The sequence below is a fragment of the Arachis stenosperma genome, chromosome 2 (assembly GCF_014773155.1).
Source record: "Arachis stenosperma cultivar V10309 chromosome 2, arast.V10309.gnm1.PFL2, whole genome shotgun sequence".
NCBI classification, from domain to species: Eukaryota; Viridiplantae; Streptophyta; class Magnoliopsida; order Fabales; family Fabaceae; genus Arachis; species Arachis stenosperma.
Genome location: NC_080378.1, coordinates 119,934,182 through 120,075,833, shown reverse-complemented (window position 1 = coordinate 120,075,833; position 141,652 = coordinate 119,934,182). Strand labels below are relative to the sequence as shown.

Below are 141,652 nucleotides of genomic sequence, written 5' to 3'. Positions count from 1 at the left end.
CATTGGTAAATATAATTATTTCTATTCTATTAAAATAAGAAAACTAAGAAAAGGAAAGAAACCTTATTGAAGACCTACATAACATATATAGAAATTTCCTTTGTATTCATGCAAATTTAATACTTTATATTTAGACATACACTTATGATAATAAAAATTACATGGGTATTTTCTCAAAAAAAAAAAATATTGAAGTAACCCAATAAAATATTACCTAGTGAATAATGTCTAACTACAAAGTATAAAAATTATATATATTCTTATAATAAGATCATAACTTTCCAAATTATTAACATAATTCGGGTATGCTTTCTAAGCATGGTTTCCACCCTATAGAACCATCATTATTATTATCATCATCACATTCTTCACCATTACTATTTTCACCATGATCCACCAAAGATAATAATTCATCAACCGAAATAATCTCTCCCTTTTGCATCATCATATCATGAAGTTGTTGCTTACTTATAACAATTTTGATCCTAACCACACCATTATTATTATTATCATCATCATTAGTATTAATATTTTCCTTTGCACCTTTTCCTTCCACTACAACTTCTTGTTCAGCAAATCTCACCTTCTTCTTCTTCTTGCTACTAGACTTCAGCGACGGCGACGGCGACGGCGACATAGGCACAAGGTAGAATATCTGACCTTTGAGAAGTTTGGTATTAGGGTGAAGATGATGAATGGGTTGTAGTGAATTTGATATTGCATGATAGCCTGAAAATTGTGCTAGAACTTGGTGCACCTTAATGGGAGCTTTGTACTCTAGAATTTTCCCATCACTCTTCATTACTCTTACCATATTGTTCTCATGACAATGAAGAACTAAGCAATTTCCCATAGCTTTATAAATCTTTGGTGAACTTAGCTAATGAAATCTTAGTATATAGTAATATATATATATGGAGCTTATTATAAGAGTTAGAACAAGTTTTGAGAAATATATGAATGAAAAAGTAGTGGGAGGAGGCTTCTATGGAGCATCTATTTAAACGTAATGGTTGTGAATAATGCCCCCAAAATGTTACCAATATTACATAATATGCCTATTTTGTCCTTTTATGGTAGTTAGCAAAATATATAATATCCATTATTATTATTATTATTATTATTATTATTATTATTAAAGTATGTGTATGTATTTTTTTCTAAAAGATCTTATTCATGGCATATTGTTATAATTAAGCGAAAACTCAGGTGCAGTCAACTTCACGTAAAGTTGATACTTGAGAGCTGCTAAATAAAAATTTAGTCAAATCAGTCAAATCATTTAACGATTCTTAAGTATCAATTTTACGTAAAATCGATTGCACCTGAGTTCCATTTTATAATTAAGTTGGTTTTTTTTTTTTAACTATAGATGATTTGAATAGCATATATATAAGTCTTTAAGTTGTTTAATTGTTAGAGCTTAAATTTTTACTTGCATGTTTTTTAAAACATTTGTCAAGTTTTTTTAGCTTTAATTGAGCATATATTTTAATTTTAATTTTCTTTTCTCTCAATTATTATTTAAGATTGAAACATCTTAGACATTTATTGAAATATGTTCTACATATAAAGTAGTATGAATGACCATTATTCTATGTTTTATAATTAAATAATATAGAGTACTTTTGTAAATGAATTTTTAGCCAATAATTAGTTAATTACCCTCTAGATTATTCTCCTCCATATAGCTTTGCCACTGAGATTTGAGAAGAGTTAAAACATCATGCACTTTTGAGTTTTAAACAATTTAAACTATTTCGAAGTTACAATTTTAAATGAATTAATAAATTTTATAAAATTTGTAACAGGTAAAACAATTTTATGATTTAAATTTTGTTACGATTTTATATTTTATGTATTTAATTTACATTTTTTATTTTTAGTAAAATCTCAATTTTCTTTAAGTTCATAAATGAGTGATGGTTGGGTTTTGGGAGTGAGTCAACTCGTTGAGTTGAGTCAATGACTCGGTGACTCATCATGCCCAAGGTGGTTGTGGAGCTAGCAGTGGATTATTACCGAAATGGTCCAAGGTGGGCCCACTATGACACTGAGATTATACCCAACAAGACCGTGTTGGAAGGATCAAGTAGGCCCATTAAAAGCCCACGTGCTTGACTATTTTTTAGGAAAAAAATTATTTTTTTATTTTTCAATGATTAAAAAAAAAGAAAGAAAAACTTAAATTTTGTTCCTTCTTATTCGCCAATTACCATGATTTTTATGATTTAATTTTGATAAAATAGTAAAACAGGTTACTTGTTTATTTATTGATAAATATTTGTAAAAATGATTGATATTTACATATCTATTATCTCAAAAGTCATATAAATTAGTATTTAATAAGATGATATTGTAATATTTAAATTAATTTCTCTTTTAACCATCATAGTATTATCAATTATGGTGTATTTGTTTCGAATTTTCAAAAAAGAGAGGTTATATATAATTCGATTTGTTTTATATAATTTAATTTTTATACATTATTAGTGTAAAATACACTACAACAAAACTTAATTTCAGCGGCTATTTTAGAAAAACGGTCAAATAGAACCGCCCTCGCTGCTATCCTAATTTCACATGTCAGGGGTTGAGAGCAACCCACATAAATGATCATTCAAGTGACAAATATAATTAAATAACTGTGTAAAATATATTTTACACTATCAAATTTCAGTGCATCAAAATTAAACTCTTGTTTTATATATCTAAAGAACTTGAAAATTATTTTTTTATAATTATTATTTTCAATTTCTATTAAAAAATTGATAATTTGATTTTTTTTCTTATACAAAAAAGTACGTTGTTTTCCTTAAAAAAAAAGGAGGTTAGTATAAATGCACTCTTAATTTGTCATAAGAGAGAATGTAAAATTTTTTCATCACAGATCCTTATGAGCTGAACAAATCCCATGCCACATTGACTATTTGCTAGTATCCTTGTGTAGTTGTGTTTCTTATGATGTTTTGTGTTACATCAAAATATAACCAATGCACTAAAAAAAATGTTTAATTATGGTTGGCCACTAATGCTAAGCATGTCACAACTTGTCCTCCTCCTCCTATTTTCTCTTTTTGTGTGTACCAATGACTTATTTTTAATCATAATTGTTAGAGAAAAAAATGCATATATATATATTTATTTATTTATTTATTGATAATATAAAAAATTCTATATGATTATTTAATTAATCAAATGTATATATTTAATAATTTTTAGAAAAATAAACTTAAAAATTCATTACTTAAAAATTTATATTATTTTTGTTGATATGATAATATATGACTAGTTATTTATGTAAAATCGACTTTGCATCAAAATTATATATATGACAACAAAATGAGAAAAACACACTTTTAATGTCAGTACTTGAAAACATGTAAATTCACGTTAGAGAATTCAAAGTTTGAACACAGGAAAAAAAGTAATATTGCGGCTATTGATGTGCATATTCACTCTTTATTTGTTTAGAACTTTAGATAGTGACAAATCATCATTCAGCATATTGATCATTTCTTTTTTATTTTTTATTTCTTTGGGATTTGGAATGGAACTAAATCCTGAACCTCATCACTTGGGGGTGATACATTAGCGTCCTTATTCAGTGAGATTAAGATTAAAAGAAAGAGAATAAAAGATAAAAAATTAAAAATTAAGATATTTATACTAAATTAAATTTTTCTATTATATTTAGAATAAAATATATAAAATTAAATTATATTTTAATATTTTATTAATTCAAAATAAATATAAAGATCAAATAAAATTATTTATTAAAATATTTTTAGTTATCAAAAAAATATTATTAAAATTTTAATTTTAAAATATGTTAGTTTTTTCTATTTTTATTTTTTGGAAATACAGAAAAGAACTAAAATTTTATATCTCTAACTACTAAACATAATTTTAAATTTCAGTCTCTTATCAATTTTAATTTTTAAAAATAAATACTACTTAAAGTTTAGATATTATTGTTATTCTTTAAAGCTTAATTACGATGTATTTTTAGGTTAGTTTATTGAGTGCTTAGTTACACAAATATTTTTATATGGAAAAGTATATGAAACTAAAAGATGATCAGTCAAAAAGTAAATAATTTAACTAATTTATAATTATATTTAATTAATTTTATTTGTTTTTAATTTATAATATTTGATATTAATTGTTTCTCACCTCAAATTAAAATTCTGAATGATACGTTGGAGAATTAGGGGCGGGGATCACAGAACTCTGCTTTCAACAATCCCGATTCTTAGTATATAAAAAAATTTATAAAATATATAAAAAAACATTCATTTAGTATGAAAATGAAACATTCTGATATTCAGTAGAAGAAACATCTTAATGCCTAGCATAAATACCATTCATGTAGAAGTTTTAAATTTACCCAGAGATATTTGACTAATTTTTTATTGATACCCTCTTAGTTCCCTAGCATTGCTGTTTTCATATATATCATTGAATAAAGTAACTCTAATCCTCAATTTTGTGAATTATATATATAATATATATATATATATATATATATATATATATATATATATATATTCTTTATTATCAACTATATACTAATCACTTTTAATTTTTAAAATATAAAATTAATCTTTTTCGAACTTATTAATACTGGTGGTTATAATATATGCCATTTTAACTGCTATATTTGCACATGTATTAAGGAATTCAAAATAGATAGTTGATTATAAAAAATATTTATCAAAATATTCACATACATCATTTTTCAATAACTTATTTATTGTATTAATATTTTTATTGTGTATTGTGCATAGTTAGAATCATATGAAGAATAATATCACCTTAAAAAATTTACTTATAGATTTGTTATAAAATATAAAAATAACAGATAAAACGGCCGGATAAACAAATTCAACCCCTACAATGAAAGATATATATTATGAACTAAATAAATGATCCAATTTTGAAACTTAATTATATCTATGTCTTGAACAACTAATTTTACATATGCATGATGATATAATTAATGTAGGAATAATATAGTTCAAAGAACCAGAAGCTTGAGACCTTAATTTTCTAAAAGTAGCATTTATATAAAGTAAGATCATAATTCAAAGATAGAGCAGCACCATGACAAAATTGATATATATATGTAGGCCCTAGTGATTAATTAATAATTAGTGTTTGCATTGTCAACTCGCATACTGTTTTAATTCTCAGTTATTAGTGGAGGTGTAGGAACTTGATGGCTTAAGTTGAAAATTCTGAAAACAATCTATTTCATTTTTATTTTAATTTTTTATTAAAAAAATAATTTGCTACTTTGTATCTATCTTTTTAAAAAATAATATTTTTGATCCTATGCAAATATGAGAGAAGTTATGCATGCACAAGTTGCATTTCGCAAGAAGTTAGTGTAAGATTAATTTTTTTTAAGTAAAAAAGCTCGACACAATAAAGTGGAGTGGAAAAGAAAAGAAACAAAAATTTATAATGCTAAAAATAACAATTTCTAGTCATCTCCGCTATTGTCATCAACTACAAGATTCATCATCGATCAATTCATCGTAACTTATAAAAGATCTATTAATAATATCCACCATACTTGAATTTTGATTTTTAAAGATTCTATCATTTCTTTTTAGCCAAATTATCCAGATGATCGTAAAAGCTAACGTCAAAATCTTCTCTTCTCTTCGGTTCTGTCTTTCTCGCTGATATATCATCCAACTTTTATAGTGTTACTTGAGCATATCTGGAATAGTCTATATCCTTTCAAAAGCGAACAATCAAACACACCACACCTGCCAAGTAAGCTCACAACCAATAAACAAGTGAAAAGCAGTTTTACCAGAAACATAAAACACAGATGTTATCATTATAGCCAATAAAATCTAATCTACACCGTCTTTTCCTTGTATTCACCCTATCAACCAGTGCAAACCAAGTAAATAACTCAATCTTTGGTGGGACAACTCCTTTTCAAATAATACTAGTGTAAAATTAAATTTCTTTTCGTTTTGCTTAAAAATCTCACGAATTAAAGTCATTTTTACAAAACACATTTTATTTTCGTGTAAGGGACATGCATATAAAATGGAACGAAGGAGAATGAAAATTATTATTATTATTATTATTATTATTATTATTATTATTATTATTAATGAGAGTAATAGGATAAATATGTTTTTTTCTTAATTATTGTGATGGATTTATAGTTTTCTAAACCAAAAAAAAACTAAATTTTAGCATTATTCTTAAAGATTTTTAAAATATACTAGACAAGTTATATCTTACGTAAATATTTTATCTCATTTTATTAGAGATCTATATATTTAGTACAGTAATTTTTTAAGAAATTTTTTGTTTCATAATGAGCTACAAATTCCTCATTGCAAAAATTTTCAGTACTTATTTATTATATTAATCTTATTATTATTTATGTAAATTAAACCAAGCAGAAGCTAGCTAGGTTCTGGAGCATAGCAGTACATGCATGCAAGGATGAGTTTCTTGACTTTCTTCAACAAATTTGGCTCTTTGCTGCTGTTTTAATTTGTATTGTCAGCATCCCTTTATCTCAATGAGGAAAGATTCTGTTTTTTTTCTTGTTAATCACTTTGGACATTCAAGAACACAAACATTATTAGTGGGTGTAATTAACTCCACCATCAATCTAGAAAACTGTTCCTTTCTAAATTACTCTTAAAGTCATAAAAAAAAACTACACTCTTCTAGTCTTCTTCCATTATTCATGCATGCGCATAATTGACCAACTAAGCTTGGTATTTTTCCTCCAACATTTCCTCAATTTTCTATTTTTCTTATCTAACAAAATTTTAATAGTACTATATATTGAATTTAAAAATATTATATTTACAACAAATATTAATGGAGTTAAATCTCAATTTGACCCTAAAATTTGGTCTGATACTTAAAATGACCCTCACAATTTTGTTGGCTCTAATTAGAACTCTCAAATTTATAATTGTGACTCTAGTTTGTCCCTGCAATCATCTCCATCAACGGAATGTTGATCTAGCGCAATTGCATGACATGGTGGATGCTACTTAAACGACGGTGCATTGGTTTCGCGCGCAAACCTTTGGAAACCACGTAGTGTAAAGGTTTTCTTGATATTTGGTAACTTATGATCGTCGTAGTGGAAAGAAGGAGAGTTTTAACCCACAAAAACTGAAACGACGTGGTTTCCAAAAAATTTGGACGCGAAACCAATGCGTCGTTATTTAAGTACGTAGTATCCACCGTATCATGCAATTGCATCAAATTAGCATTCTGGTGATGGAGATGATCGCAGGGACAAGTTGGAGTCACAATTACAAATTTGAGGGTTCTAATTGGGCCAATAAAATTATGGGATTTAACTCAATATTAATGACTATATATCTTATATGTATAAATATATGTATTGATTCGCATCATTTTTTAATATATACTTTATATTTTCTTATATATTTTATACTAATAATAAATTTAATAGCGGCTTTTTTTTTATATATATGTAAGATGATTGATTAAATTTTAACTAAACTAACTATTTAGTTTAAAAAAGTACATACATATGAAACAAATTTATCTTGTATAAAATTTAAAATCAATTTATTTCTTGAAAAATATACGTCTGTGAGTATATTATTGTTACTTTAGTTCTTAACTTCTTATTAAAAGATATATATGGCTGCAATCTAATCTAATAGTCATTTACTTTCATGAATATATTAATTGATTAAATATATACAATAAATAATAAATACTAAATTGATTCCCTATATGGCTATATATGTATATATTTCAATCATTAAACTCATGTTAAAAATATTTTAAGAACCACACTAATTTTATATGTTCTTTTAACAGGCTAAGGAACTACTATATGTAACTAGCTAGTAGTGTTAGTTTTCATTATTCATATACTCAAATCCGAAATATTTGGTCAAATAAAAATCAAACTAAACCATTTTAATCATTTAATAAGTGTTAAAAATGATTTTGAAGAAGTGTATGGTAAGTGGTAACTAAAGGAGACCATTGCAAGATGTTGACACTTGCATTTCAATGGTTGGACGGCCACCACCCCATTGTTGCATCTTCAAACTTATTTATTATTTTTATTTTAACAGTAACACTAAGCAAACAGAAAAAAATTAAAATTTATCTTATTTAATATTTATTAATTATTATAATAATTAATAAATACTAAATAAGATAAATTTTACTTATTTTTTATTAATTTATTTTGGTTGTCAAATATTTTTGTTATTTTAATAGGGTTTGTTTTAATGCGTTAGAATTTTTAATTGAATATAAATATAAGAGTATCTGTAATAGAGTATTTTTAGAGTATTATTTTTTATATTTTTAAAAAATAAATTGATTGTAGAATTAAAATTTGCATTGCATGGAACTTACTGATGAAATAAAATCAGTATCATCTTAGAAATACAATTTTGATGGAAACCAACAAAATTTTATCATTCGTATAATTATGTTAATGAAATAATTAAAAATAATATAAAATTTGAATAAAATTAAGACTAAGTATTGAAAGAAAAAAATTATTTTTAATTTTAAATCACTATTTATGATATATAGTTTTACAAAAATTTATGTGTGATCATTTTATAATAAAATTCAAAATGAAATTGAAATTAAAATTAACATTCAAGATAATCTGAATATGAATATCTATATATGAAGAAAGATATTTAGTTATGTATTTAAATTCGTTTATATTGTTCAAAATAATCTTGTTTCAAAAAAGGGGAAAATGATTATGAAATTCAAGATTTAAAAAGTAAAAACACTATTTATGTTTTGATACTTGTATACACAAGAAGATGATAAATTAAATAATAACACGAAAATTAAAATTTGTGAAGGTATTGTATATATTATTTGTATCATGTGTTATTCCATATCGTTCGATGTTTCGAGGATTGTATTATTTGTATTATCATAATAAGAAAATATAATTCCGCATCATTTTATACTCAATATATATATGCTAACTTGGTTTTTTTATATTTATTAACACATTTTAACTAAATAATTAGTCATTGAAATAATTAAATGTATCATATATATAGTAAAATAATAATCAAATATTATAACAGTATAAATGATTTTTTTATAAAATATCAAATATATATTTTTATATGCGATGACTAATATTAGTGATTAATTTTTATTTACATATAATATGATAGAAAAATACTTTATACTCAATATATACTATTGTTCTATCAGTCATGAAACATATATAGTATTGTAGTCCTATTAAACATTGAAGATTTTCTTCATATCATCTTGGCTTTTAGTTAGCTTTCGGCATAAACGCCAGTCGCCAAAGCACGTTTACCTATAGAAGTAAACAAAAATCTAATGCAAATATAGATAGTTCTCTATAAATAGTCATCATGTGCCATAATTGCGTTTTGAAAAAAAAAAATCCAGAACCTTTCTTTAATTCTTGGCCGGTTGGAACTTGGAATGAAACACTTTTGGAGATCATGAACTCATGGTTTGAATTAAAATATATTCTTTTTGAATACGGTGTGGTGTGATATATAAAATAAAAAAATACTAAATTAAACTCAAAATTTTAAGATAATAAATGAGTTTTTTTATTTTATAAATTTTTTTATTTTTTTCGTTTTTTAGTGTGGAATTAATTTTATACACTTCATATTTATAACATTAATAAATCTTTAGACTTTTTTTTGTGACTGAAAATAACACAAAAAAAGATCTAAAAGAAAGAGTAACTCTTCTCTCTAATAATAATGTTTAAACTATCAGAGGGCAGCAACCACTCCAAGTACACCTGTTTGTTTAAAGCAGCAGTCTTAGCCATTAAATCTGTCGCTCTGTTTATTGTGCGCTGAATGAGTACTACCATAACTGTCCAATTATGCTAGAGCATCTCTTTGATTTTGTCGTCAAACAGATCAAAGTCAGTCCTAATTAGGGGTGTAAATTACCGAACCGGACCGAAAATTATCATAGAACCGAACCAAATTTTACAACAACAGATTGAAAAACCGAAAAAATTGGTTTTTTTGTTTTTTCGAACTAAACTGATCGGTTTGGTTCGGTTTTCAGTTGGCTTGGCAGAAACCGAACCGAACCGAACCGAACCGAAGAGTGAGGGTTCAGTAGTGTGTTTTTACTAAGTTGCCCTTTAACCTAGGTATAAAAGGGCCACTTAGCCACAAGCCCACAAGCCCACAACCCTAGCTTTCTTCTTCTTTTACGCGGCTACACCCAATTCACCCACAAAAAACTTCTCTCTCCCATTCTTCTTCTTATTTTTGTTGTTTTGCTAGACATTTTTAGTTGTCTTTGTTTTATGTTTAATTAAGTTGAATTTGTATTGGATTTGGATGTGATATACTCTTGTTATTCTAGTTTATTGAATGTTTTAAACTTCATTTTATGGTATTTTAAATTCTGATTATTAGGTGTAAAAAAATTGAAAAAATCCACCGAACCAAATCGCTGTTGGTTCGGTTGTTCAAATAGCAGCCAACCGAATGGTTGGTATCAATGTACAACCAATCAGGTCGGTTCGGTTGGTTTTCGGTCCAAAATCAAACCAAACCGAACCGATTACACCCCTAGTCCTAATCATGTTAGTTATATCTCGCGAAACAAGAAGAAACACATCAAAATTATTAGTTTCACATATGACCTCTTTGCACTCACAATCCCAAGTCATGACAACCCCTCTCTAAATAGCATGAAACTCACAGCAGAGAGCACTAGAGAGAGATATACTAGCAGAACAACCTTTTATCCAAATTCTCATGCTGTCTCTAATAATACACCCAAAGCCAACTAATTGCTCATTTTCAAAAATACTTGCATCGCAGTTCACTTTACAGACATTCATTGAAGGTGGTTTCCAATTATATTGCAAAGATGAAGGAATATGTTTTTGGGTGGTAATGACATTGGAGAAATCTCGAGCAGCATGTTTACCCAAGTGAACAATTTTCTTCCTACTCCATGGATCATATTGATGGAAGATGTCATTGTTCCTATCTCTCCAAATCCACCAAAAGGCCGCTGCAAAGAGGAGCGCATTTTTGTTGAGGTTAGAACGAATTCAAAACACAAAATCCAAACCAGAATCCACATCGGTCATTCCCAAGTTTAAGCTAATCCAAATCTGACGAGCTTTTTGGCAAGTCCTAAAGTAATGGTTAATATCCTCTAGAGTAAGATAACATCTCTGACAAAAATCAGAAGTAGCAAGACTTACCACTTTAAAACAGGTAGGTAGCTGTGAGAACTCCGTTGTTGAGGCGAAGTCAGAGCAGACACTTTATCTTCTCCGGTATTCTCAAGCGTCAAAGGCAAAGCCAATTTTCACTATCATTCCAACCAAATTTCTTCTTCAATAGCTGTTTATACCCGCTTTTAGTCGAGTAGGTGAGAGTATTTGAGTTTGTTCAGAATCAACCTGTTTTATCTCCTGCCTGCTTGATAGGATCAAATAGCATCAAATCAAGTTTAATTTCTTCCGGAATCATTGTGCAAAGAATATCCCACCGCCAATGTCCATGGTGCCAGATATCTTCTAACTTCAAGAGAGAATCAGAAATGTACGTGCATAAAAGGAACCAAATGAGCTAGTGTTCCAGATGGTCGCCAAGCATGATGCCCAAAGGATTAAGACATCTTGTCTATACAGCATCCAAAACCATCACGAAACTTTTCTATTATCTTATAAATTACTCGCCAAGTGCTTGAAACATTATTAAAAAAATTGGATGAAAAGTAAGAACTCCCAGATAAATATTTTGCTAACATAATCCTTACCCAAAATTTATCTTTATTATGCAGTAAGTAATTGCTAAACAAACTTTTCTAATAAAACAAAATTTACACATCTAGTATCTCTAATTTTTAAACCTTCATTTTTTTTAAATGACAAAATTATTTCACTTAATCAACTTAAGTAATGCTCTCCTACTTTTCTCTTTTACAAAAATTGTCTAAGCACAGAATTAATCTTTTAACAAATTAAAATCTTACATCTAATAAATAGAAAGAGAATTAAACTTTAATAATTTTTTATTTTTTATTTTTTATTTTTTATTTTTCAGTCAAACTTTATTTCCATATTTTTTGAAGACGTGGCAAAAATATTTATTCTACTACTACTACTACTACTATTATTATTATTATTATTATTATTATTATTATTTGAGATGGATCATAAATTCAAGCACACTGCGTATTGACTCTATCTACTATTTGATTATTGACAAAAGTTCGAATTCAGACGCAATGTAATAAAGAATTTAGATCTTTTAAGTTTTAAATTTTATTTGAGAGTATAAAATATAATTTTTTATTATTTATTTTATAAATAAAAAAAAAACATAAAAATATTATTTAAAATAAAAAAATTATATTTTATTTTGTAAAATAAAATTTAAAAATTAGAGAATTTAAATTCATATTAAAAGGCACCATAGCTGCTACTATAATTAAGATTTAAGAGTAATTTTTCATTTTTGGTCATAAGAGTTAAGAGTGTTCTCTTTTTGGGTATTGCAAATTTGCAACGGGTAGAGTTGAGTATTTAATTATTGTTGATTATCCTTTCATAGCTTTATATTTGGGTCATTATTCCTTCGACGTTGGTTTTTTTCATTTGGGCCTTATTGGTCCTATTTTGTATATGTAATGGAACTTCCAGCCCAAGTGTTCGAAGCTCTGTTTTTGGACTGTAGCCCAAATTATGTAAACCAAAAAAAAAGTTAAGATAATTATTTACAGACCAAAAACTGTTAAATTATACATTGTCGTATTACTAAAAATAACTAACTTTTAAATTTAATAGTCTTTTAAACATATAAATTCAATTAAATTAATGTGTAAAATTTTTACCATGTCCAAAAGTAAAATGTTAATATCCATATTAAGTATATAAAAAAATAATTATTTATATAAAATATATATTTAAAATTAATTAAATAATATATAATATATATTTAAATATAAATTCATATTAGCCGATTCAAAAATAAAAACTAATCCTATTCAATTAAATATTGAAATTAAAAAACAACTTATTAATTAAGTACAAATTTTTAAATGGAGTTTAAAATACTTCATTTTTAGCCTATCAAGTTAGAATAGGTCAGGGTGAAAAAAAAAGAGGACATAAGGTGAAAACTTATATGGAGTCGACTTCACGTAAAGTTGATATTTGAGAGTCGTTAGATAATTTAACTGATTCAACTAAATTTTCATCTAACAGCTCTCAAATATCAATTTCACGTAAAGTCGACTTTATCTACATTGAAGTTAAAGTCAAGGCAAAAACGAAGAAAGAAATTGGTGAGAGTGTGTTACCAATGTGCATACAATACATGCATAGAGTTAGAAGTTAGATCCCTCCAAAATAGATATTTTATTAGATTAGATTGTGAATCTGCCAAACTCCCCATAATGTTGGATAGTACAGTATCTATGTATCTATTTCATTGCTGATTGGCCAAACACATTACGTTCATGATTCCCCAATAATCTCCTTCAAAACTAACACTAACCATTCATCAAACACCTACAAGGCATAAACAAAATTCACACTTTTACTTCCTTTCTTCTTCAACCCATGGCTGCATCTTTCAGTCTCTCTCACTTCTCACTCTCACTGCCTAACAAGGTCCCAAGAAGAAGAACAACATGTGTTTCCATTAGAGCCATGTCAGAAACAACTTCTTCTTCTTCAGAAACAACTTCTTCTTCAGCTTCAACTTCAGTAACATTTGCAGCTCCACCGAATTTCAAGCCTCCTGAACCAAAACGCTTTGCTGTGAGACCTGACAAGACTGCTGAGGTCTTTGGAGCTGTTCTTCCATTGCTCCTTCGCTTTGCTACTGGTGTTTTTGTTTCTGGGTAAGTGAATTTCTCTCTCAATTTTGTTTCTTTCTTTACAATGTAAATTCAAGTTTCAATTTTTCAACAGAGAAATGGAAATAGTATGAGAATGCATGCTAATATTTTTTTGACATGTGTGGAATTATATAGCATTGGTTAGTTTAAGCAATTTGGGCACTTCAGATAGTTATGCTTTTCATTCTTCACTGTACTGTAATATAATATGAATCTGTATATATTATTTGTCCTTGTTAATTTGTGAAGATATTTCTGAAAGTTTTGAATCAAAATATCTATCATTCTGAGTGGCTTTATCTATGATTTGAATGTATATTATGCAGAGCTACCAATTTGTGAAGTTTAAGTTTATTTAAATCAAGTAGAAAATCATAAATAAGAAAGCTTATTTTCATTTGAATGCAAAAGGATTCTGCTGAATAACGGAGTGATTCATAATTTCACATTTTTTGTCAATTCAATATCGTTTGTGGTCTAAATACAAAGCAGTGTGTTACAACCTCAACCATAACTTTTGTGCTTATATTTTTTGACCTGATCTTATTGAGGGATTTCTAAATGGACTGTGTTATTTTTGCACATATCAAAATATTGGCAGCAATTCCTTTTTCTTTTTTTCTTTTTAGATTTTGAACTGCCATCATTGCAGGTATTCTTTCTCATTTGTTTCAAAGGATGAAATTCCACCAAACCAGTATGCTTTGGAAGTTTCAGGTATCTTCCTCATTCTCTTATATGTTTGATGCTCATTGCTGCATACTTGTTTACATAGATCAATTGTTAAATAGAGTTATTTTTCTCACTGATTGGCAAGTGTATGCCAAATTTCTAGTGGTTTTGGATTTCTAATATTCCTTAGGTATCTGCATTGTAAAGATCTTATATCAGCTCATTACTTTGTTTTCACTTGTATATATAGTTCGGAATATTTTCCATAAGTACTCATCCAATATCACAGCATAGTGATATTCAACAAATTATTTTTTAATAAATAAAATCTTTGTCCTTCATTTCTTGATAAATTTTGGTAGTTTGGTTTCAGGTTACAAGGTAAAAGAAACAGCGAAGTTAGGTCCTCGCCCAGAGAAGCCTATTGAGATATACGAATTCGAAGGGTACTATATATTTTCTCTGTCAACAGTTTCTCCATGATGTGGATTTAGTTATTTTGTATTACTTAATGGATTGGATACTCCAATCTTCCTTTCTTTTACTTCCTTGCTGCTTTGCTTATTGCACCTTTTTTTGGCTTCTACTTTCCACTCTAACGAAAAAACTAACGTCATCTTTTATTTTCTTTTTTTCTAAACTGTAATTATGCACTATTGTGGGTTGGATCCAGCTGTCCATTTTGTCGAAAGGTATGGATTTTTTTTAGTCTGGAAGATCTGTTTTCCTTCCCCCGAAGGATTTATTTATACTATAAATTTGGTCAAAAGATGCAATTTTTGTGTGTACTGATGTGGTAGACTTATCTGCAGGTTAGAGAAATTGTTGCCATTTTGGATCTTGATATTCTTTTTTATCCTTGTCCGAGAAATGGCCCAAATTTTCGTCCCAAGGTTGCTCAGATGGGCGGTAAACAGCAGTTTCCCTACATGGTAACTAAGACCAACTCCTTACTCCTTTAAGTGAAACAAACAACAAAACAAGAATCAGTAGTTTCTTATTATGATTTCTCAGCTCTTTTGAAATGGAGGAGGAGAATCAGAAAATCCATTAACCAAGTCTACTTTTATTGAACATTCAATGCAAAATCAATATTGTAGCTTTTTATGAATCTTATACGCACCTTAATTATAAAGTTAAAGAAATACTTAAGCTAAAAAGAGGTGCAAGTATCACATTCTCCATGTCCATGACAAGAGTTTGTTAAGTCAATTGCTGTTTTTGTTCTCTTCATACAGACCCATGTAAATATTTTTTTTTTAAATTTCTCTCCTTTTTCATGCTGTTAAAAAGTTTGGAATAATTTTTACTAGTTATGTTTGTTATGTATCTATTATCACTTACCTTATAATACCTCATGATGATTACTTTGTCTCTGAGAAAAATAAACAATTCTTCTCATGTTTCTTGCTTTTAGGTTGATCCAAACACAGGTGTTTCAATGTATGAATCAGATGACATAATTCGTTATTTGGTTGACAAATATGGTGTGTGTATTCATATTTAAACCCTTTTTTTATGTTGTGTGCTTCTGTGCTTCTCTATTTTTTTTCCATCCCATTTTAGTCATTACAAGTATTAGGGCATATTGATAATGACAATATGAGAAAAGATTGCCACCATAAACATAAAAGAATGGCAAATATAGATATATGGAACACAAAAATTTATACTAGATACAAGCATGATACAATACAATACAGAAATATGACAATGTTTAGAAGTTACAAATATATGCCTTTAGTATCATATATAAAGTTGGTAAAATAAATAACATGAATCACAAACTTTAACTAAAAAGAGAGGAATACTAATCTCAGTTATCCATGCATCATAGCTAGGTATATACATTTTCTTATTCTTCATCACTTAGAAAAATGGCAAGGTTAGGCAATTCCTTATTTTCCATTCCTAGAAACTCTCTTTCTGAATAGCAGCATGTATATCAGTATATGCTTAATAATTTAAACACTGTAACATTGATCCACTCCATTTTTTAGGAACATTAATTTTCCTTTAAGGTTGTCTTTAGGTGAATGCTAGTTTTTGAAAGCTATACACCAAAACTATCATAATTGTTGAGTGTTGAAATATTCATTATCTGTTCTGTAGGTGATGGAAGTGTTCCTATTACTTTGTCACTTGGAGTTTTAACGGTTAGAACCTAACCTCACCTTCAATTTCCCCTCCTCCAAAGTAGTTGAACTATAATCCATGTTAATATCTAAATACTATTGTTTTTTCTGCAGACACTCACTGCTGGTCTTGGCTTGCTTGCTCGCGCCGGAAAGGTAGAGTTTCAACACTTTCTTTGTGTGTGAAAAGTAGCCATTTTCAAGAAATTCAAGGAAGGAGTTATCAGCATATATGCTATATCATCAAAGATTATTACAACTACCCTTTTCTTCTTCTTCTTTTTTTCTTTCATGTCCAGGGATCAACTTATACTCCAGCAAAGTTACCACCAAAGCCACTTGTATTATGGGCATATGAGGTTCGTCGATGAAATACATTACATGCCATGCTTAACAAATTCAATATTTTTATCACTAAATTGCTCTCTATTTTTGACAGTAAATGATTCTTCAATTCAATATAAAACACACTCACATACACATAAATATCAAGAAAAATAATAAATAGATCTTGGTACAAAATTACCCCTGAATATTTATGCATATGTAAGCATGTTATTAGAAAAACTAACTAGTGTTATTTGGCATTACAAATTGATCATTATTCTAAAACCTTAACTACTTTGAAACATGGCATATATATTGAAAGCGAGTATATGTTTATAACCATGACACATCAACAATCTAGCCAAATCTTAATTTTGAAGTACTTGTTTCTTTCAGGGGTCTCCATTCTGCAAACTTGTACGCGAAGTAATCGTAGAATTGGAGCTACCACACTTGCTTATCAAGTAAAGTCCTTATTATCTGAGCTTCAAACTTTTCAGATTTAATATTCAATAGTGAACATCTTTCTGGGTTTATAATAAAATATATTGTGTCTTTCTTCACGTTTTTTTTATTATTATACAACTAAATATTATCTTGGTATGCAGCATTTTTTGTGATCTAATTACTGGTTGGCTCTTAGGTGAAAATTTAATTAGGAATTCGGTATCTATAGCTGATGTCTCAAACATTCATAGTGATATCTAAAGAGTTAAAGTAATTGTTAATTTGTTATATTATATATCCACATCCTCTGCATTAAATCAGTAAGGTAAACATTTGTTTCATGCTATAATGCAAACTGATTCAGCATATAACTAAAAGGTTCATTTTTTTATTGTTTTACCTTTATATATAAGAGTTTCATCCAGGTAGGACATATATGTAACATTTAAGTTTATGTAACTACCCACAATTCGTTTGCATTTTTATTGGATGACTGTATAAATTTGTTTTACAATATTAACAAAATTAATCTCTCTGGTATATACCATCTTGTTTGTTCATGTTACTAACCTTAATATTTCATTGTAGTTGTGCTCGAGGTAGCCCGAAACGACAGATATTATATGAGAAAACTGGACATTTTCAGGTACTTGATTTATTCTGCTATAGTTACCGAGTTTGTCTGTTGGTATTTTGATTATACTTCACATGATTAATAGTTTCATGAAAGAGTGTTTGGTTAGTGGGATAGTGTTAATGTTATTGGTTATGCTTCACAGGCACCATTTTTGGAAGATCCAAACACGGGGGTAGAAATGTTTGAGAGTGCAGAGATTATAGAGTATAAAAGCAACTTATGCTCTCCAATGAGTGTTTGTTCTACTAATTAGGTCTAAGACTACATAGTATTTATCATTTATAAAGTGTACATATCTGAGTTTGGATTATGTGTTGAAGATCTCAATTGTCTAATAAGCTTGAACAAATTCAAATAAGTTCAGCTATGTTGTAATGAAAACAGTCAAAATTAACTTATGATTTGATAAATTAAGCTGAACAATTAGGTTTAATTTTATAATGTAATGTTAACATTCGTTATAAACATAATACTAAAATCTTTTCTAAGAAGGTTAGTATCTTAGTAAATGACCCTACTCCTGAGTACCGATACAAATCTTCTTATTCATTTGACACTGTACTCGAGTCATACAATATATTGCTCCTGGACGATGACTTAACTTTAGCACAATATTGTGTTTTGTTCATGTCATAAAAATTTAATAAAGTTTTTATGTTGATTGTTGGAGGTTTGACACAACCCTCCGTTTTTACAAAGGCTTGAGACTGACTATGTAACATAGGCAGAGTTAGTAAAAGTATATGACAAATCAAAAACATATTATATGCAATGTCACTTAGTTTAAGGGTAGATCAATGTAATCTACCCTAAAATTTATTAAGTTAATTCTTAAGGACATCAAAGAAGGCACAATCACATGGTAGTAGGTGGGTTGGAGAATCAAATATCTCATCCAAAGGTCTATTTGAAAAGTATCATTGTCTCTAAAAGTGTTATTTTTCTTCTAGCCATTGTTAGCATAAAGGTTCTCCTGGGGAAGGTTCATTTGGCTCTTGTCTTCTCCAGTTATTCTTATGCTAAAAAAAATTTGTAGACTGACACAATCTCATTAGAAAATAATTGTATACTAATTATTAAATTCAATGTAGCTTACAATCTGAATATATATCAGAGGAAGGTAGTAACGAAGGAATAGAAGTATAGAACTGACTGAGTCTAAGGCAGTTACAGGAAAATAGCAACAATGCAATAGAGCTGACTGAATCCAAGGCAGTTACATAGCGTCTAAGTCATAAATGATAAATCAGTTTGGCAACATTCAGTTATTCTATTATATTAAGTTTTCCTCAGTTTCTTATAGATATATATAAGAATTTAATTTTAATATACTGTAAGTGTAAAACCGTTTTTATATATCCAATCACATAATACCATATTAGTAAAAATAATTACTTTTTATATTAACACAGTAAATAGTCATCTAAGAGAACGGTTGTAATTGCACAACTATGTAAAACGTTTTATACTGCTCGTACATCAAAATTAAATTATATATAATGTAACCATGTATTAGCTAAGAGATCAATATCATTCTATCTCAGTATTCATTCATCACGGTTTACATTTTCATACTCTCTCTCTCTCTGCACAAATCTCATTGATTCATCATTTCTAGCCATGCCAAAGCTTTGATTAGATGGACAAGTTTTGAGGCAAGTAATCCTAACCTAAGTTGTTTTTTGTTTTAGTCTTGTGTTTGTTAATGTTTTTCTGGGTTTTTCATCAGAACCCTAATGTCTTTGGACTCTGGTGCTTGAAAACATGAGTTGACCTAACAGTTTCTTTTATGAGTTTAATTTTGATGGACGGAAAAATATTTTACATAGTCGCGTTCTTTTGGATAACTATTCACACAATCAATAAAAATTTCACGCAGTCAATAAAAATAGTAATTATCTTTTATAATGTGACATTATATAATTAAATAGACGTATAAAATTACTCTATACGGTGTATCAAAATTAAATTCTTCTGTTTATTAGTGGGGAATTTCTATCCTAAGTGGAGGAGGTATAATCTCATTTTGTACCATCATTCCCCCGTGTTATATATATATAATTAATTTTTTATTTTATATTTTATATTTGAGTTAACATTCGTTTATTTTTTTAGACATTCAAATATAATGATTTATGAAATAGAAACTCCATAATTTATGAAAGTATAAAACGCCAAAAAATAAATTCATGAAAGATAAATTACAGTGACTTCTCCAAAATTTAATATAATTAATTTCTACTCACTACTAATTTTTTCCCCAATTAATAATAGCAAAATAGTTATGTGTAAAATACATATTTAGTAAATATCATTTTTAATTGATAAAGGCTATTATGAACAATCCAAGTAACAAAAACATTTTACATGTTTTTTAATTTTATCTTAGAAAAAGAGAATAAGTGTAATTAAACTTGAATTCATGAGAGTTAAATATAAGTATATAGTGTAATTTATTATTTATATATAGATAGATTAATTGCATCATGGTGTCCTCTTATGATCTAAGCTTGTAATACAAAAGAAAGAAAGAAGTAGTAGCATGTATACGTTATAGTTTTGGCAGAATATGAAACTGAATTGGATTTTCAATGAGTAGAATGGATTTTGATATACCCTAATAATGGGAATCTAACCATGTGAGGCAATTGTAGACTAAGTAGTCCTTTTTTACTTTCGGAATATTGGAACTGTTTTGTGGGCCTCTTTGGATAAGTAGTGGAGTCTCTATTATATACCTTTTTCTCTTCTTTTTTTTTATATTTTTTTTTTCTGAAAAAAAAAATTGTTGCTTTTCACTTTGATTTCTAGTTTCAATTCCATATGAGAAAATCTTTAAATCTATGTAATAATTACCTTTGGCTTTTGTGATAAGTAATTGAAGCGTCTAACCCATGGTATTCTTTCATTGATGCCAAAAGCCATTTTTTTTTTTTACTAAGCCAATTAATTAATTAATTACCACCTGAAAAACATAATATACCATAAAATTAGGGCTCAACTTATCATGCAACCACCCATCTCAAAAATTTTAAGCTGATACGAAAAAATAATATTAATAGTTATATTTCTAACATTTCCCCTTACCAAGAATCGAATTCTTGACCTATCAGATATAAAGCTCTAATACTATATTATGAAATCACTCACCTCAAAAACTTAAGCTGATAGAAAAAGATAACATTAATGGAATAATGGTTATATCTCTAACAGAATTTATATTTCCATGGATTGAAAGAAAAGCAATTAACCTCTCAAAAATTTTTTTAAATATTCTCAGATACTCTCATTCTAATTAATTAATTGTCTTTCATATTAACAATATAAATTTATTGTTATTTTTAATTTAAATTATAAAAAATAATAAAATAAAAAATTAATCTCAATTTGACAAAATAAATTAAATAATCTAGAATAAGATATTTATTTGCTCTCAGAATACATACATAATAAACTTTCAACCTCTTATATTAACATGCATTAATATAATACTTTCATGCATCTTGTTAGTTTCGTCGTTAAGGTAATATTGTAATTTTCTACAACTTCATACTATAGTTTTCTTCATTCAAAAATTTTTAATTATTTAATTTATTCCCATTTTCTTGTGTTCTGCCTTTTTCATATATGAATGGCCTTTTGCTTTGAATAAACAATACTCAATTAGCCAACTGGCTTTTAATATGATGTAATGTTCAAAGCCATGTTTCGAAATTATCAAAGCATGATTTACTAGATTAGATTACGATGACATTGATAATTGATAATTGATGATTGATGCAATGATGCTGTCGTGTAATTTCCCGCATTAAAATATTTTAAACTACAAAACTATGGGATTCTTTTCGTTTATAAAATAAAAAAATTATTTATTTTTTCCAAAACGATTTTTCTGTAAATATGATTTTTTTTTTGAATTAACAGGAAATTTGCCGCCCCACTTTTGGCGAACTCTATAATAAGTTCGCCACACTATATAAACTTCGTGAGACCATTAGTTTGTCGTTTTCTTCTTTCATTCTATCTTCTAAAATTTCTATACAACTTTTTTTTTTTACTTTTTCGATCTCTGTGAAGTTTGTTGTGGACGACAGTCTCAATTTCAGGTTAGTAAATAACAGTCTATTCTTTTATGTTAAGTTGGTTTACTGCTTATATGTTAGATAAAATTGTTAAGTATAAATCGTTTGTTAGTTAGAATAATAGATTTATTTTTTACATGTTACTTAGGTAGACTTACTTTTTAGTGTTATTATGTTAGGTATATTATTTTATGTTACCGTTTTTTAATATAGTGGCTATGGATCATGATGTAAAAGAATATAGGAAAGTACATTATTAGATAATTTAGTTATTGGTATAGCATTGTGTTGTGAGTTAGAAGGTAATTAGGTGAGTACTAAAATTTAAAGTTGAGTTACTTATAAATTAATATGACGACGTCAGTTAAGTAGATTAAGCTTAAAATTAGTAGGTTTATAAGCCATTTCTCATTTAGTTAATTTTTTAATAATCCAGTATGTGATTTTATTTTAGTAGATTGTGTTTCGATGGAGCAGCAGTTATTGGGTTATGAGCATGAGATGTATAGACTAGATTAGGCTGAGCACATCGCTGGAAGGCTTCATCGTGTGGTATTAATTTTTAACCCCTTTTTTTATTTTATTATAGTGAAGGAAAAGTGAACTTGCTATTGTATGTATTGAAGGTACTGTTGTTTGTTAAAATTTTTTGTTTTTTTCGTTTCGTATGCACCTCGAATCTTGCGCACCAGATGTAACTTGATGACACGGCCGCCGGAGCAGATTAGGCCATATCTGAGACGAGCCGGTTTTGAGTATGTCGCATACATGGTAGAGTTTGAGCATGATTGGTCGCTTGCCTCAGCATTGATAGAGAGATAGAGGTCTGAGTCCCACACATTTCATCTACCGTACAGAGAGATGACCATCACCCTACAGAACGTGGCATATCAGTTGGGATTCCGGATTGATGGTGATCCTGTCAGTGGATGCATCGGTGGGTGGGAGCAGTACCACCAGGGACGGACCATTGATGAGTTGTGTGAGCATATATTAGGTGTTGTTCCTAGCCCAGAGGACAAACAGTCATAAATTAAGTGGACTGTCAAATTTACTTAGTTCCACAACACGGTTTGTGAAGAGTTAGAGCAGGATGCCACAGAGGAGCGGTTGATAAGGTATACGAGAGGATATATCATGCAGTTGGTCGGAGGTATCCTCTTCCCTGAAGCCACATGCATCAAGGTCCTCCAGCAGGGAAAGCCACCTGATATGCACCCGAGAGTCAGATGCATCAGGGAAGAGGATACCTCCGATCAACTGCATGATATATCCTCTCGTATACCTCATCAGCTGCTCTTCTGTGGCATCCTGCTCTAGCTCTCCACAAACCGTGTTGTAGAACCAAGTAAGCTTGACAATCCACTTAGTCTGTGACTGTCTGTTCTCTGGGCCAGGAACAACACTTAATATCTGCTCACACAACTCCTCAATGGTCCGTCCCTGGTGGTACTGCTTCCATCCACCGATGCATCCACTGACAGGATCACCATCAATCCAAAATCCCAACTGATATGCCACGTTCTGCAGGGTGATGGTCATCTCCCCGCACGGTAAATGAAATGTGTGGGATTCAGGCCTCTACCTCTCTATCAATGCTGAGGCAAGCGACTAATCATGCTCAAACTCTACCATGTATGCAACATACTCAAAACCGGCTCGTCTCAAATATGGCCTAATCTGCTCCGGCGGCCGTGTCATCAAGTTCTGTCTGGCGCGTAAGATCCAAGACGCCTACCAAACGGAAAAAACAAAAAATTTTAACAAATAACGGTACTTTCAATACATACAATAGCAAGTTCACTTTTCCTTCACTATAATAAAATAAAAAAGGGGTTAAAAATTCATACCACACGATCAAGCCTCCCAGCAATGTGCTCTGCCTGATCCAGTCTATACATCTCATGCTCATAAATCCAATAACTGTTGCTCCATCGAAACACAATCTACTAAAATAAAGTCATATACTGGATTATTAAAAAATTAACTAAATCAGAAATGACTTATAAACCTACTAATTTTAAGCTTAATCTACTTAACTGATGTCATCATATTAATTTATAAGTAACTCAGCCTTAAATTTTAGTGCTCACCTAATTACCTTCTAACTCACAACACAATGTTATACCAATAACTAAATTATCTAATAATGTACTTTCCTATATTCTTTTACATCATGATCCATAGCCACTATATTAAAAAAGGTAACATAAAATAATATACCTAACATAACAACACTAAAAAATACGTCTACCTAAGTAACATGTAAAAAATAAATCTATTATTCTAACTAACAAACGATCTATATTTAACAATTTTATCTAACATATAAGCAATAAACCAACCTAACATATAAGCAGTAAACCAACCTAACATAAAAGAATAGACTGTTATTTACTAACCTGAAACTGAGACTGTTATCTACAACAAACTTCACAGAGGTCGAAAAGGTAGAAAAAAAAGTTACAGGAAAATTTTGGAGGATAGAATGAAAGAAGAAAGCGACAAATCAATGGTCTTACGGGGTTTATATAGTGTGGCGAACTCATCATAGAGTTCGCGAGGAGTTGCGGTTGAGTTCGTCGGGACGACGAACTTGCTGTTAATTAAAAAAAAATCGTATTTACGAAAATAAAGTTGAAAAATCGTTTTAGAGAAAATAAATAATTTTTTTATTTTATAAACGAAAAAAATTCTAAAACTATGTTGAGTACGTTTACAATATTAAATATTATATCACTTATTCGTAAAAAATATATATTAAAAATAATTAAATAACATATTTATATATAAATATAATAATTAAATTAATAATTAATTTTTGTTATGCATATAACATTTTTAAAACAATGGTTACATTGTGTTATATAAACCTTATTTTATTTTTAATACCTCCAACAAAATAAACCATAATGGATTGGTACTATTTTCACAATGAAATGAAAGAATCTAACCAAATAAATAAAAATGTAATTATTTTGAAAAAAAAAGAAAAGAAAAAGAAAAGTGAATTGTACAAGAAAGAACAATCATGGAGGATGTGTGTCTCTGACTCTCTCCATTATTCCCAACCTCTTAAATTGCTTTTGTAATTTGTATGTTTCCAAAACCCAATATTCCCCAAATCTCAATTTGTATCACCCAAAGTGGCCTACTATTTTATATGCATCATGCATGTCTTATACTTTTCTCCTATCCTTAAGGAATGTCCATCATCCATCATATGGAACACTAAAAATTAAAAAAGAAAAGAAAATGATATATAATTTTTTTAAAAGAATGGTTGATTATCAAATACTTATTACTTTAGAATCTTGTAAATAAATTATTTAATTAAAAATTTATATATAGTAATTTTACATATATCAAAATTAATCTTTACTGAGAATACAAGGATATATTCACGTGTCTCTAGATAAAGTACATCATAATTTAATTGATAATTTAATGACTTACCTTACAAAAGGAAACACATACATAAGATTTAGAAATTGGATCTCTAAATTTTGAATTTTTAAATAAAATGTAATTTTTTATTTTTAAATAATTTTTATCATATTTTTTTATTTTATTTATAAAATAAATAATAAAAAATTATATTTTATTTTCTAAAATAAAATTTAAAATTTAAAAGATCTAAATCTTAAGATATATATCCATATTTTAACCTATATTTTTGGAACAATCAAATGGTTGCTCCAATTCTCTAGCACTAGTGTGCAATTCAAATACTCCTCTCTTAGCTTCGTTATGAATTTGGTTGAGTAGGTTCCATTAGAAGAATTAATTAAATAATAAACTTTTTTTTCTTGGATTATATGTAGTGGCTAGCTTTGTTATTATTAATTTTCTCACTAATACTAAAATTTAGGGGAAATTACTGTAAGGATTTTATTAGATCTATATCAAGAAATTAAAACATCATAGAAATACACATTAATAAACAAATATTATTAGGATTTAAAAAAGTTGTTTTATTCAATGATTATTGATTAGAAAACGAAAAGTTACTTTTCTAACACAAATCGTAAAATAATTTATTATATTAACTAAAATAAGTGCTATTTGTGAAGCCAACAACTACAATGTATGTAGCATAACAAATATGATATTGTAAAAACTCTTTATTATTACCTCTTTTATACATGCAAGTAAAAGCTAGAGACAAGACTTATCCCAACACAACAACATACACCAAAATAGAATGATAATAAATATAATCATGCAATGTTTGTGGTAGATGGTAACAAAGCATGGCCAACTATATTAGATATATATACCAATATTAATTATTAGTATAAAATATATATTAAAATATAAAATATATATTAAAATTAAATTAAATTATATATTTATACATAAATAGGTAATAATTAATTTTAATAATTAATTTTAGTATATAAATAATATTTTTACTAATATTAACAGAGAATATATAGAAAAAATTAAAAAAATACTATAAAAAATAAATTCTATGATAATTTTGTTGTGATGTTTAAATTATTTAACTTAGTTTTAAAAATAAAAAATAAAATATTTAAAATTATTAAATATTATTTATTTGTCTTTTTTAGTAAGTTAAGTATAATATTAAAAGCATTTATTTTTTTTGTGTATGCAGTAATTTATTAGTCAATAACAAATTCTTAAATAAAATTTAGTATCACGACGAATTAATCATTGACCTACTGAATTGAGAGATACACGTAAAAAACTAAAAAAAGATAAATAAATAAAACAAAACAAAAAACGACACTCACTTTCCATTAATCTGGTAAGTATCCAACAACCAAGCTCAACTTTACCAAACTGCACCGCAATCCAACTTCATAGCAATCATAATAATTGGAGATCAATATATAACTATATATATCAACACAACACATTTCAAATATATAGTTTTTTATTTTTTTATTATTGTTATATTTATATATATTTTATTATAAAACATAGGCTCTCAGATCAAAGGAGAAGACACATAACTATAGCCACTTTCAACAATGGCCTTGGAGATTATCTTCTCAACCATAGTTTCCATTGCACTCTTCTTCTTGCCTTTGTACACTTCTGCAAATGAATGTAAGATTTCCATGAATTCCCACTAATTATTCTTTGGAGAAAAAAAGGAACACTTTTGTTTTTCTTCTTTCTTCTTCATCGTACAAGTTTTGCAATACCATACATGTACACTTTTGTTTTAATTTGATTTTAAGTATAAAATTTAGTTCTTTTATATATTTCAATCCATTTATTATTTCCTTCTCTTTTTCTCCAAAATCAAAACTCAAACATATGAGATTCTAAGTTCTAACATACATTAAATTTTTCATATGTTGGTATTGTTAGTTCTAACAAGTTGTTTTCTAATTGATTTTTTTTTATTTACACTATAGATTCATCAGTTAATTTTAGTTACACTGGTCCACACAATGGGCCTGAAAAATGGGGAAGCTTGAGTCCATTATTTGCAGCATGCTCTCATGGAGAATCTCAGAGTCCTGTGAATCTAAACAAGTCTTACATTGTCTTCAACAAGGATCTTAAGTCTTTAGACAAACACTACATTCCTACAAATGCCACTTTGGTTAACAACAAATTCAACATTGGGGTTTCTTCTCTTCTGATCTTCACCTACTATTACTCCTTTTAATTTTAGTGTTTTTCTTATTTTTTCCCTTCTTTTTTCTTTTTTCTTTTTTCATGTTCTTCTTTTATTTTCATTATAAAAATTAAAAAATATTAGAAGATCATTAAAACTTGTTATTTTTAGCTATTACTTTTAGTCATCAATCTAATTTTTTTAATTTAGTAATCTAACAAAATATTTTAACTCACATTTTTAAACATTAATAATTAACTGCTGATAAAAAATAATAAATTCTAACGATTTCTGATATTTTTTATAAAAAATTAATTAAAAATTAACCATCAAATCCAAAAATATGTATTTTTATATATACATGTATATTTTATATGCTTTCAATATATATTTTATATTTTAACATGAATTTTACACCAAAAATATTACGTACACACAAAAAATCAACAACTAAATGAAATAATTATGTATTTATATACAATATATGTATTATTTAATTTATTTTTAATGTGTATTTTATATTTCAATAAATATTCTACATGAATGGTTGATTTTTGATGTATACATAACTTCTTTTTTTTTTTGGTATAAGAGTAATTCATTTGGTAACTTATTTTTTGTTATACATAACATGGTTCATTATTTAATGATGTTAGTTATAACTTATAACAAAAATACATAAAAAAAAAGGTTTGAATTTTGTGGCTGCCCATTATATTTGATTGATAATTTCTCAATTTTCTTTCATGAATAAATTAGGAAACCATTATACTTAAAAGGTTTGTATACCAATTGTAGGTGCAATTTGGAGGAAAAGTAGGAGATATTAATATAAATGGAAAAAATTATTCCTTGAAACAATTGCATTGGCATTCTCCCGCAGAGCACCGTGCAAATGGTCGCATGTAAGCTTTCTAGTGAAAATTCAGGTCCAATTGATTTTACGTGAAATTGATAGCTAAGAGCCGTAAGATGAAAATTTAGTCAAATCAATTAAATTATCTAACGACTCTCAGTTATCAACTTCACGTGAAGTCGATTGCACCTGAGTTTTCACCAAATTTCTTCAAAATAATTTATTATTGTAAATTATTCCTTCTACTTCATGATAATAATATTTAATCACTTTGAATAAAAATATAACAATAAATAAAATTAAAGTAACAATTATTTTAAACCAAGAGTATAGTAGTACAATTTTGCTATAGGAGGTGACTATATGACTATAAAACCAATCCAACTAAATTTTGTTTTTTCATAATAATAATAATTAAATAAATAAATAATTTTAAAACATATAAATCTTGTGAACACAGACATGTTGCTGAGCTTCATCTTGTACACAAGAGTGAAGACAATGAAATAGCAGTTATAGCAATGCTCTACAAATTGGGTAATCCTGACCCTATCATCTCAAAGGTACAATTATTTATTATTAAATTATTATTCTTGTCTCATGAATATTAGCAATAATTAGAGAATTTTATTTATTAAATTGATAACACTAATAGTTAACATGACTATTAGATTGAAGACAAGTTGATTGAGCTTGGGAGAGGGCATAGTAATACTCAAATTGCTATTGGAACCTTTGATATAAAGGAATTAAATAGAAGGCCACATAGATATTTTAGATATATTGGTTCTCTCACCACTCCTCCATGCACAGAGGGTGTCCATTGGAACATCCTTGGGAAGGTATGTATTAATTAATTAATTAATTAATTAAGGGAAATTATTATCGTATTCATGGTTTAAATTAATTACCAAAATTTTAGTAATTTTAATTTTACTATTAATTAGAATCATTACTAAAATGATTTCTTTTTTTTTTTTGTCAAGACTAAAATTATTTCTTAGAATATATATTGATTTGATATTGGGCCATGCAGCTAAGGACCATATCTGAGAAACAATTAGAGCTCCTAAAAGGCCCATTGGACCCAACATGCAAGATCAATGCAAGGCCCATTCAACCCATCAATGATCGCAAAATTCAGATGTACTTCAAGCCCAACCATATTTCATGAACAAAAATGTCATTGTTAATTAACTCTAATAATGTATAATTAGCTATCCAGTAATTAAATATTTAAGTTTCTCTATTCCCCCAAATTTCTTATATGCATAACCTTTGAGGTTATTTGTAATTTAGTTTTTTTTTTTAATTTTAATGTTCTAGTTTGCCTAAGTGCCTAATTCAATAAATTCTAGTTTAGCCTTTTATTCTCAATCTCTCTTCTTAAAAAAATCCCAATTTATAAAGTCCTATTTAGCCTTTCAATTCAAGGTTTAATTCTAAATTTAATTAATCAATTTTTTTATTCCCCTAGTCCCAATATTCATCCTACCTTTTTTACTTAAATAAAAAAATAAGGACACTTTTTAATAAATGAACAATCTAACAAACATTTAAAAAAGATTAACAAAAATCAAAGAATAAAATTAAAAAAATATTTATACTATTTTTTATACACTTTAAAAGAATTATTCAAATCACATACTCATGTAAAACAAGGTTTAGTTTGAGTACCTTTCTTTCAAAAGTCAACGTGTATTTCATATATACTTAAGAAGAATGAAAATGATAATTATACAATAGTTTTATGTAGAAATAAAATTTGACAATTAAATAACAGGAAACTAATATAACTAATGCAACTTAAGTCAACACAAGAGGACACCTTTGAAGGAGTACCTTTTCCCATAACAGTTCATTTACCATCTCAAAAGTATACAACCTGTGATAATTTCTATTGTTAAGTTCCTTAATTTTTTTTAATTTGGTTGATGCTCAACGTAGTTATTCTTGGTACAAGTAAAATTACTTCTACATAAAAATAAACAATTACAACTATTATAAGCATAATAAAAGTTGGACACTAAGTATTATAATTATTTATTTATTTAGTTACTTCTATATATGGTTAATAAATTACAGCTACTGTAGTTGTAAAGATAAATTAAGATAAAAAAATTATTAAAAAAATGATAGCTTGGATAAAAGAAAAAAGAGTAAAGTATCGTTTTTGTCCCCAACGTTTGGGGTAAGTCTCAAAGTTGTCCCTAACGTTTCAATCGTCCTATTTAAGTCCCCAACGTTTCAAAATTGACTCAATGTTGTCCTACCGTTAGGGATCCGTTAATAAAATTGACGGTGGGACAAAATTGAAACGATTTTGAAACGTTAGGGACTTAAATAGGACGAAAACGTTGGGGACAAAAATGATACATAGAAATAAATTTTAATTTTATTCTTCAATAATAATAATTTTTTACTATACATAGTATTCAATTATTTTTAATCACATTTACACTTAATCACATCACTTTTATTCTAAATAATTTTTTTTATTTTATACTTAAAGTAATGTAATTTTTTTATAAATAAATAAATTTTACACTTTTATTCTAAATAAATAATGTAATATGAATAGAATGAAAGTGTAAAATTATAAAAAAAAATATATAAGTAATGTGATTGAGTAATGAAAGTAAAATTACATTATTTAGAATGAAAGAGTAAAAGTATAAAAAAATTAATTTATTTTGAATGAAAGTGTAAAATTATAAAAAAAAATTATAAGTAATGTGATTAAGTAATGAAAGTAAAATTACATTATTTAGAATGAAAGTATAAAATTTATTTATTTATAAAAGAATTACAATACTTAAGCATAAAATTATAAAAAAATTATTTATTTAGAATGAAAGTGTAAAATTAAAAAAAAAATATAAGTAATGTGATTAAGTAATGAAAGTAAAATTATATTATTTAGAATGAAAGTGTAAAAGTTATTTATTTATAAAAAAAATTACATTACCTTAAATGTAAAATTATAAAAAAATTAATTTATTTAGAATGAAAGTGTAAAATTATTAAAAAAATTATAAGTAATGTGATTAAATAATGAAAGTAAAATTACATTATTTAGAATGAAAGTGTAAAATTTATTTATTTATAAAAAAATTACATTACTTTAAGAATAAAATTATAACAAAATTAATTTATTTAAAATAAAAGTAATGTGATTAACTGTAATTTAAAAAATGATTGAATATTAATTAGAGTAAAAATTAATATTATTGAAGGATAAAATTAAAATTTATTTCTATGTATCGTTTTTGTCCCCAACGTTTTAAAATTGTCTCAATTTTGTCCCGCCGTTAATTCTATTAACGGATCCCTAACGGCAGGACAACATTGAGTCAATTTTGAAACGTTAGGGACTTAAATAGGACGATTGAAACGTTAGGGACAACTTTGGGACTTACCCCAAACGTTAGGGACAAAAACGATACTTTACTCAAGAAAAAAAAAGGGAGAGGTATGAAAAGACATATATATCCTTGTTCTAAAGAAAGGTGGAAAAGGAAGATGATGTGGCAAAATGTAGATCAGATGAGATGCAAAGAAATGTGGTTCACTTTCACTGAACTCACTTGAGTTCTGGAAAATGAAAATGGCGCTACTGAATCCGAACTTGAACCTCAGGTTACCATTAACAGCACCTTCCCAATCTCAGCAGCAACTATCATGGCGCTGCAATGTGGCGGTAGCACCCACCAACCTTGGCACGCGATTAGGATTCGGATCCCCCCTTTCTACTTGTTTCAGAGTGAGATGCAACGCGGCGGCGCAGGCCGTGAATGTTGCCGTTGGCAGCGGCACCCCTGTCAGATCCACCAATATACTGGTAGTCGGCGCCACCGGAACTCTCGGCCGCCAGATTGTCCGCCGCGCACTCGACGAGGGCTACGATGTTAGGTGCCTCGTCCGCCCTCGCCCTGCCCCCGCCGACTTCCTTCGCGATTGGGGAGCAACCGTCGTCAATGTAATTCTATTTATTTATTTATTTATTTATTTATTTATTTATTATTATTATTATTATTATTATTATTATTATTATTATTATTATTATTAGGTGTTCATGTTCATATTTATTATTGAATTTAATTTTAATAAACTGTATTTTCACACGTGTTTTATATCTAATTTCCGTAATTTCCTCAGTGTCACCTTATAAAAGAAGGTATGAATCATCATTTAAAAAAATGAAAAATAGATGTGATTGGAATTCTATGCTAAACGTTTTATGATTAATCAAAATGAAACAACTTTTGTGGAAACTCAGTATAATCGACTTCACATAAAGTTTGATAGTCAAATCAATCAAATAATCTAATCGCTCTCAGCTATCAACTTCACGTGAAGTCGACTCCAAAGTTTCCACCTTTTGTATTGTAGCGTGACTGATTTTGTATGTAATAATCTTTTTCAACGCATCTAATCTAAGCTAATTTTTTCCCAGGCTGACCTCAGTAAACCGGAGACTATTCCGGCAACACTCGTCGGCGTCCATACTGTTATTGACTGTGCCACCGGCCGTCCCGAGGAGCCTATCAAAACTGTAACTAACTAACTAACTAATTAACTAACTCTTCAATTATTTCAGTATCTCAGTAATTTGCTCAAGTTTGTTCTTTAGGTGGATTGGGAAGGGAAAGTGGCTCTCATACAATGTGCTAAGGCAATGGGAATTCAGAAATATGTCTTCTATTCCATACATAACTGTGACAAACATCCTGAGGTCCCTCTCATGGAAATCAAATACTGCACTGAGAAGTTCCTCCGTGATTCTGGCATCAATCACATCACAATCCGTTTATGTGGTTTCATGCAGGTAATTAAATTTCACTTACTTGTTATATTTCTTTCTTGTCAATTCTAATGCAAATCTTAACCTTGATCTTGATTTAATGCAATTGTATGTAGGGCCTTATTGGCCAATATGCTGTTCCTATACTTGAAGAGAAATCTGTTTGGGGAACTGATGCTCCAACTAGAATTGCTTACATGGATACACAGGTGGATAGATGTTTCTTTAGATTATCCAGTTGATTGATTTAAACATCTAATGGATTATTGATGTACATATATTCTTAGGATATAGCGCGTTTGACGTTTATAGCGCTACGTAATGAGAAGATGAATGGTAAACTTCTTACATTTGCTGGTCCTCGCGCATGGACAACCCAAGAGGTAACTTGTTGAATGTGCTATTTGGCTTGCTTGCTGCTTAATTATGGTCTATGGATCTTACTTGCACTTCTTTGATCATTTTTAGGTGATAACTTTGTGCGAGAGGCTTGCCGGCCAAGATGCTAATGTAACTACAGTTCCTGTCTCGATTTTAAGATTCACTCGCCAGTTGACTCGGTTTTTTGAGTGGACAAATGATGTTGCTGACAGATTAGCATTTTCAGAGGTAAAATTTATAGGCTCTATATCACTAGTTATGCTATAGAACTTATTATTGGCTCCCTTTATTGCATATTGGTTGTACTAAAATTTTTTGTACTCAGAATTTTAATATCACTCGTTTTGATTAAGCACCAAGATTTTTCTCTCTTGAGAATTCTTATCAAGTTAGAACATGAGAAACAAGATATTCTTGTCCATCGATTGCATATTCATATGCATTCCAATTAACTGTTTGATATCTTTCTACCTGATTACTTCCCTAGTCTTGTCTCTAAATTATGCTACATCAAAACTGAGTTCATGGGAATTTGAAAAGCATTTTATTTTTGAATATATGATAAGTTATATTATTGATGCTCAATTAGAAAATTATGGTTCATTTAGCAACTTAGTGTAGGCAGATACCAATGCAGGTTAGAATAGAAGATGTTACTTCCTTTTGGCTTTGGATCTTGTTTATCAAGCAAGTGTTATGTGTTTTTCATTAGCTGTTGATCTGCCTGCAGTTTGCATCATCTATTCTATGTATAGAATCATAGTTTTTTTACCTCTGTCTAATAATGGGCAAATCGTTTAAACTGGAAAATCTGCAGGTCCTTACCAGCGATACTGTGTTCTCTGTTCCGATGGGAGAGACATACAATCTTCTCGGCGTGGATTCGAAAGATATAGTTACACTGGAGAAGTACTTGCAGGATTACTTCACCAACATTTTGAAGAAATTGAAGGATCTAAAAGCCCAGTCAAAACAAACAGATATTTACTTCTGAATGATGATGATATGTAAATGAAAGCAAGGTCATCAATCAATTATTTTTATGTATATTTTTATTGTATTTTGTGGTCTAACAATTGATTTTTGTTATTTAAAATTCGGAGCAATCCATTATACATACACACTCTATTTGGGTATGCTTAAGCTTATGTAATTACAGAGCTGATTTTGCTTTGGTATAGTTTAGTTTGATGTAAGAACAATGGTTGCTTATGACAAATGGAGTGGAAAAGAACAATGATGAGGTTTTTGTTACAATCTTTACTATCTTATTGTTTATTTCTCTAGTTACTTCCTTTCAATTTTTCTTCCCTACTAATAAGTATAATTCAGCCAATTCATGCAAAATGGATAATAGAAAGATGTGCAGTTTGCAGATGGATTGAAGACTAGGAAGATAATAAAATGATTTAGTAATCCACCAAGAATGCTTCAGGGTAAAGAATGTTAAAGATTTTACTTTTTGGGCCTGTAGAAGGGGGTGCTCTAAAACCAATTGATGTTGAGATGCTATGGGTTCATGTGACATGTGCTTGGGTTTAAAAAAGTAGACTAATTATATATCAAGTATATATATAAGCCTTTAAAATATAAGTTTGACCCATTTAAAAAAAATTAACAGATTAAATGCACTTACTCAGTTATTTTTATTTTTTATTTCTCTATTTAAATAGGCAATTTTTAATTAAAAAATTAGGATTAAAATTCTAACTTTGGGATTTTTTTCCCCTTTTTATTAGGTTGTTGAATTGGAACGTAAGATATTTTTAATTAAAACTTAATATATTTAGTTTGAATTATTAAAAAAGGTTTGTCAAAAACATTTTAAAAAATAGAAAAAAAAAATGGAATCAGGCTAAACGGGCTACTCTGTTTATTTTGTTAACCAATTCGTTAAATCACGAGTTAATCTAGTTAAGTCCGTTAAACATTTTATTTTTACGAATCTATTTTTAGAACAAAAAGAAAATTGTTCGTCTGAAATAATTAAATAGAATTATTCGATACTCTAACTAGTTGTTCTTCATCATTCATCTCTTTGACATAATTTCACATAATTTCACCAAGTCACCGACCATGCGTGTTGAATCTTGATTCTTGAATGAATGAATTCTATTATTTATGATTATTATTAGTATGATAATACGTCATATTCTACCGTCAACCATATATTAATTTTGACAAATCAGTTCTTTTAAAAAAATGATAAAAAAATAGTAATATCAGAAAATAAAATTCTAATCATCTTTAAATTGAGATAATAAAATTTATGCATAATAAAAAAATAATAAATTTAACAATGATTGACTTTTTATTTTACTAATTTCGAAATGTTAGCTGATTATTTTTTCCTCCAACGTTATCATATAAATCAACGCCTTCAACTTTCAACTTGGTAGGTAAAGTTTAAGATAAGATAACCTTGCTACTTATAGTGCATATTTTCTGCATCGCATGGTTTATTATATAAAATCAATGGGCTAATCAAACCATTGACGCCTTTGATTTTCAAACCCTCCCGAATTATATAATTGATGGCGTGTAAGAATAATATAAAGTTCTCCTATGTAGACTTCTTCCCAAGTGAAAAGAAAACTTAATTATTTAAATGATAATCTTCGAACTTTTTTTGGACATATTTAAGTATGTATATTGTATAGTCTTTTTATTATCATAAAAAATATCAAACATTTTGTAATGGAAAGCTCTATATATAGACACTTAAAGTAGTTATTAAAAAAAATCAAGTAACAATTTTTTGTTTTACTCAAAACATTGTATAGATGAATGAATTACCTTGTGGAAAATTTGCATGGCATAGTCAAAATATGGATTAGCTTTGAAAATAATGTTTCTAGGATTTTAAATCTTAGCTTACACGGCAACAACAACATCCCTTGATTTCAAATCCACTTCAAAAGTGACATTTTACTTTGTGAACCTATGAGTACTAGTCATTAATATATATATATAATTTTGACGTTATTATTTATTAATAGAATTAAATAGCCAGACACATTTTTAATCAAGTTTAACGTCATGGGGCACTTTTTCTTCGTACGTACATACGTGTCCGTTCTTTTTTTTTTCAATTTTTTTTTATCCTTCTTTATTATTATTGTGATGGTCTTCTTTTTTCTATTTTCGTCCTCTTTTATTATTATTATTATTGTGTCATTTTCATTTTTTTTTATCTTTTTTTATATATGTTTAAAAAATTCGAACACATAAATTTTGATACATAGCACAAAAATTTTAGTGAATAATATAAATCTTTTTTAAGATTATATATTTAGAATATTAATATCTAACTAACAAAATATGCACAATACAAAATTTTTTATATACAACACAATATTTTTAAGGATCACATATCTAAAATATTAATATCTAACTAATAAAATACGCACAACACATAAATTTTGGTATACAATACATAAAATTTTAAAAAATTACATATTCAAAATATTAACTCGCCTAACCAACAAAATATATTTATAACAAAATTTTATGTGTTATGTACAAAAAATTTTATACTATATCATTAATTTTGTGCTATATATAAAAATTATTGTATTATGTACAAAAACTTTTATACCATATTAATAAGTTTCTGTATACTCTAACAAAAAAAATTTGTGTTAAAAAAATACAGAAAAAGAAAAACAGTAACACATGAACATATTTTTTATTTTGTTGGATTTATATTAATTTAATTGAATTTGATTAAAAATATTTGTACAAATAATATCATTGATTATTTTTATATATATACTTATTATATATGTTTGACTAAGAAAAAAGAAGATAAAATTAGCGACTAGAAAACAAAAAAGGAAAGCATATCAAACTCCAAATCATCACCTTAAAGAAAAAATATAATGCATATTCTCCTCACTGACCAGTCAACAATGACTGGATATATATAAGACCGAACATTCATTTTATTTATATACTACTAATATAATAAATTAAATAAGACTAGCATATTATAAATTGATGACCTTCAATAATATTATATGGAATTTTTGACATAATTAACCTTGGATAATTATGCATTTTTCTAGCTCAATTAAATGTGTTGGAGTCGTCAAACATTAGTATTCATTCTACTATATTAAAATCGTTATCAGCTACAAGTGACAAAATTCACACTAGCTAGACTAATATATAAGTAATTTACTTCATGATTCTTTTTTCGATACATTGATTTATGACAATATGACAGGAATTCAAAACTTCAATCTAAACACAAATTTCTTACCACAAGACTGTTAGGCTATTAGTGGCTTAAAATTTAATTCATGATTTTATTAAAGGCATAGTGTTTGATTATGTTCACTCAATTTTTATATATTATTTAATTTCAATCTAAATTTATTAAAATTACATCTTTGTGCTTTTACGTTAATTTTTGTGTTCAATTTTTATGCACTATCATAGTAAATATATTTGCAATCATACGCAATCAATTACATATACAAATAGAGTTGATTCTCAATGTCATTATCTGAAAATCCATGTGCAAATATATGATTAAATATTGGTATATATAAAAATATCTTACATTATATTTAATGTATAAAAGTTATATTTTTTAATTCCAAAACTGAGAATAAACTATTTGTGTGAAAATAAGTAAACTTTAAATAGACAAAATATTGAAATAAAATAATAACACATACAAATATATAATTTTGCATAAGATTCTATAAAAATAAACAACTGCATGCATTTTGCATATAAAAAGTTTTTTCAATGACTTAAATGCAAAATCATCCTGACTTAAAGCAAGAGAGTTGAATATTAGATTATATTGAATTATTTATACTAATTAAGTAATTATTCGTAATATAGAATCTAAGTGTTTTCAACGGCTTATATACATAGTCAAAGGTTTATATTCATTGTAAGAACTTTAGTTTATATAAAAAATTTATCATATTAGTAAATAAATTATTTTCACATTCATTACTTAATCTAAACAAACAAATTTAATTTGTTTAAGTGTAATTTTTTATATTATCAAGCAGCTCCACATAAAATTTATATGCACATGGCAACACGTATATTTACAAAATAAGGAGAAAAATTATATCACGCTTCAAAGTCACAACTACATGCTATCTCTATCTTCTTTCTTTTTTTATTTTCCAATGAGAAAAAAAAAAGAAAAAAGAAAAAAAGGACGCTGTAAAAATACATTTTATCTTCTTACAGGAGTGAGGAAAACAGTTAGTGACCGTTTTCAACGTGCCACGTAAGCAATCAACGACTTTTTAAACTTTGGGGCCCGCAGTTCAAGACTAATCGCCAACCGAACTTGAACGGCGCCAAAAAATTTACTGTGCCACGTGGATCTCCGAGTCACCTACTACTCTCCACGATTCGGATCTTCTCCCTGATGCGAACCGGTTCAAGCTACCCAAACCAGGAGGTTCAATGGAAACCGATTCGTTAAACGACTCGTCGTTTTGGATGGCTTTGTTGCTACTGTCACCGCGCGATTTTCTACTGTTGCTTCTTTTATTCTTCTTCTTCTTCGTCGATGAATCCTCCGAAGATGGATCGGGTTTCTGAACCGGTTTTCCTCGTCGACCGGATCTGAAAATGGCGCGAAGGCTTTCAAAGAAACCGGTTTTGCGTCTCCCGCTCCGGCAAGATTTTTGTCTCGCGATGGTGACGGTGGAGGTGGCAGCTCCAGCGGCGGTGGAGGAGGATATGCTCCGCTGGCGAGTTCTTAAACGGCGGTTCCGGTTTGATCTAACCCTACCGATGCACGAGACCTTCGGCGACGATGGCTCGTATACGACGACGGCGGAGTCAGATTTTCCGACGGAAGCGCTCCGCTTCGGAAACAGCCTAGCGTTTCCCTGCCGGTTGTGGTGGATGCGGCGGCTCTGGCTTGCGTCAGCGAACGCCGATTTCTGCGATTTCGGTAGTCCGATAATCGCAGCTTTGGATTTCATCAGATTCTTGGAGAATCGCTGAGAGTTGTTGTTGGAGCCAGGGTTCGACGTGGCGAATACGGAGCTTCCTTTCGTGGATTCTTTCCGCTCGTAAACGACGGCGTTTCGGTCCAACCAGTCGAACTCAGCTTCGCCGGAGAGCCAGATCGATTCCGGCGGCGGCCAATCAGTAGTATCGACGTCGCCGGCGATTGTCTCGCATGCTACTTTCCGATCGGAGGAACCTCCGGCGCATGCAGAAACCAGCGACTCCAAATCCACCTGTGGCATCGAATTCTGTAACCCTAGATCGTTTAAAACACACTTTGAGAGAGAGAGAAAGAGAAGGCTTTCGAAGTTTGTTTTTTCTGTTTTCTGTTGAGTACTGACGGTGGTAACGTATTTAATCCTTGTGTTGTATTTATATAAAGGACTGAATGAATATTCTTCTGTTCATATCTCTTTTTTTTTTTTTTTTTCCTTCGAGAGGGTGTGTGAGAGAGAATATTATATTCTTAAATTTTTATTGTAAAAAGGAAGAAGATTGAAAAAGCATCTTTTTTCTTTAAGGTGAAAATTTAGGTATGGTTGACTTCACATGAAGTTAATAATTGAGAGCTATTAAATAAAAATTTAATTAAATCAGTTAAATCATCTAATAGTTCTTAATTATTAATTTTATGTAAAGTTGATTATACCTGAATTTCTTTTTTTTTTTTTAACAAAAAATTGGACCATTTGTCAAAAGAATACGAAAGCAATCTCAAAGCAAAGTGCATGCATATAGTAGTATAGTAATTAAACTGGTAATAATATAATAATAAATAAGAAGAATATAATATAATATAATGCTTTTGGTTGTTTACTTTTGTTCTAACTAGCTAGTTTCCACTTTCCACCTTCCACTACTCTTCTTTTTGCCTCTGTTCTAGATTCTAGAATACCAATTAGGGTACGATTTGCCTTTCTTTTTTTAATTTCTAGAACAATATTATTTTATTGTATAATGGTTGTGAATGTTTGTGGATGCATGGCTTGGCTCATTATATACAATGCAAGTTTATATTCTACTTTTGAATGACGGTAAGGAATTAAAAATTAGTGATTTAATTAGTAATGAGCGGTGACATGGAACTGAATTTAATTAGTTTAATTTGCTTGACTTGATAGAATATTCTTAAACAATCTCACTACGTTACCAACACCATTTCTATTAATATCTGCCAACTCTTATTTATAATTGTGTTTAATAGAAATATCTTTGTGGATGTGTCTAATAAAAATATTTTTTTATAGCTATATTTTAATAAAAGTGCCTTTATAAATATATTTTTGAATGTGTCTCTTTATATATATATTTAAAATATAATAACTAATCATTATTGACAATAAATTAACAAATAATATGTTGGTACCCTATATTTTTCCATTCTTAAATTGCTCTGTGATATATATAGTGTGATATATAATATATATATTCTTGTATGTACTATTTCTTTTATCAATTTCATTTTGTATACATTTTTATACTAAATATTATTTTGATATTTGTATTTTTTTAATAATTAAATATATTTTTTATTTTATTAATTAAAAATAATTTAAATACACATTTAATTAATAATAATTATATTTTTATACGAATATCAATAATATTTGGTATATAAATAATGTTTTTTAAATATATCTTATATATTTTTGTTTTCTTTTCATTTTTATTAATTATATACAAAATATATAAAAAAGTGCATATAAAATAATATATAATATTCCACTTTGTTACAATCTCATATTATTATCCTATATGATTACTTGATTAGTATGCACGAGATGTGTTTAACCTTAACACATCATCGAAAGCATTCACTGTCTATTATGGTATTTGGTTTGAATCAAAATCACAAAGCTTATTACCATATTAGACACGATTCTTTTGCGAGAATCAATGTTTGGGAACATGTGAAAAAGATTTAATATATTTTTTTATTTATAAAATCAGAAAACAACTTTTTCTAACTTGGGAAAAACCTTTTAGAAAAATATTGCGAGCTAGCTAGATGAGCCCACTGATTTACTTACCAAAGGATAAGGTTAAAAGAAAAGGGAAGGAAAAACTTAAGAAATTAATTGGAGTAGGTGTCATTAATTTTTGTTAGGTTTGTTTAGGCTTCAACTAAAAGTGAGAGCAAAAATTCAAAACCGAGGAAGAGATATCATCCACATTTCTTACCAAATAAATAGGTATTATAACTAATTTAAATTTGTTGAGTAGCAGTATGATTTTAATATATATTTTTTTTAATATGATTTTTTTACAAGAAAAGAAAAGAGAATTATTTTAATATGATTTTTTTAATGGTCATAGTTAAGTGTAAAAATTAATATATATTTTTTATAAATATCACAAATGTTAAATTTTTTATGTTTTTTTTATGAATAATTTTATTGTAAAAAATTACTCTTCAATTTTGACACTCATTTATTTTTAACTTACTCCATTATTCCTTTTTTCGTTAAGCTCCGTCAATTTTGGCATCACATTGTTCTCAGTTTGGAATCACACTATTCATTTTTCATCTTCAAAATCTCAGTTTAATCTTTAGTTTCAAAATCTCATCTCATTCTTTATTGAAAATTTTTGTTGAAAATTTTTTATGGTCATAAGCATCAAAATAAATAATATTTTTGACGGTTAATAAGTATTACAAAAAATATATTCTCAAAATTTTTTAATAAATTATTTTTTTATGACCAATATTTATCAAAATAAGATTTAAATTTTTTTTACAATTACTTATATGTTAAAAATACTATTTTTGACAAAATATTTATTAACATATTTTTATAGTTAAAATAGTGTCAAATTTTGTTTTTTGACAAATTTTAATTTTTTTTACACATAATAATCCTAAAAAATAGTCTATATTATTGTAGTGTGATCAATTTACTTGTTTACTATTTAATTAAATATTAAAAATTTAAAATTTATTTTATTTATATAATAATTTATTGATCAATAATAAATTTTTAAATAAACTTCAGATATATAACAAATTAACCTTTAACATAAAGAATAACGTAAAAAAAAGGGTACTATATACATATATTGTGTGGCTCCATGCATTTACCTAATAACATGCAATAATATATGTACTAACACTGGATTTTCCTAATATAAGATGCCTTAAAAAAGTTTCTTATAAAAAGATAACTTTCATCTTGCATGAAGTTAAAAGAGACTTCACTGTCATATTGAAACTATAACTTATGAGAATTATTTAAATAAAAAAATTTAAAATGTCTTTTCTTTAAGATATTTTTTATTAATTAAAATTTAATATATATATAATCGATTAAATTATATTATTTTTATTAAAATTAGACTAAATAAATCGATTTAACAAAAAATTTAATGATTCAAACATTGAATCATTTAAATTAATATTTTTTAAAATAAATAACTATAATATTTTTATTATAAAAAATAATTAAAATATCTTCATTATATATATATATATTTAGAATTTTTATATGAATGGTTCATAGCTTATAATAATGTTTGTAAAAGGGTGTGAATCACCCCAAAATCATTTAAAGAAAAAATTTGAATAAAATCCTTAGTGGCAATACAAAAGAGACAGCAATCAATGATAGATCTCTCTTTTAAGTTTTTAATCATTTTGGATTGTTGAATTTCACAGTCAACAATTAAATTAGTCTCCTAATATAAAATTCAAACACCAAATCAAATTAATTAATGTAAGACCCAGAATATTTGAAAAGTCTTTTTATGAGTAAGTCTCAAATCATATAGTTGTTTATAACCTTAATTTCAGAGATTATTTTATTATAGATAATTAAGGCAAGTTTTGATTTATTGGATTTGAGATAAGTTATGATTTTATCCAATTTCACAATTATTGGATTATTTTCTATATTTAAAGTATAAGGTTGATAGTTATGAAATAATATGGATTTTACATGATTTTGATTAAATGAGTAATATTTTAAATATTATTACTGCTATTTTGGAAAATGAAGAAATTAAGTATATTATTTCTAATTTTTAGATTTGGGCATTTTATTGAAAATAATTTGTAAAACGGAGGAGCAAATAGTATTTCTATACATTAATTTTGTTGGATTAGAATTTATTTCTAATTTCTATATTATCCCTATTTTTAAGTAAGATTACTAAAATGCCCCTAACCCTAATTTTTGAAAATGAAACCCTAACCCGGAAACCCTAACCCGTTACCCGTTTCCCCATCAACAACCCACCCACTTAGAAGCTGCAGCAGCAGCCGCAAACCTCCCTTCCCCTAAAACACACACACACACACGGCTTCCCATTTTCCATGAAAGAAAGAAATTGAGGCAGAGAGGGAGAGGAAGACTGAGTGCGGCAGGGAGGATAAGAGAAGGGGGAGGGGCGCTGGCACCGGTGGGCTTCTCCACTGCCGTCGCCGCCTTCCCTGCGCCGTTGCTAATAGAGAGAGAGAGAGAGCAAGCCGCGTCACTGCCACCACGGGTCGCCGTCGCTAACGCCTGTGCTGCCACCGATGGAGAAGAAGGAGCACGACCCGCTGTGCCGTCATAGGTCCCTCGCCGACGAGTTCGAAGGAGCAGGGGAGAACGACGCTGGGTTTGAGGGAGGCAGAAGTGGTGTGGTGCGAAGTGGGAGGCGAGCTGTTCGCGATGCCGTAGCGCCACCGCCGCCGGATCTCTCACTGCTGTGTGTCGCCGTCCATGGCAGAGGGAGAGTCACGATGGAGCTCCGCTTCTGTTTCTCCAGTCGCGCAAGAGATGAGGACGCCGCCAAGAGCGCCGCGCCGCTGCCGCTGTCTGTGCCGTCTTCGTCGTCGCCGGTTCCCTTGCCGCCGCTGTCGTCGACAAGTCCAGCTACCGACATCACCTCTCTATTTCTGTTGATGGTGGCCAGCCGCTGGGTCGCGCAGAGGAGAAGAGGCAGAACCGTGCCCAACCACCGCCGCTTGTACCGCCAAGAAACCCCGATGTGCCTCTGGTTGCCGTGAGACGGTGTGGTTGCTACAGGAGGTAGCCGCCGGAGCCGCTGCTCCATTCTGCCATTCCTTTTTATTACAGTAAGCCCCTTGCGCTCTGAAACTCAAACCGTAATCGTTCTAATTATCTATGGCTATGGATTCGGATGAATATATGTTGTAAGATTAACTTTATGGGGTTTCTTGTCAAAAATGGAGGTTTGTTGCTGAGCCACTGGAGCTTCTGGCCACTGACGGAGCCGTTGCTAGGCTAATATAGAGCTGTGGCTGCCCTATTTTGTTATTTCAGTAAGTAAATTCTGTTTGGAAAGCCTTGCATTAGTGTTCTGTTCTGTGTAATAAAGTAATCGTAATGTTAATGGTTTTAGGAGCTAGAATCCGGTTTACTTGTGCCTTTGGGGCTGTCTCTGCTTTTGAGAGAGCGAGCATAGCCGAGATTTTGATTGCCAGTGATTTTGGGTCGAGGCGGAAAGGATTCTGTGACGCGTTTGGGTTATGGAATTGCGTTTTGAGGTAGGGGCGCTTTCCAAAAACTATGTTTTATGTATTGGAATTATTACATATGGATACTTATGTGAGATATTATGTATTTGGTGATTGTATCTGCCTTATGTATTATTTAATTGACTCGAATGATTATGGATGTTGGTTTGGCTGAATTGTCGTGCGGCTTGTGAAATATAATGTTTGAACTTGATTCTTTAAAGATTTGAATCTGAGTTTAATCCGTTGAGAATTGATTTGATTTGAGTTAATTATTTTGATGATTTGAAAAGTCGAATGCACTTTAAAACTCAGCCTGGTTTATTTTAATTGATTTGGTTTTGGACAAATGATTTGTTATTGAACCGTTTCTTTAAAGCTTTGGAAATGAGTTATATTGATTTGATATTGAGTTGATTTTTATATGGTATCCTTGAGATACGCCACTGAGGCAGTTGTTGGATTTAGCTTGCTTTGAATTGATTTCTGGTTTTGAGCTGTTGAAAAGGACTGAGAAATGGTTTAGTTGGGACCCGAACCGGGTGGCAAAAGTCCAAGTTTTAGGGGAGGTGCTGTCGAAATTTCTACAAAATCCTAACCTTGTTTGAAAAGTTATTTAAAAAGGGTTGGATTTGAGAAATTGTATTATTTGACTTATTAAGAGAATATTTATGTTTTCAAGCTTATTTTATTTAATGAACCTTATACTTTGAATTCGGCTTATTTAGAAATGAACTATTTTTACCATTTGAATCACTGAAGGAAAGAATGATGCTCTAACATTGATTTCAATATAAAAAGGAGTTTTTAGTGATTTTTAAAGGAACCTAGACTTTTGATTGAGTAATCAAGTTTGAGGCATTTTGGAAGAGTTGGAAAAATGGGTTCCAAAAAGAAATCTGAAAGTGGTTTGATTCAAATGAACCGGTTCCGTTTCAAATGAGTTGATTTTTGGACCGTGTTGGAACTTGTGATTTTGTATGGTTCGGTTTTATAATAAATTCAGTTTTATTTACTTGAACCAAGAATTTATGATTTTAAGAGTTTCAATGAATTTTGAGGAATTGATGTAAGTTGGCCTTCCCTAAAGACTTGGGACTCTGCCGAGAAACTTTTGTTATAAAATCTCATTGTTGGATGGGTGGTTTTGAATACTTTGAAATAAATCCTTAACTTGCCATGGTTTTGGAAGTTTTGGAAAGAGAATGCCGAGAGTGGCTTTGTTTTAAAAAGGGAACTCATTTTGAGTAAATTTGGCTTATGAGCCTGAGATGATTTGAGAAATGAGATCTTTAAAGCCAAGGCTGAAAAGAGTTGAAACTTGATTTCAAAGTGAAATGATTTGAGAAAAAGTGATTTATGGTTTAAATGCCGATTTATGAATTTGATGATGTTGGATGGTGGAATTGCTATTTTGATATGAGCCGGAATGGCTGTGTATGCTATTGAACTATGGCTGATTGCCGAATGAGTTATGAGCCGTATGGCTAATTATGAATTATGAATTTAAGCCGAAGGGCTGTATTTATTGATAAGTTGATTGGTTCTGGATTGAACCGTGAGCCGGATGGCTGAGATGAAAGTTGTAAGCGAGTATGCTTGTGTTTTCTCTCTAGTTGTAAGGGTGACAGGGCACCGATACCCTCTAATGGCGACAGGGCGCAGATACCCTCTAATGGCGACAGGGCGCATATACCCTCTAATGGCGACAGGGCGCAGATACCCTCTAATGATAATAATGCGCAACAGAGAGACTGTGTCCGGGTTAGCTACCGGACACGTCGGGTTGGCTTGGTAACCGACAGATGATATCATCAGCCACTAGGGACAGGCATGCATCATATGCATCTATGTGACATTGTTTGGGTATGCATATTGTACTTGGTTTGCCTATGTGATTAACTGTTAATTGTTCTACTTGCAATAACTGTTTGTTTGTGTTTACATCTTCCTACTTGTGTTTGCTTCTGGAACTATGTTGGGTTGTGGTGGATTGGTTGTGGTTGGATTGTTTGGGCCTAGGGCCGTGGTTGAATGAGATGGACCGATGGTTGATTTCGGTTTTGTGGTTCTGGTTTGGAATAAGATATGAAAGGTTATTTTGGTTCAGTATAGATAAACCTTTTTGAAATGCTTTTGATGTTTTGAAAATTGAACGGTTCCTCTTTCCGAAAAGATTTCTGACTTTACTTTATTTGTAAACTGTTGTTTTTTAAAAGAGGCATAAGATGGTTATTAATCACTGGTACGGTTTATCTTCATGTATCCTATTACAGTAATTCCCAAAAAACCCTCTACTGAGAACCCTTTCGAGGATGATGTTCTCACCCCCTACATTTTTCCCCTTTCAGGATTTGGGCGCAGAAGTTATGAAGAGTTTAATTATTTGTTATTGAGATGCTCTGTATTGTTTTAGTCATGGTTTATTGTACCCTCGCCTTTATCTTGATATATTCTGTAAGAGGGATAGGAATTGTATTGGTTAATGTCTGTAATATTATTTATATATATGTATGTATATATATGGATGTACTCTTTATGAGTTTTTGTAAGTTGTATGGTTTCTTTGGATGTACGATATCGAACGAAAGTATTTTTGGGAACGGTATTTGCGGTTTAAAGTTTCAAACAGGCTCATATTTTAATAATAAATAGTATAAGAGTCGTCGTAATGTTCGAGCTATCAGAGTCGCGCAGCCGGAAGCGTGAGCTTTGGTAGTTAGGGTGTTACATTATGGTATCAGAGCAGTTCTTCCTGTAGAGCCTGAGGAATGGACTGACTATGCTTCATTTGCATGCTCTGAGCGTTTGTCATGTATTAGGTCTTGTCGAATGACGAGAATTAGAGCTTTATGCACATGACGGTCTATTGATTAACGATGTTAGTCTTGCATTGCATAATTCTTGGTATTAAGTTTGGCCGGCTTAATACTAGTGAATTTTGTATATGAAAGCACTAATGAGTTATCATAGATGAAATCCGAGTTTTGAGTAAAGCGAATCGCGGGTTTTGGGAACGTTGGAAACTTTTTCTCGAGGCTATTCAGTTGTGTCTTGAATTTTGTTCGAGTCGGCCTGTTCTTTCATATTCTAACTTGAAGTTCTTGTTGCTAGTTCTTTTGAAAAGTAGCTTGAATTTTTCAACTTCATTCTTCTATTCATATGCATTCTTGTTTGATCTTAAGTGCATATGCTTGGTTAGAATCCTTGTTGTATCTGTCCTTCTCTGTTTGAGTCCTTCTTGATTCCAATATTCCTTGATATAGCTTTGAACTTGTTCTAATGCGCTGTTCATTTTTAACTCCGGGATTTCGAGTCCATTCTTAGAGAAATTGTTGATTCGGTTTTTCTCTTATTTGACAGTGATTACAGCCAGTTATGAGACTTTTATGAAAATTGCTGTTGAATAGATGTATACTTATCTATATATGAAACTTTGAAGATTTCTTACACAGCTTGACAACTATTTATTTCTAATACCTCGCCTGTACTTTTACTGGTTTACGGAACTGCATTTACTTTAAAATTACAATTTGACTTTCTAGCAATTTTACTATAGTTCCAATGCACATTTTCATTTGATTATGTATTTGAATATTTTTCAAAATTTTGGAAAGAAAATTTTTCATTTTATCCCCGTTGAATTTCGTTTGATAAACTTTACTTAAGTCATTTTGAGTTGAGTTTGATTCAGCATGCTATAGGGTTTATGCCATTATTGTTCTTTTGAAAATGTTGGACTCATAGCTTTCTTCTTACGAACGGACTCGTTTCTTCTTAAGCTTTTCACCTCTATGAATGTCATACGTGATTCTGTTTTTAACTAATCTTTTACATCTTGTGAAATTATCATTAATCTTGGTTCGTCCTTTCTTGTGAATCTCATCCGTATGTGAGTCAGTTTGATTTGTTTCAAATTAGTGTATTGTTTATTCTCTCATTTTCTCTACAAGAGTTTTTAGTTAAAGATTTATTCTTGAGGAATTACTAATGATTGAGTTGTCTTTTCCTACGACTTTTCTTTTGGGTCAATTGGAAGCTTGTTGGATGTTTCACGACTAGTGAATCTTGTTTGAACTACCTTGATTTAAAACCCTCTCTTGCATGGCTTGACTCTTTCTAAGTACATCCTAATTTTCTTGAATATCCTTCTGAGATGGTGATTTCAAGTATACTTTTGGAGTCTTGTTTTGAACCTTTTAAAGAAGTTTTGAATTCTCTTGTAAAGAGTTTTAAACGGAATTTGTTTTCTGTTGCTTGATTGAGATTGAAACCATTGTTCGATTTTTGACAAAATTGTTTTAGAATTGACATGCGCTATTTTAAATGGGGTTCTGAAAAATTCCTTGTTTAATGGAAATCTGTTCGTTTGTAGCGCACCACTTGTTTCCTTACCAATTGTAAGCAAATCTTTTTACCTCGGGATTTCTTTTCTAAAAAGAGTTTAACTTCCTCTTTTGTTCTCGCTATAAATGTTATACACGCTTGTTTGAATATGTATTTTGAGGATTTTTGAACGAGCATTTGATTTCTCTTCCGAGTTTTATGATTGCTTTTGATTAAGATTGTACACCTAACTATCTTCCAAAATAGTTGAGGAAATACTTTTGCTCTTAGCCAAAATCTGTGTACAGTTTGTTTTAAAATTCTACATGATCTGTTTCAACATGAAATTGTATTAAAGCAAAGCCACGTTTACGTTTTTGTTACTCTTTTGAAGGATGTTTATTGCTTAACCTTCTTTTAAACTGCGAGGTGACTTTCTTGCAAGTTTTTTTTTATTCTTTTAAAAACAATGTATTCGAAAGTATTCGTAATCGTGCTCTTGAGTTCTGTGAGCTTTATCTTGGGTTTGAAATATTCTCTTCTGTAAACCTCATACTTCATCGACTCAGTTTGAGTTTGTTTCAAACTGATGCGCTGGTTTTCTTGTTGATCCTATTGAACTTCTTTGATCCAAGGGTTATCTTTGAAGTTGTCAATTGATTTATTTCTAGCAAACTTCATTACTTGAGCATCCTTGTTTATCTGGGATTGGATATATTCTTTCTAATCTATGAGTACTATCCTTGATATCGTTTCTCCTTGCTAGAATCTTGTATCCTTCTGAGTAGACTCGAGAATTGTTTGATATCACGTGCGATTTGTAGACGTAGTAACGCGATACGTTAGTTCTTTAAGACGTGATATGTGTATATGGAAGTTGAAACGGTAGGTGTGCAACGTATGAGTTGTGGGCGTTTTGTTCCTTGCGAACGGATTTGTGGTTGTCAGGCTAATGATCGAAATTGGGGTTTGTAAAGTGCTTGATGGAATTGGAAAGTTGAAACTTTGAGGTTGATATGAGATTAGTGTGCGGAGGTTGAGCACGTCGTTTTAACTCCATCCTGTTTAATAGCCTTTGATGCCTTGCCCTTCTATCACATGATTGACCCATATTATCTTTTGCATTGAGCCTACATTGAAACGTTTGCTTTGCAATCACACTCCTACCTTTACATCCTTATGCTTATGATAATCAAAGTATTTGAAAATCGTATATATGATTATATTTTGAGATATTTTTGTGTCTTCCTTAAATGTGTTCAAGGGTGAACTGTTATGGAATTTCTTTCATTTTGCATCAAATTTTCGAGGGCGAAAATTTTTATAAGGTGGGTAAAATGTAAGACCCAGAATATTTGAAAAGTCTTTTTATGAGTAAGTCTCAAATCATATAGTTGTTTATAGCCTTAATTTCAGAGATTATTTTATTATAGATAATTAAGGCAAGTTTTGATTTATTGGATTTGAGATAAGTTATGATTTTATCCAATTTCACAATTATTGGATTATTTTCTATATTTAAAGTATAAGGTTGATAGTTATGAAATAATATGGATTTTACATGATTTTAATTAAATGAGTAATATTTTAAATATTATTACTGCTATTTTGGAAAATGAAGAAATTAAGTATATTATTTCTAATTTTTAGATTTGGGCATTTTATTGAAAATAATTTGTAAAACGGAGGAGCAAATAGTATTTCTATACATTAATTTTGTTGGATTAGAATTTATTTCTAATTTCTATATTATCCCTATTTTTAAGTAAGATTACTAAAATGCCCCTAACCCTAATTTTTTGAAAATGAAACCCTAACCCGGAAACCCTAACCCGTTACCCGTTTCCCCATCAACAACCCACCCACTTAGAAGCTGCAGCAGCAGCCGCAAACCTCCCTTCCCCTAAAACACACACACACACACAAGGCTTCCCATTTTCCATGAAAGAAAGAAATTGAGGCAGAGAGGGAGAGGAAGACTGAGTGCGGCAGGGAGGATAAGAGAAGGGGGAGGGGCGCTGGCACCGGTGGGCTTCTCCACTGCCGTCGCCGCCTTCCCTGCGCCGTTGCTAATAGAGAGAGAGAGAGAGCAAGCCGCGTCACTGCCACCACGGGTCGCCGTCGCTAACGCCTGTGCTGCCACCGATGGAGAAGAAGGAGCACGACCCGCTGTGCCGTCATAGGTCCCTCGCCGACGAGTTCGAAGGAGCAGGGGAGAACGACGCTGGGTTTGAGGGAGGCAGAAGTGGTGTGGTGCGAAGTGGGAGGCGAGCTGTTCGCGATGCCGTAGCGCCACCGCCGCCGGATCTCTCACTGCTGTGTGTCGCCGTCCATGGCAGAAGGAGAGTCACGATGGAGCTCCGCTTCTGTTTCTCCAGTCGCGCAAGAGAGGAGGACGCCGCCAAGAGCGCCGCGCCGCTGCCGCTGTCTGTGCCGTCTTCGTCGTCGCCGGTTCCCTTGCCGCCGCTGTCGTCGACAAGTCCAGCTGCCGCCATCACCTCTCTATTTCTGTTGATGGTGGCCAGCCGCTGGGTCGCGCAGAGGAGAAGAGGCAGAACCGTGCCCAACCACCGCCGCTTCTGCCGCCAAGAAACCCCGATGTGCCTCTGGTTGCCGTGAGACGGTGTGGTTGCTGCAGGAGGTAGCCGCCGGAGCCGCTGCTCCATTCTGCCATTCCTTTTCATTACAGTAAGCCCCTTGCGCTCTGAAACTCAAACCGTAATCGTTCTAATTATCTATGGCTATGGATTCGGATGAATATATGTTGTAAGATTAACTTTATGGGGTTTCTTGTCAAAAATGGAGGTTTGTTGCTGAGCCACTGGAGCTTCTGGCCACTGACGGAGCCGTTGCTAGGCTAATATAGAGCTGTGGCTGCCCTATTTTGTTATTTCAGTAAGTAAATTCTGTTTGGAAAGCCTTGCGTTAGTGTTCTGTTCTGTGTAATAAAGTAATCGTAATGTTAATGGTTTTAGGAGCTAGAATCCGGTTTACTTGTGCCTTTGGGGCTGTTTCTGCTTTTGAGAGAGCGAGCATAGCCGAGATTTTGATTGCCAATGATTTTGGGTCGAGGCGGAAAGGATTCTGTGACGCGTTTGGGTTATGGAATTGCGTTTTGAGGTAGGGGCGCTTTCCAAAAACTATGTTTTATGTATTGGAATTATTACATATGGATACTGATGTGAGATATTATGTATTTGGTGATTGTATCTGCCTTATGTATTATTTAATTGACTCGAATGATTATGGATGTTGGTTTGGCTGAATTGTCGTGCGGCTTGTGAAATATAATGTTTGAACTTGATTCTTTAAAGATTTGAATCTGAGTTTAATCCGTTGAGGATTGATTTGATTTGAGTTAATTATTTTGATGATTTGAAAAGTCGAATGCACTTTAAAACTCAGCCTGGTTTATTTTAATTGATTTGGTTTTGGACAAATGATTTGTTATTGAACCGTTTCTTTAAAGCTTTGGAAATGAGTTATATTGATTTGATATTGAGTTGATTTTTATATGGTATCCTTGAGATACGCCACTGAGGCAGTTGTTGGATTTAGCTTGCTTTGAATTGATTTCTGGTTTTGAGCTGTTGAAAAGGACTGAGAAATGGTTTAGTTGGGACCCGAACCGGGTGGCAAAAGTCCAAGTTTTAGGGGAGGTGCTGTCGAAATTTCTACAAAATCCTAACCTTGTTTGAAAAGTTATTTAAAAAGGGTTGGATTTGAGAAATTGTATTATTTGACTTATTAAGAGAATATTTATGTTTTCAAGCTTAATTTATTTAATGAACCTTATACTTTGAATTCGGCTTATTTAGAAATGAACTATTTTTACCATTTGAATCACTGAAGGAAAGAATGATGCTCTAACATTGATTTCAATATAAAAAGGAGTTTTTAGTGATTTTTAAAGGAACCTAGACTTTTGATTGAGTAATCAAGTTTGAGGCATTTTGGAAGAGTTGGAAAAATGGGTTCCAAAAAGAAATCTGAAAGCGGTTTGATTCAAATGAACCGGTTCCGTTTCAAATGAGTTGATTTTTGGACCGTGTTGGAACTTGTGATTTTGTATGGTTCGGTTTCATAATAAATTCAGTTTTATTTACTTGAACCAAGAATTTATGATTTTAAGAGTTTCAATGAATTTTGAGGAATTGATGTAAGTTGGCCTTCCCTAAAGACTTGGGACTCTGCCGAGAAACTTTTGTTATAAAATCTCATTGTTGGATGGGTGGTTTTGAATACTTTGAAATAAATCCTTAACTTGCCATGGTTTTGGAAGTTTTGGAAAGAGAATGCCGAGAGTGGCTTTGTTTTAAAAAGGGAACTCATTTTGAGTAAATTTGGCTTATGAGCCTGAGATGATTTGAGAAATGAGATCTTTAAAGCCAAGGCTGAAAAGAGTTGAAACTTGATTTCAAAGTGAAATGATTTGAGAAAAAGTGATTTATGGTTTAAATGCCGATTTATGAATTTGATGATGTTGGATGGTGGAATTGCTATTTTGATATGAGCCGGAATGGCTGTGTATGCTATTGAACTATGGCTGATTGCCGAATGAGTTATGAGCCGTATGGCTAATTATGAATTATGAATTTAAGCCGAAGGGCTGTATTTATTGATAAGTTGATTGGTTCTGGATTGAACCGTGAGCCGGATGGCTGAGATGAAAGTTGTAAGCGAGTATGCTTGTGTTTTCTCTCTAGTTGTAAGGGTGACAGGGCACCGATACCCTCTAATGGCGACAGGGCGCAGATACCCTCTAATGGCGACAGGGCGCAGATACCCTCTAATGATAATAATGCGCAACAGAGAGACTGTGTCCGGGTTAGCTACCGGACACGTCGGGTTGGCTTGGTAACCGACAGATGATATCATCAGCCACTAGGGACAGGCATGCATCATATGCATCTATGTGACATTGTTTGGGTATGCATATTGTACTTGGTTTGCCTATGTGATTAACTGTTAATTGTTCTACTTGCAATAACTGTTTGTTTGTGTTTGCATCTTCCTACTTGTGTTTGCTTCTGGAACTATGTTGGGTTGTGGTGGATTGGTTGTGGTTGGATTGTTTGGGCCTAGGGCCGTGGTTGAATGAGATGGACCGATGGTTGATTTCGGTTTTGTGGTTCTGGTTTGGAATAAGATATGAAAGGTTATTTTGGTTCAGTATAGATAAACCTTTTTGAAATGCTTTTGATGTTTTGAAAATTGAACGGTTCCTCTTTCCGAAAAGATTTCTGACTTTACTTTATTTGTAAACTGTTGTTTTTTAAAAGAGGCATAAGATGGTTATTAATCACTGGTACGGTTTATCTTCATGTATCCTATTACAGTAATTCCCAAAAAATCCTCTACTGAGAACCCTTTCGAGGATGATGTTCTCACCCCCTACATTTTTCCCCTTTCAGGATTTGGGCGCAGAAGTTATGAAGAGTTTAATTATTTGTTATTGAGATGCTCTGTATTGTTTTAGTCATGGTTTATTGTACCCTCGCCTTTATCTTGATATATTCTGTAAGAGGGATAGGAATTGTATTGGTTAATGTCTGTAATATTATTTATATATATGTATGTATATATATGGATGTACTCTTTATGAGTTTTTGTAAGTTGTATGGTTTCTTTGGATGTACGATATCGAACGAAAGTATTTTTGGGAACGGTATTTGCGGTTTAAAGTTTCAAACAGGCTCATATTTTAATAATAAATAGTATAAGAGTCGTCGTAATGTCCGAGCTATCAGAGTCGCGCAGCCGGAAGCGTGAGCTTTGGTAGTTAGGGTGTTACAATTAACATATGCATATGCATATTTTAATAGATATAACATACTCTTTATTCGAATTATTGCATATGCATATTTAATTAATTTTAAGTGTAATTATTTTATTAATTTTTATAATTTTATTAAATTTATAATTAAATTTTATATTTTTTTAATAAATAAATTTTTATATTATTTTTAATTTTATAATTTTTCATATTGAAAACGCTAAAATTAATTAAATATTTAATTTTTTAAAAAAATACATAATCAAATATTTATTTAAGTTTTTAGTTAGAGGTACTTTTAATTTATAAAAAATATTCCATTAATTTTAAGATATTTTTTATATTAATAAAAATTAATTATAAAATTTAAAATAATATAAAAATTTAATTAAAATATAAAAATTTAATTATAAATTTAATAAAATTATAAAAATTGACCGAAAAATTAAACCTTAATTTTTTGTACCGCCAAAAAGTACACATATAATTTCTATTGTTTAATGTTGAGACGCCGAGTTAATTAGATAGAGCCAAGGCATATATAAATAATTTATCATTTCTAGAAGATGTGAACAAACACTGGATTGAGACTCAGAGGTGGGGTTATTCGATTATGTCTACTAGTGCTGAAAAAGTGTTGAAGTCAAATCACGTTTAGGTATAACATTATTTTCAAACTCACAAAAAAAAAAAAAAAAAGAATAATGATAAATATATTTTTCTATTATACTAAGTTGCTACTAGCTAGCTAGCAGCCATATTAGGATAATTATTCTTTATCAAACCTGGCTTTGAGTAGCACTAATCCTTATTGATTCTAGAAACGTTTATGATATACAGATTATAGAAATATGATATGAAATTATAATATTTTTTAATATGTAATTGATTGTAAAAATAATATAAAAATTATTAAAATTTCAATAAGCAGATAATATGGTTTGATATATTTTTAGAGCGATTAAAAAAAAAGGAGGGGGCCGGGGGGGGTTGATAAAACAAATGTTAGGTGGTTAATATTTATATTTTAAATTGTTTAGATTTATTTTATATTTGAGTTAATATTAGCTAATTTTATATTTTTAATTTTTTATTAAAAATGTTGATTTTCTAATATTCTTAAAATATATACATTGTTCGAACTGTATTATATAGGATTTATAATTTCATATAAATAAAATAAAATTATTAAGTTGTGTAACACGCCTACTAAAGTAAAGAAAATAGTACTCCTATTATTATTGGAGTAATCAACACTTAATTGGTCTTAAAAAAATTTTAGTTTTGACACTTCCCCCAAATTATTGTTACTCTAAAAGTTCTCGAATTGTATTGATCTGCCTTTGCAAAGGCATTAATTTGTCTTATTATGATTTTTTGATCTAATTATATGATAATAAAATTTGTTAAAAATTTATTTATTCAATACGTATAATAAAATTTTATTAAAAGTGACAGAGAGTCTAATTTATATAATATTAGTAGTTTACAATGACTTTTAAAATAATAAAATTTTATTAAATTAAAGCTAAAATATTTAATTTAAAATTTGTTAGAGATGAATTTAAATATTTTCTCTTATTAATATCTTTTATTAGGAGGAATACTTTCATTCTTTTATAGTCATGCTCTTAATAATAGGACAATGTTTTATCCTTTAACGATGAAGGGCCATAAATCAGAAGCAAAAGTTTATATAAACTTAGCTAATAATTTTATCCATATACCATTTCTTCTTATGATCATCACCAATTCACACAATCCTTTGTGCTATATTGTAAGTGTTGAGTTTTCCATGCTTAGGATCCGACCTAAACTGAAATCATAAGTTTTTAATGTTTTAAAGTAGCGTTTGGAAAAGAGATAGAGACTAAAATAAGTTTTAGTATCGTGTTTACACATTTTTGGGGATAAAAAATTGGATACAACATTTTTTTTTGTTATCCACGGTATTCCCTAATCCGACAAGCAAATGACTAATTTGTCGCAGATCTGAGCTCCATTTAAGGGTCTGCCGCTGGCCAATGCGTTGCTATTTGCACAAAGCGAAATTCAAACTTCTGATACTTGTTTAAACTGATGAGTGAACTGACCACTCAACCAACCTAAGTTGGTTTGGATATAGCATATTAAAAGATATACAATTTACCACTTAGGTTAAGGTGTCAATTGATTTTTTTTGGATTGAAATTTGAATCCTTTTTATTTTTGGGTTTACTTGTGTAGTTGTGTGGGCAACTATTCTCTTACAGGTATTATTCAAGGCCCATTTATAACATGTCCATTTTGGAGAATTAACTGAATTGTCTTTGAAAATTTTTGCATGTTAGACCCAAAATATGAGCATCATATTGCTCATACAAATGGACCCTATCTATCTATGGAGAGTCAATGTTGCTTAATATGAACCCCCAAAACTCACAATACCCTAAAATATCTTGAAGACTTGAACTCAAGCTTGAATTATCTATTGACTAATCAAACTAGAAAAAAAAGAAGAAGTTGGGTATATATGAAGAGTGAAATGCTATATTGACTATCTCATTATTATTATTATTATTATTATTATTATTATTATTATTATTATTATTATTATTATTATTATAAGAAAGACAGTACTGAATATCTATACTTTATTTAATCAGTGAATCTTATTATATGCCTTTCAAATTTAATAATATTTATTGTGGCCAAAGCCAATGACTAATAATTCAATTGATCATAGATTATTAGTTTAAGTATAAGTGTATAACTTAGAAGTTAAAGCTTGCCGTCACATCCAGGGAAGAATAAATACTCCCTTCTCATATTAGCTATCCTTTTTTAATTGTACATACTTATTAAAATCATCATTATATTTTATTAAAAAAATAAGCAAATAACCAAAAACAAAAATATTTTAGCATTATTTGCTCTTTATATTATTTTTTTATTTAAAAAAGAAACTAAAACAATACAACTTTAAAATAGTGTTTATTTTTAGAGACTGAGATTAAGAGATTAAAACTCAATATTATGCTTAGTGATCAGAGATTGAAACTAAAATTTCAGTATTTTTAAGAAGTAAAAATACAAAAGACTAAAATTTTTAAAAATACAGACAAAAATTTTAATAATATTTATTCTCAAAAATATCTTCATTTAATTTTTTAGATTTTAAATCTATCTCTCAATTTATATTTATCTTAAACTAAATATAATACTAAAATATAATTTAGTTAATATATTTTATACTAAATATAATATAAATACTTAATTTAATTTCTGTTTTTCTATCTTAATTTTTTCGGTCTCTTTTTTAATGTAGCTTCAGCAACTATATAATTATTTTTTTGAATAAAATATTTCTGAAAATAATAAAATAAAGGGGAACACGAATGATTTGATGAATTTACAAAGGTTTTCAACGTGCCAAGAAACAATTAGAGATTGACCATGGTGATGGGAGTTTCTGGCACACCAGCTTTTACCAGCCAACCAAAAGAAGACAAAATGCCAAACGAATACTCAAAGACCCAACAAAGCTTGCCGGTGATTAGATGTAAGGCTGTAAAGGGCAACCACCATTTCTTTTCCTGTGTTTCGATTGGATAATAATACAGAGGGCATTCTATTCTTTTAACAAACTTTTCATTTTAAGAGGGTATTATTTTTTTGTAACAAAGTTTTCATTTTAATTTAATATATACTATCTAAATCTCTTATTATTAAAGCAGTCCTAATAAAAATACTATTTATACATTAAAATCAATAATTAAAATTAATTATTTATTTATAATAGATATTATTATTTAATTTAATTTTAATATATATTTTATATTTTAATATATATTTTATACTAATAACTAAATTTTATATTAATCAAATATGATCGCAAAATGTGTATAATTATGATGTTTTTTTACATATTCAGCATCCATTTTGTTACTTGAGTACTCTCTTTAACTCTTTTCATACTTATGATCTAGGGATGGCAAGCGGAAAAGCCCGCTCCGCCCCACCCGCCCCGATCCACTTAGTGAGGTAGTCCTAAAATCCTAACCCGCTCTATCTAATGGCGGGCTGGCGGGTCGACGGACTAAGCCTGCCAAATAACTTTTTTTTTTTACTTTCAATTATTAAATAATATATATAAAGGCATAAAAAAATTTCTTATATTTTTTACTTTTAACTATTATAATTTCTAAAAGTATAAACAAATTATAATTTTTATATTCACAAATATTAAAGTCTTTGTAATTATAAATATCTAATAAATATAATTATAAACTAAGTTTTCATCCAAAACATAATTATAAATATTGTTCTCAAAGCAAAATAAACATAATTCAAAACATAATTATAAATATTATCTCTAAAACAAACTAAATATAATCTAAAATACTCAATTTTCATCTTCATTCTCTTGTAAGTTGGGTTGGGGGAAGCTGGGTTTTGGTAAAAAAAAATGTAAAAATACCCTTTGCTAAAAAAATTCTAAGCCCGGCGGGGAAGCTCGCCCTGCCCTGCCAAAGCCCGCCAAAGTCCACGATTTAAGCGGTGCGGGTTAGGCGGACTTTTACTATTTAACGATCCTAATTTTCCAGCCCAACCCGCCTTTTTTTGGCGGGTTACGCAGATCGACCCGGCGGATTTAGGCCCGTTTACCACCCCTATTATGATCATTAATCGAATTTCATTAACCAAAATATATATCTCTATTACTCTCTAATTTAAAAACTTTCAAAATAAAATTAAGTGATTGAAAAATGATATACAATTATTTTGCTCGGTAATATATTAATATCATTTTTAGACTAATCCAATTACATGCTAATCTTAATAAATTGACAAAGAGAGGGATTTAACTGATTTTTTTTTCATTTTGTTTGTTTCTATTTTTTTAAAAAATTAAAAGTAAAAAATAGGATAAATTACCAAAATAAATTATTTACAAATTAGTATTATCGAATTACAACTTTTAAATATTGCATATGAAATTACAACTTTTACATATCTATGAAAACTAGGAGAGGAATAGGACTGATTAGGTATTACACGTAAACCGACAGAAAAATATAATAGTTTACGTTGAAAAGGTGCTGCGGTTTCTTTTTTTTTGTGTTCCAACGTAAACTACTATACCCCTATGTGATTTACGTATAATACCTAATCCACCCTACCCTTCTTGCAATTTTCATAAATATGTAAAAGTTGCATTTCTATATGCAATATTTAAAAATTATAATTCGGTAATATTAGTTTACAAATAATTTATTTTAGTAACTTATCCTAACAAATATTGAAAATAAAATAACAATCAATTAAACTCTTCACTTATAAACTTACATACAAGTCTTCACTTTACTTAAATAGTCTTTTAGTATTAGACTTTAAGAGTAGTATTAGGTACCTAATTTTTTCTAACTATTTTTTGTGTGATATATTATTAAAATATTTCAAAGAAAAACTATTTACATAAACCCTAACAAAAATGAATCGAGATTTTTTAAAGTAAAAAAAATTAGTAAAATGATAAAGTCATAGGTTAATTTTTCTTAAATTGAAATAATAAGACACACATTTTATGAATAGTTAAGTACAATTTTGGTTTCTAACGTAAAGACTGAAAATTTTTTTCGTTTTCGGCCTTTTTTTCGCTACAAAATAGTCCTAAAAGTTTAACTTAATTTTAAAATCGTCATTTTTTACCAAAATTTTTATTTTTATTACCAAATTACTCATAACTAAAAAATATAAAATAAAAAAAGAAAACGGAAAAAGGAGGAAGGAAAGGTCGTGCTTTGGGGGGTGTTGTTTCTAGGAAAGAGGGGAAAAGGAGAAGGAAATGTGGAGAATATCCATGCCGCCGCCGCTACTCCTCGTCGCTATCGTTGCTTTCTTACCGGTGCTCCTTTCTTCCTCAGTACACACTCACACTAACGGCAAGAGAGGAGAAAGCAGAGGGAGAGAGAAAGAGAAGAGAGGAACGGAGCTGTTCTCATCGCCACACCCCTACCCTCATCATAATTCGCGGCGCCGCCAACCACCACAGCGCCCTCCTCGTCGCGGTTTGCAGCCTGCCACCACCGCATCGCCGTTCTCGTCGCAATTCGCGGTGTCGCCATCAATGCCACAGCCCTTTCCACGTGATCCGCCACCACCGCCGTAGCTCTCCTCCCCTCGCGATTCGCAGTTCACCGCCGCAGCACCTCCTCCCCTACCACCATCGCAACTCTTCCCTGCAATGTTGTTTTAATTTTTTATTCCTTTTTCTTTAATTTTTTAGATTTAAAGGAAGGTATTTTGTTTCTATTTATTCTATTGTTGTTGCTGTTGTTGTTGTTGATGCTTCTGGTTGTTTCTGTTTAGGCCTTTCTATTCCATTGTTGTTGTTGATACTTCTGGTTGCTTCTGCTTTTGTTTTTGCTTCTATTTCTGGTTTTGCTTTTGTTGTTGTTCTAATTCCATTATCCATTGTTATTATTGTTGTTGTTTTTCTGGTTGTTTTTGTTTGATTCTTGTTATTCTGCCTCTACTTTTTGTTTCTGTCTGCTTTTGTTTCTGTGTTTATTTGTTCCTCTGCGCTTCTGCTTCTGGTTGATTTTGAGAAAGAAGAGGGGAGGGGTATTTTCACCGAAGAACGATTTTAAAACTAAGTTAAACCTTCGGGACTATTTTATAGTGAAAAAAGGCTAAAAACGAAATAAATTTTTGACCTCTACGTTAGATACCAAAATCGTACTTAACCCTTTTACGAAAGTTATAAAATCAATGGTTTCCTATTTTATCAACATTTTCATTTTAAAAATTTTAAATTCAATAAAAATAAGATATTTTTAATTTCCAATTTTGCCCTTTTTGCTTTTTCACCCTCACCCAAAGTTGATGTTCTCCCATACACTGAAATGAAAGGGTAGCACTAGTAAAGGACTAAAGGCAATTAGCCAATTAGGTAAAGCATGGTCACGTGACTATCACGTGATTCACACGTGAGAGTAGCCGCCTTGCACGTGCCACACAGGCCATCACTCAATTTGTGTGTTGTTTGCTCCAATTTTTTTCTCCTCTCTTATCATTTTTCTCTCTCAAGTTGCCAACTTTCTCTCTCTTCAGTTTTTTCCCCTAAGCTCTCTCTTTCTCTCTCTAGAATCCAGCTCCTTTTTGTTGCTCAATCTTCAATTGGATTCTCGTAATGTCAGGGAAAAGAAGGAGAAAGCTGAAATCGTGAGCTTCTCCTCTTTCTTATTCAATTTTCAATTTCGGAATTAGCATCTCTAAATTATTTATCTTTCTTTAATTTTGATTTAGTTTAATTTACTTTAATTGGAGTAGTTTTGTGGATATGGGGTTATCTCATGATGGATCAGTGTGTTTGGTAATTTGTAAGAAATTTTGGTTTTTTTAATTTTGTAATTTGTAGTTTGAATTTCATAAGAGAGGAGAATAGCACTGCACTAGGGTTTACGGATCAGATCAGGTTTTTAGTGGTTTAGCTTTGGTAAATTGGATGAAAGATGGGGTTAATTGAGTGTTACTGTAATGTGATTCTGAGAGATCAAATTACTAGGCCTTTGATTGAGAGGAAGAATTTGATGCTTCATAGTTCATAGTATATAACATTAAATTTGATGACTTGTTTTTACTTTGCGTCTTAGGGTTTGATATCACTTCAACCCATATGTTTATTGTAGAATTACAGTCATCTTTAACAAACTTAGGAAAATCAACGCCTTAGGTGTGCGTCAAAGGAATTTTAAACAAAAGCAGAACATAAGTGTTAATTATAGCTTTTCTAAATGACAAATTAAGAGTTCTGTTCTCCCCTTTATCATATGCTTCCTCTAGTTCTATTGTTGTTTATCATTGGTATATCACGTATTTGAGATGTTATAAATCTCTTACTTCCTTCCCTGAGAACTTTTGAAGCTTTGTTTCACCTGACACATGTTTCTTGTTGTTCAGGTTAGTTGATACAATTAATGACAATAAAAGGTTGGCAATTGAGGTGAAAAATGAAAATTTAGAACTACAAACTTGGTCTGATCTCCCTGCGGAACTCTTAGAGTTAATCTTATCTCGTTTAGCTCTAGACGATAATGTTCGTGCATCTGTTGTTTGCAAGAGATGGCATCCTGTTGCTATTGCTGTACGCATCGTAAACCAATCACCATGGTTGATGTATTTTCCGAAATTTGGTGATTTGTATGAATTCTATGACCCAGTGCAGCGGAAGACTTACTCTGTTGAGTTGACCGAATTGAGTGGATCTAGAGTTTGTTACACAAAAGATGGTTGGTTACTGCTATACCGCCCCAGAACTCACCAAGTGTTCTTCTTTAATCCGTTTACTCGAGAAGTGATCAAATTGCCAAGATTTGAGATGACATACCAGATAGTTGCCTTCTCTTGTGCTCCAACATCGCCCGGCTGTGTTTTATTTACCGTTAAGCATGTTAGCCCCACAATCGTGGCTATTAGCACATGTTATCCTGGGGCAACAGAATGGAAAACGGTTAATTACCAAAATCGCTTGCCTTTTGTTAGTAGCATATGGAATAAGCTTGTGTTTTGTAATGGACTCTTTTATTGCCTAAGTCTCACAGGTTGGCTAGGGGTTTTTGACCCATCTGAACGCAGTTGGAGTGTTCTTTCGGTCCCTCCTCCAAAGTGCCCGGAGAATTTTTTTGCCAAAAATTGGTGGAAAGGAAAATTTATGACAGAGCATAATGGAAATATCATAGTAATTTATACATGTTCCAGTGAAAATCCCATTCTTTTTAAGTTAGATCAGTCAATAATGGAATGGGAAGAGATGAGAACACTGGATGGAGTAACCCTTTTTGCCAGTTTCTTATCATCTCATTCAAGGATTGACCTTCCAGGAATGATGAGAAACAGCGTGTACTTCTCTAAAGTTCGATTTTATGGAAAGCGTTGCATATCATTCTCCGTCGATGATTATAGATACTATCCTCGGAAGCAGTGCCACGATTGGGGCGAACAAGACCCGTTCGAGAACATTTGGATTGAACCGCCAAAGGACTTCTCTGGCTTCACATGAAAGAATTTTAGTGAGAAAAGTAAGCATTTCCATTATAGTCATGTACAATGCTATTTGTTATCATGCAGTTTCTAACTTGTATAACATTTGGATGTGGACAATAAACCAGCTTATGTTTATGCTTTATTAAGCAATTATGTATACTAGGAACTTTTTGTCGATGTGGTTTATTTGATTATCAATGCTTGTTAAGTAGTCTAAGATGCACTTGGTTAACTATATACTAATGTTTGTTTATAGGATTTTCTCTTCCTAGAAATTTTTTTTTTATTCACTATCAATGCAATGGTCCAACCAGGGAAATTAGCAACTTAGTTTACTTCTTTATTTTCTGATATAACTAGATTCAACATCTGTTTTGATTATGAGTGGCTTTGAGAAACATAATTGTGAAACTTTAACCTACTAAAGTTAAAACGTGTGTGCATATATATAATTCTAAATGAAGATTGTCCATTCTTCGGTTTCGGAACTTTCTAGCCTTGTTATATTTGGTTGTTCTACCTTATTTCAATGGCAAATGATAGTTGTTATCATTTAGTGCTTATGCACAATATTTGTTTTATCTTATATGTTGGACATGATCTATGAAGATTTTCATCTTTCAATTTATGTTTGGTTTGGTTTGGTTTGGTTGCTATCACAATTCAATCTATAGCTCCATCTACTATCTCAGAGAATGAAAGCTTGTATTCTCTATTTGGTGAATTGAGAAGGTATATTACTACTAATTAGTGTCAACAAAATTGGACCATCAATTGGTAGGGATAGATTTTTTTCATTAAAGAAGTGTAACAGCTCAACATTGATAAGGACCTTAGAATTTGGCGTATCAATAATCTCCAAAAGACACAAGAAGATGACCTTGTTTGAATTTTGATGATGATAAATGAAAAGAATGATACTTGTACTCACTTTTGTTTGGATATTTAGCCAATTTATTGTCTTCAAGAGTCAGATGTGACACGAAAATCGCATTATATTAATTTCTCGCACTTAATAAAAGAGAAGAGTACGAGTTTGTTCAATAATAATAAAGTCTTATCTCACTAAGTAGAATCGATTACATAGATTAAACGGCGTTATTAACATCTATCATACATCAATCATATTTATAGTAAGATTTTTTACACATAAATTTCTTGATTACCTTCTTTATAGCCTTTTCTGATTTTCTTCTATCTTTCTTCCCTTATTTGTCTTTCATCTGATTTCTCATCTTAGATGTTTTATCGATCTTCTCTTCATATGTCCAAATAAAATAGTTCAATGTTGAATTAAAAATAAGTACTAAAAATATTGTTCTTTATGGATGTAGTTAACATGAAGTTCAAATGAGGCAACTACCGTTGGTTTCATTTTCACACAAATCACATCACATTGTGATTGAAGATTAAACGACTCACAAGTGTACAAGAAGCCAATGCAACTTGTGATCATGCATTTTCATTTCCAATCTCACATAGTTCAATAGAAACTCGTTCATGCATGCATGTGGTTTCTTTTCCTAAAAGAAAAGGCATATGATTAAACGTACCTAATTCACAAACGAATTGGCTTTGCTAGAAACAAACAAAGAAAGTGGGAATGGAATGCTTGTTGAAAAGAAGAGAAGCTTCCTTTGCTTCACTAACACACAAAAAAGAGAGAGCATATTCTCCATACAAATGTTTGCATATTCTTGCACAGCTGCATAAGATTGAACTTGGTTCACAAGTTCAGATTTTTATTTCAATCAAAAGAAATGTTCAAGTACTCGAGAATAAGCCATTATTTCTTTGTTCTCATATGGTTATATGCCACGTGTTGATTGGAAAAAAAATTAGAAGCCTCCACAATTTTTTTCCTAAATTTTTTTTCAACATTTCCTATGTATTAAGAGAGCAACTAGCAATTCTCAAACCATTCAAGATAGTTTTCACTTTCAATAACGATTATATTATGATTGATTATACTATTTATACACAAAAATTAGTCATCATATAAAATGTATATTAAAATATAAATATATATTAATAACAAATTAATTCAGTGACTAATTTGTAGTGGTTACATACCATTTTTGTATTACTATATCCCCTTTGTTGGTTTTTCAACCTCAAAACTATGTAATTTCCACCAAAAAGTGGTTGATAGGAATGAGTCTAATTCTAAACTTTTTTATTCACAAAATTATACCAAAACTCCAATCAATATTAATGGAATACTCTTCTTTTCTACTACCCTCCAAAATTTTATTTTGACTACAAAATTATCATCAAACTTCCATATCAATTTCATTCATCAAAATCAATATATATAACACCTTGTGAATGAGTCACTCAATTCCCTTGATCATATTTCTTTTTTCTCTATTACCTCCATATAACATATAACACCACCTTCCTCTTCAAAAAAATTTTAAATAAAAATACAAAAAATAAACACCCAAAAGAAAGGGAAAAAAAAAAATGTCCTCCAATTCCATCTTCCTCCTAAAACCTTCATTCCAATTCTCAACCCAACACCATCATCGTCACCACCACCACCACCACCTCCTTCTAAAACCCAAAACACCATTTTCAAAACCCATATTTTCTCCATATTACCCAAAATACCCTCCACCACTTTCCTCTACTAGAATCCACAGCTCCACCACCCCCATAACCAAAAACTCTTCAAACACCAAAAAGAACGAAACTTTACGATTCCTGCAACCTTTTCTCATCTCAAACCGCAAACCCATTATCTTGGGTTGGCTCTGCAGCGCCATCTCAGTTTTCTCCCTCTCCCAGCTCGTCTCTAGACTTGGAAAATTCAGCAACACCGCCATTGATGGACCTCAATTGAGGAGTCAAGGTCTCATCTTGTTGTGTCTTGTGGCTGCCCGTTTGGTCTCCGGGTACGGGCAGCATGCCCTTCTTTGGGACGCCGCCCTTAAGACAGTGTACGAGGTTCGTGTCCATGTCTTTGAGCGTGTCCTTGAGAGGGAGCTTGGTTACTTCGAAGGAAGAGAAGGTGGTGCTTCAGCTGGGGACATTGCTTATAGGATCACTGCTGAAGCTTCTGATGTTGCTGACACTGTTTATTCTGTTCTTAATGTGAGTAAGAACATAATTTCTTATAGTATATCACTGAATCATAGTTAACACTCTTTTGAGAATTTTTTTTTGTATGTTCTTAGAGTAAGGATTGTTCCTGTTCTAGTATATTAGTTCAAACCATGTTAGGATTTTAGTGGATAATTAAGAAGGTAGAAGTAGCTTACTTACATACAAGAGGGAAATTTGTTGTGATGAGAGAGAAATGAGAGATTATTTCCTCTTCCGTGGAGGAAAAGTAATGTTGTATCTACCTTTTATTCATGTGGGTTCTTACAATTTTTTAAATCAGTTAAATGGTATAAGATTCATGTGCTGGAATAATTTGACTTCCTAGGTTGAGGACATAGGAACTTTCTGAGATTAAGTCATTGTTTTTGCTCTGAAATATTAGTTGTATTCTACATGAGCTTTTTGGGGGTTAAGTATAACTCAGTCTTTTTAATGGAGTCTGATTTATAGAACAAGTTTATTTATTTATTTGTTACATTCTAGGTGGTGTGTAGAACGAATGTTTTGTGTCAGTGTGGAACATGATATTCATGCATATACTTATGCATATCATCTTCCTCGAAAAATTCTTAGTTAGGCATGGTTTACCAGGCTATCCGTATGCCTTGTTAGCTAACATGCATAGACATATTTGTAAGGATTGTCAAGTAGAGCCAATGTTTCAATTTCTGCACAATTTCACTTTTATTCTTTTGCATAAAGTCTAGTGAGTGGATATGAGGTGTGCAGATGTGCAAGAAGCATTGTTCTATCATGCAGTATTCTCATTTAGATGCTATTTGCGTGTGCAAGTTTTTGTCTTTTTTTACAATCTGTACCAATTTTGAATTCATTTGCATAATGACTCTTTATATGTTGTTCTCTGATTATAATCCAATCTATGACAGACCATAGTACCTAGCACTCTCCAGTTATCGGCGATGATGGCTCAGATGATAGTTATAAGTCCAGTCCTTTCTTTGATTTCATTCACGGTGAGCGAACGGCTATAGCACTAAGTTGTCTTCCTTGACTTTCATTAATGCTAGATCATGAGCATATATTTAAATGTTCTCATGCTTGGAAATTGCAGGTCATTCCTTGCATGTCGCTTTTTGTTGCTTATCTCGGTCAAGAACTTCGAAAGATATCTAGAGAGGCACATCTTAGCATTGCTGCTCTCTCAGCATATCTAAACGAGGTAAACTTCAACACTCTGCTCTGCTTCTTGTTCTCTGTACCTTCAAGAAAAAGTTTGAAGGCACGCCTAATTTTCACAAACTTCTATTCTATTGGAACTCTTGCAAGATCATGTTCATTGTTTATTAGTTTATATCACAGTTTTATTCATGCTATTTTTATTCTAGATGCTTCCTGCGGTTTTCTTTGTGAAAGCAAACAACGCGGAGTTGTGTGAGAGTGCCAGGTTCAAGAGGCTGGCTCAGATAGACTATCATGCAAAATTGAACAAGAGGAGGATGAAAGCAGCTATTCCTCAGGTCATACAAGCTATTTACTATGGAACTCTCTCCATACTATGCGCTGGTTCGCTGTTGATTTCAAGAGGTTCATTTGATGGCCACAGCTTCATTTCCTTTGTGACATCATTGCTTTTCTCTATTGAACCAATCCAGGTATTGTTATCTGTTGAGGTATATCGTCAATTAGCTCGTGATAATTTTCTTGGTTGTTTGTCTATTCTCCTTGTCCACTGTAATTTTTGAACTTCCTTCCTAGTATTACAGAAGCCTTTTTGGATGATATTAGGTACCGGAGTGATTCTAGCTGTGCTCTGTTGGTGAAGTTATTAATTCCATTTCAACCTTTTTTGTGGTCATTTTTATGAGATGTATGTTTGTATTTGCTAATTATTATTTGCACTCTTAACATGGTTCAGCTTTTGAGGAGCTGTATTTGCTTATCAATCTGAAAATAAAGAATCACGCAGGATGTGGGAAAAGCTTACAATGAATGGAGGCAGGGAGAACCGGCTGTTGAACGCTTGCATGATATGACCAAGTTTAAAGATAAGGTGAATGTATGATACTTGATCTGCAAAAACTTGTTTAATCTTGTTCTAGGGAACACTTTGTGTTTGGAATTGGTGAAATTCCAATAAGAACGAAAGGAAAAAAGAGAATGATTGTTGAGGAACATAATTCATAACTCTGTTATTAAAATTTTCGTCCAATGTAATATGTCGCACTTCAATAATGGATCAATTTATCCTCAATAACAGGTGGTTGAGAAACCAGATGCTGTTGAGTTAGGCCATATTATGGGAGAGCTGAAATTTCGTGATGTCTCCTTTAAATATAATGATGACATGCCACATGTTTTGAATGGGTTGAATCTTAACATTAGAGCCGGAGAGATAGTCGCTCTTGTCGGTCCTTCCGGTGGCGGGAAAACAACACTTGTAAAACTATTGCTTCGGCTTTATAACCCTGTGTCCGGTGAGTCATTATTGAACGGCAAATATAAATCTCTATTATTTACTTTTAAAATCAATATATTGGATCAGATGTTTTTCATATCATTAACTTTTACTTGTATTCTTATGCATGTAGGCTCTATTCTAATTGATAACCATAACATTGAAAACATTCGGTTGCGAAGTTTGAGAAAACATGTTGGTCTTGTTTCTCAAGATATAGTAAGTTACTCATGCCTTTCTTTTTCTTCTCTGTTATGTAAGCAGATTCGTACCTGCATTCATTTCGCTGAGAACGCTTATACTGTGCTCGAATTCCTTGTGCTCAGTAATGCTGATGTATATATACTTTAGACACTTTTTTCAGGTACAATTGCTGAAAACATTGGTTATAGGGACCTAACAACAAAAATTGACATGGAGAGGGTAAAGCATGTAGCTCAAACTGCTCATGCAGATGAGTTTATAAGAAAACTTCCTGAAGGATACGAAACCAATATTGGACCGAGGGGCTCTACCTTAAGTGGCGGGCAGCGGCAAAGGTAACTTTTAAAGTTCAAACTTATTTCTGTTTTATGTATGGTTAATGCAGAGAACAAATTTCATGGTTGGGATATTTATGAAACCTCGGCTCTGATATATGACCTTTTTCGTTGATCTATCACTTCATTCCTTTCTCAAAATTACAGGCTGGCTATTGCAAGGGCGCTCTATCAAGATCCGTCTATTTTGATTCTGGATGAAGCAACTTCAGCTTTAGATAGTAAATCCGAATTATTGGTTAGAAAAGCCGTCGAGCACTTGATGGAAAATCGCACGGTAAGGCACCAGCTACAAGAATTGCTTGATCTGCCAAATTATTATTGTGCATTTCATTCATCTTATTTGTTTACACTTTCGAGTTTAATTCTTAGAAATACAAACATTGATTTATCTAACGAAATAAAAGTTTGAGGATTGATTTGATGATTAAAGTTTGAAGTCTAAAGCGCCCGACTAAAAGCAACCAAGAATTGGTGTGATTCACACATAAAAAGGGGGTTTCTGAGTTAGTTTTCCACTGCTATTTTTCATCTTGATTAGGAACTTAACTACTTTAATAGTTTGCTTGGATTTATTGGTCTTTTCTTTCTTGGCACAATATTGTTAAATTGTAGAATCATCAATCATTCCTTTTGTGTTATAGGTGCTTGTGATAGCTCATCGGTTGGAAACAGTTATGATGGCTAAAAGAGTATTCCTCATGGATAATGGGAAGCTACAAGAAGTTCCAAGATCAACTATGTTCAATGGTCACAAGGATTCATTGTTATCATCTGGCCTTGTTATTTGAATATTCTTTTGCTAGGTTTTAGTGTCACAATAATGGACCCTGCTTGAATACTTCTTGTAAGGGTGATGTATAGACACATAGTTTACTTTTCTTTTTAACTTTTGGGGGAGGTTAGGGGAAAATCTTGTACATCCTTCTGTAATCACAAATTACTTTGATTTAAAGGATATAGAGAAATATATTATTTATACAATCATTAAACTTTGTCTATTTTAGATTTTTTTTTTCTGTTTCACACTATCTCTTAGTCCGACAGGCCTGCAAATCGGAGTTTTATTTAAGGGTTTGTTGCTACTAATCGGGATTTGAACTCAATTAACTCAAGTTGGTTTATCAGATAAGTTTTTCTTAGTTGGTAATTTGTATGGAAACAAATTTTTGTAACTTGTATTTCAATGATCATGGTACATCATAAAATGTGTATACATGATACATGATATGATTATAATCTCTACATAATGAAAAATAGTATTTGGGGGGTTTCAAGATTTATTTGATAACCCAAAAAATGTGTACTAATTCTTATAATAAAATAATAAAGTGAGGAAATAGCAAAATGAAACTAATTTGATAGTACACAAATCTTGTATCAACAATTGGTGTGATCATTTCTCTTTTAACTTTTTGGTTATGACAATTGCAGCTCCTGCCACAGCCACAACTATGCCTGAGATTATAATTGCTGATTTAAGTGTATGCAATGCTTCCTTCTTTTTCCTTTCCTTTCTCTTCTCTTCTGCCTCAGCTTGTTCCTTCAAACAATTCAACCAAAACATATATATAGAGAAACACCATTCAATACATCATGAAAAAAATAAAATAAAAGGCGAAAGTTCTTCAACCTAAGTCTCATAAATTCCAACCTAAGTTCTTCAACCTAAGGCGTAGTTTTACATATGCATTCAATTACGTAAAATAAGTGACCTTTTACATTGACTCGCATGAATGATCATCCAAAATAACGAATATGATTGTATAACTGCACACTGTGCATCATAATTAAACTCTTGATTTGAAGGTGATCTATCTGAATTAATGGTGATATTAAGATTAATTACACAAACTCAGAGTATTACTTTGTTGAGTAATATCTCGAATAACACAATTTTTTCTTCTGAAATTATCATCTAATCTAATTAGATAGTACATATCAAAGATCCTCTTAGATAATAATTTCAACTAATAAATGACATGTTCATTATTATTATGTTATAAATGAAAAATAATAAATAAATAAATAATATGAAATGTACCTTGGCAGCAGCCACCTCAGATGAAACAGGATCAACTTGAACCTTGGTGTTACTCCCAAGATTCAATTCAGCAGCAACATCTGCAGCTGGAAATGTTTGGTCTGAGTCTGCCATTTTTCTTCTAATTCTGTTTTTTTTTTCTAATCAATGGTGTTATGTATGATATTCTTGCTCTTATTACCAATTTGCCTATTAATCCAAATTGTTGGGAGAGAAAAGAAAAGACACAGAAATAACTCCATACATTATTATTGTCAAGTATTCATGGTCAAACCAATGCCAAGCAGTTGCTGATTGTTTTTGTTGACACGTGTCAATGTTCCAATTGATGAGGTTGTTATGGTTTTGTGGGTCTAAACAAATTGCATTTTGGTTCTCAAACTTACCGAGATACTTGCTTAGACTAAGTTTATCTTTATTGGTAAATAGAAAATTAGGAAAATTAGAAGCTGTGATCAAGTGATTATTTTATTAGGTCACTTAATTATTCTTAACTAAATAGTGCGGGTTTGATTTTTTAAAATGATATAATGTAATGGGTACTTTGTTAGGGCTTTTAATCAAATAATGAAGCTCAATTCCTTAGAATAATATGATTTAGTGGTTATTTTTAAGGGTGTTTATGAACCGGGTACCAGATTTGTCCTGACCCATATTTGACCCTAAATATATACAAGGTTTATTTTTTAGATTCTAATCCGACTCTAAACTCGATAAAATCTATATACTTTCTAGTCACAACTATATTGGGTCTAAATCAGGTGAAAATCGGGTCTTTAAATCTTTAATAATAATTTATAAAAAAACTTATTTATGATGCACTTATTTATAAAAAAAAAATTGTTATCGAAAAGTTGATATCCATATTTATACTTGAATTTGTCCATAAATTTTGATTTGATACTTCTTTGATCTATTTTTTAATTCAACAAGTATGATTAAAAATAAAATAATAAGCTTATAATTAATATAACATAATATTAAAATTAATTTAAAATATATATACATTTTTTAGTTCTCTTAAAGTGCAAATAAGTTAGGTGAAGTCGAGTTTGTCTTGACTTAGACCCGATCCATAATAATAATTGGGTCTATTCTTAAAACTCTTATCCAATCTTAAACTCGTTAAAATCACACAAAATTAATTCCTAAAATGTTTAAGATAGAACCAAATTTTCAAGGCCAAATCATGTGCGCCCCTAGTTATTTTATTAGGTCTCTTAGTTAAATAGTGTAGTGAAAGTTGGATTTTTTAGAAGAATAAAGTATTGTTTTTGTCTTCAACGTTTGGGGTAAATTCTATTTGTGTCCCTAACGTTTAAATCGTCCTATTTATATCCCTAACGTTTGTAAAAGTGATTCAATGTTGTCCTGCCATCAATTACACATCATGAACGCTTTAGTTTGAGTTTTAAAAATCTCTTCTTGAAATTAGAATACAAATGTCTGGGATAGAATCGATGATCCACTCCGAAAAATAGCTCATCAAAAGTTGAAACTAATTTCTACAACATTTACATAATTCACCTTTTTAGGGACATAATTGAATCTAAATACAAATAGTAGGTATAATATTAAAATCGAACACATCCAAGTGAAACCTAATTGAGAATAAATACATCTAAGTGAGAATAATTGAAAAATATAATCTGATTTGTTAGTATAATTGATAGTAGAATAACATTGTATCACTTTTATAAACGTTAGGGATACAAATATGACGATTTAAACGTTAAGAACACAAATAGAACTTACCCCAAACGTTGAGGACAAAAACAATAATTTACTCTTTTTAGAATGATATTATCTAATGATTATTTCACTAGTTCTCTTAATCAAATAACGAAGATTACATTTTATAAAATAATATGATCTAATTATTTTATTACAACCATGTTATATATATAATTATTCGTATAATTATTTTATATATATAATTATTATCTATAAAATCAGTTATTCGTATAAAATATAAATTAAAATCGTGTAAAATAATACATGTACATAGTAGTTAATTTAATATTTGATTTTTAGTGCATATGTATTTTTTATTTTCTAAATTTTAACCGAATAATCAGGTTTGATTTTATAGAATAATATGATATAGTAAATAACAAATGATTCTATTTACTCTTACTAATGAAGAGCATTTTGTGACTATTCATATAATTCATATCTAAAAATTTAAACAGCATAATAATTAGTTATTGTTTTCAACTGTAGATCCTTTAGAAACCTAGGACTAAGCAGAATCTATTGAACATGATTGAGTTACTAGAAAAGTAGAAAGTACAAGAACACAACAACAACGTTGTTCGTAGCATACATGCAAATGCATGATTGATTCATGAGCATCCTCATCCACCAACAAAAACAGAACCCTAAATTTCTCGATCAAACCACAACACAACCATGGAATTCTCGGTTAGCAGAGTTAGCAAAACAACACCAATACCCACAAGCACTCTCTCTCTACCGCCACATGCTTCGTTCTTCCTTCTTCCCCAACACATTCACTTTCCCTTTTCTCCTCAAATCCTGTGCCCTTCTTTCAATTCCCATCACCGGTTCCCAGCTCCATGCTCATGTCATTCGAACCGGGTGTCACCCTGACCCATATACCCGAACTTCCCTCATCACTATGTACTCTAAATGCCATCTTCCCAATAATGCACGAAAGGTGTTTGATGAAAATCCCCACTGGGAAAACCCCATCATTTGTTTCAATGCAATGATATCTGGGTATTCCTTCAATTCAAGGATCTTTGATGCTGTCTTGTTGTTTAGGAGGATGAGGGAAATGGGGCTGAATGCAAACTCGGTAACCATGTTGGGTTTGGTCTCTGGGTGTGTTATTCCAGGTCACTTGAGTGTTGGTGTTTATCTTCATGGTCTTGGTGTTAGGTTGGGTTTGGATGGTGATTTGACCGTGGGGAATTGTTTGGTCACTATGTACGTGAAGTGCGGGGAGGTGGAGAGTGCGCGCAGGGTGTTTGATGGTATGCCTGCAAGGGATTTGATCTCTTGGAATGCGATGATTTCTGGGTATGCGCAGAATGGGCATGCTAGGCGTGTTTTGGAGCTTTATCGTGAGATGAAGTTGAGTAAGGTGACTCCTGATCCTGTTACCCTTCTTGGGGTCTTGTCATCGTGTGCTAACCTTGGTGCGCAAGGAATTGGTCGCGAAGTGGAGAGGGAGATTGGGGTATTGGGGTTCAGTTCTAATCCATTTTTGACAAATGCACTAATCAACATGTATGCTAGGTGTGGGAATTTGGCACGCGCACATGCGGTCTTCGATTCTATGGCTGAGAAGAGCGTTATTTCTTGGACGGCTATAATTGGCGGGTATGGGATCCACGGACATGGTGAGGTTGCTGTTGATTTATTCAATGAGATGGTTGAGTCTGGCATCAGACCAGATGAGACTGTTTTCGTGAGTGTTCTCTCCGCATGTAGTCATGCAGGTTTGACTGATAAGGGCTTGGAATATTTTGATGCAATGGAGACGAAGTATGGTTTGCGGCAGGGTCCTGAACACTACTCTTGTGTGGTGGATCTCTTAGGCCGAGCAGGTAGACTGAAAGAAGCTATGGATCTCATAAATTCAATGAAAGTTAAACCTGATGGTGCTGTTTGGGGAGCCCTTCTCGGCGCATGCAAGATTCATAAGAATGTTGATCTAGCAGAATTGGCCTTTCAACATGTCGTTGAACTTGAACCAACAAACATCGGTTACTATGTTCTGTTGTCAAATATATACTCTGATGTTGAAAACTTAGAGGGGGTTCTGAAAGTTCGAGTAATGATGAGGGGGCGAAAGCTTAGAAAGGAGCCAGGATACAGTTATGTAGAATATAAAGGAAAAGTGCACCTTTTTTACTCAGGAGATAGAAGTCATCCTCAAATTGAAGAAATATATAGAATGTTGGATAAATTGGAGAATCTTGTGAAGGAGATTCGTCAACCAGCTGTAAAGTATCAGGGAAAGAGTGAAGAACTCTTAATTGGCACAGGGGTGCACAGCGAAAAATTGGCAATTGCGTTCGCTCTCTTGCACACCAAGTCCGGGACTGAGATTACTGTGATGAAAAACCTTAGGGTATGTGTAGATTGTCACTTGTTCATTAAGCTGGTTAGCAAGATTGTCAATCGCCAATTTGTTGTTAGAGATGCCACTCGTTTTCATCATTTCAGAGATGGGGCGTGTTCTTGCAAGGACTACTGGTAAAACTAATGTAGTGCAGTTTCGGGAACGTTCGCTTTTGATAGAACACAAACATTGTTTTGTATTTTCAGCTGATTCCACCTTACCAGTTACAAAGATTAGATTTTATTGTTGTTAATGGTGACTGGAGAATTCAACAATTTTTTGGGAAATTTTCATGGTCAACGCCTTCAAAAAGTGACATGGAAACACCCCACTTGGGAAGGAAGACTGCAATTGCAAAGTGCAATTTCTACTGAAATGTGTATAGCATCTGTCAAATGTCATTTAGGGGGAAAAGAATTACTGAGAGGGTAACCAACTTTTCAAGGCTTAACACTTCTTCTGAACTTGTGTCCATACAAATTATTAATTTATTCAAATAATGTATTTTTTTCATAGACCTTTTTTGTTTTGTTTGTTTTGTCCATTAATTCCAAAATTCTAAAGGAAGGCAAAATTTAAAGCCATTGCCAAAACTTCCATTTGATTACAAAAATAATCATTCACACTCTAATAGTGTAGTCAAACCACCAATTACTACAGCTTTCTCAGTTCCTAAAATACATTCATCTTCAACAAATGGGATTGTTTTCCTTAGCTTCAGATTCACAGGAATGCTTCCTTTTCCTGAAAAACCACAAACATGAGATTGTCTCAGCTACTCAAACTCATGATACTGACACCAATAATGCTACACAATCATTCCCTAGATTCCATGTTTTGACCTTTTTCTTAGATACAAATTGCATCTAAATACATCAATATATAAATGGATCATAAAAATTCAAACGAATAAGCAATATGGAATGGAGGGAGGATTGTTAGAACCACAAATGAACACAACTACAATGTGGTTGCATCTATGTGGAATACAAAATAGTTAAACATGCATCAACTTGGACTTTGATGTATATCAAATAAGACTTATCAATTAATACCTCTATTGGTGCTTTCCTGTTCTATACAAATGGCAGCATAGTGAGAACCATCTAACTCAAGGAGTACAAACTGCCAATTGCCTGAGACATTCTTCGACTCATCAGGAGGCTCGACGGTAATTTCCTGCGCCTGTCGACAAAGTAAAATTCTAAAAGCAGTCAAAACCAATTATCCATCGACATTGACATTAATCATATTATTAATGTCTTTGATTAATGACTCTTTCAATTTCAGGCACTACAAGAGTGAGGCATACCTTTGACATCACATGAGATCGAAGATGGATGCCCGTTTTCGTACGGTGTCCTAATCGAATAGTAAAAGTATTAAAAGGCGAATTTGAGAAGCCCTTCCCTACAGCTTTTACATATGCTTCCTAGAAATGGGAAAGTCTATTAAGTGATAGAACATAAAATAAAAAATAAAAAATTACAAACTGGCAACAATATTAACATTCAAAACTATAATTAACCTTCAGAGTCCATAACTTGATTAACTCCAGACGCCGAAGTTCAGGGTCTGCAATCTGAGTCAGCATTTCTATTTCGTAGGGAGAAAAGTATCGTCTTGCAAATGCCAAAACATCATTCTTCAACCTCCTTTGTTTTTCTTCCACATCAATACCAATCTACAATGCAAATGGCAAATTAAAATCAGTTAAAAGATCAAATGTTCTTGATAGACAAAAATGACAACAGAAGAATGAGAAAGTCATAAAACTAGACGAATATATGATGACCAGTTTACTAAAATAATAATGGTAAACAATCTATACATACCGGAGATCCCACAGTTACTCCACAAGCAATCAAAGATGAAGTATGTGAGAGATTAAAATGAAGTTGTGGTAGGCTCCAATCTTCAGTATATTGCCAATCCACCTATTCAATATGCTGTTAAGAATATTGTGTCTTCTCAAGAATACTCAAACGAATAATGTGTTAATGAAGAAATAAGAGAGCTAAATCATACGGCAGTTACAGATAATATCAGTTAAGAAACACACCTCAGGCTTCCCATAATTGTTCTTCTTAAACTTCAAAGCTTTTGGATCAATCTGACAATTTGTCTGATCTAGCAACAAAAATGATTGTTTAGATGCAAATACAGGATGTTTTATGCATATGTATCTACTATGTGGAAGGAGTTCCATATTGTTGATCGAATAACATTATACATGACAGGAAAAAACTCATCAGTAAGCACAAGAATCATAAAACTTACATCTTGCTAGTGTGGTGCGAACCAATGCACGAGCTAGGATCGCTCTTTTCTTTAGCCGTTCCCCACCCATACGAAATACATTTTCTTTTTCAGAAGGCGATAGAATTTCGAAATATTGGTTTAGTAGGTTTGTGTCCTTTATCTCATCAGGTAAAACATACCAAAAATGAGCTTCCCTACAACAAAACATTCACAAGTAGCGCCGAATGACATTTTATCTAAATTAAGAAATTATGAACATGTTCGACAATTAGATACACAAATTAATCACTTACTTTTGCCCCGGAAGTTGTACATGATGCAAGGATGAAGAAGCAGTTACAAGGTTCCTTCCAAGGCAATGTAAATTCATCATTAACCGCGCTTTATCTAGCAACGAACTCATGCATACTCTGGACCTAGCATACATATGATTGTCTTCTATATCAGTTCATCATAGCACTAACAGCAAAGAATTCATAAAAAGAACAGATACAAACACAATTGTATAGCAAACAACACAAGCCATTATTAGTTAAACTTGGATGCCATGCAAATATGAAATTAACAATGTAGCTTAGTAGGGTCGAAAATGAAAATTAAGCAATGTTCATGATCAGAAAACCTACAACTCAAATCCCCCTAATCCCAAAAACATTAATAATGATCTTTTAATGAGAAAAAAAAGGGGGGGATTTTGGTGTGGCTCTCATGGAACGAAATGAATTGAATCTCAAATTCTCTACCTTTTTTACATGTGAACATCAATAATGTCTATTGAAGCAAGCATCAATAAAATCTCAAAATTTTAAAAAAAAAATTGCTATTGACATATCATAAGAATAATGATTATCCAAGTAGGTTTTAATTTTTTTAGTGAAAAAAAAATTCTAATTTTTATTTCTCCCCATTTTCGATAATTAGGATGCGAGCTGCAAAACCAAGGGGGAATTTATCACAGTCTCGCAGTTTTGTTGTGGCAATTACTGAACAGTTCAATTCAATTCAGTGGTATACGAAGGATGAAAAATCAAATAGTGCAGTAACAAATCAAAGAGACAAAGGAAACGAACCTTATTCAGAAGCAACACCAGAAAGATGAGATTGAGAAAAACCATGGAAACAATTGGAAGGAGGCGCTGCAGAGAGAGAAGGAAAGAGAAATTTTGCAATGCATCAGAGGTTAATAGCCTCAGAGATGTACCGTACGGATTTTCATCATCAAGAAAAGAAAAATTAAGAAAAGTAAACAAAAAATGGGGTGTTCCGAGAATCGAACTCGGGACCTCTCGCACCCGAAGCGAGAATCATACCACTAGACCAAACACCCACTTTTGCTGAATTTTACATTACATATTTGTAATCAAATAAATAATAAATAGATTTAATTACCGTAATCTCTGATATATTTTATTGAACTTTTAATTAGATTATTATATTTTTTAATTGAATTTTTATATCATATTATATTTTATAATTAAGTTTTTATTATAATAAAAATGTTAAAATTAATACAATATTTTTTAAATAAAATCAAATGTGAAATATATTTGTTTTGTTTATATTAATTTCAACGTTTTTATTATGATATGAACTTAATTATAAAATTTAATATGATATTGAAACATAATTTAAAAAATATATAAAAAAATTAATTAAAAATTCGATAAATTGTACGAATGGACGAGTAAATAAACTTAATAAATTTGATAATGCCATTATGTGGTTTCATTTCCATACAATGTTTAAGTAACTTTCGGTCAAATGGCATTGCCGGCATAGCAACTAGCAAGCAGTTGACTTTGTTATAGAAACCCTATTTCACTTCCAAATGCCATAACACTATATTAGATCGAGAAAGTCAAATAACAACAAAAGTCAACGTTAAGTTGTAGGCATATCTTGTCAACGAGAACATAATAAGTGAGTGCTTAAACACTAATTACAAAATCATGGGACCCCTCTCTATCCCCCTTAGTGCTATGTATGTTATTGCTAACCAATACAAACACACAATTGTTTACAATTGTCAAGCATTAATAAGTATACCCTACATACAAAATGTTGTACATTCTCCCTTTTTTATTTCTAAATTTCATTTTTTTAGACTTTGTTTAGTATTAAAATTACATTTGATGTGTTGTGTTCAATTTGTCATTGTTATGAGACTTTTTTTTTTATATGTCTAATAAGAATGCGTTTATTTATTGAGATATGAATATTAATACATAAATATGGTGATATATATTAATTATTTATTTGTTAAAATACGAATTTTTAATATATACAATAGTATATAAATACACATAAAATACATATTTTTAGTATTTTTTAAATTAAAATACTGAGACACAATTTATAAAACACAATTTTTTTATTTTTATTCCTAATTAATTTAAAAAAAATCCAATCTTATCTCTACTTTAACTTTACCCCACTCGATCCCTCTTTTTCACTCTCTTTCTAATTATTTTCCGGTCTTCAATCTCTTTTTGATAAGAATAAATTTATCATTTTGATATGGATATAAATTTAGTATACTGTTGTATATAATATTACTAAACAAAATAAAAATTTGTATATGTTCATATCTATATGTTATTTTATTTTTATGTCTGTCTATTATTTATTAAGATAGTAAAAAAAAAGAGTTTAAGTATTCCTAAAACACATTATAAAAGGAATTTTAATTTTGATACATTCTAAATATAAAATAATTTTACACACATATCTAATTATATAATATCACATCAATAAAAATAATTATTTTTTATATTAATAACATAAATAATCATCAAAAGATGAATATAAATAAATAACTATGTAAAATATTTGACAATAAACTCTTAAAAACGTTATTTTTAAAACATTCAATCAACTTGCTTCTTTGTACACAATTAGAGTATATTATCGAATAATGTAACTAATCTTTTATGGGATAAGTATTATTTTGGTCCCTAACGTTGAGGGTTAGAATTGAAATCATCCCCAATATAATTTTTTATTTAAAATCATCCTTAACGTTTTATTTCGTATTAAAATCGTTATTTTAAATTTTTATGGACAAAAATATCCTCCACCACCATTACCTCCTTTACCTCACCACCACCATCTTCCTTACTTCCATCAAATACTAATAACCAGATTCAAGATCACCAATAATAACACATTCAAATTCAGAAACAACAACATCAAATTAAATAGAAAAATAAAAAATAGAAAAATCATAAACAGATGCAAAAAAAGAAGCAAATTCAACAGCAAAATTCAACAGATGCAAAAACAGCAAAATTCATATGCAACAGCAAAAATATCAAAAACAAATATAGAAGTAACAAAAACAGCAAATTCAAAAGCAAAATTCAACAGCAGAATCAGAAACAAATGCAGAAAAAAATCAGATGCAGTAACCAAAGCAGAAGAAGAAGCAGAATCGAAAACAGATGTAGAAGCCGAAGAAGATTCACTGGCGCTTCGTCCTTTCTCCTTCCTCGTGCATCTCCTCTCTTCGTTGTTCTGCTTCTCGATGATAGATACGTAACACCATTAACACCATGCTCCTGGTGCCACCCAAACCCATCAACATCACCATCACTATCACCATCTCCATCATGCTTCTCTTCATTTTCTTCCCCTTCTTCTCCGGCTTCTTCCACTTTCCCTCCTCCTTATCCCCCATCATCACCACCACCACCAGTAGAAGCGCTCGATTCACTCCCATCGTCGCCACATCGGAGCCATTCACCGATTTGGTGGGAATGTTCAGGAGGTGGGACTCGAAGGTGGGGTGCCAACGGTTCAGTCAGTCAAAGGATGCAGCTTTGCAAGGGTTCGGTAAGTGTAAGGGTTTGAAGATGAATCATGTGAGTGTTTTGGGTTTCCTGACACCACCGGCGCCATCCCCCCTCCCCCCTCTCCCTTGCCCATTTTCCCTTCTCCCCTCCCCTGCGTTCTATTTTTCTTTTTTTTTAATTCTACTTATTTTTTATTTATTAAAATATGGGTATTTTTGTAACAAAATTAAAAATTTTATTAAAAAGGACGATTTTAATACGAAATAAAACGTTAAGAATGATTTTAAATAAAAAATTATATTGAAGACGATTATGATTCTGTCCCTCAATGTTAAGGACCAAAACAATACTTATCCCATCTTTTATTGATTGGACAATTAATATAAAAGTTTAAAGGTTTTTCGTGATTGTTAACTTAAGTTGGATATTTCGGGGTTTTAATTTTCAGAGGCGAATGACTAGGGGTGGCAACACTACCCGAATCCGCGGGTACCCACCTTGCTCCTACCCGTTCGGGGTGGGTAATTACCCGCACCCGCACCGGGGCGGGTTTTAATGAGGCGGGTTCTTGGGCGGGGCGAGGCGGGGTCAGGTTTAGGTTAAACCCGCCCCTACCCGCCCCGGTATATATAATAGATATATAAATATATATTTTTAATATATAATATATGTAAGATATATATAAAATAATTAGTAAAATGATTAATAATACTGTATCATATTTAAATTTTTACTTTAATTTATGTTATGTATATAAATAATAGTTATATAATTTTTAAAATTTTATTTTATTTTTTGGATTTAATAATTATAGGGACAGGTAGGAGCGGGGCGGGTTAGGGTTTAACATTTTACTACCCGCGGATATAAGCGGGGCGGGTTCGATGCGAATTTTCGTTGAGCGGGGCAGGATCGGATAGAGCAAAAACCCGCCCCTACCGGTCCCGTTGTCACCCTACGAATGACATGCATGCAGGTATTGAGAGCTTTCTTGTATATATGAAACATGACTTGATGCTGACTTTGTTTTTACATTTTTTAGACAAAGGGAACAATAAGAAAACTAAAATAAATTAGTAAACGATAATGTTAGAAAGATAAAAGAAAACAATCAAAATTTATTTTATTTAGTATTTATTAATTATTATAATAATTAATAAATATTAAATAATAAAGTAAGTTATAACTGTTTTTGGTTAATTTTTTTTATTATCAAATATTTTTTATTAATAGAATATAACTTGCTAAATTCGCAAATGTCCAATTCCATTTCTCTCCAAGAAATAACTAATAATAGTTGTTCATACCCTGACCCAACGATAAGGCCCAGGTCCCAACAAAAGGCCCAACCCAAAAAGGTTGAGCTTCGCCTTGTACCGACCTCCTCCCTATGAAGTCGATTCCTATCACGACTAACCCTAAAGAAGTCGGGGACGAAGATTAGCTGGCAGATAATCACTCATTCAAATGAGTAACTGCCCCTAAAATCTCTCTACCCAGTTCCAGGAGCCATATCTCAACCTCCCTAAGATAAAGGAACGGTTATCCACCTTAAAAGGCGGAACTACTTTAGTGGTGGTTATTGGTTCACCACTATAAATACCCTGACACCCCTCAGGTATCTCTAAGTCCCAATACTCTCTAAGCCTGTTTGCACCCTTGCTGACTTAGGCATCGGAGTGTCCTTGCAGGTACCACCCCCCATTCTTCCTTACACAAGTCGGGCGGGGGCTTTGGATCGCGAACTCACTTGGACGTTTCATCGTTCAGACGATTGGGCCAGCCAAACTTGTCCAACCCATTAATCTCCGGTTACCCAACGTAACATTGGCGCCGTTGCCGGGGACCCGAGAGATCAACCAGTAATGGCGGACATGTCACAGGAAGATGGTCATGTGGCATCAGATTCTGAACAAGAGAATCTAGATACCGGAAACAATGACGCAGACCTAACCCTTCACCAGGGAACCAACGACCAACATAGGGAAGGCACCTCCGGATTTAAAAATCCGAAGATGAACTCCTCCGAGGGGCGTGAATCGGAAAAGGATGGGTCACCCCATGCAACCGAACTAATGGGGCTATTCCATGGCCACCAAGGTCGCTTGGAACAATTGGAACAGGAGCGGGAGCGACAAAGGGAAATAGAAAAGCACTTAAGAGAGGAGATGGAACGACGAAAAGAGTTAGAAGAAAAACTCTTAAAGTTAGAATCCTCCCTCAAAAGTCGGAACTCCCACGGCGACCGAGAAGAGTCACCCCCAGGAGGGGAGGACCCCTTTAGTGAGGACATAATGAGGGCAAAAGTTCCAAAAAACTTTAAAAGCCCCGACATGGACCTCTATGATGGAACCACATGTCCAAAGCATCATTTAAGCAACTTTAAAAGTCGGATGTATCTGGTTGATGCTTCTGATGCAACACGCTGCAAAGCTTTCCCGACCACCTTATCGAAAGCAGCAATGAAGTGGTTCGATAGCCTCCCTCCAAGGTCAGTCACCAGCTTTGAAGACCTCTCGAGAAAATTCCTAATGCAGTTCTCCATTCAGAAAGACAAAATAAAGCATACACCAAGCATCCTGGGGATAAAACAGGAGGTCAAAGAACCTCTACGAGATTATATGGAAAGATTCAACAAAGCATGCTTAGAGATTCAAGACCTGCCCACCGAGGCAGTCATTATGGGGCTGGTAAATGGGCTCAGAGAAGGACCCTTCTCACAGTCCATATCAAAAAGGCACCCCACCTCCTTGAGTGATGTACAAGAAAGAGCTGAGAAGTACATCAACATGGAGGAAAACGCCAGACTGAGAGAGTCAAGCTGGCGACCTGGACACCTCCCCTCGATAAAAGACAGGGAGAGGGAGCCAAAGAAGAAAGAAGACCTCGGTCTCGACAGACCCAGGAAAATCACTCTTATACTCCTCTAAAAGTTTCCATAGTGGACGAATACAGAGAAATTTGTAATACTGAAAGACTGCTGCCTCCTAGACCCATCAAGAATAAAAAAGGGGGGAGCCGCGGTGACTACTGCGAGTACCATAAGATATATGGTCACTCAATAAACGACTGTTACGACCTCAAGAATGTGATAGAAAAGCTGGCCAGAGAAGGCCGACTTGATAGATATCTCATGGAGAGGTCGGACAATCATGGAAAGAGAAAGCGAGATGATGCGGACAGAAGAGACCCACCACCACAGACTCCGGAGAGACATATACATATGATCTCAGGCGGATTCGCGGGAGGGGGGCTCACCAAGTCCTCTCGCAAAAGACACCTCAAGCGAATTTACCAGGTCGGAAGTGAATCGCCCGACCTTCCTACCATCTCATTCACAAAGGAAGATGGGCAAGGAATAATCCCCGGACACGATGATCCGGTGGTAATAACCATGATCCTAGCCAACGCCCATCTCCACAGAACTCTAGTGGACCAAGGGAGTTCAGCAGACATCATTTTCAAGCCTGCGTTTGATAAACTAGGGCTTGACGAAAGGGAGCTGAGAGCCTACCCCGACACTTTGTATGGGCTAGGCGATACGCCGATAAAACCACTGGGTTTCCTGCCCCTCCACACTACTTTTGGAAAAGGAGAAAAATCCAAAACTCTGAACATAGACTTCATAGTCATCGACGTGGGGTCAGCATATAATGCCCTAATCGAAAGAGCTACCCTAAACCGATTAGGAGCAGTGGTATCTATCCCGCATCTCTGCATGAAGTTTCCGACATCAGCGGGGATAGCAACGGTGCGTGGGGACCAGAAATTGGCAAGAAAGTGCTACAATGAAAGCCTGAACCTAAGGAAAAAAGGTAAGAAAGTCAACACCATAGAACTCGGTGGAGCAAGGGCCAAAGAAGAGTTACGACCACAGCCAGGGGGAAAAACCGAGGAAATACAGGTCGACAAAGAGGAAGGAAAAAATACCAACATAGGAGCCAACCTAGGGGTAACCCTGAAGCAAGGGTTGACTAAACTTCTAAGAGACAATTCCGACATCTTCGCCTGGAAAGCCTCCGACATGCCCGGGATAGACCCCGAGCTAATGTCCCACAAGCTCTCGGTATATCCAGGATCCCGACCTGTACAACAGAAAAGGCGCAAGCTTGGCCCTGAACGAGCTCTAGCGTTGGAAGAGCAAGTACAGGCACTCCTAGAAGCCGGCTTCATCAGAGAAGTCAAATATCCAACATGGCTAGCAAATGTAGTGCTAGTCAAGAAGCAAAATGGCAAATGGAGAATGTGTGTCGATTACACCGACTTAAATAAGGCATGTCCCAAGGACCCTTATCCACTTCCAAGTATTGATACTCTAGTAGACTCCAGCTCGGGGTATCAATACTTGTCGTTCATGGATGCTTACTCGGGATATAACCAAATCCCTATGCATGAGCCAGACAGAGAGAAGACATCGTTCATCACGCCCCGAGCAAATTTCTGCTACGTGGTCATGCCATTTGGACTAAAAAATGCAGGGACCACATACCAAAGGCTGATGAACAAGGTGTTCGCCCCCCACCTCGGGAGCTTAATGGAAGTTTACGTAGACGACATGCTAGTGAAAACTAAGGAAGAAGCTGATCTCTTGATAGACCTCTCGCAAGTCTTCGACACCATAAGGTTGCATGGGATGAGGCTAAATCCCACAAAGTGTACCTTCGCGGTAGAGGCTGGAAAATTTCTAGGGTTCACGCTAACACAGAGAGGGATCGAAGCAAACCCCGACAAGTGTAAAGCCATCCTTGAAATGAAGAGACCGACTTGCTTAAGAGAGGTCCAACAATTGAATGGCCGACTAGCAGCCCTCTCCAGGTTCTTGGCAGGATCAGCACTCAGATCCCTTCCACTGTTTTCTTTATTAAAAAAAGGATGCCAATTCGAATGGACTCCAGAATGCGAATGAGCGTTCCAGGAGTTCAAAAGGTTCTTGAGTCAACCACCAATCTTGACCTGACCTCTAAGCGGGGAAGATCTCGTCCTATATCTGTCAGTAGCAGATAAAGCTGTCGCATCAGCCCTGATAAGGGAGGACGAGGTCGGACAGCATCCAGTTTACTTCATCAGCAAAGTTCTACAGGGCCCTAAACTAAGGTACCACAAACTAGAGAAGTTTTCCTACTCCTTAGTAATAGCCTCGCGAAGGCTACGGCCTTATTTCCAAGCCCATACCATAAGAGTCCGAACGAACCAGCCCATGAAGCAAATCCTCCAGAAAACGGATATTGCAGGAAGAATGGTTCAATGGGCAATAGAGCTCTCCGATTTTGACTTAAAGTATGAAACTCGGACAGCGATCAAAGCCCAATGCCTCACCGACTTCATAGCAGAATACGCAGGAGATCAAGAGGAAAAACCAACTACATGGGAACTTTATGTAGACGGATCCTCAAACAAGACAGGAAGCGGCACAGGCATAATACTAGTCGACGAAAGGGGAACCCAAATAGAGGTGTCCCTCAAATTTGAATTCCCAGCTTCAAATAATCAAGTAGAGTATGAACCCCTGATTGCAGGGTTGAAACTGGCAGAAGAGGTCGGTGCAACGAAAGTGATGATATACAGCGACTCTCAAGTGGTGACCTCCCAAATAAATGGAGAGTATCAGGCCAAAGACCCAAACATGAAGAGATACTTGGAAAAAACTCTGGAACACTTAGGGCACTTCGCAGAAACCGAAGTTAAGCATATAACTCGGAATCTCAATAGCAGAGCAGATGCCCTCTCCAAGTTGGCAAGCACCAAACCAGGAGGGAATAACAGAAGCCTGATCCAGGAAACTCTCCAAGAATCATCTGTAGTAAAAGCAGAAGACAAATGAGATGTCCTTGAGGTAACTAGGCTACACCTCGGATGGATGAATCCCTTGGTCAAATACTTAAAATTCGACATCCTCCCCAAAGAGGAGAAAGAGATTAAGAAAATCCGGAGGGAAGCACAACATTACACTATGGTGAAGAATATCCTTTATAAAAGAGGAATATCAACACCATTGTTGAAATGCGTACCGACCTCAAAGACAACTGAGGTATTAGAGGAGGTTCACAATGGGATCTGCGGAAACCATCTCGGAGCCAGGTCACTAGCCAGGAAAGTAATCCGAGCTGGATTCTACTGGCCGACCTTACAGAAAGATGCTATAGAATTTGTGAAAAAGTACCGGCCATGCCAAATGCACGCAAATTTCCACGTGGCTCCCCCCGAGGAGCTAATCAACATAACTTCTCCATGGCCCTTTGCAAAATGGGGGATAGATCTGTTAGGTCCTTTTCCCCAGGCCCCAGGACAAGTCAAATACTTGATCGTGGGAATAGACTACTTCACAAAGTGGATAGAAGCATAACCATTGGCCACCATATCAGCCCAAAGAAGCCGGAGGTTCCTGTACAAAAATATCATCACAAGGTTTGGAATACCCCATTCCATTACTACAGACAACGGAACCCAGTTCACTGACTATACCTTCAAAAGCCTAGTGGCCAGCATGAAAATCAAACACCAGTTCACTTCGGTGGAACATCCACAAGCCAATGGACAAGCCGATGCAGCCAACAAAGTCATACTGGCAGGGCTGAAGAAAAGACTACAAGAAGCAAAGGGAGCTTGGACAGAAGAGCTCCCACAAGTATTATGGGCTTATCGAACGACGCCATAATCTGCCACTGGAGAAACACCTTTTTGACTTGTTTATGGCGTAGAAGCCATGATACCAGTAGAAATCAACGAACAAAGTCCAAGGGTAATTCTCCATGATGAGGACGGAAACATACAGGGGCACAAAGAGGAGCTCGAACTACTCCCCGAAGTCCGAGAGCAAGCCCAGATAAGAGAAACAGCGTTGAAACAAAGGATGACCACCAGTTACAACAAAAAAGTCATTCGAAGAAGCTTCACCTCAAACGACTTGGTCTTGATCAGAAACGACATTGGAGTCAATAAATCAGGGGAAGAAAAACTCGCTGCTAATTGGAAGGGACCATACAAGATTAGAGAAGTCCTAGGAAGAGGTTATTATAAGGTGACCGACCTAAATGGCACCGAGTTACCAAGGTCGTGGCATGCTTGCAACATGAAAAGGTACTATAGTTAAAAGCGAATTCTACTCCCTGATGCATTCTTTTCCCTACTTCATGATTTTTTCCCAAAAAACAAAGGGTTTTTTCTGAAGAAAGGGTTTTTAACGAGGCATCATAGTAGAGCCTAAGGGGAATAAGTTGTTAAAAGCATTTAGTAGCAGTAAAAAGTACCTTTCCAAATAAATAAAGATCTTTTTCAAATATCTCTCATAAAAATTCCTTCTTGTTTATTTTCTTTTCTACGAAACGCGCCGACTTAAGCTCGACAAAACGTGAAAATCCCATGAACCGACCTAAATGGTCGTCAGGATAAAACGACGAGGTACAAGTCGGTGTAAAAAGGTTATATAAGTTGATCGTAAGAAACTCGGAAACACTCCGACTCATAAGTCGAAATGAAAACCCGAGTAGAGAAGCTCGTAAACATTTCGACCCGTAAATCGAAATGAAAAACCGAGTAGAAGAAAAACGCATCGCAAAAATAACCTAAGACATAAAAGCTCAATAAAACCACAAAGTTGAGTATAAAGGAATAGTGGAAAAGAGAGATCGAAAAAACCTAAGGCCAAAAGACTGTCAAGCTCATAAAGACAGACAAGCCAAAGAAAAGGTTTTTCAAGAAAAAGGTCGGAAAAATTTTCTTAAGTATCAAACAAAAACAGAAAAGCATGCACACAAAAGGTAACTTAAACCCTTATCCAAAAAATGGTATTTATAAATATTTTTTTGTTACCCTTATCCAAAAAAGGGTTTTGTAAATATTTTTTGTTTACGGCCTTAAAAGGCCAAGAGAAATGTCAGTGTACCATTACTACCACAGATATAAAAAGAGTTCAAAAAAGGGGGGGACCCACAGGCCAGACCCCAATATAGCCAACAAATTTTTTAAGTATCACCACCGGGAGTAGTAGGATCACCACCAGAATCAGGAAGAGGAGTCGGAGCGCCATCAGGACCAGGGAGAGAGGCACCTACAGGAGTTGGAAGAGAAGTCTCGGGAGTCTCGGAAGAACTCGGAGCATTGTCTGGACGGGGAGGAGACTCTATGATTCTCTGACCCCGAGTCTTCAACTCAGACTCAGATACAGGTCGGGGAAGAGACACAATGGCCCCATTAATGAAAATTTTGTCAGGGTCCAAAGGAGAGAGATCCAAATCGGGAGCAAGGACGCCGACCTGCTCCTTAAAAATCCTCCAAGCCTCCTCGGCTCCCTCAGCAATAGAGTCCTCCAACTCGGCGTAAGCAGTCCGAGAATTCAACAAGTCCTTCCTCACCTCCACGAGATCCTTGAACAAGCTTGAATAACTCTCCTGCGCCTTCTTCCTCAAGCCCTCCTCCATATTGCATTGGGCTTGTAACTTGCTCCCCTTCTCCCGAAGATCATCCCTCTCCTCCCTCAATTTAGCGAACTCCTCCTTCAACTCCTTCTCATGTTTCTGATATATGAGAAGCCTTTCCTCCAACTCTTCAACCCTCGAAGTTGAACCCAGAGAGCTAAGAGGAGTCTTCTCAAAAACATCAAGAAATTTGGTGCACACCACCGCCGCCCTGACACTCTCCTGAGCCAGAATAGTGATGTGGTTCCGGACAGAAACATCATCCATACCTATACGGGTATGGGGATAGATGTGTTTCCAGACAAATGCAGGAGCATCCACCTTAGCCTCACCTTCAAAAGAAGAGGAAGACTCTAAAGTCTTACACTTCTTCTTCTCTGGCTCAGGAGAAGGTCGGGGGGGAGGGGGCGGCTGAGAAGAAGCCGAGGAGGAAATAACAATAGGCCGAGAAGGGGTCCCCAAAGTTTGAGGAGGAGGAGGAGGAAGAGAGGAGCTAGTTACCCTGGCACCGCCGGCCCTGGCGCGAGATCTTGCCCTGGCCTCCTGGACTCTCTGGTAAGATTCGCTGGAATTCTTCTTCGCCATCTCTGTAACAGCAATTATTAGCCAAAAAATTCAGACAAGTCGGAAACAAAGTATAAAAGACAAAGGCTACCTAATTGTGCCTGGACAAAGGCCGGCGACCCCTGGAGAAATTTTTTGGTATCCAGATATGGGGCCCTCCCCCACACTTCTTGGAGGAACCCCACAATGGCTGCCTCCACCTCATCCAAGTCATCCAAACCATATTTCTCGCAGGGGGAGGCCTCCAACCAATACAGAGGAAAGCGATGAACAGAATTTTCATCCAGGAAAAAGGGGTGGTGACCCTCTACACCTTGAACTTTGAAAAAATAATTTTTAAAGTCATGGAAGGATTCATCAAAAAGGGTGAAAACTCTCCGACCTTGTATGGCTCGGAAAGACACCCATTGCTGCTTGTTATTTAGCCCACTGAAGGGCTTGGTCATATGGAAAAGACAGAAGAAAATCCTCAAAGAGGTCGGAAAATCTAAGGCGTGGCTGATAAACTGGTAAATTTTCAGAAAATCCCAAGAATTGGGGTGAAGTTGGGTAGGAGCAACTCGGCAGTGACGCAAAACAGCTATTTCAAAATCAGAAAATGGAAGAAAAACACCCAAACGGGTAATCATGCTTTCATACATGTAGAAAAAATGAGGGACCTCCTCAGTATCCCTCCCAAAACAAACCCGGTCTTCCAGACCCGGGACCACCAATTCATACTTCGGCTCATCCTCCTCAGAAGTACAAATATGGTGATGAGTGCGAAGGTTGGTGATGAACTCGGTATCAACCAAGGGTTCCTCCCCCAAGACCGTAACATCAACCCACTGAGCAAGAACTTCTACAGAAGACATTTTTCCCTAGGGTACGATGAAAACCTACAAAGGGAAAAGAAAAAAGAATAAAAAACGAGAGTTCCTAAGGGGCATGAAATCTAACAACCTACGACGTCACCTTCTCCCTCTCCAAAGAAAATAAAAGGCATGCAGAAGCACTTAATAAAATGGAAGAAAGAACCAACCTTTGCCTGAAAAGGAGTAGAGGAAGATGAAAGCCTTCAACGAAAGTATCCCACGAACAGATATGAAAGTGTTCCACGAACAGATGAAAGGAAAAAAATTTTGAAAAATCGAAGAAACGAAACAACGAAGGAAGAGGGAAGCATTTATAAGCACGTTAGGGGCATAATGGTAAAACTGGAAGCGGTCATTAATGAATGCACCGTTACCAAGGTAATTAATACCTACGCACACCCCTAACGGACGCGACGTTTGATTAGATGTAACTGTGAAAATCAAAAGTCACGAAAATTCACGTCGGTTGCAAACAAATCACGTCGGTTCCCTCACAAGTCGGTTACGACCCCGAGTAGAATACTCGAACCCAAATCTTAAAAGAAATTGGGCTCAAATAGGGGCACTGTTCATACCCTGGCCCAACGATAAGGCCCAGGTCCCAACAAAAGGCCCAACCCAAAAAGGTTGAGCTTCGCCTTGTACCGACCTCCTCCTTATGAAGTCGGTTCCTATCACGACTAACCCTAAAGAAGTCGGGGACGAAGATTAGCTGGCAGATAATCACTCATTCAAATGAGTAACTGCCCCTAAAATCTCTCTACCCACTTACAGGAGTCATATCTCAACCTCCCTAAGATAAAGGAACGGTTATCCACCTTAAAAGGCGGAACTACTTCAGCGGTGGTTATTGGTTCACCACTATAAATACCCTGACACCCCTCAGGTATCTCTAAGCCTGTTTGCACCCTTGCTGACTTAGGCATCGAAGTGTCCTTGCAGGTACCACCCCCCATTCTTCCTTACACAAGTCGGGCGGGAGCTTTGGATCGCGAACTCACTTGGACGTTTCATCGTTCACACGATTGGGCCAGCCAAACTTATCCAACCCATTAATCTTCGGTTACGTAACGTAACAATAATATTTTTAGAAATTGTTATAAAAAAATTCTTTCCTCTCAAAATTGTTAATAGTGATTTTTTTCCATCCCATACTAATATCTTCAAATTCATAACATTTTAAGAAATTAGACAATTTATGCTTTGTTTCATATTCAAATTTTTTAGATTGAGTACACATCATCACATTTCTTTTTACTAAATATATGTGGATTTAATTACGATATTTTAATAAGAATAAATTTTTTTATGAGTCCTTTTATCTAGTTATTTCATTTTTCGAAAATCAAAAAGATCTTTTTTAATAAAATTTAAATTTGTTTATTTGAAATTAAGATTCTTCTTCTACTATTTAATTTTTTTTCTTCTATTCCATCATGCTTTAAGTCTCACAGGTTTAATCATGTAAAATCTGATTTTATTAAGCGAAAGATACGAAATAAATCAAATTAATTAATCGATTAAAAATATTATGTAAAATTTTTGTGTGAAATTTTCGATTTTTTTTATTTCTATTTCGTAAGTATAGCATTTGAATTAAATTTTTTTTTGTATCTGTATAAATTGATATTATTATATTCCAATTTCTTTTTGATACTTCCAAAAAAAATTCTGAATTAAATCTTAAATTAACAGATTAATGTGAGGTTATCATAAGATTATACACCCATTCAATAAGAATCCATTTTCTGAAAGCTTTCAATCCCAAAGCGTGAAGTAGTGTTGTGTTGCATTGCATTTTTTTTATTTATTTTTTTATAGGACAGACTAAAGATTAATTCGTCACAGATCTGAGTTCCATTTAAATATTTGTCACTGATTAATAGATTGCTGTATACACAAGATAAAATTCGAACCCCCAACACTTATTTAAACAAACGAATAAATTGACTACTCGATCAACCCAAGTTAACTTTTGCATTGCATTTATCATAATGTTGTTAGTCAAAATATTCGCTTTCACGAGCACTTTTTCAATTTCCATGGCTCCACCCAATGTACCCACATATAATTTAATTTAATTTGCATATTCTGATTCCCTCAATTTGCGCATTTCCTTATGACCTTATCTATGAGCCTTTGACAAAACACCATACGAAAATTAGATTTAATTTTGTTGTATTTATAATTATATTTATTTTTTAGATGATCATTATTTATACCGTCAATAAAAATAATAATTATTTTTAATAATATAATATCAAATAATTAAATATATCTATAAAATTATTTTATGTTAATAACATATTAAAATTAAATTTATAAAAATGAACAAAAACATAATTCCAATTCAGCAAGATAAGAGTTAATTCACTACAAATTGGACCTTCATTTAACGTTTTATTATTAACTAATAAAATAAAAAATATTTAATTTTTAATATTTATTTAAATAAATAAAATTTATTATTCGATCAACTTAAATCAGTTTATACTTTATACATTTTTCTTAACGAATTAATTTTTTTATAGATATATAGTTCTAACAATATTATAAATATTTCTGATTAAATATATTTCATTTTCAATTTAGACCCCTTGTTTTGTTCCTTTCTTCTCTGCACGTCGTTGTTGATCTTCAATGCATGTGAGTAGTGAGAGCTTAAAAAGAATGAGAATAAGACGCAATTAATGCCTTGATTTTGCTTCTTCTTGTTTTTTTATTTATTTAAAAAAGTATTGTTTTGCAATATTATTATATTTTATTTATGTGATATTATTTTTTAGGTTTAATTACTCTGTTAGTTTCTATAATTTTGTAAAATTTTCAATTAGGTTCTTATATTTTTTCTTTTTAATTGAGTCTTTCCATTAAATTTTTTTTTAATTGGTCTTTATATTTTTTTTCTTTTATTTAGCTCTCTATACCAATTCTTTTTTTTAGTTAGGTCTCTATAAAATTAAACCAATTACTACTAAAAGGGACTTAATTGAAAAAAAATTAGTGCAAAAATTCAATTAAAAAAAAATATAAAAACTTAATTAAAAATTTTATAAAACTATAAAGACTAACAGAGTCATTAAACCTATTTTTTATTACTACATATTTCTTGCAAATCTAATTAACATTTTCTCTCCCGTATTTTACTTGAATTAGATTCTTTCTCTTGGCCCCATTATTTTATTTTATTTTATACAGATCCAAAATCACTAGCTCAAATAATTTGATTACTTTATTCGAAACTAACACGGGCACAAACATACACATGCACTCTTGCATCAAATCTTAATTATTATATTTATTTAATATGTCAAAAAAAATGAGTGGTGGAATTGTAAGATTTAATTTCATGAAGCGTGATTGAATAGTGGGAACATCATCATAAGCATTCTATTAGGTCAAGGGTCAACGTTATGTACCTTTGGCTGAAAATTCTATTGGTTTGGTCTAAGTTACCTAGAATAATACCAAACCAAATCCACAAAATTATTATGACTTCTGTTAAATTCAATTCTTAAGAGGTAAGACATATGCTATAATTTTTTTTTTGAAATATGACAAAAATATTTACTATTTTGAGTTCTCATTATTAATACATATCTCTAAGCATATGTCACATTAAATGAAATTTTCAAAGTATATATGTATAAGTTATTTTTGTTTCAAACAATAATGATAGTTTCACCACTAATGGATTAGTCATTAGTGTGATCTTATCCTTCTTAATCAATGGTACAAGATATTTAATTATCTACCTACCAATATTAATTTTTTTGGTGAAAACTCAGGTGAGGTCGATTTTCACGTAAAGTTGATATCTGAGAGTCGTTAAATAAAAATTTAGTCAAATCAGTCAAATCATCTAATGACTCTCAGATATAAACTTTACGTGAAGTCGACTGTACCTGAATTTTCACCTAATTTTTTTTTATTTTTTTAAGTCTTAGACAAATTAAAAAGCCTTTAATTTTAGCTAATTCATTGACTCATGTTCATGTATGTACATCTTGCCACCAAATAATTGACAACCAACAAATGTGGAGTTGAATCTCACACACCAACTGAATTATTATGCTAGTACTATATATTACTTTAATTTAAAGTGGTAGTGTACCACACATTGCTCATGTTTAATTCTTCTCTTAAGTCTTAATCATATGAAATTATATTAACAACCTTTATCCCTAGCTTGAACTACTATTATAAGGTCATGCTTAGCCAATGACCAATCAAGACAACTTACCAAAGTTACATTAAAATATTTAGTAATAAAAAATATTCTATGTACAATAAAAATTAACTACTAAATTAATTATTATATATTTATTTACATTTTTTAAAATAAAATAATCAAATATGTCATAATATAATAATTAAAACTTGCAATAAACAATAATATAATAATTTGTTATGAAATGCTAAATACATATTTTTATACACGATAATTGATTTTTTGTGTATACATAGCATGATAGTTAAATAAGGTAAAGGTTTAATTACTTTGTTAGTTCCTATAGTTTCGCAAAATTTTCAATTAGCTCCCTAAACTTTTTTTCCTTTTATATGAGTCCCTGCACCAATTTTTTTTTCAATTAGGTCCCTCTTAGCAGTAATCGGCTTAATTTTATAGAGATTCAACTAAAAAAAATTGATGCAGGGACCCAAATAAAAAAAAAGTGTAAAGACCCAATTAAAAAAAAATTTGGTGCAAGGATTCAATTAAAAAGAAAAAAAAAATATAGAGATCTAATTGAAAATTTTGCGAAACTATAAGAACCAACAGAGTAATTAAACCTAAGATAAATTAAGACAATAATAATTCATATCCCATTATTTGTTGATATATAAATTAAAACAAACAAATAAAAAAATGAATGAGATTTTTTTTTTCATATTCAATTAAGTGTTTTAATTTGCTTACAACCAAAATAATATAATCTATTATTTTGTTTAAATAAATTAATATAGTTATTAGATAAAATAAAGTTGCTCTACCAACTAATTAAATAATCCTTCAATCAATTAAAATCTCTTTAATTATAGAACAAAAATATTTTTCTAAGTCAAAATTCAAAAGAAAATGACCCTTTTTTATACATGCATCACAACATGCCATTGATTATTGTACCCTCTTTTGTCCTTCAATTTCTTATTATCAACTCATTCACACACATATATATAGTCCCAAACCTTTCTCTTCACCTTGCTCAAAAGCCATTTTCTCTACATAAATCTTCTCTTTTAATTTCTTCCTCAAAAACCCATCTAGTAAATTCATATAGCTAGTTCAATCAAACCTTTTTATTTTTTATTTTTTAAAAAAAATGTTAGGGAAAAAGGTGGTATCATTGAAGAAGCTAGCAAAAAAAGTGAAGGTTGTTGGTATTGGAGGTGAAAAAGAAGCTTCTTCATACAATGAATGTTTGTTAAAAGAGAATGAAGAAGAAGAAGAATCATCACCATCATCCAACACAAGAAGAACAAGAACACCAACCGGTTATTTTGCAATCTATGTTGGTGAAGAGAGGCAGAGATATGTTGTTCCAACAAGCTACCTCACTCACCCTTTGTTCAAGATCTTGCTTGAGAAATCATACAATGAATTTGGATTCTCACAGAGTAATGGCCTCATTGTTCCATGCAAAGTTTCCACATTTCAAGAGGTTGTTAATGCTATAGAATCCAACAATGGCAAGTTTGACTTAGCCAAAATTTTTGAAGATTTTCTATAATATTATGTGCCATCCTTTTTTTTTTTCTTTCTAGTGGGCAAGTGTTAATAAGATATATATAGGATACACTTGGCTAGAATTAGAATATAGACACTTATGTGCAATATGTATGCAATTTTCATAGGTCTCCAAATCTTGGAGATATTAACTTTAATTAGCTTATTATGTTAAAGGTTTTGTTATGAATAGTTTTTCAATTGAATGATGTTATTTGAACATTAACCGATAAGTATTTATTTGACACTAGTATGTAAATAATAAGAGTTTGTACGTTTGAATATGATAATTACTTTATTATAAAATTTAAGAGTAATATAATTAGTACGAAACAGGATGAATTACATACTTCAATATCATATTTCTTTCTAATTGAAATTGATAATAATTTACATTAATAAATTAATTGGAGATCAATTTTACGCATATATCTTATATAAAAATTGGCCACATACATGCATGCATGTCTTAAACAGATCTATATAAACCGAGCATTTATATGTAAATAGAATTAGCTCAATTTGATTTAGCATATATTTAAATAAATCGAATTAGACCAATTCAATTTACTAAAACAGAAGAGATATTGTATCATTTTTGGAATAAAAACTTATGAACAATATGAAAACTCATGAACAACCAAACCTAATTTTAATTTTACTTGTGAATCAAATATGCTGATTCCATTTACTATGTATATCATGTTGATTAGATTTACTAAGGGATTTAGTCCAAATCCCAACAACAATATAATGTCACTTGTTTTAATAAATTGAATTGAAGATGCATGCTAAATTGATTTGGACTAATTCAATTTACATGTAAATACTTAAATTCAGTATATAAGATCTATTTAAAAGAGACATGTAATCAATTTTAATTCAGATATCTGTGTAAAATTTATCAATTTATTGATGAAGATTTACCTAAATTATTAGTACTATATGCTAGTGAAATTTAAATATATTGAAAGAATCACACTCTTTCTTCAATGTTCTCCCTCCTTTTACAACTGTCACCCACACCCAATACCCCAGTAATCAGTGGCAACAATTGTGTTGGGGAACTTACAAATCTTCACTTAGTCAAATGTTGTCTGAATTGAATACTTTAAAGGGTATCATAACTTCGGTGGATGATTTATTCCTTCATTGCAGTTTACATTATTTCTTACCAATATTTCAATAGACCAAGTACAACCATAAATTGGGAATTTGTAAATGATAATTATCACCATCATTCAATCTTACAACCATTCAGAAGTATACTCTTCACATGATCAATTAATTCTTGAATCTGCTCTCTTGAATGAAGTGGTGATGGATACACAAAAGCACAATCCAATTTTCCATCCTTAATGGTGTCAAATAAGGACATGGATGTTCCTATACCATGTAAGGAGCCACAACTTAGATAGTCCTCCACCCCAAGCTCTTGATGAATTTCGGCCGAATCGTCGACAATGGGGTCTTCAAACACAGAGATCAATGAAGTTCTAAGCGATGCTGATGGCGTTAAACCTGGGTTTTCAATAGCCTTGAGCATGAGGAAGTTGAGGTCAGACATGTCTGTGAAATGCTTGTTGCTGTTCTTAGCATTTGCAAAGGATGTGTAGATTCTCTCTGCTAGTTCCCATAGGGTTTCTTTACACACATCATGTGTGTTCATGATTGCAGAATGGTAAAAACCTGAATCAAAACAATATATTCAGAATCAGATCGTTAAAGTGTGCATCACATTCCGTCATGTACAATGATTCTCACTTATCATCTTCACGTGAAGGTAAGGACAACTTCATGCCAGTGATTACCATAACATTTTTTTTTCCTTCTCCAAACCAAACTAGGCTATATGTTAAGGTACCAATAGCAGTACAAAACAATCTAAGAAAATGGCAGAAAGATTACAAGAAACTAAGGCTTACCAACATGGTCACTGGGAAGAACAGGATCAAGCATCGAACGGCAATCGATAAGGGTAACCATACCATATTTTTCCCTTTGATAATCAGGAAGATTCTTAGAGGTCCATGAAGCAATCATTCCAGCTGCTGCAAGTGCTCCACAGAGTTTAATTCCTCTTGACTTGCATGCCTACATGATCTTTTAAAATTAAATTAATCCAGAAGGGAAAAGAATGTTCTAAGAATATGAATAACAAATATGTTACTAGTAGTCTAATACTACATGAGGAACAAACAAATTTAGCATTTGAAGGGAATTCTATACCACTGCGTTTGTTTTTAAAAACAGTACAAAACACCCTTATGGATAGAGACACAAAAAATACAAAATTTTGTGTTTTTATATTTTATTTGATAATAAAATAAAACAAATTATAAAAATTTAATTTATTTTTTTATTCAAAATATTTGAGATAAAAAATATAACAATAAAAAATATAATTATAAAAAATTAACAAAAATAATAAAAAAATAAAAAATAAATTATATCTCATTATTAGTTTCTCCGTGTCCTCTTGTCTGGACACAAGATATACTAATTCAATATCTTTAAACACAAAATATACTAATTTAGTATCTTTAAACACATTATCTTTATCCATTTCAAACACTATTGTTTGAGTGTCCTATCTCCATAATCAAAGGCAGCCGTAAAGCATAGACACTTTGTACAATTGTAGGGTACACATATTACGAAAAAAATAAATATTTTTAATTTTATTTTAATAATATCACTCTTATTTTTATAATTTCATATAAATATATTAGCTCAAATCAGTGGACAGTGGACACTACACTAGTGATTAAATTTAAAATCATAAATCTTCCCATTCGCTACACTTATATATGTTAAATTACTTGAAGTACTAAAGAATATACCGAAAATTATTATAGAAAATTAGAAATTAGTAACTTCTCACATCAATCAGATTTTTGGTTTCTTCTTCATTGAATCGCAACCTCAGAATCCTAGAGCTTCTTGGCGAATCAGCATCTACGAAATTCAAATTCCCAAGCCTGAACCCGTTCAGCGAATACCCAAGCATGTCAAGTCCACGCGCCCAAAACGGTTTCCTCTTCTTCTCTTCAGGAACCAGATCCTCAAGCGCCACGTTCATCTCTTCCACTTCCACCTTCCTTCCGCCGCCATCGCCGCCGCTGCGCAACCGCTCGATTAGCTCCCCTAACAGCGCCGTTGAAGTAGCTCGGTCACACACCGCCGTGTGCAGGCGGAGGAACACCGCTAACCGGTCGTCCTCGATCGCGTAAGCGCTCGCAAACATCGCGTCGATCTCTCCCTCGCTGTGATCGCGCCACGTGTTCACATTCAGCTCGTGCTCGAAGAGAGCGTGGAAGGGCTCGATTTGATCGTGTCCGTTGGATTGGGTTTGGACGATTTGGGAAGCTGATTGGTGATCGTACGGTTGGATTTCAACGTAGGGAGTTTGTTGAGTAACGAAGTGGAAGGTGTTGGTGGAATCGTCGAAGTGGATTTTTGAGCGGAGGATAGGATGGGAATTTTGGATATCGTTGAGGGCATTTTGGAGAAACGAGATGGTTGGTGGTTTAGAGAGGATGAGGCCTAGTACAGTGATTCCAGTGCCACCGGGAACAGCCTTGCACCAGCTGAACTCGGTGCCGCCAACGGGTCGATTCGTTGACTCGGTCATTTGATGAGAGACTCAACTACACACTCTCTATGCAAGTTAAGTAACAAGAGCAAGTTAACGCCACATATATATACTAAGAAATTATGTTATCTTATCTACTTAGTAATATAAAAATATACTCAGGCAAGTAAATTACAATGGGATTGGGAAATGGGAATAGATGGTGGCTGAGTTCTAATTGGGAATTCAAGAAACCACTGGAAAGTGTGGGGTTGAATGACAAGGACTAATTACTAAGCGTGTATTGAGAAATGAAATTTGACCTTCTAATTGGTGAGTTAATGTAAGTTGTGACATTTAATCTCGCACAAAAATTGACCTGTATGCTGGCATCAAATTACCAATAGTTATCACATGAAGTTGACCTTTCATAAAAATGTTGGAAACATTTGCATCTCTCTAACAATTGTGGATCTTTTTGTGTTGTTGGTTACGAAAGATTCGAGCGTTGTTTTTATTATGAAATATATAAATTAATTTGTTATATATATAATTATATTAGTTTTGATAACCTCATCTTATATGTTATAACTAAAATTGTGAATGTTCAAATTTTTTATGGTTAAAAATAATAATTTGTCCTAAACTAACTGTAATCATATATTCACCTAACTATTAAAAACTTGGTTGAATTTTTTTTTCAAAGCATCCTCCCATTTCAAGTGTTTTTGGACTCTGAGCAATCTTAAAGAAGAAAAACTTTCATCTGAACACAGGCCCAATTAGATGACCCGACCCGAATATCTAACGAGCTGGCGGCCCATTTACTTTAGCAGCCCTATGAAATGAAATCTTCAGACTTCAATCAGATCCTTTCAACTCACTCTCCGGCTGCTCGAACTCTTCCTCTACGTCAATGGCGGAACCTCAGGTTCGGAACCACCCTCTCACCTTCACTACCACTTCTACAACCTTCAATCTGTAAACCTGACTTTTTATTTTTGTTTTCTTCTGCAGACTGATGAAGCTTCCTTGGAGCAGCAACTCAATGCTACTTCTCTCTCGTCGTCGTATGCTTCTTTTCTCTCTTTTTCTTCTGTTTCCGTTTCGTTAATTTTCGTATTTTTATATTTTTTCTTTGATTTGAAAAAAGAAATAGCTCTCTACTGAACTGTCTAATGAGAATTGTGAATCTATGTGGTGGTGGCGGCGGCGGTGTGCAGTTCCAGCACTTCCGATCAAAATTCAGCTTCTCAGTAAGTTTCCTCTTCAAATTCTTAATTCAGGTTTTTAGTTTCCAGCATTTGACTATTTTTATCGTATTATTATTATTATTATTATTATTATTATTATTATTATTATTATTATTATTATTATTAATTTTTGCGGCAGGTTGACCTTAGATCAGAAGTTTGCTATTGTGAGGAGTATTGGAGAGGAGTGCATTCAAGAAGACGAACTCCGAAACCTCCTTGACAAGAAGCCCGAGCCAGTTTGCTATGATGGATTTGAACCTTCTGGAAGAATGCACATTGCTCAGGTTTTTTTTTTTAATATATATATATTGTTTCAAATGAATGTCATTATTCAGCAGGTTCGTCTATTTTAGTGGAAGAAATGTTGCTGATGATTTGTCTTGCTAGAATAGTGGTACGAGTTTTGAATATGATGGATTTACCATATTGTAACTACGGAAATTTTATTAAAATGTGGAATATGAATGTAGCAGTATCTATTAAATGAATAATATATACATAATTATCTTAATTAAATATCCTAATCACTATATCCTTTATATAGAGACGTAATGGCTAGACTCTATTGTTGTTAACTTCATCTTATCTGCATGAGACATGGAGCAGAGAGATCAGTCTTATCTTTAATTACAAAACATTAGTGAAATGCATAAGAAGACTAAAGTAGCAGTAAATGATATGAATACGTAGCAAACTTTGAGTATTTGTGTATCATAGGCTAATAAATAGTGTATAGTTGATGACTAAGGTAAATGAATATGGCGTGAATGGTTTTGAAGGCCTTGTGGTTTACGATTTTGTGGTTTATGTATAGGGAGTGATGAAGGCAATCAATGTGAACAAGCTGACATCTGCTGGCTGCCGCGTTAAAATCTGGATCGCAGATTGGTTTGCCAAGCTAAATAACAAAATGGGGGGAGACTTGAAGAAAATTGAGACAGTGGGTAATTACTTCATTGAGATCTGGAAAGCTGTTGGGATGGATTTGGATGGAGGAAAAGTTGAGTTCCTGTGGTCATCGAAAGAGATTAATGCGAGGGCTGATGAGTACTGGCCTCTTGTGTTGGATATAGCTCAGAAGAACAACCTAAAAAGGATTCTCAGGTTCTTGCTTCTTTTAATGATTTTATTTATATGATTTGGTAAAATGGTGAATTTGGACTTGCATATCGACTTTTTTTATTTTTTTTCCCCTTCAAATTATATAGGTGTAGCCAAATTATGGGAAGAAGTGAACAGGATGAGTTGACTGCTGCTCAGATATTTTATCCATGCATGCAGTGTGCTGACATATTTTACCTCAAGGTGAATTTCTGCTTTCTTCTTTATATATACTTGCATCGGTTATTTTACATTTGTATAAACAGTGCTCGTATGTGTGGACTGTCCAAAGGTTAGCTGTTGCTTAATGGCTACATTTGTAGCTGGGGAAATATGGTTTGGAAACTTGTAGATGGTTTGGATGTTTTGATTTCCTGCATTTACTGACTATTGAATGATTTTGCTATACTGCTTTTCCCCCTCCTACTTTCTTCAGTTTCTATAATATCCAACTGGTATATAATTTTTTATTCAAATTAGTATTCAGATGTCGTGATGTCTCTCAATTCCTAACCTTTAAATCTGTAGTTGTCAATTTTCTTAAAACATGTTAGTAAGTAATGCATTATGCTTTATATTAGAACAGGCTGACATCTGCCAACTGGGAATGGATCAGCGAAAAGTGAATGTACTTGCTAGAGAATATTGCGATGACATTAAGAGAAAGAACAAGCCCATTATTCTGTCCCACCGTATTCTCCGACACTCACTTTTTAAACTAATGCATTGTGAAGCTGTTTATCTTTACTAATTGATTTTGCGGTGATTTGCAGACATGCTGCCCGGTCTACTGCAAGGGCAAGAAAAGATGTCAAAAAGTGATCTGTCTTCTTCCATTTTCATGGAAGATGAGGAGGTAAGCTGCTGATAGTGTCATGAAAGTGCTTTTTTCTTCTTCCAGTAAAAGATTGCTTATAATCAAAAGGGATAAAAAGTCGCAAATGTGTAAAATTGTGTCTGTTAAATAGTTTTTTCCGTTTCTTCTTCGTAACTTTTTTTTTTAAATGACTTCTCAACTTTATATTTTTGATATCACAGGCCGATGTGAATGTGAAGATAAAGAAGGCATATTGCCCACCACAGATAGTGGAAGGAAACCCATGTTTGGAGTACATTAAATACCTTGTCTTACCATGGTTTCATGAGTTCACAGTGGAGCGTAGTGAAAGTAATGGTGGTAACAAGTAAGTTTTTGCTACCTTACGTCCAATAATAAGTGGTCCTTATGTTGATGAGATACGAGTGGTCTACTTTTTTCCCCCTTCCTCGGTTAGTCGGCTTTAACATCACATTGTTAGCTGGAGCAATTTTCTTGACCATTCTGGTGCATTCCGTATATGTAGCTTCCTTTTTCTTCTGTACAATTCATTGTTGTTATGTGTTCCTCATTTCATTTAATCTCAGGACGTTCAAAACCTTTGAAGAGCTGACCGCCGCGTATGAAAGTGGGGAAGTACATCCAGGTGACCTCAAGCCAGCTTTGTCGAAGGCATTGAATAAAATTCTGGAGGTGATTTTTCTGATTTTGTTTATGCATCTTTTACTTTTCTTTGGTCCCTCTTAAGTTTCAAAGCAACAATGTAGCATACTAAATTATTGTTTCTTGAAATATGCAGCCGGTAAGGCAACACTTCAAAAATGACAAAAATGCTAAAGAGCTTCTTAAAAAGATTAAGGTGAGTATCAACTTATATTTAGTAAAATATAACTCATCAAACAATCTTAGTTATTTTGTTTAAATTTATGTTTATCTTTGAACATTCAATAACCTGAATTGGTGTTGGTTTTGCAGGCTTACAGGGTCACCAAGTAATGAGCTAGTATCCTCCATGCTAATTCTAGTATTTGCCAGTGCCAGAGACCCAGAATCATTTACTCTTTTTTGTTAGCAAATGCACGTTTTTGTTGAAAGAAATACCATAGAGGTCTGCTTTTTTATGTGAATTCACACAGGAAAATTTTCAGATATTGGGGAATTCATTTTTTCTGGAATGTTCTATACTATTTTTGCAGCAATATTCTGTTCTATACTATCATCGTCAACGACTTTTTCTTTTTCACTTTGAAGCCCTTTCGAATGTGACTTGATGCACACGTAACTTTATTAAAATTAATGAGTGATTGGTTTACTCGTACAAGGGAGTAATAAAGGTTAAAATTAATCACCAAAAGAAAGTTTAGAAATGCATAATGAAGCTGACTAGTCAAATGCGTTAGATATATTTTTTGGTGTCTCTACGTTAGGTATATTTATTATTTTTAGTTACAATATCAACTTTATATGATTTTAGTACAAGGTATCTTATATTACAAACGAACCAAATAAATTGTGGTGTTTATTAGTTTATTACAATTTTTTTTAACAATGTTATATAGGGTTATTCTACAAGGTTTAATAATACACGATTAAATAACTGAATAAAATCAATTTCATTGAACTGTATAAGAATCAAATTAAAAATTAAATTTTAATAATTTTAAATGTTATAGTAGTAATTTGCAAATCTATTTTGCAACTGGTAACTGGATTTTCAAAGTTTCTCTCCTAGTTCACTTCATCCAAATTTTGGATACTCTAGTCAGAATCTACGAAGTTCCTTTGATTATGGTTTTGTTAGATATGCTTCATTGCTTTTGTTCACAAGTCACAACACAGTATTTGGTCTAAAACACTTTCAAAGAATAACAACAACCAGACTCAATGGGACCCGATTCTTGTATTTCTCTGCTATTAAGGTGCAAGAATGTTTTTCAAGTCAGACAAGTTCATGCCCATTTGATAGCCAATGGAACATTACGGCACCTTCTTGTTGCAAACAAGCTCCTTTACCACTATGTCCAACACAAGGCCATTGATTATGCTCATTACCTGTTTGATAGAATGACAATGAGAGACCCCATGACTTGGAGCGTCATGATTGGTGGGTTTGCCAAGGTTGGTGACTATGCTAGTTGCTATGCCACCTTTAGGGAGATTCTGAGGCGTGGTGTCACCCCTGATAACTACACTTTACCCTGTTTGGTAAGAATTTGTAGGGACAGAAAGGATCTTCGAATGGGTCGTGTGATCCATTGCGTTGTGTTGAAAGATGGGTTGCATTTGGATCATTTTGTTTGTGCCTCCTTGGTTGACATGTATACAAAGTGTGTGGTGGTTGATGATGCCCGGTGGCTGTTCGATAGAATGCTTAGTAAGGACCTTGTGACTTGGACAGTGATGATTGCTGCGTATGCTGATTGCAATGCCTACGAGTCGTTGGTATTGTTCGATCAGATGAGGGAAGAAGGTCTTGTTCCTGACAAGGTTGCTATGGTGACTGTTGTCAATGCCTGCGCCAAATTGGGGGCTATGCATAGGGCTAAGTTTGTTAATGAGTATATTTTGAGGAATGGTTTCTCTTTGGATGTGATCTTGGGGACTGCAATGATTGACATGTTTGCTAAATGTGGGAGTGTTGAGTCTGCAAGAGAGGTTTTTGATAGGATGAAAGAAAGAAATGTTATGACTTGGAGCGCCATGATTGCTGCATACGGCTATCATGGTAGCGGCAATGAGGCCGTTGATTTATTTCATATGATGCTGAGCTGTGGTATGTTACCTAACAGAGTCACCTTTGTTTCTCTGTTATATGCTTGTAGTCATGCAGGGTTGATTGAAGAGGGCCTTCGTTTTTTCGATTCGATGTGGGAAGAGCATGCTATCAGACCTGATGTCAAGCATTATACTTGTATGGTTGATCTTTTAGGCCGCGCCGGAAGGTTAGATGAGGCTGTAAAGTTGATCGAGGCGATGAATGTTGAAAAAGATGAGAGGCTGTGGAGTGCTTTGCTTGGGGCATGTAGAATTCATAAGAACATGGAGTTGGCAGAAAAGGCAGCAGATTCTCTACTTGAATTACATCCACAAAATCCAGGGCACTATGTGTTGCTATCTAATATTTATGCAAAAGCTGGTAAGTGGGAAAAGGTTGCAAGATTTCGGGATATGATGACACAGAAGAATCTGAAGAAAGTTCCAGGATGGACTTGGATCGAAGTGGATAACAAAACGTATCGATTTAGCGTTGGAGATAGATCTCATCCTCAAGCAGAGGCGATATACAAAATGTTGATGAATGTGATGAAGAAGTTAGAGATGGCTGGTTATGTTCCTGATACAGATTTTGTGTTGCAAGACGTTGATGAGGAAGTTAAGCAAGAAATGTTATACACACACAGTGAAAAGTTGGCTATTGCATTTGGTTTAATTTCCATTCCTGATGGAGACCCCATTAGGATCTCCAAGAACTTGAGGGTATGTGGTGATTGTCACACATTCAGTAAGATGGTTTCTGCCATTATGAGAAGGTCCATAGTTGTTAGAGATGCAAATCGTTTTCACCATTTCAGAGAAGGGTCTTGTTCCTGTGGGGACTATTGGTAAATATGATCACAGCATACAGCCATACAGGTCAATTTTTGTGTTAGATTAAATGTTACATATGCCCTCAAAAAAATATGATAAATTGAAGAGTGTAGTACCAAAATCATTCACAAAAGTATCTTGTTGCTAACAAAATTACCTATGAAAGAGCGAAAGGTCACCAATGACAAATCTACCTAAAATTTGGTTATCTTGTTGGCCACATAATCTTTTGTGAGTAATTGTGGTACTTCACTTAAAATTGATATGATTGGATAGAATATAGATAGGTACTCTGATAAGTTTAGAGCCCATGTTATCCTTGAACATGTACAAGTAAATTTTTGATAATATACCCTGATGTATAAACAGAAGAGCAATCCCTTTGATACACCAGTAATTGATTGAGAAAAAAGAAAGAAAGAAGTAAAGTAGTTTAAGTTTGATGCACCCATTACTACAAAACAGTTTTACACGTGCATCCATCATCCATGCATCCAATCATGTAACGCTGTGTCAGCAAATTAACTATTTTTACATCGACTGCGTGAATGGTTATCTAAAAAAACGAATGTGATTGGACGATTTTGCAAAATATTTTACATTATGAATGCATCAAAATTAAACTCTTATGTTATTTCAAGTTACTTTTCAGTTATTAAGAAGCTTTCAGATAACTGCATTGCTATTTGCCTGAATAAAATAATATTGGAAAAAAGGTTCAAGGTTCCATTCCATATATGTATTTTTGGACTATTGTTATTAGGTAAATATATATGTGCTTATTTATGATAATGATTCGCTTACTTTCACAGGCTTTATATTAAATTAAGGGTTACAAAATGCATGCTATGTTTAAGATTCCATTTTGATCTTTACACCTATGCAGTTTGACATATACTGTTGTCCACCAATTTTCACCGGTTTTCATTAACAGTAATAGGAATACAGGCACATGCATTTTTTATTTTCTCTCCCTCTGGTTATTTTCTAGAAAAATATTTGATAGACCAAGAATTTTGGCTAGAATTTCTTTGCTATAATGATATAGCATGTTTGTTAACTTTTAAATCAACAAATACTCAGTGCTATTTGGTTCTGTATTACAAGATTCTGACTACATTTTTTTCATGTTAGCATTCTTTAAGAATAAATTTTATACATTATTTCATAAACTGTAACACTCTTTCTTCATATATTGGGTCAATTCACTTTTTTTTCTTTTCCACATTAGATGAGGCGTGAACTATTTTATAAATTATTTTAGACAGATGAATACATATAGACATTTATTTTTGAATTAACATAAGCATTTTTTTTTTGTCTGGTAAGTTCTCCATGACTTATTGTTTCCAACTTACATTATTGGAATTTATGTTTATGCAAATCTAAATTATTTATTACTGTATACAGCATGTCTGGCAGGAAATTTGTGTGTCCAGATGAGTCCAATTGAGTTCTTTCAGGTAAAGTTTAGGGACATAATTAAAGAGAGTTGTATGTAGTGGATGGATAGCATTATAATATTACTTTGACTTGTTCCTTCTCTTGAATTGCTGTCTATCCTTTTCACTGATAGTGTGTTAATGCTTGTAAGGTATGTGTTCTTTTCTATAAAACCCACCAACTAAACTTGTTTTTTTATTAAGTTCATCACATGATTGAAAAACTAACATTCTTCTTTAAAACATACACTAGCTTCCCTCAACATTGAAGTAATAATACACTTTTAATATTCTTATATTTTGTAAAATTGATGAATACAGAGAAATTATAAAAGTTTCACCTAACTTTAAAGAAAATCAATGTAATTTGCCATTATTATTATTACGTTTAATTACTCTGTCAATCCTTATAATTTCACTAAATTTTCAATTAGGTCTCTACATTTTTTTTTTTCAATTGAATTCATATATCATATTAGATTTTATAACTAAGTAAGTTCTTACTGTAACAAAAATATTAAAATTAACGGAATATTCTGTTAAACAAAATAGAATATTCAGCTAAGTGTTAGTTATATTTATTTTGTTTAACAGAATATTCTATTAATTCCAACGTTTTTGTTACAATAAGAATTTAATTACAAAATCTAATATGATATAAGAATTCAATTGAAAAGAAAAAAAATAAGGGCCTAATTAAAAATGTTGGGTCTTTTAGAATAATTAAACATTATTATTATCCTCCACGAAGATTTATATTAGGTCATATTATATATATAATTTTAATAGACTCATTGTGTAAAAGAATTTTATATACACATCTAATTACATAACAACAAAAATAACTTTTTACGGTTAACACGTGAATAATTATCTAAATGGATGAATATGATTGAACGACTATGTAAAATAATTATCAATGTCATTGCATTAAAATTTTATATATATATATATATATATATATATATATATATATATTCCAGCTACCTTCTAAATTTGAATTATTATTGCTAAAAAAAATGTATTAAGAGTAGACTAATAATATTGTTAGTAAAATATTAACTCCTCATAATTGGTAGAACTAAGCTTATCTGGTATATACATGCACTAGTCTTTCCCAAAGGATTATAGTACTAATTTTAACCAAACATTTCACTATGTAAATTTCTTATTATTAGGATTATTGTGGCAACAATTAACCTGACCTATTGGAATGCCATAAACCTTTTTTTACCCAAAAAACATATAAAACTTTTTGTTTGAAACATCTGTGAACAACTTGTTAGGCAAGTATGTGAAGGAAGCCAAATCTCTTTCTTTGCTTTCACTGATTTAGAATGTAAAAACAACTACTGTCACAAAATTAGGAAACTGTCACTAATTATTTTGCAACAAAGGTGAAACTTATTTCATAAAAAGCAGGAGGGTGATCACTTTTGGAATGTAAATAACACTTTGATCACGCCATGCATTGTTTTACATGAACAACTTGGAAAAAAGAAGAGGAGGAGTGATTAGTGGAATATACATCTATAAAAACAATATCATCATGAATGTTTTAGCTTGAATTCTTTTCAATATCTTGTTTTATAACTTTCACATTTTTAGTTGGTTGATTTTTTTTTTAACATTCAAAAACAATAGAACAATTTTGTCTATGCTTTTGTTCTAAAATATTTATTATTTTAGTTAGAATTTTGATAAATTCATATCTCAATGTATCTGAATATAAATTCTATTGAAATATAGAGTTATTAATATACTAAACATATTTCTGGAGTAGAGGAATATTATCTTTACATATACCAATAGAATATTTTTTACTTGTACACAAATACTCACAAGTATTATTATATTGAATATATTATTAATACATATATACCTTACATTATATAAACATCTATAAGACATATATACAATTAAATAAATTAGTAAAATTAAATATTATTGTTCTGCATGCATTCAATTGGATAATAAGATTGTTTCTTCAAAATTTCTTGGATGAAAACTAACTATACTCCTTTGTCACAGAAGGCATGCATGTTAGTAAAATGGTAAAAGATTGTGCGCAATAATATTATTATAGTGGGGGCATTGTCATAGAGCACATTCATCACTGCCATGCCAACATTGATTCCAACAATTATCTATTTATGTTTTGATAATGAGTTTCTCATGTCACTCACATTTTGTTTTTCTTACTATTAAGAATTGACATATGCATTGCATTATATCATGCGGCGATTTATGATCTTCCCATAAAGTTGTGATTTTGTTAGTGACATGTTATATTTTTTTACTTGATATTATTTAGTATCTATTTTTTTTAGTGCATAATATAATAACTTTACTTTTCACTTTTCTTTAGCTTTTCCTTTCTTTTGGGTTTACTTTTCTCATATGTTTAAGCTATAATTTTTATGAGTTTATTTACTATCAATAATACCTTTTCATAAGTAACTTTTTTTTGCTTTTAATTTATGAAAAAATATAATATTAATGTTTGGTGCAATTTTCAAAATTAAATTATACTTTTTTAAGAAACTATTTAAGTATTTATGGAGAAGTTAAAAAAATAACTCTTCTAATAATAAAAAGTTTGTTTATTATATTTTTTAAAATAAATACTTTTAAAACTAAAAAATTAAATATAAAATAATTTATTAATAAATTATTTTTAATATTAATATTTATTACTATTTATCTAAATTGGGTCTAATTCGAATCCAACTTGAGTTATGTATTTGGTTATGGTGGGTGAGTCTCCCATAAAAAAATAATTGTATACACTAAATCTTTAACTTGAGACCTTAAACAAATTCGAATTGCTTATCATTCGAATCAACCCGATGATAATCATACATTAATATAAATTAGAATTTAATTTTAATGCATTGACAGTGTTTAATCACATTTATTCTTTTATATGACCATTTATGCGATAAATGTTAAAGATAATTATTTTTGCAAATGTGACATTATCTAATTAGGTGTATGTGTAAAATTACTTTATACAGTACATTAAAATTAAATTTTATAAATTAAATCATGAACTTTATATAGATAATTATTTCATCCAATGATTAAACTATTAAATATTTAGTAAATTTATAGATAGAAAACCAATAAGTTGAATACGCATAGGTAATTAAACTGCACAGATAGTTTCAAATTCTATAAAATTAGTTGGAGTGATGAGGAACTTTTAATTTTTTAATCATATCAAAATCTATCCAAGGCAAAAATAGTAATAGCTCAAAGGCAAACAAGACAAAAGTGCAAATGATAAAGAAGAGTTAGTTCACAATACCAATAGTATGTATAAATCAACAGGGAAAAGAAAATTGATGTGAGGTCATAAAAAAACTGCTAATTAAGCATGATATCTTTCTATTCCAAAACCTCATCATAAACTAATTTGACTTAATTAATTTATAACAAGTACTCTCTTTCAAGATGAAGTGTCAACCTTTTCTTGCTTTACATTATCTCCTTACTTCAAATCTATGTAGGCCATTTTGTAACAGCATATTTTTCTTACTTTGATATATTAATTATTTGTTACATTAATTTTATAACACATTGCTTTAGCTAAACATACCAAATGATTAAAAAAAATACTTTAATTTGCTGAATATTTGAATTGTTATAATTCATACTTGACTCATTTTATTACTTTTAATTTTGTTTTTTTTTCTTTTAAAAGATAAAAGTTTAGATACAATAGAACAATAAATATTTTTATTCCAAATAATAATAATAATAATAATTAAAGAATACAAGTTTAACTATAACACAATCTCTCTCTCTCTCTCTCAACTTCCTACACCCACCACCATCCATTTTACTCGGTTCATTGATATTTTTCCAAGGGTAATGTCTAGAAGATGAAAACAAAATATTGTTAGGCAACAAATAATTATTATCAACCTAGTCAAAGGGAATGATTCATGATTCCATCACTACATTCTATCGCAAAAGTTATTACCACAAGTTATATCCTAGAATGTTCTTTAATAAAGTTGCAACAAACCGTTAGCTAATTCTATATATATATATATATATGTTCATACCCTGGTCCAATAGTAAAGGCCCAGATCCAGACAAAAGGCCTAATTCCATGGATCGAGCCTCACCCGACACCGACCTTCGTCTTACGAAGTCGGCACTCACCACGACCTGTTCTAAAGAAGTCGGGAACGAGGGTTAGCTGGCAGATAAGCACCCATTCAGATGGGTAACTGCCCCTAAAATCTCTCTAGCCACTTCCAGTATCCATATTTTAACCTCCCCAAGATAAAGGGACGGTTAACACCCTAAAAAGGTAGCACTACTCCAACGGTGGTTATTGGTTCACCACTATAAATACACTGACATTCCTCAGGTATCTCTAAGTTCCAATACATTCTAAACCTGCTTAACCCCACGCTGACTTAGGCATCGGAGTGTCTTTGCAGGTACCACCCCCCATTCTCTCTCACACGCAAGTCGGAAGGAGGCTCCCAGAAGTAGACCAAGTCGAAGACCACCCTTCTCTAGCGCTTGGGCCTCACAAACAAGCCCAACCACCATCCGGTTCTAGGTAAGTCTCGGAACAATATATATATAATTAATTTTATATAAATTTAAGTTCCATTTCATATGATAAAATACACTAAGAACTTGTAATATCTCTTTATTACATTTCATCACAATATACTTTGTTATTATCTTATTATTTATGTAGTTCAAAATGAAAATACTGCTCGTCAATTGAAGAAGTTGCAAAATAATTCAAAAATGAAAAATAAGTTGGATAAAGTGAAATTAATTAAAGTGAGAAAGAAATACAACTGGGTTGACCCTAAAAATTAAAGGTTGAAAGTGATGAGCTTTTTAATGTATGTCAAATCACCAAGCTAAGATTGTTTAATTTTTATTGCTGCTTAAAACATTATAATCTGTATATAACTAAATACTAATAAAAAAATCTGTGCTCTATATATACACATATGAAAATTAAACTAAAAATATATTAAATGAACATATAACCATTAATTTAAACTATATTATATAATAATATTTAATGAGAATAGTCATTTTTTTTTCAGGGTATTTAACCGTCGAGATCTAATTCATCGCATATCAAAATTTTATTAAAAATTTATTGTTGACTAATGAATTATTACATATATAAAATAGAATTCAAACTCCCAATCATAGTAGTTAGAATTTCAATTTAACTCTTAAAATTTTCCAATATTACAATTTTAAATGAGTCAATTGATTTTACAAAATTTGTATTAGGTCAAACGATTTTACAATTTAAATCTTGTTAAAATTTTATGATTTACGTACTTAATTTACTTTTTCGATTTTACGTAACATCTCGATTTTTTCTACCTTATTCCCAAATCCCAACGCTTACTTAAACAGACTAATAACCTAACCACTAGACCAAATTGGTTTCAATAACTTTGAATACATAACATTCATATATCTCTACCTTCCTTTTCTCTTCCCTTAGTTGTATAAATAGTGGCAATGGGTGCATCTCATTCATTCATTCATAAACTCTTATATACATCAATTCCACCCTCATTATATTATACACAAATTTTTTTTTATTCTATTTAATGGGTCTCCCAAAGTGCCTTAACTTTTTAATACTTGCTTGGTCACTTTATGTGATATGTAACAAGAAGAATGGAGTAGAAGGGCTTCATAAAATATACCCTCAGCTTCAATCCATTTCAGCACCATCTGTGGGAACACTTCACCAAACTGGATACCATTTTCAACCTCCTAGAAATTGGATTAATGGTAACCTTCTTATTAATTTCTCTCTTCCTTTTTTTTATTAGTTTTCTCCATAGCTAGCCCTACCATGCATGCATTTTTTTTAAATCTTATTTGTTATATATTATAATGCTTGGATGGGTGTTGAACATTAATTAGTATTCTTGCCTTGCATCTTCATATATAAACCATGCACAGATAAAAATAATAATAATTTCATTTGATTTATTTTAGTTATACAATTATCTATGGAGGAAATTAAAATTTGGTTAATCCCTTTATTCTATGTATTATATTGTTATCTAAGTCTTAATAAGTGAAGTTATTTTTGTGCACATGACATGACATACCTTGACTTGAGAGTTAAATATTAATAAGATAATGAATTAGAGCTAAATTGTCATCCTAATTTAGATGATTACTGTGAATAAACAAAATAATTTGAAATTACTTATTTTTTTAATTAAGCAAGTGAGAATGACTTCATTCCTAATATAAAAAGAAAAAAGTGAACGAAAAGGTGACATAAATTAAAGCATAGATTATATGCTTATTAGCTTGATTATTTTTAAAATATAAATAAAGGTACCCAAAGTTCAAAAAAAAAAAAACCTATGAATCTAAGGTTTTGGTCATTGGAGCAAAGAGTATATATCTAACCCGGATTTTTTATGGAAAAAATGTAAAAAAAAATATTATGAAAATGAGTTCTTTTTGTCTTCCATTCTTGATGTGGTAATGATAACCCTTTGACATCATTTTGGTAATTCATAGAAGGATGGTGGAGAAAGAAATCATCTTTATTTTTATATACAACTTTATATATATCTACTTTATTATACCTTTTGCATGGCCTTCTCTAATTGATGCCAAAATAATGCGTGCGGAAGTCTTCTATTGGCCAAAAAGTATAATTTGGTTAACCCTAATTATTTTATTTATAGGTTGAAATAATGTAACTTTTTTTAATATTGCATTTGATGGTAAAACTTATTAATTTTATGTATGTCCATATTTTATTAACCGATGAAAAAATTATGTCAATATATTAGTGTATATATACATTTTCTTCTAAATACTAAATAAATATGTAGATATAATTAATATTTTAAAATAATGTTAAAATATAATCAATATTTAACCTATTATTAAATATATAGCTAGGAAAATTTTTAAGTGGATAAATCATTTCCTTTGAGCTTGAAGTGTGGTTGGTGATTTTGTTGGAGAATCCAACAAGGTGACAACACTTGTATATGATATTGGAGTTTTTACACCTAATAAGATACTTTAATTATATGTTCCAAAAAGGGAAATTTTAGGGTAGCTAGGGAATACCTTTTCAAGTACAAAGATGTGATTTGCAAAAGGAATAAAAAAATAAAGGTGACTCCGATTTATTTATTTATTTGAAATGATAGATACATTTTTTCTTTTTTAAAAAATAATTTTATATATTTGTGTCTTGTGTTTGAAAAAAAATATTATTAAGAATTAATATCCCTTCATAAAATTTTAAATACTAAACAATTATTTTTTAATTAAAATAGTAGTCTTTTGATGTCATCCACAATAATAAAATAATAAACTACTATTTAGTAATTATGAACCCTAAATTGCATGCTTGGAAATGAGAGTGACCTAGCCCACCCTATTCTTATCAAGTTGCTTGAACCTTCACTTCCACATTCCCAATAATATTGGACCACTCACACACTCAAAGATGGAGATGCAATCCTAATTGATATTAAACACATATGGAAAATTGCATATATGCTTTACATATATATGAATTGGCCTAAATGTGTGATAAATTGATAATATATATTATTGGTCAATTTTATTTGATAATTTTAGTACCTTAGCATTACCACATAGAATAAAGAGCTTGTTTGCTATCCCACCTTCTTTGTTGAAACATCATGGAAGAAGTAGCTAACATGCTTGTTTGAGAGAGTGCAATGCACATGAACTATGTTTTTTAAGAGTGCAATGATGCATTTTTCATTTTGGGTTCTCTATGCTTTTAAAGTAATTGTGCAAAAATGGCTACTAGTTCTTTATCCTTTAATTTGCATTCACTCAAAAAGAAATTTTTTTAAGAAAATAAAAAAAGTATACATACATACATATATTGAACAATTATATTATATTGTGAATAAATTTTATATTATACTCTACATACTACTATTACACATATATATGGTTTATAAATTATAATCATATATAATTTGGATATACTAGCTACTACACATATTTTATTTTGCTCATGTTTTTACTTTCATAATAACCAATTACATTTTTATTCATCATTTTGCTAACTAATAATTTTCTTTGGTTTCCAATGCATTATTCATTGTGTTTTGTTATATCTACGCATGCAATGATCAATAATCAATCACAACAAACCAGATCCTAATGGTGAGTAGTCCTTCTTTTCATGTTTGTTTTTCCTATTAATTTCATTAACCATACATCTAATTATTTTTTTTTTATTATTGTAATTTCACAACATAGCACCTATGTACTACAAAGGACTCTACCATCTATTTTATCAATACAATCCAAAAGGTTCTGTTTGGGGTAACATTGTGTGGGGCCATTCAGTATCAACGGATCTTATTAATTGGAAAGTACTTGAACCGGCCCTCTACCCGGACAAACCATTTGACCGATACGGAGTTTGGTCCGGGTCGGCCACAGTTGTCCCGGGTCGAGGGCCCATAATCCTCTATACCGGAGTTATTGATGAGAGAAGCAATGAAGTACAATGTTACGCCGTACCCGCCAATGCATCCGACCCATTTCTTAGAAAATGGGTCAAACCGGACGATTACAACCCGATCGCGATCATAGAACAGGGCGTGAACGGGAGCGCGTTTCGCGACCCGACCACGGCCTGGTGGATAGACGGACATTGGAAGATGCTAGTTGGTGCAAAGAAAAAGCATAGAGGGGAAGCATATTTATACAATAGTAAGGATTTTGTGAATTGGGTTCGGGCCAAACACCCGATCCATTCGGCGCCAAATACGGGTATGTGGGAATGCCCGGATCTTTACCCGGTTTCATTGAGATCCAAAAAAGGGTTAGACACATCCATAGTTGGGAATAGTGTTAAACATGTTCTCAAAAATAGCCTTGATGTAACAAGGTATGATTATTACACGGTTGGAACATATTTATGGAAGAAGGATAAGTATATTCCGGATAACACCTCAGAGGATGGTTGGGGTGGCCTTAGATATGATTATGGTAATTTTTATGCTTCCAAATCATTTTTTGATCCTAGCAAAAATAGAAGGATCATATGGGGTTGGGCAAATGAATCAGATTCTACAGAAGATGATGTTAAAAAAGGATGGGCAGGAATTCAGGTAGTTTATTATTTACATGCAATCAAATTTAAATTATTGTTATTGTATGATTTAATTTTGAATAAGTTATAAAAAAATAAAATTTTAATTAGTCAACATCAATCAACTTTTTATTGTAAAATTATTTTTTTAACTCTAATTTTTGAAGAATTTAGAATTTAAGATTTTTTAAATTTAAGGGAAAAAAATAATTTTAAAATTAGCTTATATATCTTCTTTCTTAGCTACATGTTACTTTTTAAACAAAAAAATCATCTATGATTATAAGTTACATATATGAAATTATTTTATTTTATCATTTCTCTAACAAAAGAACATTTTTTAACACACATTTTATTTATCTAAATTCATGCAAGAATAACTAAGCGCTTCTGTTTTTATAAAGTTTTACTTATTTTCCATCTATGTATATTAAATTTTCCAGGGGATTCCAAGAAGTGTGTGGCTTGATCCTAGTGGAAGACAGTTAGTACAATGGCCTGTGGAAGAGTTAAACAATCTTAGGAAAAATGAAGTTCAGACAAGCAATCAAATACTTCAAAAGGGAGATTATTTTGAAGTGAAAGGGATTACTGCTGCTCAGGTCAATTTCTTTGTTAATTAAAACCTTAACATTATTATAATAATAATTACACATATAATATTTTGTAATCTATGCTTATATATATATTATTGTAGGCTGATGTGGAAGTAACATTCTCATTCTCAAGTTTGAACAAAGCAGAGCCATTTGATCCTAGTTGGGTGAATGCACAAGATCTTTGTGCCCAAAAGGGTTCAAAGATTCAAGGTGGGGTTGGACCATTTGGCCTTCTAACATTGGCTTCAAAAAGATTGGAAGAGTTCACTCCTGTGTTCTTTAGGATTTTCAAAGCTCCAAATAAGCATGTGATTCTCATGTGCTCTGATGCATCAAGGTCTCTCTTTCTCTAAGCAAATTAGAGGACATAACTTCCACTTTTGCATTGTTTTTAAAACATTAAGCAAAAATCATGTGTTAATAACTATAGATTCTTAACTCATTTTATTAGTAAATCTACTCACAGTGTTTAACTTATATTATTATTGAAAATTATGAGGAAACACTCAAATTAGTTCTTAACAAATTTAAAATCAGACACATTGATTTCTAACAAATTTTTTATTACTCTGAAGTCCTAAAAAATTATTTTTGCATGCCTTCTAATATGTGCATTTCTTAACAGTTCCTCTTTGGCTAATGAACTGTACAAGCCATCATTTGCTGGATTTGTAGATGTGAATTTAGCCAATAAGAAACTTTCTCTTAGGAGTTTGGTATGTGAAACTACAATCCCTCATTTTGTATCTATCCCATTCATTAAATTTTTTTTTCTTCCATAGTAATTACTAACACTTGATTTTTCTTTTTTTTTTTTTTAATGACAGATTGATCATTCCGTCGTGGAAAGTTTTGGAGCCGGAGGAAGAACAAACATATTGTCTAGGGTTTATCCAACCCTAGCAGTGGATAATCATGCTCACTTGTTTGTGTTCAACAATGGTACTGAGGAGATCACAGTGAAGAGCTTGAAAGCATGGAGCATGAGATCTGCTCATATAAACTGAACTTAGCTATAAATCAATATAAATAAATTCAATTGAATAAATTAATATTGAGATAGTAAATAATATTATTCCTTGTGTTATTCTATAAGTGAAGGTGTAAACTTTTTAGCCTTGTATTCATGCATGGTGGTGCTACCTGCATTTGATGCTTAATTGATATACTAAGTTTTTAACTGAAATTTGTAATTTAGGACTAGTTTAATAATTAATATATATTCTACATGAGCAATTATATTCTATGAGACATATATGTTTGGATTAATCATTGTTGTGATTTTTTTTTCATGATCACAAATTGTCATTAACAAGAGAATGTTAATAAGCAAGACTTAAGATTTAAAAATGGTAGAAATCATAATGCCATCATAAGTAAAAGTATGTATAGTTGAATGCTACAAAACAAGTCCAAAACAGTTTGAAACCCATTAGTACCAAAAAGGGGATGAAATCCATTGTAAAATGAAAACTTGTAGGAGTTGCACAACACTGAAGAAGACAAACAAGAACAGACATAGTTTACTTGATCTTCTTCTTTGGCCTCAACTGCAAAGAAAAAAAGAAGACAATGTTTCAAGATTTGGTGGTTTAACAACAAAACACAAACTATATCAAGATTAGAATTTATATCTTACAAATGGATGGTTCGGATATCAAAATTACCTGATTACTATGGCCACACTTCTTTTTGCGGCAGTTTACGGCCCTTGGATGAAGACGAGCATAGCATCTAAAAAAAACGAAAATTTTGAAACTCGGTGAATAAAGGAAATGGCGAAACACAAAACTTACAATCTGTAATTCAACCTTATTAGTACACTAAACCAATTACTAAGACTCCATTTGTAAACTACAGAACATTTAGGAAAAAAAGGTTCCTCTTCAAGACAAAGTAAATAGTGTTCAAACAAATAAAAGCAAGATATGGAGCCATATGCTAAAGCAGATATTGAGAAATAACATTGAACTTGAAGATTGTCTACTAAGAACTCATTATTCATATACACAGAAAATTAATTTGATAAACACAACTTTAGTTGAAATTAATGTCTACTAAGGTATACATACAACCTATGATCAACAATAAGAAAGTGAAATTCCAAATAGAAAACATTAGGAACCCTCAAATGCCAAAAACAAAAAAAGAAGACAAACAATTGCAGGTTAGGTTAGAAAAGCATTACTTGCGGCAAATCATCTTGTCTTGATTGTACTTGCGAGCCAAAGCCATCAAAGAAGGCTCAATGATACCACCACGGAGCCTCAGCACAAGATGCAGAGTAGACTCTGAAACAAACCACAACAATAAAAAGTTTAACAAGGTCACAAAAAAATGAGTAATACCCTAAATTCAGTTCTTAAACTTTTATTTCTTTAGATAAATCAGTCTTCACATTAGATTGTCCGTTTATATGAGAGTTTTAAAAATTCATAGGGATTGTTATGTCTTTATAAAATAAAGAAGGCGATTCATTTGTCTAACATTTTAAACAAAATTTGACATTAGGATTGATTTGTTGAACAAAGCAAAAGGTTAGGAACTGATTTGGTGATTAAAATTTGTTGAAAATAAAAATGTTCAACTAAAATTTCCTTGGGGGAATGATTTAAGGTATTACTCCAACAAAAAATTATCATTCTACCGTTTATAAGAGTAAGCTAACATAAACTTGGATAGCATAACATAGTATAATACTATAATCTAATTATGTAACTTGGGATTCAATTAATAATACGTGGGATTTTTATATAGTTAGTGTAGCTATCATAAGTATTCATAATTTGAAGAGAAATGAAGAGGGAAAAAAATTAGATTAAAAACAAAAATTGAATACCCTTTTGAATGTTGTAATCAGCTAAGGTCCTTCCATCTTCAAGCTGCTTCCCAGCAAATATCAGACGCTGCTGATCAGGTGGGATTCCTTCCTTGTCTTGGATTTTGGTTTTGACATTGTCGATGGTGTCACTGCTCTCTACCTCGAGAGTGATGGTTTTCCCAGTTAAGGTTTTCACGAATATCTGCATCTTCTTCTTCTTCTTCTTCTTCTTCGGCGCTGTGAAAATTTGAGTTCTCTCTATATATGATTTTGAATTCTAGGGTTTCTGTTTCTTTTTGTTCATTTGGGCGAGGTTTATATTGGGCTTAGTGGGCTTGGATTTGGTATAGAGAATAAGATCTACAGATAGCTCGACTTATTGGGCTATGTCGTTAAAGGAAATAAGATATGGGCCTCTTATTTTTAGAGGCCCAATAATAAAAAACGCAAAACGAAAACATTGACAGCTGTGGGATTTGAACCCACGCCCTTTCGGACCAGAGCCTAAATCTGGCGCCTTAGACCACTCGGCCAAACTGTCTTATATAGTGACAAATAAATACAAATTTTATCATAACACTAAACTCTAAGGGAAGTGCAAATTTCTGTAAATTTCAAAAAATAAAGTTTAATTTTTATGCACTAATAATATAAAACGTAACATTTTACACAATTGTGTAATTACATCATTTTTTTTAGATGATCATTTACACGATGAATGTAAAAAGTAATTATTTTTACTGATGTGACATTACGTAATTAGATGCACGTATTTTATACTGACAGTGCATTAATATTAAATTTAAAAAAATATCAAAATTAAACAATAACTTAACTCGACGGTTTCATTTACTTTCTCTATTTCTCAATGAAAATTGCCATGTAAAATATTTTAGATCAATATAAAAGCTAATTTGACAAAATACATGTGCCAAAACCTTAGATTAAAGTGAAACTAGGAAAGAGAATAGAACTTGACAAAGATTTTAACCCTACAAACACAATGAAATGGAGCTATGATAAACTTTCCTTGCAAAGTATAATGGTATCACATATATAAGTTTAGAGAATGTAGCAAAATTACAAGTGCTGAAAATCAAAGTTTAGAGTTAGTCAAATGGGTCTATTCTCAGATCATGTTCACTTGCCATCATCATCCCAGTGCAAAGGCATGTTGGACACATAACCTACAACACATTATTGATTATTAGTTACAAAATACCAACAATAATTACATTTAAAAAGCTAATTAATTAGTTCACATTATAGTGTTTTTGGACACAATCTATTTCACATAAGAGTTCAAAGTATTCTATGAACAAATGAAGCATATTGGAATATATGACACATGTACCTTTCCAGAACCGGAGCAGTTTCCACACCTTTTGGTTGTCGGAACTTGCAGAGGTTTTGTCGATGTACTAGACACCGAAATAGGATCAATGTTCAAGCATACACCACTCGCCGAACACCGAGCACAAGCTAAGTATCCTGTCCAAGTAATTCCCATTTTTTTCAATTCAACATCTCTAATAACTGCATGATTTGAGAGTCTCAAAGAGAAATGAACATGTTCAAAGAAAAGGAAACATACCGGTTCCATGGCAATACTTGCACCTTTTTTTCTCTTGCTGCTCAACATTACTAGCCTCAATTAACATCAGCACCGAAATCACGCCTACTGCCCCGCCTGAAAACGATGCCACAATCGGATCGACTTGACTGGATTCACAAGAAAGTGTGATCAAATATTTGATGGAGAAACCAGATACTCATCAAAAAAAGTTAAACAATGTACCTTAGTTGCAAAGGCAAATGCATGCTTCTTATGAAATCTTCATATGAGGTTCCACCAATGCCTAATTTTAGCTCAAGCTGCCATTAATTTAAATGCTTTCAATATTTGAATGCATGTATATAACAGATGAGATCAACATATCTAATCTAAGCATAAGTTTGAAACCAAGCTAGCCCCCAAAATTTCAAATTGTCACAACAGAAGAATGTTCTACAAGCTTTTAGAACATGTTATTGAACAAGAAAATAGACAGGGAGAATAAGAAGGATACAAGGATGATTAACATTGAAATTATGTAACAGTAAAGTTTGATTATCTGCTATCATAAAATACATGAATAGAAACAATACCGTTGGCGCAATAAGCCCGCCAAATACAATTATTCCAGACATGAATGATATGCTTGTTGTATAGAGCTTCTTCAGAGTCTTGGGAGTCTACTTCAAAAGGAAAAAAACAGTTAGAAGATTAGAAAATAATGTCAAATGCTTTAGCTTTGTTTCATTCTCATAAGGATGTGCTTCGAATGTTCAAAAAAAAAGTATATGGATAGATTTGATTTGAAGTGAATCGAAACAAAATGGTTTGATTTGATTTGTAGAACAAAGGATTCTTTGTTACTTTGAATTGGTGTTCCTCTGCAATATGTTTCTCTTCATACACCACTAATCCATTGAAGGATGATTCATTCAATAACTATATCCTAATCAAAACAAAGTTTTTCATATTGCTACAACCTTAAGCTCATTATTAGTTAGTTTAGGCTCATTAGTTACAATTAGATCCATTAGTTAGTGATTAAGGGGTATAAATAACAGCACTATATTTCAGCATAATTCATAATAGAGTTGAAGAGACTTAACTAAACCAACACTTACCACATGAGGAAGGAATGGAATTGATGATGGAATTTCCGGCATCTCATTTGTTTCTTCCTCTCCCTCCTCATTCACAACTTTTCTCAAACTTTTTAGGCGCTGCTGCACACGCAACCTTCTCACCTGCCATGAAATATGAAGATGGTTAGAGTAGTAGCTTAATGCAAAGATGATAACCAAGAACCGTTAGATGTTTGTCCATATCTCAGCTATCATCTTCGTATGAAAATGCAGTTGCACTACAATGTGGAAATTGCAGGAAACAAAAAAATATATATAACAAACATGCTACATGAACACCAAAAATCAGCAACTAAATCAGTTATCCGTATAGAGTACATACTGAAATACAAAATATACATTAAAAATGAGTTAAACAACAATTTGTATTTATACAAAAATATACCGTGGCTGATTTTAGTAGTTGATTTTTTTGAGTTTACACTGCATTTTTTTTATATATAAATGCATATATAATGGCAGCAATTACCACCTTGATTCCAATATGGAAACACAAACTATTACTAAAACTATTTCATTAAAGTAAAAGTTGATACCTCTTCCATGAGAAGAAAGATTTTATTGCGCCTACTCTTTATGTTGTCTTGAATTTCCTGAAGCTGCATCTGAACAAAATCCTGAACCGTTTCTGGCCCCTCAATGATGCAAAAGTTGCTGCTTTCACTTCACCCCACAAAAGAAAAAAAAAATGTAATTTTTATTCAAACAAATAGCAAAAATTCAAACTTTGAATGGATTTAGAGACACCCAAAAGCCAAAAGAACAAAAAGATTAGAGTTATTAACCTTGGTGTGTTGTCACCATCTTTTGAAGAATAGCAGAGAGTAATCCTTGGCTTCAAGAATGAAACTCCGGACAGAGTAAATTGTTGGTTGGTGTTTTCTCTGAAGATTGAAGCTTTAGAGTGTGATGGAATTTGTGGAATCTTACATGAAAGAAACTGAGACTGAAGAGAGAAGATGGTCATTGTTTTTTGATGAATGAGTTCATGGAATGGAAAGTGATGGAAAGTTCAATCCATAACATGTTAAGTTGCTAAGCCATGTTTGATATACGTCACCATGACAACACGTGCATCGAATGTGCCAGCTCTTGTAGGTAGATAGATTTTTTTTTATTATTATTTTATTTTACAGGACATGCATATTCACCATTAACTAGAATCTAGAATGTCCAATTTTTTGTTACCTTGTATATATGATGTTGAGTATTATTTCAAATCAAAATTTTTAGTTATTAAATGGAATAAATCAATTCTCACATCAAATTTTTATAGAAATTAATTTTTTTTATTTTTAAGAGCTTTTAAAAAATTGTTAAATTTTTTAGAGAGATGAATAATTTAATATAGAAATCGATTTATCTAATAAAATATAAAATTGATAAATAATTTAATAATTAAAATTTATTAAAAATTAAAATATTTAATAAAAAAAATTAGAAACTGATTTAGAATAAATTTTTTTTTTAACACTTTTGTCACTTTGCTTAGGTAGATACTTGCATATTTGTCCAAAGATTCTTCTCCTTAATCCTTATCACATGTTTTGGTCTTGACAAAGTATATGCATGTCAAAAATGTCTGTGAGAGAATAAAAATCAATTTAAATTTGTTAAAAGCTTGTTTTATTTTATATTTATTAATTATTTTTAAAATAAATACATTTTATTAAATATAATAAATATATAATTTTAAATGTTAATTTATAAAATCAAGATATTAAATTAAATGAATAATTTTAAATTATTGTCTCCCTAATATTACTATATCTATACGCATATATGTACTTCAGAATTATTCATACCAAATCCATATTATAATATGATATAAATGAATTGGAAGAGATATATATATATATATATATACACACATTAAATTCAAACTTGTTTTATGTTAATCTTCATCAACTCAAACTTGTTGTAGTAGATCGTATGAAAAAGAAAATTAAAAGAAAAAGAATTTAATTCACAATCTGGCAATTTCAACAGATTTCTGAAGAGCTTGCAGAAGGCTCCTCATGATTCTTGGCTCACCAGGTGGTGCATTATCTTTCATGGGGCCATTTCTAGTGGCACGGAAAATCGGAGCAGAATTTTCCGTTGCCGGAAAAACCACGCAGTCAATATGCACAAGAACTTCCGGTTTCCCATCATCAATTGTGATGAAACCCAATCTAGCTCCACCAGCTATTTTATCCACCTGTTTATTTCAAACCAACATTCTTAGATCAATGTATCTCAATACAATTCTGTATCATATCGTTCTTAGGTGCTAACACTATTTTTTTGCTTTATATTTCAATTTTAGAAGAAAAGATAACTAGGTCCTTAACATTTTAATTCGAAGACATATAAATTGTTGACTAATTAAAAATACAAAAATATTTGGAATCTTTTAAAATACGAGATATTTAATCTTCGAAGACATTTACGTCCAAAATATATAAGAACACATCAATCCACCAGAAAGAATTAGAGTGTGTTTGGTTTGTGTTTTTATTTTTAATATTTTCTGTTTTTCGAATTTTATTTTAAAAAAAATAAAAACAAGAGATAAAGACAGAAAAATTCAAACCCACAAAAAATGAGTTATAACTCGTTGGCTACACTTTTAGGTGTCTTGCGTTTCAAAAAATGAAAAATATTTTTGCATTTTTACTCAATCAATGACTTATTTATTTTTAAAATAAAAAAAAAATCAAAAACCTATTTACCGTATATTTTAAATTTTATATTAAAAGTATTAACTCTCTAGCATTTTTGGCATACCTTGAGAGGCACAGGAAGTGGCAGATTGGCTCCCTGGCAAAGGCTGTTTGCCCACTATCACAAAACAATAATCACATCTTAACGGATATCACAACAATATTCAAAATATTTTGTACATACCGAAATCAACAATTAAATTATTTACTCTGTATTTGTATATGTTTATATATATTATTTCATAATTTTTTAATAAATATTTTATATTCTGACTAGTATTTTATACCAGTAATTAGTAGCTAATTCCTTACTAGTAATTACAACAAGAATTTCAAACTAGGTTTAATTTTTCCTGCTAAACCTGAGTAACGCTATAACTAACTCTAACTGCTAGTTTCTAACGGTATCTAACAAACTAACTAAAAGTGTGCAAATTGTGAATTACTACAAAGCAAGCAATGTTTTATTGTTAGTTAGTTAGTTAGTTGGTACCTGGAAGAGCAAGGAATCAAATCTCTGAAGATCAGTATTCGAAGGCAGCTTCATTGTCCCCAGAGAGACGCCGTCGTCATCGTCGTCCGGAGAGGTGGCGCCGCCATTCCCCGGGGAGGCTCTGGCCCCTAAAACAGGAACCTCCGGTGTTAAATGATGAATCTGGCGATTGATTAGAAGTATGCAAGAACGGTTGCTGTGTGAGAAATGAATGAGTGTAGAAGAAGAGAGTGGAACTTGGGAATTGAATCCACTTAGGAACATAGTGTGCCTTAAACTAGAACAACTACCACATGCCATTGCCATGGTTTGCTCTTTCAGTAGCTAAGGTTTTCTCTTTCAGTGAGGTATGAATGTATGAGATTCGTTGTTTGAGGAGGAAATAGCTCCACATATTGGAAATAAAAGGCCCACATACCTTAGCTTGTATTATTCTGTACATTAAGCTTAAACGACAAATAGGTCCTCATTATTTATGTCGAAGATAAATAAATTTTTTACTAATTAAAAATATAAAAATATTTATATTTTTTAAAACGCAAGAATCTAAGTTTTTATTATAGACTAATTTGTCCTTATATATATTTTGGACGAACAAACTTAAATATTTTATATTTTAAAAAATTATAGATGTTTTTCTATGTTTAATTAGTTAAAGACTTATATCTTTAAATTAAAAAAAGTTTAGAGTTATTTGTCTTTTTCTCTTTTTGTTTTCTTGCTTCTAATATTTTAGTTTAACAAAATAAGATTAGTTTTTTTTATATTAAAGACTTAATTTTATATTGCAATGAATCCTAATTTTGAGTTTTGAGGACATTACAGAGTTATCAGTTGGCCAAGCCTACAAGGTGTAGTTAAGCTTTTAAAAAAATAAGGAGCCCAATCTCTTGAACATTGAAATGTAAATAACAAAACAAAATAATAGTAGTTAGGTCTCAACTATTACTTTAATATTGACCCTTTTGCATAAAAATTACTTCTAGTAATTAATAACATAAGTTACGAGATTTAAATACTTTAATTTGTATTATTTAAGACAATAGAAAATAAAGAATGATATAAACATAAGATTCAAATATATTGGTTAAGAGCCAATGAGTTATAGCTCAAACGGCATAGTCTTTCCATATTCATCTAAGAAGTCGCGGGTTCGAGTTTCCTTATCTTTGATAAAAAAAATTATAAAAAAAAAAAGAAACAGATTGGTTAAGTTAAAGAATGCTTTGAGTGATAAATAGACCAACTATATTGTATATAAACAGAGTATTGGATGATAAATGGTAAACATTTATATAATGTGACAAAAAAATAAGAATGTTTTGGTGCATGAGTGATGAGTGATCATACTCAAACAGATAGAATAAGAAAAAAGAATCTGAGAGACAAATTTGGAATGACAACTGAAAGAATGATGAAACTTTATTTAGATGATTTTATGTGGGAAGAAAACTGATAAAACATCTAATCATAACAGTAGACTGATGATAAAGGTCAAAAGAAGATGATCTAAGGAGACTTTGAATATGATGGTCAAAATTCAATGACATCGTTGAACTATCTATTTCATTTAGAGAAAAGACTTTGCTGCAACTGTAGATTCGTAGTAGTGGATACAAAGAAAGGAGTATGTCAATTTTGTGCTTAAACCATTAATAATAGCAACACATTTGCCAAAATCATCATTCAAGAAACAATACTACAATTATAGAGTAATGTGAATCAAACATGTATTGGAGCCGCAATTAGTTTCACTCTTGCACAAGATCCATTATGTTTGTTAAATGAAGACCGAAGAGCGTGCCTGCCAAGTTAAAAACAACATGCACTTCTGTGATGGGCTATGCAAAAGATAGGAGAAAGAGAGGAGAAGTGCACTCCGGCGACAAGTGTCCGGGGCTTTGTTACCAACGTTAAAAAAATCATGTTTCAAAGATGTACCTTTTTTACTTTTGTTTTAAAATTTGTACAAAATCATGTGGTAATAAGAAATCACAACTTTTACAACATAATTCGAAAAAGCAGGTAACTTCCCCGTAAAAGCCCTTCTACAAAACAAGAGCTTTCTTCTGCCATTCCCTACTCTCTCTCTTTCTCTCTCTCTCTCTCCCTCTAACCATTCATGAAGTAGTACTTCATCTACACTCTGGAGTGCTCAGTAGTACTCACCGATTTGATTCTCTAGGCGGCTGAACACGCTTCCAGTTTAGGAAGCAAACTTCTCCATGCACCAGCAATGTCGTTGGCTAGGCGTGCTTGACCTTTGGCGAATTCATGGAAAGCAATCCCCATATCTAGTGTCTTCTGCTCCTGAAAACGCCCAATTTCTTCGTTCATTAATCTCACGATTGACTCGAATGTCTTTGTTGCCTGTTCGCTCTCTGTCTTCAACTACACAACAAAATCGTGTCAGCCCAGCTAAACAAACTGTTGATTATAATTCTTTAATCGAAAAATGCCAATAATATGCAAAACTTGCCTCATGATATTCGCGCTCAGCTTCTGCCAGCTTTTCAGATCGATGCAACCTTTGCCTTTCACTGCATTTCAGACAATAATGAATTAATAAATAAATCCAAACTAACTACATACTCTTCTTTCTAGCTATGCGCAAGATAGAAAACGAAAGTTTATACATATAGCAATAAAAGACACAAACAAGGCTCATTTGCATTCACAGATATAGACATGAGTTAAGGGACTTATGCAACAGATTATAAAATGCTAATTCAGCCACAAAAGAAGTTACACAAAGTACTTAATTTTCTGTAATACATACTAAAACAGGAAAATAATAAAAACAGAGAACCAGGAATTTACAGATCAATCTCCTTCAGCTTCACTGTTTCAGCCAGCTGACATTGCTTCCGGAAGGAGTTGGCCCTCTCTGCTATTGTTGCCTGTTTCAGAAGAATATTTATTAGATTGAAAAATAAGATAAAATCATCCATTTTAATCAGATTAGATGATTTAGTTATTATAATGAAAGAAAACAAATCCGGCCTACCTTAATGGATTGCACAGCCCGGACATAATCTTTTAAAGGTTCTTCAAAATTCATCAAGATCTGATGGGCCTGCTTGACAGAGTCAGATTAGGATTATTCTTTTCACCTTTTACTGCTATTAGCATTCATACCCTTTTGCAAACATATAAATAAATATTTAGTAAGATAATGTGTATGTGATACCACTAAGACTTACCTCCTTTTGTAACTTAGTAGATAAAATCTCTGACTTAATCCCAAGTTCAGAAAAAGCTTTGCCAAGAGAATTTCCTTCAGACGCACCAAGAAGTTTTACTGCTTTCCCAAAATCTGACAGTGATTGTCCCAATTCTGCTTGAGCATTATCAAGTTCAGAGGCCCGGGTCGACAATACATAAAACAGAAGCAGGAAAGGGTAGAATACAATGGACGAAAGATGTAGAAGCCAGTAATAGAAACCAAAGCAAAACATTAAATTCAATTATCACCTCGATGCCTTTTCACAAGACGATATGCGTGCTTTTGAGCTTCAGCCAAGTGGTTTTCAAGCTCAAAGATGTAGTGTTTCAGCTTTTCATAGTCAGGATCTGATTCTTCCACTGGCTTCTCTTTCCCAAGGACAACATCACTCACTTTAGATTGCACGTCCTGTCAATATTCACATAACATAAGCATTAGGAAATTAGGAACACATGGACGGACAGCAAGCGCACCCAGACAAGAAAGCAAATGTCTCAACAGAAAAATTGCAATTTCAGAAACTGTTTACATTGCAGGTATTCATAGCGATGGCTTTTTGAATATGCATAAATAGCATTCATTACAAACAGGCATAAGAGAATTAAACCAGATCTAACCTTAAAAATCTGCATTAAATCAGATGGCTTCTTGAATATGCCAGTCTCTTGGGCCCTTAATCTCTCCATTGTCTGCATAGTATGTTGAATTAAATCAGCTTAAAATTAGGACTTCTTTTCCTCTTAAAACTTAAAGATCATATGTGAGAAAAGGAGTAGAACTAGAGCACTTATATTATAAATACGACAGATAGACATTCATGAGAAAGAACAGGGACAACAAAGTCTTATACATCCCACGATATGCAAAATATACTGTGATTGTATTTGTATGATAGCTATGAAATCAGTAACCATAAAGCATAATTCCAATTTCTATCTATCAATCACTAATATAAGCCACAGAATATGAAAGCAAGCATTTGATAGTGATTGCAGGAGACTCATCATCAAATTGAAGAGCTTATTTCATCACAGATTGAAATGAAGATTTAGGTTCAAATGTAAAAAGTTACAAATGGCAGATCAATAGAAGTGGAGACCCGAAAGGAAAGTGAAATCACATCTAGAATATATAAAGCTGCATGGAGGAATAAATTAGTCTATCAAGGATGAGAGACATCACCTCTTCTTCTGCCTGCAAAAACATCCTCAGATCCTCACTTTGTTGAAGTTCATGATGTGATGCTATCCTATTTACAAATAGGTCCAACGCTTGCCGCCTCATCTCAATAAATTCAGCACTGAAACGGAATTTCTCTGCAGTAATAAACCATAACATGTGGAACTTGAGAACACCTTTAGAATGAACATTCAACAGGAATGACCAAGTCACCATCCAATTAAGTTATGATCATGATCAAACTGTTCTTATGATGACCATAGTTGTTTACTAGAATATATTTCAAACAGGGAATCAATCCATACTACTGCTCAGGGCCACTAAGCTCAACCAGAAATCTGAAAAACCTAGGCAACATGTAAAGTATATGACAGGGACCTTCAACTCAGTCATTGGACACCACCTTTTTTTTTATGCTGGGATTTTCACTACTAAAAACACCTCACTTAAAATGTTCTCATTACAGCAATTGAGAAGGCAGATTTAAGTAATTAACTTCCGAAAATTAATATAAACAAGAAGATGATGCATTTAAAGCATCAAACTAAAGGTGGCATAAGCTTTCCAATGGAAGTAGGTAATTTAAACTTCAAGATACATACAAGAAAGAGTCTGCTTAGATGTTACCTACAGCACTTTTCTCTGGAAGAGGGGGAATGAAAATTCCTTTATACTTCTCAAAAAGACGATCACGTAACCACACAAAGTCACTGTAACGTCGGATGACAATCTTCTCAGGCCCCTGGTACTCTGGAAAATTCGTCTGTCACACCAATTTATGGAAGTCAGATGATGAAATAACAGATTCTTATAGTTACACATCTCCCTGAACCCCAATACATCTCATAAGAGAAACTCCTCGTGTTCCATAATTAATACCAATTCTTAAACACAACTAATGCCTAAATGCACATAGCATTCATTAAATTGTGAAAGCAGAATCCAAACATACACACACAGTGTTCTGCAATCATTACCAATCATTGCAGTTCTGCCAGTTCATCAGAAAGAGTTATTTAACTGCATTTACTGAGCCAAATCATGATCCCTAATGCATCAAACATCAAAACCCCCTAAACTGAACTCTTAACTCATCATCCAAAACAATATCATATAAACAAATTACTTAAAAAGAAAACAACGATTCCACGCGATCCACATTACACTACACTGCTCAACCATATGCTGAGTTCAATCGCAATTTCAGCTAGCTAGCTCCATCTTTGCGGAATCTCACCAATGCAAACACACACAACAACAACAAATCGAAGCTCGATTCGAAATCAACAATAATAAACAAATAAAGTAGAGTGATACAGAGGCGTATATACTTTGGTGATGACGCGATATGAGATATAGGCTTGGACGCCATTGCCGAGCTTAACGGGATCGGTAACGGAGACGGAGAGGAAGGGCGTGGAAGACGACGGAGATCTAGGGCTCGGTGACGAAGCGGCGACTCCACTTCTCTGATGTTGCTGCTGTTGTTCCAAATCGTACGGTGCGGTCGACATTTTCATCCAAAATCAACAACGCAGAATCGTAACATAACAAAACAAATTCTCACATCAGAAGAAAAAAAGAGAAAGATCGTAGCAGTAGTTGAAATTTGTATATTGTAGAGTTTATGAGGGATGGCATAGTTGTAATTACCGGTGGATTCATGGGCGATTATGAGAACGAGTTGAGTTGAGCTGAGTTGGGGTGACCGAGTTGAAGCCGGGTTATTCTAATTCTTCTTCTAATCTTACTTAACTAACGAGAGAAAAAAGGAAACAGTTGTGTAGCAAGTTAGTTGTGTGTGTGTGTGTGCTTAGTTGGAATTTTAGACCAATGAGGTTGAAGCTATGACGTGTCACGTGTATATCTCTGACGTGTCACCCTTAGATCTTTTTCTAAGAAAGACTCTCTTTTATTAAGGGCATATTAGTCTTTTAAAATATTTGGCAACTAAAAAGTATTTACGGGAATATTGAGAAACAGAGAAATTTTAGAGCCATTTTTCAAATTAACCATTTTCTTGGACAAATTGTAATTTTTTTTAATTTCTAAAATATAATTTGTCAAGTTGAATTGAATTTTTAATTTTAGTTTTTCAAAATATAATTGCCAGGATAAATTGGTAATCTTTTAAAAATACTAACAAAGTAAAATTCGCTTCCAACAAATTCTTAGTAAAGTTACATCATTTTATGTGAATTCATCTCACTAATGATCATTTGAAATAAAAAAAATGAGGAGTGCTAAGGGGTCAGCAATTTTTGTATTTTGTAACCATCAATTCGCCATCAATCATATTTTAAATGGTGTGAGATTACATCAATTGACCATCCAATGGTGAGAGATCACTCACTTTTCTTTTGATGATTAAGTGCTGGCCACAAAATACAAAAGTTGTTGGCTCTCTAGACTTTCTCTAAAAAAATTACGAATTTGGTTTTTAGAAAATCAGATATTTTAAATTTATTTTAAAAATTTGTATTTTTTCATAATAATGATAATGTACTGCAAAATATTTATGATTAATTAAATGTGAAAATTTAGGTACAGTCGAGTTTACGTAAAGTTAATAGTTGAGAATAGTTAAATAATTTGATTGATTTAACTAAATTTTTATCCAAAAACTCTTTTCATAATAATTTTATGTGAAATTGACTGTATCTAAATTTTTAATTTAATTTATAGTTATATTTTTTATATTAAATTAAGATGTTAATATTTTGAGAATACTAGATTAACACTATTTTGATCATCATTCCAAAATTAATTTTAATTTTATAGGATAAATATTTTTTCTGTTATATGTTTTTAGATACCACAACAAGTTTAATTCATAAAATAAAAGAGCATGACTTTTTTTTCCATATGGTAGCAAATGTTAGATTAATGTCAACATATAATATCTTGGATTTATCTCCTCTATATTTGTTAGATATTTACTTATATGGATTAGATTCCCATTATTAAGTCAATGTTCAATTAAAGTTTTACACTGTTGATAATTAATATGGGCATATTATACATAGGTATTTTATAAATATCTACTAGTCTCTTGTGAAATAAATACATGTTCGGATATTAAATTAAAATGAATATTATTATTAGATTCATTTGCACACAAAAAAAAAAAAGAAGTTTATGTAAGAGGCAAAAATTCATTATTAGATTCATTTAATATTATTATACAATACTGTAAATGGAGAAATTTAATTGTATTAAAAAAGCATATAATTCTTTAATCTTTGTTAACCTCCCATGTTAAATTTTAATTACTATTATTATTGGGCTATTGGCCAAAATAAATTGAAAAATAACAATATCACTTTTATTTTTAAGAATATTACCCTTTATATATATATATATTTTTTGTGTTGTATAATTATATGAATTTATAAAAATAAAGAGTAATTTTATCAAAATAAAAGTGATATTATTAATTTCTAAAAGATAATCTAATTAATGTCTGAACATCTTAAATATATTAAAAACCACATTTAGAACGAAAAAACAAATATATAAATAAAAATAACAAACAAAACAACAACAAAACCTTGTCCCACTAAGTGGGGTCGGCTATATTAAGGATGAGCATGGCCCGTTCCGGCTCGAGACCCAACCCGGACCCAATAAAATTTGGGTCATGAAGACCCGGACCCGAAGAGACCCGGGAGAAAAAAATAAAACCTTGAAACTTAGTGAAACCGGGACCAGGCCATGGCTCGGGTCACCCGAACCCGGCCCAATAACTCACTTATGCGCTCATACAATTTGAATCAAGGGGAAAAGGGGTTAGGGCATTAACGCATTTAGATCTGAGAAATTCAACCTCACTCCCTCAGCCATTCAACCTCACTTGCCTAGTCCTCAGTCCCCACTCCCCAGTTTGGCAGTCTCCACTCCGCCACTTCCCACCGCCGACGCCGACCCAGTGACCCCTGACCTCACCTTCTCTCCCCACGGCCCACTCTCAGTCTCCCAGCAAGCAGCCACGGACGACGCACTCCCAGCAGCAGCAAGCACGCATCACGCAGTCACCCGCTATTCCGTCCTCGTCTTCCCAGCAAGCACGCACCAGGCAGTCTCACCCCACTACCCCAGTCTTGAGTCTCTGGCGAAGCCGTTCGTTCGAGGGACGATGGTGCTGCCCTGCTTCTCGTGACGTGTCGCATCTGTGCTTGGCCCGGTCGTCTTCTTTCCTGCTTCTCTGCTAGTCCTTCTCCTTCTGCTCCACTCTCTTCTCCGGTCTTCTTCTCAGGTAAACAGTTAATTTTGTTATTTAATTAATATTCTGATTAGGGATTAGGGATTTTGATAATTTGATTATAAAAATTTGCGAATTTAGGGAAGTGGTTGTTGATTTTGATTATTAGAATTCTGATTAAGGTTGTGGGGTAAAGTTGTAAATGACAAATGATAGAACGTCAAGGGTGTTGTAATTTTGTGATGTGCTAGTGAGAAGCAATTTTTTATTCATTTTTTTGCGTTGCACACTTGCAGTCCTTATTGATTTTTTTCCTTTTTTTTGTGAGGTCAACAACATTTTCCTTGAGATCAATCCCTCATGCATTCATGAAACTTGTGGGTGTTAATTCTTTATTATTGTGAACTTTTATTATTGTGAATTTAGAGATGTTAAATTATTTATGCATTTGGTGTTTACTGATTATTGTTTAGTTGATTATTGTTTACTGATTATTGATTAATGTTTTGTTCTTCATGCATTAGTTGATTATTTAGTTGATTATTGTTTTGTTCTTCATGCATTATTATAAGGTTTCTATCCTTATGATTGAGCAGAATACAAGAATGAAAATTGAAGCTCAAAATCCTGTTGTTTTTGCTAAAAATCCTGCTGCTTCTGCTATTGATGCTACCATAACTCCTGCTGAACCACAAGTTAATGAAGAAGATAAGGATACAAAAATGTGAGACTAATGCATAATATTGTATTGTTTGTATTGATTTAAATATTTAGTACTATTAGACAATATTAGTATTGATTGTGGTTATGTTTTAATTTTAGAAAAGGTAAGGTAATGTGAATGGCCCGGTTTTCATCCGGTATAATCGTGGCCCGAAAGGGTATAGGTTTCATTGGGTATAGGGTCGAGTTCGGGTCTCATAAATAGGCCTGGTACATATTTCGGGTCGGGTTTGGGTCACGTCAAACCCGGTTTTACCCGATCCATGCACACCCCTAGGCTACATGAATCAAACGACGTCATTGTGCTTTGTCGTGTATCATATCTACAGAGAGGCCGTTTACATGTAGATCTCGTTTGACCACCTCATGGATGGTCTTCTTAGGTCTTCCTCTGCCTTTCACCCTTTGTCCATCTTCCATCTCATCCACCCTCCTAACTGGATGTTCTATCGGTCTTCTTCTCACATGTCCAAACCACCTGAGACGCAATTCAACCATCTTTTCCACAATGGGTGCTACTCCAACTCATCCATCTCAACATCTTCATCTCTGCCACACTCAGCTTATGTTCGTGCTCCCCATTAGCCGCCCAACACTCCATACCATACAGCATAGCCGATCTTATAGCGGTGCGATAGAATTTACCTTTAAGTTTTAGAGGTACTTTTTTGTCGCATATAAAACCAGATGCACTCCGCCATTTTGACCAACCTGCTTGGATCCTATGATTTATATCATGTTCAATCTCTCCATTATCCTGTATGATGCACCCAAGATACTTAAAACTTTTAACTTTTTGTAGGATATTTTCTCCAATCTTCACCTCTATATTGGGGTTTTCCTTTCTCAGACCGAACTTACATTCCATATATTCTGTCTTGCTACGGCTTATGCGCAGACCATACACTTCTAAAGCTTCTCTCCATAACTCCAACTTCTTATTTAGGTCTTTTCTTGACTCTCCCATAAGGACGATATCATCGGCAAAAAGCATGCACCATGGCACAGGCTCTTGGATGTGCTCTGTGAGTATTTCCAAGACTAATGTGTAAAGGTATGGACTTAAGGATGATCACTGGTGCAATTCTATACTAATAGGGAATTCCTCTGTCACACCACCTTGAGTCTTCACAATAGTTGTGGCCCCATCATACATGTCTTTAATTACCCGAATATATGCGATCCTTACTCTCCTCTTTTCTAAAACCTTCCATAAGATCCCTTTTATTACTATGATACCTCTCCATCATCCTTCTTAATAGGTGTATCGCTTCAGTGGTAGATCTGTCTGGTATAAATTCAAATTGGTTCTCTGTTACTTGTGTCTTTTTTCTCAACCTCCGTTCTATCACCCTTTCCCATAACTTCATAGTATGACTCATAAGCTTAATCCCTCTATAATTTCTGCAACTTTGTATATCCCCCTTATTCTTGTAGATAGGTACCAAGGTGCTCTTTCTCCATTCATCAGGCATATTCTTTGACCTTAAAATCTCATTAAAAAACTTGGTTAACCAGTTGATGCCTTTTTCTCCAAGACCCTTCCAAACGTTAATCGGGATATTATCAGGTCCTACTACCCTGCCATTTTTCATCTGCTTTAGAGCCTCTTTTACCTCGAAGTCTCGAATCCTTCGATAATAGTCAAAGTTTTGATCTTCTTCCATTGTGCATAATCGACCAAGGCTCGGAAGAGTCTTATGTCCCTCATTAAATAACTCGTAGAAGTAGCTCTTCTACCTTTCATTAATCTTCTCATCTTGAGCCGACACCTCTCCATCCTTATCCTTTATGCACTTAACCTGATCCAAATCTCTCGTTCTTCTTTTCCGGCTCTTTGCGATTCTATATATACCTTTTTTCTCCTTCTTTCGTGCCCAAAGACTGGTAGAGACCCTCATATGCTCTTGTTCTTGCTTCACTTACAGCCACTTTTGTCTCTTTCTTAGCCGCCTTATATTTTTCACAGTTATCTGCATTGCGGCATAAAGACCACTCTTTAAAGCATTCACTTTTTATCTTTATCTTTTCTTGTATACTCGCATTCCACCACCAGGACTCCTTGTCTCTTGGTCCTATTCCTTTAGATTCACCAAAACTTTCTTTTGCTGTTCTTCTAATAACTTCTGCCATCTCCTTCCACATATTTTCCGCGCTTCCATTCCCATCCCACTTTGCCTCTTCTCCTACCCGTCTTAGGAAGCTTCTTTGTTCCTCACCTTTCATCCGCCACCAACTCGTCCTTGGGTTCTTCGTATGATATCTTTTCCTCAACTTTTGCTCAACGCGAAAATCCATGATGAGCACCCTATGTTGTGTTGTCAAACTCTCTCCCGGGATAATTTTACAGTTAATGCAAAATTTTCGGTCGACTCTCCTCAACAAGAATAAGTCGATTTGAGAGCTTGTCATGCTACTCTTATAGGTTATAAAATGTTCGTCTCTCTTTTTAAAACATGTATTTGCGATGAGAAGATTAAAGGTTGAGAAAAAGTCCAAAATAGTTTTACTATCGGCATTGATCACCCCGAAACCATGGCCTCCGTGAATACTCCCATATCCAGTCACTTCTCTCCCAACATGGACATTTAAATCTCCTCCTAAGAAAATCTTATCTCCCAAAGGTAAGCCTTGAACCAAATTCTCTAGATCCTCCCAAAACTTTATCTTGTGTTGTTCGTCCGAACCCACTCGCGGTGCATAGGCGCTAATCACATGGAAAGCACCTTCCTCCACCACAAGTATGATAGAGATAATCCGATCTCCTACCCTCTTGACATCCACTACGTCCTTCTTCCACTACTTATCCACAATTATTCCAACCATATTCCTATTATTCACCTTTCTTGTATACCAAATTTTGAAACCAGAAGTATCCAACTCCCTAACCTTTGCACCAACCCATTTTGTTTCTTGTAGGCACATAATGTTAATCTTCCTCCTTGTCATGGTGTCCACCACCTCCATGGACTTTCCTGTTAAAGTGCCTATGTTCCATGTCCCAAATCTCAACCTTCTGTCGCTTCGACCTTTACATTTTACTTTGTGAACTAGTTTATTTACCCTCGTCCGTTCACGAAAACGCGAGAACCCTTACTCATTTAACACTACATCCGGGCACCGATGCAATGGCTCTTGCTTTGACACCGTACTCGAGCCATATGGCGCGTTGCTTCCGGGCAACGACCTAGCTTTAGCGCAATAATGTCTTTGATTCATGTCATAGGGTTCGGCTATATTTTTATGTTGGTTGCCGAAAACCTAACACAACCCTTCTCCTTTATCCGTGCTTGAAACCGGCTATGTACCGCAAATATAATATAGGCGGAGTTAAAAACAAATATATAAATAAATGATTAATTTAAACTATGCTGCTTTTAGAGTCATTTGTTAATCTTTGCCTCTTTGCTTATCCAATCGAGTGTAATTATGTCAAGTTAAAACTTAAAACTTTCTTAAATCTAATCATATTTAAAGCTTTCGTATATAATTCATGGATTTAGATTTTTTAAATTTTAAATTTTATTTTAAAAAATAAAATATAATTTTTTATTATTTATTTTATAAGTAAAATTAAAAAAATATAAAACAACTATTTAAGAATAAAAATTATATTTTATCTTTTAAAATAAATATTTAAAATTTTAAAAATTTAAACTCATAATTCATATCTTATCCATCTAATAATTTAACAAAAACAATATATATATTTCTTCTCAATAGAAAAACCAAAAAATAAGTAAAAATATATATATATATATATAAAGAAAAGCATGTATGCGTCACAGGTTGGTACCAAGTCACTAGCCTCAGCTTATCCAGATGCAGAGTCTGACACCTTGAGCTCCC

The 141,652-nt window shown here is 32.2% G+C and overlaps 19 protein-coding genes and 2 non-coding genes across 25 annotated transcripts; 10 read left to right on the top strand and 11 right to left on the bottom strand.

The window, feature by feature from the left end:
- Positions 1-104: 104 nt before the first annotated feature.
- Positions 105-963, bottom strand: LOC130962046 (uncharacterized). Its single transcript, XM_057888133.1, has one exon. It carries the CDS (start codon positions 851-853, stop codon positions 290-292), a length of 564 nt encoding a protein of 187 aa, XP_057744116.1. The 5' UTR covers positions 854-963; the 3' UTR covers positions 105-289.
- A 12,538-nt stretch (positions 964-13,501) lies between these two features.
- Positions 13,502-18,520, top strand: LOC130960293 (uncharacterized). The gene is made up of 12 exons (XM_057885666.1): positions 13,502-13,911; positions 14,561-14,625; positions 14,954-15,026; positions 15,254-15,272; positions 15,393-15,512; positions 15,998-16,067; positions 16,693-16,736; positions 16,830-16,871; positions 17,015-17,074; positions 17,439-17,506; positions 18,078-18,135; positions 18,269-18,520. Exons 1-12 carry the CDS (start codon positions 13,628-13,630, stop codon positions 18,377-18,379), a joined length of 1,014 nt encoding a protein of 337 aa, XP_057741649.1. The 5' UTR covers positions 13,502-13,627; the 3' UTR covers positions 18,380-18,520.
- A 1,167-nt stretch (positions 18,521-19,687) lies between these two features.
- LOC130961844 (alpha carbonic anhydrase 1, chloroplastic) lies at positions 19,688-30,028 on the top strand. 2 transcript variants are annotated; one of them, XM_057887870.1, is made up of 7 exons: positions 19,688-19,781; positions 27,162-27,287; positions 27,602-27,816; positions 28,606-28,712; positions 29,124-29,226; positions 29,335-29,505; positions 29,700-30,028. In XM_057887870.1, the coding sequence occupies exons 2-7, from the start codon at positions 27,209-27,211 to the stop codon at positions 29,835-29,837; spliced, it is 813 nt and encodes a 270-aa protein (XP_057743853.1). In that variant the 5' UTR covers positions 19,688-19,781; positions 27,162-27,208; the 3' UTR covers positions 29,838-30,028. The 2 variants fall into 2 exon arrangements, with proteins under 2 accessions (XP_057743853.1, XP_057743852.1); XM_057887869.1 differs by lacking the exon at positions 19,688-19,781 and having other exon boundaries at positions 27,117-27,287; positions 29,700-30,005.
- Positions 30,029-32,196: 2,168 nt separating this feature from the next.
- Positions 32,197-35,105, top strand: LOC130960647 (protein HIGH CHLOROPHYLL FLUORESCENCE PHENOTYPE 244, chloroplastic). The gene is made up of 7 exons (XM_057886094.1): positions 32,197-32,642; positions 33,120-33,218; positions 33,297-33,491; positions 33,584-33,676; positions 33,755-33,850; positions 33,936-34,076; positions 34,666-35,105. Exons 1-7 carry the CDS (start codon positions 32,265-32,267, stop codon positions 34,840-34,842), a joined length of 1,179 nt encoding a protein of 392 aa, XP_057742077.1. The 5' UTR covers positions 32,197-32,264; the 3' UTR covers positions 34,843-35,105.
- Positions 35,106-38,854: 3,749 nt separating this feature from the next.
- On the bottom strand, positions 38,855-40,209 carry LOC130960163 (uncharacterized). The gene has a single exon (XM_057885466.1). The coding sequence runs from the start codon at positions 40,085-40,087 to the stop codon at positions 39,191-39,193; it is 897 nt and encodes a 298-aa protein (XP_057741449.1). The 5' UTR covers positions 40,088-40,209; the 3' UTR covers positions 38,855-39,190.
- A 22,247-nt stretch (positions 40,210-62,456) lies between these two features.
- On the top strand, positions 62,457-64,630 carry LOC130961321 (F-box/kelch-repeat protein At1g57790-like). Its single transcript, XM_057887139.1, has 2 exons — positions 62,457-62,611; positions 63,350-64,630. Exons 1-2 carry the CDS (start codon positions 62,580-62,582, stop codon positions 64,446-64,448), a joined length of 1,131 nt encoding a protein of 376 aa, XP_057743122.1. The 5' UTR covers positions 62,457-62,579; the 3' UTR covers positions 64,449-64,630.
- A 2,124-nt stretch (positions 64,631-66,754) lies between these two features.
- LOC130961320 (ABC transporter B family member 29, chloroplastic) lies at positions 66,755-71,496 on the top strand. 2 transcript variants are annotated; one of them, XM_057887137.1, is made up of 10 exons: positions 66,755-67,528; positions 68,428-68,514; positions 68,613-68,720; positions 68,887-69,153; positions 69,468-69,557; positions 69,759-69,975; positions 70,090-70,175; positions 70,308-70,495; positions 70,643-70,772; positions 71,140-71,496. In XM_057887137.1, exons 1-10 carry the CDS (start codon positions 66,899-66,901, stop codon positions 71,284-71,286), a joined length of 1,950 nt encoding a protein of 649 aa, XP_057743120.1. In that variant the 5' UTR covers positions 66,755-66,898; the 3' UTR covers positions 71,287-71,496. The 2 variants fall into 2 exon arrangements, with proteins under 2 accessions (XP_057743120.1, XP_057743121.1); XM_057887138.1 differs by having other exon boundaries at positions 66,756-67,528; positions 69,468-69,551.
- Positions 71,497-71,768: 272 nt separating this feature from the next.
- Positions 71,769-72,729, bottom strand: LOC130961322 (uncharacterized). The gene is made up of 2 exons (XM_057887140.1): positions 72,540-72,729; positions 71,769-72,038 (listed from the first exon to the last, which is right to left on the bottom strand). The coding sequence occupies exons 1-2, from the start codon at positions 72,651-72,653 to the stop codon at positions 71,892-71,894; spliced, it is 261 nt and encodes an 86-aa protein (XP_057743123.1). The 5' UTR covers positions 72,654-72,729; the 3' UTR covers positions 71,769-71,891.
- Positions 72,730-74,865: 2,136 nt separating this feature from the next.
- On the top strand, positions 74,866-76,779 carry LOC130960446 (putative pentatricopeptide repeat-containing protein At3g11460, mitochondrial). The gene has a single exon (XM_057885840.1). The coding sequence runs from the start codon at positions 74,887-74,889 to the stop codon at positions 76,768-76,770; it is 1,884 nt and encodes a 627-aa protein (XP_057741823.1). The 5' UTR covers positions 74,866-74,886; the 3' UTR covers positions 76,771-76,779.
- A 315-nt stretch (positions 76,780-77,094) lies between these two features.
- LOC130960447 (uncharacterized) lies at positions 77,095-80,089 on the bottom strand. Its single transcript, XM_057885841.1, has 9 exons — positions 79,965-80,089; positions 79,188-79,310; positions 78,913-79,088; positions 78,695-78,762; positions 78,468-78,569; positions 78,161-78,316; positions 77,945-78,064; positions 77,688-77,817; positions 77,095-77,376 (listed from the first exon to the last, which is right to left on the bottom strand). The coding sequence occupies exons 2-9, from the start codon at positions 79,295-79,297 to the stop codon at positions 77,249-77,251; spliced, it is 990 nt and encodes a 329-aa protein (XP_057741824.1). The 5' UTR covers positions 79,298-79,310; positions 79,965-80,089; the 3' UTR covers positions 77,095-77,248.
- Positions 80,090-80,149: 60 nt separating this feature from the next.
- TRNAP-CGG (transfer RNA proline (anticodon CGG)) lies at positions 80,150-80,221 on the bottom strand. The gene has a single exon. It is a non-coding gene; the product is annotated as a tRNA-Pro (tRNA).
- Positions 80,222-97,746: 17,525 nt separating this feature from the next.
- Positions 97,747-98,486, top strand: LOC130962317 (auxin-responsive protein SAUR21). Its single transcript, XM_057888533.1, has one exon. The coding sequence runs from the start codon at positions 97,842-97,844 to the stop codon at positions 98,247-98,249; it is 408 nt and encodes a 135-aa protein (XP_057744516.1). The 5' UTR covers positions 97,747-97,841; the 3' UTR covers positions 98,250-98,486.
- An 878-nt stretch (positions 98,487-99,364) lies between these two features.
- LOC130960706 (uncharacterized) lies at positions 99,365-102,091 on the bottom strand. Its single transcript, XM_057886153.1, has 3 exons — positions 101,130-102,091; positions 100,171-100,339; positions 99,365-99,934 (listed from the first exon to the last, which is right to left on the bottom strand). Exons 1-3 carry the CDS (start codon positions 101,877-101,879, stop codon positions 99,483-99,485), a joined length of 1,371 nt encoding a protein of 456 aa, XP_057742136.1. The 5' UTR covers positions 101,880-102,091; the 3' UTR covers positions 99,365-99,482.
- Positions 102,092-102,590: 499 nt separating this feature from the next.
- LOC130960707 (tyrosine--tRNA ligase 1, cytoplasmic) lies at positions 102,591-106,206 on the top strand. The gene is made up of 12 exons (XM_057886154.1): positions 102,591-102,750; positions 102,837-102,889; positions 103,043-103,075; positions 103,212-103,359; positions 103,890-104,179; positions 104,284-104,380; positions 104,763-104,868; positions 104,950-105,032; positions 105,215-105,360; positions 105,581-105,686; positions 105,793-105,852; positions 105,969-106,206. Exons 1-12 carry the CDS (start codon positions 102,736-102,738, stop codon positions 105,987-105,989), a joined length of 1,158 nt encoding a protein of 385 aa, XP_057742137.1. The 5' UTR covers positions 102,591-102,735; the 3' UTR covers positions 105,990-106,206.
- A 499-nt stretch (positions 106,207-106,705) lies between these two features.
- On the top strand, positions 106,706-110,013 carry LOC130962202 (pentatricopeptide repeat-containing protein At2g33760-like). Its single transcript, XM_057888341.1, has 2 exons — positions 106,706-108,626; positions 109,992-110,013. Exon 1 carries the CDS (start codon positions 106,878-106,880, stop codon positions 108,597-108,599), a length of 1,722 nt encoding a protein of 573 aa, XP_057744324.1. The 5' UTR covers positions 106,706-106,877; the 3' UTR covers positions 108,600-108,626; positions 109,992-110,013.
- Positions 110,014-118,318: 8,305 nt separating this feature from the next.
- On the top strand, positions 118,319-120,835 carry LOC130961436 (beta-fructofuranosidase, insoluble isoenzyme 1-like). Its single transcript, XM_057887328.1, has 5 exons — positions 118,319-119,178; positions 119,603-119,761; positions 119,857-120,095; positions 120,384-120,474; positions 120,586-120,835. Exons 1-5 carry the CDS (start codon positions 118,324-118,326, stop codon positions 120,763-120,765), a joined length of 1,524 nt encoding a protein of 507 aa, XP_057743311.1. The 5' UTR covers positions 118,319-118,323; the 3' UTR covers positions 120,766-120,835.
- A 243-nt stretch (positions 120,836-121,078) lies between these two features.
- LOC130961438 (ubiquitin-60S ribosomal protein L40-like) lies at positions 121,079-122,864 on the bottom strand. The gene is made up of 4 exons (XM_057887329.1): positions 122,598-122,864; positions 121,947-122,049; positions 121,426-121,492; positions 121,079-121,308 (listed from the first exon to the last, which is right to left on the bottom strand). Exons 1-4 carry the CDS (start codon positions 122,785-122,787, stop codon positions 121,282-121,284), a joined length of 387 nt encoding a protein of 128 aa, XP_057743312.1. The 5' UTR covers positions 122,788-122,864; the 3' UTR covers positions 121,079-121,281.
- Positions 122,865-123,040: 176 nt separating this feature from the next.
- Positions 123,041-123,120, bottom strand: TRNAL-UAG (transfer RNA leucine (anticodon UAG)). The gene has a single exon. It is a non-coding gene; the product is annotated as a tRNA-Leu (tRNA).
- A 388-nt stretch (positions 123,121-123,508) lies between these two features.
- Positions 123,509-126,493, bottom strand: LOC130960379 (protein ORANGE-LIKE, chloroplastic). The gene is made up of 8 exons (XM_057885757.1): positions 126,062-126,493; positions 125,813-125,939; positions 125,256-125,378; positions 124,728-124,814; positions 124,378-124,454; positions 124,174-124,301; positions 123,934-124,070; positions 123,509-123,766 (listed from the first exon to the last, which is right to left on the bottom strand). Exons 1-8 carry the CDS (start codon positions 126,241-126,243, stop codon positions 123,689-123,691), a joined length of 939 nt encoding a protein of 312 aa, XP_057741740.1. The 5' UTR covers positions 126,244-126,493; the 3' UTR covers positions 123,509-123,688.
- Positions 126,494-127,125: 632 nt separating this feature from the next.
- Positions 127,126-128,896, bottom strand: LOC130960380 (uncharacterized). The gene is made up of 3 exons (XM_057885759.1): positions 128,475-128,896; positions 128,046-128,099; positions 127,126-127,476 (listed from the first exon to the last, which is right to left on the bottom strand). Exons 1-3 carry the CDS (start codon positions 128,778-128,780, stop codon positions 127,243-127,245), a joined length of 594 nt encoding a protein of 197 aa, XP_057741742.1. The 5' UTR covers positions 128,781-128,896; the 3' UTR covers positions 127,126-127,242.
- Positions 128,897-130,023: 1,127 nt separating this feature from the next.
- On the bottom strand, positions 130,024-134,463 carry LOC130961924 (sorting nexin 1). 3 transcript variants are annotated; one of them, XM_057887967.1, is made up of 11 exons: positions 134,211-134,463; positions 133,507-133,642; positions 132,883-133,016; positions 132,318-132,389; positions 131,949-132,108; positions 131,678-131,811; positions 131,482-131,550; positions 131,295-131,374; positions 130,954-131,014; positions 130,644-130,865; positions 130,024-130,315 (listed from the first exon to the last, which is right to left on the bottom strand). In XM_057887967.1, the coding sequence occupies exons 1-10, from the start codon at positions 134,397-134,399 to the stop codon at positions 130,656-130,658; spliced, it is 1,245 nt and encodes a 414-aa protein (XP_057743950.1). In that variant the 5' UTR covers positions 134,400-134,463; the 3' UTR covers positions 130,024-130,315; positions 130,644-130,655. The 3 variants fall into 3 exon arrangements, with proteins under 3 accessions (XP_057743950.1, XP_057743949.1, XP_057743948.1); XM_057887966.1 differs by having other exon boundaries at positions 130,024-130,278; XM_057887965.1 differs by lacking the exon at positions 130,024-130,315 and having other exon boundaries at positions 130,402-130,865.
- Positions 134,464-141,652: the final 7,189 nt, after the last annotated feature.

Coding starts and splice junctions, on each gene's coding strand:
- LOC130960293 (XM_057885666.1), top strand. CDS start 13,628: ATGGCTGCATCTTTCAGTCTCTCTCACTTCTCACTCTCACTGCCTAAC. Junction 13,912..14,560: donor ACTGGTGTTTTTGTTTCTGG/GTAAGTGAATTT, acceptor CCATCATTGCAG/GTATTCTTTCTCATTTGTTT. Junction 16,872..17,014: donor TGCTTGCTCGCGCCGGAAAG/GTAGAGTTTCAA, acceptor TTTCATGTCCAG/GGATCAACTTATACTCCAGC.
- LOC130960163 (XM_057885466.1), bottom strand. CDS start 40,087: ATGCCACAGGTGGATTTGGAGTCGCTGGTTTCTGCATGCGCCGGAGGT.
- LOC130961320 (XM_057887137.1), top strand. CDS start 66,899: ATGTCCTCCAATTCCATCTTCCTCCTAAAACCTTCATTCCAATTCTCA. Junction 68,721..68,886: donor TCTCAGCATATCTAAACGAG/GTAAACTTCAAC, acceptor TTTTTATTCTAG/ATGCTTCCTGCGGTTTTCTT. Junction 70,773..71,139: donor ACTTGATGGAAAATCGCACG/GTAAGGCACCAG, acceptor TTTGTGTTATAG/GTGCTTGTGATAGCTCATCG.
- LOC130960447 (XM_057885841.1), bottom strand. CDS start 79,297: ATGAGTTCGTTGCTAGATAAAGCGCGGTTAATGATGAATTTACATTGC. Junction 78,570..78,694: donor ACAATTATGGGAAGCCTGAG/GTGTGTTTCTTA, acceptor CATATTGAATAG/GTGGATTGGCAATATACTGA. Junction 77,818..77,944: donor GATCTCATGTGATGTCAAAG/GTATGCCTCACT, acceptor CTTTGTCGACAG/GCGCAGGAAATTACCGTCGA.
- LOC130962317 (XM_057888533.1), top strand. CDS start 97,842: ATGTTAGGGAAAAAGGTGGTATCATTGAAGAAGCTAGCAAAAAAAGTG.
- LOC130961436 (XM_057887328.1), top strand. CDS start 118,324: ATGTACTACAAAGGACTCTACCATCTATTTTATCAATACAATCCAAAA. Junction 120,096..120,383: donor ATGTGCTCTGATGCATCAAG/GTCTCTCTTTCT, acceptor ATTTCTTAACAG/TTCCTCTTTGGCTAATGAAC. Junction 120,475..120,585: donor AACTTTCTCTTAGGAGTTTG/GTATGTGAAACT, acceptor TTTTAATGACAG/ATTGATCATTCCGTCGTGGA.
- LOC130960647 (XM_057886094.1), top strand. CDS start 32,265: ATGAAAATGGCGCTACTGAATCCGAACTTGAACCTCAGGTTACCATTA. Junction 33,677..33,754: donor TTGCTTACATGGATACACAG/GTGGATAGATGT, acceptor ATATATTCTTAG/GATATAGCGCGTTTGACGTT. Junction 34,077..34,665: donor ACAGATTAGCATTTTCAGAG/GTAAAATTTATA, acceptor GAAAATCTGCAG/GTCCTTACCAGCGATACTGT.
- LOC130961321 (XM_057887139.1), top strand. CDS start 62,580: ATGTCAGGGAAAAGAAGGAGAAAGCTGAAATC. Junction 62,612..63,349: donor AGAAGGAGAAAGCTGAAATC/GTGAGCTTCTCC, acceptor CTTGTTGTTCAG/GTTAGTTGATACAATTAATG.
- LOC130960707 (XM_057886154.1), top strand. Junction 104,869..104,949: donor GCCCATTATTCTGTCCCACC/GTATTCTCCGAC, acceptor GGTGATTTGCAG/ACATGCTGCCCGGTCTACTG. Junction 105,687..105,792: donor CATTGAATAAAATTCTGGAG/GTGATTTTTCTG, acceptor TGAAATATGCAG/CCGGTAAGGCAACACTTCAA.
- LOC130961924 (XM_057887967.1), bottom strand. CDS start 134,399: ATGAAAATGTCGACCGCACCGTACGATTTGGAACAACAGCAGCAACAT. Junction 131,551..131,677: donor CTACTAAGTTACAAAAGGAG/GTAAGTCTTAGT, acceptor TCTGTCAAGCAG/GCCCATCAGATCTTGATGAA. Junction 131,015..131,294: donor AAGCTGAAGGAGATTGATCT/GTAAATTCCTGG, acceptor TCTGAAATGCAG/TGAAAGGCAAAGGTTGCATC.
- LOC130962046 (XM_057888133.1), bottom strand. CDS start 853: ATGGGAAATTGCTTAGTTCTTCATTGTCATGAGAACAATATGGTAAGA.
- LOC130960380 (XM_057885759.1), bottom strand. CDS start 128,780: ATGGCAATGGCATGTGGTAGTTGTTCTAGTTTAAGGCACACTATGTTC. Junction 128,100..128,474: donor TTGATTCCTTGCTCTTCCAG/GTACCAACTAAC, acceptor GTTTTGTGATAG/TGGGCAAACAGCCTTTGCCA. Junction 127,477..128,045: donor CACTTCCTGTGCCTCTCAAG/GTATGCCAAAAA, acceptor TGAAATAAACAG/GTGGATAAAATAGCTGGTGG.
- LOC130961322 (XM_057887140.1), bottom strand. CDS start 72,653: ATGGCAGACTCAGACCAAACATTTCCAGCTGCAGATGTTGCTGCTGAA. Junction 72,039..72,539: donor CTGAGGTGGCTGCTGCCAAG/GTACATTTCATA, acceptor AATTGTTTGAAG/GAACAAGCTGAGGCAGAAGA.
- LOC130960706 (XM_057886153.1), bottom strand. CDS start 101,879: ATGACCGAGTCAACGAATCGACCCGTTGGCGGCACCGAGTTCAGCTGG. Junction 100,340..101,129: donor AAACCAAAAATCTGATTGAT/GTGAGAAGTTAC, acceptor AAGATCATGTAG/GCATGCAAGTCAAGAGGAAT. Junction 99,935..100,170: donor TCTTCCCAGTGACCATGTTG/GTAAGCCTTAGT, acceptor GTTTTGATTCAG/GTTTTTACCATTCTGCAATC.
- LOC130960379 (XM_057885757.1), bottom strand. CDS start 126,243: ATGACCATCTTCTCTCTTCAGTCTCAGTTTCTTTCATGTAAGATTCCA. Junction 125,379..125,812: donor TCTTTCTTCTCATGGAAGAG/GTATCAACTTTT, acceptor ATTTCATGGCAG/GTGAGAAGGTTGCGTGTGCA. Junction 124,302..124,377: donor CATTTGCCTTTGCAACTAAG/GTACATTGTTTA, acceptor TTGTGAATCCAG/TCAAGTCGATCCGATTGTGG.
- LOC130960446 (XM_057885840.1), top strand. CDS start 74,887: ATGAGCATCCTCATCCACCAACAAAAACAGAACCCTAAATTTCTCGAT.
- LOC130962202 (XM_057888341.1), top strand. CDS start 106,878: ATGGGACCCGATTCTTGTATTTCTCTGCTATTAAGGTGCAAGAATGTT.
- LOC130961844 (XM_057887870.1), top strand. CDS start 27,209: ATGGCCTTGGAGATTATCTTCTCAACCATAGTTTCCATTGCACTCTTC. Junction 27,817..28,605: donor ACAACAAATTCAACATTGGG/GTTTCTTCTCTT, acceptor TACCAATTGTAG/GTGCAATTTGGAGGAAAAGT. Junction 29,506..29,699: donor ATTGGAACATCCTTGGGAAG/GTATGTATTAAT, acceptor TGGGCCATGCAG/CTAAGGACCATATCTGAGAA.
- LOC130961438 (XM_057887329.1), bottom strand. CDS start 122,787: ATGCAGATATTCGTGAAAACCTTAACTGGGAAAACCATCACTCTCGAG. Junction 121,493..121,946: donor GACAAGATGATTTGCCGCAA/GTAATGCTTTTC, acceptor CGTTTTTTTTAG/ATGCTATGCTCGTCTTCATC. Junction 121,309..121,425: donor AGTGTGGCCATAGTAATCAG/GTAATTTTGATA, acceptor TTTTCTTTGCAG/TTGAGGCCAAAGAAGAAGAT.